The 139,994-nt window shown below is 43.7% G+C and overlaps 3 protein-coding genes across 5 annotated transcripts in view; 1 reads left to right on the top strand and 2 right to left on the bottom strand.

The window, feature by feature from the left end:
- Positions 1 to 31,587, top strand: part of dnm1a (dynamin 1a) — a gene marked incomplete at its 5' end in the record, with an annotated part of 90,093 nt that extends 58,506 nt beyond the window's left edge. The window contains 10 exon segments of the mRNA XM_084324903.1: positions 1,380 to 1,399; positions 1,662 to 1,771; positions 9,349 to 9,460; positions 11,144 to 11,158; positions 14,235 to 14,266; positions 14,268 to 14,311; positions 14,314 to 14,402; positions 23,239 to 23,480; positions 24,509 to 24,712; positions 31,189 to 31,587. Coding sequence (XP_084181029.1) covers positions 1,380 to 1,399; positions 1,662 to 1,771; positions 9,349 to 9,460; positions 11,144 to 11,158; positions 14,235 to 14,266; positions 14,268 to 14,311; positions 14,314 to 14,402; positions 23,239 to 23,480; positions 24,509 to 24,712; positions 31,189 to 31,219 — 899 coding nt within the window. The 3' untranslated portion in view covers positions 31,220 to 31,587.
- A 7,441-nt stretch (positions 31,588 to 39,028) lies between these two features.
- golga2 (golgin A2) lies at positions 39,029 to 95,707 on the bottom strand. The gene is made up of 28 exons (XM_084324070.1): positions 95,647 to 95,707; positions 94,327 to 94,452; positions 92,880 to 92,948; positions 91,188 to 91,346; positions 84,697 to 84,746; positions 83,504 to 83,567; positions 83,246 to 83,308; positions 78,618 to 78,698; positions 77,397 to 77,435; positions 77,239 to 77,301; positions 74,535 to 74,628; positions 74,325 to 74,431; positions 73,969 to 74,027; positions 73,486 to 73,627; positions 72,416 to 72,505; positions 70,107 to 70,214; positions 69,290 to 69,377; positions 66,824 to 66,966; positions 65,035 to 65,253; positions 55,834 to 55,947; positions 52,740 to 52,964; positions 51,001 to 51,100; positions 50,349 to 50,437; positions 44,571 to 44,880; positions 44,024 to 44,185; positions 43,535 to 43,641; positions 41,344 to 41,533; positions 39,029 to 39,312 (listed from the first exon to the last, which is right to left on the bottom strand). The coding sequence occupies exons 1-28, from the start codon at positions 95,692 to 95,694 to the stop codon at positions 39,071 to 39,073; spliced, it is 3,351 nt and encodes a 1,116-aa protein (XP_084180196.1). The 5' UTR covers positions 95,695 to 95,707; the 3' UTR covers positions 39,029 to 39,070.
- Positions 95,708 to 97,938: 2,231 nt separating this feature from the next.
- Positions 97,939 to 117,047, bottom strand: haus4 (HAUS augmin-like complex, subunit 4). 3 transcript variants are annotated; one of them, XM_084324519.1, is made up of 9 exons: positions 116,822 to 117,047; positions 116,505 to 116,644; positions 113,482 to 113,613; positions 112,514 to 112,654; positions 111,759 to 111,855; positions 105,566 to 105,711; positions 103,892 to 104,022; positions 102,967 to 103,035; positions 97,939 to 98,239 (listed from the first exon to the last, which is right to left on the bottom strand). In XM_084324519.1, the coding sequence occupies exons 1-9, from the start codon at positions 116,886 to 116,888 to the stop codon at positions 98,062 to 98,064; spliced, it is 1,101 nt and encodes a 366-aa protein (XP_084180645.1). In that variant the 5' UTR covers positions 116,889 to 117,047; the 3' UTR covers positions 97,939 to 98,061. The 3 variants fall into 3 exon arrangements, with proteins under 3 accessions (XP_084180645.1, XP_084180646.1, XP_084180647.1); XM_084324520.1 differs by having other exon boundaries at positions 116,505 to 116,611; XM_084324521.1 differs by lacking the exon at positions 112,514 to 112,654.
- Between the last annotated feature and the right edge of the window lie 22,947 nt (positions 117,048 to 139,994).

Raw genomic sequence — 139,994 nt, 5'->3', positions numbered from 1 at the left:
TCACTCACTCACTCACCCACCCACCCACCCACCCACTCACTCACTCACTCACTCACTCACTCACTCACTCACTCACTCACTCACTCACTCACTCACTCACTCACTCACTCACTCACTCTCTCTCTCTCTCTCTCTCTCTCTCTCTCTCTCTCTCTCTCTCTCTCTCTCTCTCTCTCTCTCTCTCTCTCTCACTCACTCACTCACTCACTCACTCACTCACTCACTCACTCACTCACTCACTCACTCACTCACTCACTCACTCACTCACTCACTCACCACTCTCTCACTCTCTCTCTCTCTCTCTCTCTCTCATCTCTCTCTCACTTCTCTCTCTCTCTCTCTCTCTCTCTCTCTCTCAGTGGGTCCGCCAGGCTGCTGTGGTGAATGTTTTTTGTCGCTTTCCTCTCTCTCTCTCTTACTATGCACTACTGTAATCAAAACCAGGCATTTTAGTGCCCCCCCCCCCCCACTCTCTCTCCATTCTTCACTCTACCATAACACTTTCCATAACATGTAGACTTTCTTTCTCTCACAAAAAAAAAAAAAAAAAAATGTATATATCATAGAACGACAGGGGATTTTACAAGAGGGCCACAGGCATTTCCACAACTAGGCCAACTGCTGTAGAATTTGTCCTTTACATGTTTTCTGAACTGAGAAACAACACACACACCCGGGACGGATTTGACATGTTCAGGTGGTGGAAATGTCATGGAAAGTCATTGAATTTTTCAGGCCCAGGGTGGGAACTAGAGATACAAAAAAGAAGATAAATCACATGAGCGACAGGGTTATGCTAGTAAGCCTTATAAGGCTAGCATGGACTTTAGCTCTGTAGTACTACTGACCCAGTTTTGAACTGTAAGTCCTGTGCTTTGCCAACACAAAAGGCAGCAGCAGCACTACCAAAAACACGCATTCGCATTAGCTGAAGGGTAGTTTTATTTTACGTTTTAATCAACTTCTCCAAGTCCATTACACTGACAGTATGCTAGCAGTGAAGTGTGAAACTAAGCCAAGTAGGCCTCTAGACCTCTTACGCATCCACGTCACAATTATTTTCCCGTTTACCAGTCATTTTGTCCTTGATACCTCATGTTGAGTTAATGGGAACATTTAGTTTCACCAAAGGATTTTATGTTTTGTTAATGTTCCAATTTGCAATGCCAAATTGCTAACCCTAAATAACCAGATGTTGCAGAGCCGCTGGTGTCGTCGGGTGACCTAATCTGCAATGCTAAGCTAGTTTTGGCTAGTGATCACATACAGTATTGTGGAGAAGAAGTTTGTTGTTGAGGAACAAGGAAACAAACAAAACAACCCATGGATATGGATTTTAAATGTCAGTTTTGCACGTGTAAGCGGCATTCTCACGAAAGTGAAAAATGTTGCACCCAAGGTAACACTCCTTTGCGCCACTATGTAGACACAGACAACTAGTATATTACAATGGCATTATGGCTAATGCTAGCTAGCTACTCGCACCTCTTTCCTTTTGATATCTTTGGTGGGAACTGTAATCATCTTAGATGTTTGTTCATCAAGCTGATTTCTACAAAATGTTATAATAGTGAAGTTAAACTATTCCTCACTTTACCCCCCTGGAACCCACCTTGGGAACCCCTGTCCTGACCAGTGCTTCTGTATGTCTCCCCCTACAGGAGAAGGAGAAGAAGTACATGTTGCAGGTGGACAACTTGAAGCTCAGGGATGTGGAGAAGAGCTTTTTGTCCAGCAAGCAAATCTTCGCTCTCTTCAACACTGAACAGAGGTCGGACACACACACACACACACACTCACACACACACACACACACTCACACTCACACACACACACACACACACACACACACACACACACACACACACACACACACACACACACACACACACACACACACACACACACACACACACACACACTGTGAGGTTCGCCTCTTCCCTGGACCTTTAATTCCTGTTCCCTGGATCTTTTATTCCCTGTCTCCTCACCTCACCAGCCCCCACCCTCGCGTTGTCGTTACTGTGAGTGTGAGGTTCGCCTCTTCCCTGGACCTTTAATTCCTGTTCCCTGGACCTTTTATTCCCTGTCTCCTCACCTCTCCAGCCCCCACCCTCGCGTTCGTTTACTCTCGTCTGCTCTTCAGCAGCCCACACCCTTGGACTACCTTATTTATGTGTTTGATTGGTCCGTGCCGAACACACACTTCTAGTCAAGTATCAATTACCATCACGCACCTGATGTGTGTTCTAATTAGCGCCCCAGTGGGCTTTAAATACCTAGATCTCCCCCCAGTTCCTTGTCGGGTCGTTCTCTATCTGTAAGCTCCTACGGGAGTTTCCCTATCTGTATCTGTTTCTGTATTCTGGATGCTGTTTCATCTCCGGCGTGAGACGAGGTGCCAGCCTTCGCCACCTGTCGCCGTTTTGCCTGGAGTGGGACACAGTACTGCGCTCTCTAATTCTCTACGGGAGGTATTCCAGTGTTCCACTCCAGACCCCGCGCCAGACGCGCACCACTCCAGACTCTGCGCTGATGCGCTCCTACAGCAGACACGCACCACTCCAGACTCCGCGCTGATGCGCTCCTACAGCAGACGCGCACCACTCCAGACTCCACGCTGATGCGCTCCTACAGCAGACGCGCTCCTTCAGCAGACGCGCTCCACTCCAGACGCGCATCGCTCTCTAATTCTCTACGGGAGGATGTGTCTCTCCGAGCTGGCGCGCTCTCCGAACCGGCGCGTTCTCCAAGCAGACGCGCACCACTCCAGACCCTGCGCCAGACGCGCACCACTCCAGACTCCGCGCTGATGCGCTCCTACAGCAGACGCGCACCACTCCAGACTCCGCGCTGATGCGCTCCTACAGCAGACGCGCACCACTCCAGACTCCGCGCTGATGCGCTCCTACAGCAGACGCGCTCCACTCCAGACGCGCATCGCTCTCTAATTCTCTACGGGAGGATGTGTCTCTCCGAGCCGGCGCGCTCTCCGAACCGGCGCATTCTCCAAGCAGACGCGCACCACTCCAGACTCCGCGCTGATGCGCTCCTACAGCAGACGCGCTCCTTCAGCAGATGCGCTCCACTCCAGACGCGCATCGCTCTCTAATTCTCTACGGGAGGATGTGTCTCTCCGAGCCGGCGCGCTCTCCGAACCGGCGCGTTCTCCAAGCAGACGCGCACCACTCCAGACTCCGCGCTGATGCGCTCCTACAGCAGACGCGCTCCTTCAGCAGACGCGCTCCACTCCAGACGCGCATCGCTCTCTAATTCTCTACGGGAGGATGTGTCTCTCCGAGCCGGCGCGCTCTCCGAACCGGCGCGTTCTCCAAGCAGACGCGCTCCACTCCAGACGCGCATCGCTCTCTAATTCTCTACGGGAGGATGCGTCTCTCCGAGCCGGCGCGCTCTCCTCCAGACGTCTAGCCTGCGCGCTCCTACTCCATCCCTGTAAGCAGCTTTGCCCCAGTCCCTCGCCCTGTCCAAGGCCTTAACCCTGTTCTCTCTGTCCCTGTCTCCAGCCCGCCTCCGCGGGCCTCTATCCCTGTTCCCCTCTCCAGTGCCCCAGTCCCTCGCCCTGTCCAAGGCCTTAACCCTGTTTTCTCTGTCCCTATCTCCAGCCCGCCTCCGCGGGCCTCTGTCCCTGTTCCCCTCTCCGTTGCCCCTGTTCCTGCCCTGTCCTTGCCCTGGCCCTGTCCTTTAGCCTTAGCCCCTAGCCTGCTCGCCTCTTAAAGGCACAGTGCCTATTTTCCCTAGTTCTTGTTTTCCAGTATTTTGTGTTCCCCCTTAAAGGCACAGTGCCTATTTTCCCTAGTTCTTGTTTTCCAGTATTTTGTGTTCTCCCTTAGCCTTCCCCTTAGCCTGCTCGCCTCTTAAAGGCACATTGCCCTTTTTCCTTGTTCCAGTATTTTTGTGTTCTCCCTTAAAGGGACAGTGCCGCTTTACTGTTGTTTTCAATAAATGCCCAGTTCTTGGCTTACTCTCATACCTGTCTTGTGTTGTGCGATTGGGGTCGGTTACAAACCATAACAGTACGACCCGACCAGTCGACGACCCCAGCCAGTACAGACAGTGTATGTTGAGTTTGCCTTTTTTTTGTTCCCTGTTTAGTTTCCCCTGTTAGTTCCCCTGTTGACTCCCCTGTTAGCTTCCCTGTTAGCCCTGTTAGCTTCCCTGTTAGCCTTGTTAGCTCCCCTGTTAGCCTGTTAGTCTCCCCTGTTAGCTCCCCTGTTAGCCTGTTAGTCTCCCCTGTTAGCTTCCCTGTTAGCCTCGTTAGCTACCCTGCAGCTTGCCAGGCCTCTACTACCAGCTTGGCCCCAGTCTGCTAGCTTAGCCCCGGCTGCTAGCACAGCCTCTATGTTAATGCAGCCCTTGCAGCTAGCATAGGCCCTGTAGCTAGCCATGCCCAGGCAGCTAACCCGGTCCCTCTGCATGGCCTCCACTTTTTGTGTAGCTTTCCCACTGCTAGGACTGCCCCTTCAGCTAGCAAGGTCAGTTTCCCCACTGCTAGGACTGCCCCTTCAGCTAGCAAGGTCAGTTTCCCCACTGCTAGGACTGCCCCTTCAGCTAGCAAGGTCAGTTTCCCCACTGCTAGGACTGCCCCTTCAGCTAGCAAGGTCAGTTTTCTCCCACTGCTAGGACTGCCCCTTCAGCTAGCAAGGTCAGTTTCCCCACTGCTAGGACTGCCCCTTCAGCTAGCAAGGTCAGTTTCCCCACTGCTAGGACTGCCCCTTCAGCTAGCAAGGTCAGTTTCCCCACTGCTAGGACTGCCCCTTCAGCTAGCAAGGTCAGTTTTCTCCCACTGCTAGGACTGCCCCTTCAGCTAGCAAGGTCAGTTTCCCCACTGCTAGGACTGCCCCTTCAGCTAGCAAGGTCAGTTTTCTCCCACTGCTAGGACTGCCCCTTCAGCTAGCAAGGTCAGTTTCCCCACTGCTAGGACTGCCCCTTCAGCTAGCAAGGTCAGTTTTCTCCCACTGCTAGGACTGCCCCTTCAGCTAGCAAGATCAGTTTTCTCCCACTGCTAGGACTGCCCCTTCAGCTAGCAAGGTCAGTTTTCCCCACTGCTAGGACTGCCCCTTCAGCTAGCAAGGTTGGTTTCCCCACAGCTAGGACTGTCCTTCTAGCTAGCTTGTTCTCTCATGCTGGTCCAGCCCTGTCTGCTAGCCTAGCTCCGGCAGCTAGCGCAGCCTCTATGTTAATGTAGCATTACAGCTAGCATAGGCCCTGTAGCTATCAGTGCCCTGGCAGTTACCCCTCAGCTCCTCTTTACCCCTCAGCTCCTCTAGTTACCCCTCAGCTCCTCTAGTTACCACTCAGCTCCTCTAGTTACCCCTCAGCTCCTCTAGTTACCCCTCAGCTCCTCTAGTTACCCCTCAGCTCCTCTAGTTACCCCTCAGCTACCCTAGTTACCCCTCAGCTACCATAGTTACCCCTCAGCTACCCTAGTTACCCCTCAGCTACCATAGTTACCCCTCAGCTACCCTAGTTACCCCTCAGCTACCCTAGTTACCCCTCAGCTACCCTAGTTACCCCTCAGCTACCCTAGTTACCCCTCAGCTACCCTGTCCCTTTGCTAGCCCCACTTTGGTGTAGCTTCCCTGCTAGCATGGCCCAGTAATTTTTTTGTTTGTTGCCTTGTTTATGTCCCTGCCCCTCTGTCTGTATTTTTGGGTCGCCCGGTGGCTCCGTGGAGGGGGGAGTACTGTGAGGTTCGCCTCTTCCCTGGACCTTTATTCCTGTTCCCTGGACCTTTTAATTCCCTGTCTCCTCACCTCACCAGCCCCCACCCCTCGCGTTGTCGTTACTGTGAGGTTCGCCTCTTCCCTGGACCTTTAATTCCCTGTTCCCTGGACCTTTTATTCCCTGTCTCCTCACCTCTCCAGCCCCCACCCTCGCGTTCGTTTACTCTCGTCTGCTCTTCAGCAGCCCACACCCTTGGACTACCTTATTTATGTGTTTGATTGGTCCGTGCCGAACACACACTTCTAGTCAAGTATCAATTACCATCACGCACCTGATGTGTGTTCTAATTAGCGCCCCAGTGGGCTTTAAATACCTGGATCTCCCCCCAGTTCCTTGTCGGGTCGTTCTTCTATCTGTAAGCTCCTACGGGAGTTTCCCTATCTGTATCTGTTTCTGTATTCTGGATGCTGTTTCATCTCCGGCGTGAGACGAGGTGCCAGCCTTCGCCACCTGGTCGCCGTTTTGCCTGGAGTGGGATACAGTACTGCGCTCTCTAATTCTCTACGGGAGGTATTCCAGTGTTCCACTCCAGACCCCGCGCCAGACGCGCACCACTCCAGACTCCGCGCTGATGCGCTCCTACAGCAGACGCGCACCACCCAGACTCCGCGCTGATGCGCTCCTACAGCAGACGCGCACCACTCCAGACTCCGCGCTGATGCGCCTCCTACAGCAGACGCGCTCCTTCAGCAGACGCGCTCCACTCCAGACGTGCATCGCTCTCTAATTCTCTACGGGAGGATGTGTCTCTCCGAGCCGGCGCGCTCTCCGAACCGGCGCGTTCTCCAAGCAGACACGCACCACTCCAGACCCCGCGGCAGACGCGCACCACTCCAGACTCTGCGCTGATGCGCTCCTACAGCAGACGCGTACCACTCCAGACTCCGCGCTGATGCGCTCCTACAGCAGACGCGCTCCTTCAGCAGACGCGCTCCACTCCAGACGCGCATCGCTCTCTAATTCTCTACGGGAGGATGTGTCTCTCCGAGCCGGCGCGCTCTCCGAACCGGCGCGTTCTCCAGCAGACGCGCACCACTCCAGACTCCGCGCTGATGCGCTCCTACAGCAGACGCGCTCCTTCAGCAGACGCGCTCCCACTCCAGACGCGCATCGCTCTCTAATTCTCTACGGGAGGATGTGTCTCTCCGAGCCGGCGCGCTCTCCGAACCGGCGCGTTCTCCAAGCAGACGCGCACCACTCCAGACTCCGCGCTGATGCGCTCCTACAGCAGACGCGCTCCTTCAGCAGACGCGCTCCACTCCAGACGCGCATCGCTCTCTAATTCTCTACGGGAGGATGTGTCTCTCCGAGCCGGCGCGCTCTCCGAACCGGCGCGTTCTCCAAGCAGACGCGCTCCACTCCAGACGCGCATCGCTCTCTAATTCTCTACGGGAGGATGCGTCTCTCCGAGCCGGCGCGCTCTCCCTCCAGACGTCTAGCCTGCGCGCTCCTACTCCATCCCTGTAAGCAGCTTTGCCCCAGTCCCTCGCCCTGTCCAAGGCCTTAACCCTGTTCTCTATGTCCCTGTCTCCAGCCCGCTCCGCGGGCCTCTGTCCCTGTTCCCCTCTCCAGTGCCCCAGTCCCTCGCCCTGTCCAAGGCCTTAACCCTGTTTTCTTTGTCCCTGTCTCCAGCCCGCCTCCGCGGGCCTCTGTCCCTGTTCCCCTCTCCGTTGCCCCTGTTCCTGCCCTGTCCTTGCCCTGGCCCTGTCCTTTAGCCTTAGCCCCTAGCCTGCTCGCCTCTTAAAGGCACAGTGCCTATTTTCCCTAGTTCTTGTTTTCCAGTATTTTGTGTTCCCCCTTAAAGGCACAGTGCCTATTTTCCCTAGTTCTTGTTTTCCAGTATTTTGTGTTCTCCCTTAGCCTTCCCCTTAGCCTGCTCGCCTCTTAAAGGCACATTGGCCCTTTTTCCTTGTTCCAGTATTTTTGTGTTCTCCCTTAAAGGGACAGTGCCGCTTTACTGTTGTTTTCAATAAATGCCCAGTTATTGGCTTACTCTCATACCTGTCTTGTGTTGTGCGATTGGGGTCGGTTACAAACCATAACACACACACACACACACACACACACACACACACACACACACACACACACACACACACACACACACTCTACTTATAAGAAAATATAACACAAAATGCCAATACACACAACGCTCTTTCTCTCTCTTTCTCTCCCTCTATGACTCTCTTTGTCTCTCTAACCCCTATTTAAGATAAGATAAGATATTCCTTTATTATCCCCTTGGGGAAATTCTCTCACCTCCTCTCTCTGGCCCTGTCCACACGAACGCAGGGTTTATGTAACCAAGATTTAATGTGTGCAGTTGCACTGTTCGTCCACACACAACCGGGTTTTTGGAACACTGCAACCGCGCTCTTTCAAAACCGGTGTCCAGGGTGGAGTTTTGGGCTCACCCCGGTTGCATTGGTACGTGTGGACATAGTAACCGAGATTATTTCCAGTGTTTACGGCAGAGCTGTCCCAAGTAGCTGCGGCTACCAACTAAGCTCATGTGTTGTCAAGTTATTATTATAAGGAACCCAGTCCAAACTACAACAGTCTGCATCCCCTTAACAATTGTTTGTATTGAGCCGTATTGTATTGTACCCATTCTGCAATCTGTTAAATAACGTTTTTCATCCATTCATTCTACTAGTGTTAACGCCAATGTACGCTAGCCGCAATGCTAACTATTATAATGGCAAATCCCAATCAATTAGCATGTAAGCTAACAACATCAGCGATATTTTTGTGAGACTAAACTCTCCGCTCTTGGTGGTAAATTGCATTGATGTTGGTTTTGTTTCATCAACAAATGAGGCAGAACACACAGTGAATGTATCCTTTTTTGTTTATTGCACTTTGTTTCTTTGCTGCAAATAAATGCTATGTTGCTAATGTTCACGCGAGGTAATTTAAAGATGGCAGGTTTCTGTTTTGAGCAGGACGTGTAGTGACACGTTCAACCCTTCTGATTGGTTGAAAATGGCCTTCATGTTTGAACTACATCGCCACCTATTGCTTTGGCATTGTACTACATGTATACTAGTGGATTTTACAGTTACCGTGAGTATGCGGTTATTTTTTTAAACCACTGTGTGAAAACCTCTGTGTCAAAAATACCTGTGATCGTGTGGACTGGGCCTCTCTCTCTCTCTCTGTCTCGCTGGAGACATTTAAGGCCCGACTTGTATCTCTTCCCCCTTGTATCTCTTCTTGTGCTCCTCTGTCCCCTGTGTGCTATATTGTACTTTGTGCTCCCTATCCGTGTGTTGGCCTACTGTTAACCTATTCTCTGAATGTACTGTCTTGTCCTGCTGTGCCTTTTTGTATTTTTGTATTTTATATTATGACATTTTATGCTTTGATTGTACAGCACTGTGGTTGGCTCTTGAGTTCCTAAACATGCTTTATAAATAAATGACTTGACTCTCTGTCTTTCCCTCTCTTTCTCTGTCTCATCCTTCTCCCTGTCTCTTTGTCTCTCTCTCTCTCTCTCTCTCTCTCTCTCTCTCTCTCTCTCTCTCTCTCTCTCTCTCTCTCTCTCTCTCTCTCTCTCTCTCTCTCTCTCTTTCGGTACGGTGTTACTGTGTGTTGGTACAGGAATGTGTATAAGGACTATCGTCAGTTGGAGCTGGCCTGTGAGAACCAGGAGGACCTGGACGGGTGGAAGGCCTCCTTCCTGAGAGCTGGAGTCTACCCTGAACAAGTGACGGTACCACTTGCACACACACACACACACACACACACACACACACACACACACACACACACACACACACACACACACACACACACACACACACACACACACACACACACACACACACACACACACACACACACACACACACACACACACACACACACACCACTCCTTCCGCATGCACATGCAAGAAACACAGTAGGAAGCATGCACAATTACATAAAAAAAAAAATTATGTAACCTTTATTTAACCAGGAAGTCCCATTGAGATACAAGATATCTTTTGCAAGGGAGACCTGGCCAAGATGACAGCAATAACATTTGCAATATATCAGACAGCAATAAAATGTGCGATACATCACCACAAGAACATAATAAAAGTGCATGTATACAATATACAATACATCACATGTAAACACAAAAACACAAAACAGAATAGTCTACATAATAGTAAAAGCGTATGACAGTAAAATACAGGGTAATACAGTAATTTTGCAGTTTTCTAGTTGGGACCCGCTACAGAAAGCAGCGACATTCTTCTTGTAGGAAGAATTTTTTGTACATACAAAGTAGGATAAGATAAGATAAGATAAGATAAGCTATTCCTTTATTGATCCCCTTGGGGAAATCATTGGGGATGAATTCCTTGGGAATGCCCACACACACAGACGCACATGCAAGAAACACAGTTGGAAGCTCGCACAATTACATACAAAGTAGGATGCCCACACACAACACACACACACACACACATGCATGCACATGCTCATACGCTCTCAGATAATATACACACAGACCCACACAATCAAGCACACACATAAACACCTATATACAAGTACACTATAAATACCAACACACACATGCATGCATGCACATTAGGGCTGTCAAATGATTTTTTTAATATAATTTGGTGTAGTTGACTAGTAGAGCCGACAGCATTTATCTATCACCTGAGACAGGTACATGTTCTATGAGCCAGAGGACCGTGAATATTTACTGAACTTGCCCCTCAGGGCTTCCTTATATCAGCGTATGCGCTGGGTGAGCAACTTAAGTTGAAATAAATGGGCAGCCATATTGCCATCTCTCCTCCAGTTCTATAATACCTCCATGGTGCCCACAGTCAGCTTGCTCTCCAAAGTATGGCAAGTGGTTGGGGTCAAAAAGGATAATGTGATTAATTGTGTTAAAAGTCTTTTCAATTAACCATAAAAATGTACATGTTAATGTTGACAGCCTTAACACACATACATTCGTAGATACATAGTATATATGAATATACATACATATTGGTACATTCAAACATATAGTACAAATACAAGCTAGATTAAATGATTTATTGTACTTAATTGATTGTACTTTGTGCAATACTTTCCCCCATCGCCATCTTACCTGTATGTAGTTGTTGGCATCAACTATCGATGATATTTACTTACATTTCATTTCTCACCGTACACATTCTTACTTTCACTTTTCAAATACAAGAAAACCACGTTTTCATGTTCATCCATTATTTGTTCCAGGTACCATTGTTACAGGCTAACTGGAGTCTCTCTCTCTCTCTCTCTCTCTCTCTCTCTCTCTCTCTCTCTCTCTCTCTCTCTCTCTCTCTCTCTCTCTTTCTCTCTTTTGGGTTTCTTTTCTACCTTTTCCACCATGTTTTTTGTCTTCCATTGCTTTTGGACCATACAGGATAAGGAGGGCAAGGTATGTGCTTTTGTCTTCACCTCCATCGCTGAACCACGCTTTCTTTAGCTTTTTTTTCTGGTTCTCCTTTGTGTTCTCTCTTGTTGTCACTTCATTCAGAAACAATGTTGACGCTGCTGATTTTGCATAGTAATATTCTTAATCTAAATAGGATGCTTCCTCCAGTGTCAACCATCAGACTGGATCCACTGGTCTCTGATTGGCTCTAATGATTTCTCTATGTAGTATAAATATATGTGGAGTGTCTGGTCTCCCTCCGTCGTCTCGCCTCATTGGCTGTCAGTAATCAGCGAATAGTCATTCATCCATTTCAAACAGACCAGGAAGTTAAACTGTTTCCATCATTAAGGCTACTAGGTATGTAGCGTGTAAACCTACTGATTGGTACAGACTAACCAAAGAGCAGTAAGGGTTTGATTTTCAGCCTATAGGAAGTCATGGGAAAATACTGATATTGTCTGGAGTGGGCCTTTGTTTTAAAAAGTCAAGCCTGTGGGTAAAATACTCTGTTGCCGAGGTGGAAGGTGGCAGTATTTACGTTTTCAGGTACTTGTATTTTACTATTCCCTATTCCAGTTTTACACTATTACCCCTCTATATTTAAAAGAGAACTACTGTAGGTTTATTTTAGTTTACCTTTAAAAATGCTAAAAAACGTTTATAGTCAAACATAAGGTCATTAAAGGGGAACTATCTTACTATTTCTTTCACTATTTGGGCAATTTTACACAATTCCTGTGAGTCTATGGAACACATCTGTAAGGTTTTTTTCAAAACAATTTCTAATCAAGTTCTGTAGAGGAGCATTTTCTACCCTTCAAGATTCCAAGCTGTTTTTGGCTGGGCTCCGCCCATACTCGCAATCCGCTTTGAGTGACAGTCATCCACAGTCTGCACTGGCAGACAGAGAGAGAGAGATAGAGAGATAGAGAGGGAGACTAATTAATTTCGCCGCCGGGGGGTATAATCCCACGGGACAATGCATTTGGTAACTTGTTTCAAATGACAATATATACCCCGTGAATATTATTGCACGGATCGGAATACGCGGGGAGTGTGCGTGTGCGCTATTGCAACAGGTTGACGTGACACGAGTGCCGACAGAGAGAGAGCAGAGAACCAAGCGAGGAGAGAGAGAGGAGAGATGCTCCGAGAGCGCGCATGTATTTCCCCACACACACGCAGTTGGGAGTGTGTGTAAATGCTCTGTATGAGAGCCTCTCTCTCCCTCTCTCTATCCGTCTGTCTCTCCCTCTCCCCCCCCCCCCCCCCCCCCCCAACCCGCCCGCTCCCTCTCCACCAGCACCCGCGCCACGTCAACCCGTTTGAGGAAGTGTCAGTGACAGGGAGACCGCTTTCGCATTATTTCCACTCGCTCTGTTGTTGAGCAAATTATTGATTGTGGGCGGTGGCTACAACCAGGGGCTGAGATATGCAGATCAGTGCCTAATTCACGTCAGCGAACCAGTCAAATCATAATGGCTTGGTTCAGTGGGGAGGACCTTGTCTCATCTTGAAATGGAGGAATGTGCAATTTTTTTTATTTGCGACATATACATTGTTGATACAACCCCACATTGCTAGAAAACAATGCTAACACTGGAAAAGGCCATTTATAAGATAGTTCCCCTTTAAAACAAGGCACCTTTAACACTTCCAGTGCCGTTCACGGATAAACACGTGTCTGGCGCCCGACAGTTGAGTGCCGTTCATGGATAAACACGTTTCTGGATCGTTATTTTTGTATTTCGCTATTTCCATTGAGAATTCATCGGGCCTGAATGGGTCTGAGATCGCAAACGTCCAATACCGCCGCCTAATGCCTTGTGGCCGCTATTGCACTCCATTTGAAACGATGTGGCTTGGTGTCTGGGCCGAGCTGCGGCGTGCAGACGGGGTCTAACTACTCGGGCAGGGCAAGCGGTTATACCCCCCCCCTGTTCATGTTCAATGCTGGATTACGTTGGAAACACGATTGCGATCAGTACTTGGAATGGCGATCAGATAATTGGAATATTCTTTTTGCAGTAGAACCTCCCCCCCCCCCACCCTTTCATGCATGCATGATGAAACATAATACAGATAATCTAGAATTGATTTCAGATTGATTATTGATCCAGGCGAGGAATGGCACGATTTATAGTGAAATGCAGTAAAAACGCTGTTTGGCGGCATTTCCTGGGATTACACAGTTACTCTAAAACTATACTCATATTCACCACGGTATAAAACGGAAATGTATGGATGAAGAAATATCGTTTTTTTGCATCTTGAGCGGAAGAAACTCAATGACAATCGACTATATTATTAGATCCATAGCTATAATATTTAATAGTTTTAGCACTGCAAACACCGGCATGTGCCCCTGTTCATTACAGGACTGGCACACACGGCCCACAGCGACCTCTGGTGAATGGCACTGGATGTGTTCATTTTATTTTTTAATTTTATTAAAAAAAATTACTCTGAGTCAGCCTCCTTGTAGAGAAAACAATTGTGTGTGTGTGTGTGTGTGTGTGTGTGTGTTGTGTGTGTGTGTGTGTGTGTGTGTGTGTGTGTGTGTGTGTGTGTGTGTGTGTGTGTGTGTCTGTGTGTGGTATTTTCGGTTTCCGTTATGGATCAGTGGGACTGGGAGGGGATTCCTTTACAATAGCAGTCAATTACGGACCTGAATAAATGAGTGGAGAAACATTTTAAATGCAAATGCTTCCATGCAGGTGTATTGCATGATACAATCAAGCAATTAACATCATGTTCCCTTTTCTCGCTGTTGTTCACCTTGTGTTTCTTCCTACCTTCCTTCTATCTATCTATGTTTTAATTCCCCTTCCTCTGCTCTCTCGCTGTCTCTCCTCTCCTCTCTCTCTCTCTCTCTCTCTCTCTCTCTCTCTCTCTCTCTCTCGCTGTCTCTCTCTCTCTCTCTCTTCTCTCTCTTCTCTCTGTCTCTTCTGTCTCTCCTCTGTCTCTCTCTCTCTCTCTCTCTCTCTCTCTCTCTCTCTCTCTCTCTCTCTCTCTCTCTCTCTCTCTCTCTCTCTCTCTCTCTCTCTCTCTCTGTCTCTCTCTCTCCCTCTTCCAGGGGGATGGTGGTGATGAGAACGGCTCAGACACCTGATGCTCAGTATGGACCTCAGCTGGAGCGCCAGGTGGAGACCATCAGAACCTAGTTGACTCCTACATGGCCATCGTCAACAAGACGGTCCGTGACCTCATGCCCAAGACCATCATGCACCTCATGATCAACAATGAGTAGAGCAGTGTCAACAGTGGTGTTGGTGTGTTGTTAGTGACATACTCTAGGAGCCCCCTGACTGACCTGTAAGGTTTCAGTATTAGTAGAGCAGGATGGAGAAAACACACCACACCCTCTACTATTCTATTTGACTCTTTTATTATTGTCTTTTTTTTTTTTTTTTTTTAACTGAATCAAACCATAAACAAGGTGGCCTATTGGGATGTTAGAAAAACTGTGATTTTATATGTCTGCACTTTATGTGCTCATTTTATGCTGAGCATGTATTTTTTCTGTTGTGAGGCACTTTGAGCTGCAATTTTTGTATGAAAGGTGCTATACAAATAAAGTGTATTATTATTATTATTATTATTAGTAGACTGACACTATGCATGGATGCTCTCAAACACACTCTCGTCAGCATGTCACAATGTCCTGACTATATTTGTTATGAGAGATTATAGTGGACATTACTATTTCAGAGGATGTCACTACTATTAAGAGGTTTGACTGTAAACCCTCCAGTGTGTGATGTTCTGCCAAGCCTTCTACATCAGCTCACTGCAAGATAAACACTTTTTAAACAATATATTATTGAGACCCCCCCCCCCCACACACACACAAACACTTTCAGTAATGGTGTTGACTTAAATCTAAGGAGTTTGTTCTGAAAATGGAACTCTACACACAGGCCCTTTTGATATTGTCCAACTTCCCTTTAAGTACAGGACTTACAAGTACAAGAGATAGACATACAGGATATTGTTGCAGTGTATTGCTCTCCTAGTGTTCAGTGCACCCAGCCCTTTCTTTAGCACTGAGTGGTTTGCAGAACCATACAGAAGCCCTGGGTACCCATGCCATGAGCAAAGCCAAAGCGCCCCAGGGAGCCACCCAAGACCCCACAGAGCACTGCAGCTTCAGGTCTGACCATGGACTGATGATTGATTTATTGGACATTTATTAACAGATTGCAGAATGGGTACAATACAGTACGGCTCAATACACACAATTGTTAAGGGATGCAGACCAGAAAGACTTTCCATTTTCAATTCATCATAACATTTATGACATACACGACATACAGGCTGCGGTTACACTAGGGCCATTTCATTTAGCTTTTGAGAACGCTGCCTATTGGCAGCAGTGATGCCAGTAACGCGTTATTGTAATCTGATTACTTTCCCCCGAAAATAGTAATCTAACGCGTTAATCTTTAAAAGCCAGTAATCTGATTGCAGTTACTTGTCCAAGTGGCTGTGCATTACTATTTCGTTACTATCTCATCATAAATTCATATGCAGGCGGAATGCAGTATTTTATTTCGTTTTCTACAGTCAAAACTACATTTTGAGCTGTTTTCTTATTTGGAGTGACGTGGTGTGGCAGTGAAAGGGTTAAATACAAGAATGTGTCCGCGGCGTGACTGGTCCCTCTGTCTGTGAGTGACTCTGCTTTGGTCCAATCACATTCCCATACACAGTCTGCGAATCAGAGGCAGAGTAGGGCGGGTCTTCACACACGTCATGTGACATATGCGCCAATCGTGTGACAGCAGGGCTCCGTCGTCGGAGAATTCCACCCCAAAACGCTTGGCAAAATTAAAAGTGAAACCGCAAGATGACTTTTGCGGTTTCTGTTCAGAATTCCACCCCAAAACGCTCGTCTAAACGTAGCCTCAGTCACTACTTCACGGCGGAGGGAAACAAAATACTGTCTACCGCTAAAAACAGCACATCCAATTGCATTGAAAGCATCTGGAATCACAACACTAGCCGACGCTTCGACTAGGTACAGGAGGGTTGATGGTGGCAGAGCAAAAGCTCTTATTTGCCAGATTTACAGTTAATTTACATGTTAAAGAGAGACTGATTGTATGTTTATAGAGAGACATTTATAAAAACAATTTAATAGTTACAGTTGATATAATTGAATAGTTCAGCCTGCATTTGTTAGATGTGATACACTGGTTTTGTAAAACCACTGGCTGGCTGCTCTAATGCTGTGAGCATCATAGACTGTTGCTTTACCATACTTGATGGTACAGAAGCTGAAGCACTAGTTTAACAATTTACGTTATGTGCAGAGAAACAAGTTAAAAACAATTTATGCACTTTCAATAAAGCGTTTAAAAAAAAACTGTTGGGGGAACGACGACGACTTCGTAACCTAGTTACTTTCAAAGTAACTAAGTTACTCTGATAATCTAGTAATCAGTAAAGTAACTTAGATTACTTTTTAAAGGAGTAATCAGTAATCAGTAATCAGATTACTTTTACAAGTAATCTGTGGCATCACTGATTGGCAGGCAACTAGAGTTAAGTTAGACGTCGTTTTGTCACGTCTACTGTAGTACAATGCCAAAGCAGTAGGTGGCGATGTAGTTCAAACATGGAAGGCCATTTTCAACCAATCAGAAAAGGTTCAAGGCGTCACTCCACATCCTGCTCAAAATCTCAAAGAGCCACCCATCTTTATACCTCGCATGAGCCATTTAGCTACATAGCATTTATTTTTCAGCAAGAAATAAAGTGCAATAAACAAAAACGGATACATTCACTGTGTGTTCTGCCTCATTTGTTGATGATTTGTTGATGAAACAAAACTAACATCAACACAATTGACCACCAAGAGCAAAAATATCGCAGATTTTGTTAGCTTACGTGCTAACGTGATTGGGATATGCCATTATAACAGTATAGCATTGTGGCTAGCAGCTTGGTAACGTTAATGCTAGCAGAATGAATGGATGTAAACTTTATTTAACAGATTGCAGAATGGGTACAATACAATACGGCTCAATACAAACAATTGTTGAGGGAATGCAGACTGTTGTAGCTTGGACTGGGCTCCTTATAACAATAACTTGACAACACAATTGACCACCAAGAGCGGAGTTTAACACTTTAATCGCCAAAAACGCCGTAGGACGTCTTTCCCGCCATGCTCATTCTGCTAAAGACGCCGATACCGTGTCTTTGATATCAATATTTCAAAAATCTGTGATCGAATCATATTTCTCCCCCGGAGACATGAGATGTACTGTTGAGCCCCTCTCAACTCTCCAACGGTTCAAGAGCGCCATCTGGTGGCCGATCGGCGGATCGCCCAGGGCGGAAACAGGAAATGGAAGCTGGTGCTCATTTCAATTCGGTCCGATCACTCGGTAATAGTCTCAGGACTCGAGCTGATCACAACGGATAGCAATCCGTTACCAATAACTCGATAAACAAACATGATTTGGACGTATATACTATTATACAACCTGGAAATGGATCGCATATTTCTACATCCCATAATAGGAACATTTCTGTTCCACGCTCATCGCCCAACGGCGCGAGGAAGCTACGGTAAGAGTCGCGTTTTTTTTTAACGTGTTCGATACTAACTGCTCTAATGATCATATCACCCACACTAGATGAATCATCTAACGTTGGCCACGGAATTATAAACGACCCCCCCCCCCATCCGGTCAACATCAAATGATCCGTAGTAACTTCTAGAAGCACGTCCATTCGACATTTTTTATCTCGCGCAGATTCCTATCAAACTCTTCTAGAAGCACGTCCATTCGACATTTTTTATCTCGCGCAGATTCCTATCAAACTGTATTTCATCATCAATATAATGCATTTGGGGCTATAAATCACATTCTGGAGAAAGCTGCAGAAAACGATAAAAACATACTTATACTTTAGACCGTATTTTAGTATGAATATGTGAATGAAAAGTATAACGTTGCTACACCCTGAACAATAGATATAGGACGTTGAATGGGCCATAGTAATGTCAATTTAGCAATACAATTTAAAAAGTTATAGCCCTGCAAAGAAGGGGAACTTCTCCATAGTAAATAGAGCTGGCGGAGGATGGTAAATTATGAATTTAACCCTGGCGATCAAAGTGTTAATCTCACAATAATATCGCCAATTTTGTTAGCTTACGTGCTAACGTGATTGGGATATGCCATTATAACAGTATAGCATTGTGGCTAGCAGCTTGGTAACGTTAATGCTAGCAGAATGAGTTTCAAGTTTCAAGTTTCTTTAATAGTTGTCATACAGAAGTACAGAATACTTTCATACAAAATGCTTCTTACTGTTACGCTCCAGAGACTGTGCTAGACAAGATAGTATCAAATAACATAGTATAGCATGTAATTTAGAAGAAGAAAATGAGGTCACAGTGTTCGGTATAGACATATGTACAATGTTCTGAGTTACCATATAATATACAATACTATGCAGTGTACTAATGTACAGTACTATATAGTGCAAAGCAGAAATGGGATGAGGTACAATTTAGGTACAATTTACAGTAAGGTGTACGAGTTGTAGTGCAATCCTTCATCAATAAATATAAAGTGTGGGGAGTGGGTGCTACAGTGTGTTTGTTTAAAGTGGGTGTGTGCTATAAAGTGTGTGGAGTGGGTGCTACAGTGTGTTTGTTTAAAGTGAGTGTGTGCGTGTGGATGTGTGTGCTATGTGCGTTTGGTGGTTGTTGTTGTGTAGTGTTCATTGTTCGTTTAGCAGCCTGATGGCCTGGGGATAGAAGCGTCTTCTGAGTCTTTCTGTGCTCGCCTTGAGACTCCGGTATAGCTTGCCTGACCGCAGCAGTTCAAAGAGGCAGTTGTTCGGGTGACTGGAGTCTTTAATGATTCTCTTAGCCTTGCCCTTGCAACGCTTGTTGTCGAGATCGAGAGGCTGCAGAGCTGGTGCAGCTGCAACAACCTGGAGCTCAACGCTCAAAAGACAGTGGAGATGGTAGTGGATTTCAGGAAGAAAGCAGCCCTGCCCCCTCCCATCATACTGGGAGGCACTCAGGTGACCTCCGTGGAGTCATGCCGATTCCTCGGCATGACCATCTCCCGGGATTTGAAGTGGGAGCTTAACATCACGGGCCTGCTCAAGAAGGCCCAGGGGAGGATGTTCTTCCTCCGGCAGTTGAAGAAGTATAAACTGCCGAGGACCATGATGGCCCAATTCTACACGGCCATCATTGAGTCCATCCTCACCCACTCCATCATCTCCTGGTTCCCTGCTGCAGCGGCAAAAGATCTTGCCAAGCTGCAGCGGGTGATTCGCTCCGCGGAGAGGGTGATCGGCTGTCCCCTGCCCTCCCTCAGGTCCCTGCACGACTCCAGGGCGCTGAAGAGGGCGAGAAAGATCATGGCCGACCCATCCCACCCCGGTCACAGCCTCTTCACCCTGCTCCCCTCTGGGAGAAGGCTGAGGATCCCAAAGGCTGTGAAAGCTCGACACAGACTGAGCTTCTTCCCCTCAGCCGCCAGGCTGATCAATGCCTCAGACCCCCCCCCCCCCCTCGGTACCACCCCCCCCCCCCCCCCCCCCCCCCCCCCTCTGCCCCCAAGTGACACTGGCTAAATGACATTGACTGCACTGCACTAGTCCGTACTGGATCTCTGCACACTTCACTTTATATATATATATATGTATTTTATTTATTGATTAATCCCCCACTGCACTGTTTTCGTTTCTTGTCTGTGATGGTGTTTGTTTACTGTGAAAAAAGAAAAAATGCATACACTGTATTGCTGCAACAATTACCAATGTGTTTTACACAAATGGCTCAATAAAGGAATCTGAATCTGAATCTGAATCTGTAAATGTTCTGGAGGGTGGGGAGCCCCCCTCCAATTGTGCGTTCGGCTGAACGTGTCACTCTTTGTAGTCTGCTTCGGTCTTGTGCAGTGCTATTCCCAAACCAGGAGGTGATGTTGCCGGTCAAGATGCTCTCTATTGTACATGAGTAGAAGTTCTTAAGGATCTTCTGACTGACTTGGAACTTCCTTAGGCGCCTGAGGAAGTAGAGGCGTTGTCGTGCCTTCTTCACAACACTGTCAATGTGTGTGGTCCATGTCAAGTCCTCGGATATGTAGGCTCCGAGGTACTTAAAGCTGTTGACTCTCTCAACCGGTGCCCCGTCGATGCTGAGGGGGCTGTAGTCCTTGACCCCCGACCTCCTGAAGTCCACAATCATCTCCTTTGTTTTGCTGACGTTCAGGGAGAGGCTGTTTTCCTGGCACCATCCCGCCAGGACCTTGACCTCTTCCAGGTAGGCCCTCTCGTCGTTGGCAGAGATCAGGCCCACCACCACTGTGTCGTCAGCAAATTTGATGATTGTATTGCTACTCCGCTGAGCCACACAGTCGTGTGTGTACAGGGAGTAGAGGAGGGGACTCAGAACACAGCCCTGGGGGGCCCCTATGTTGAGGGTGATGGATGAGGAGGTGCAGTTGCCTGCTCTCACCACCTGGGGTCTGCCAGTCAGGAAGTCCAAGACCCACTGGCAGAGGTCATAGTTCAAGCCCAGGTCCCTGAGCTTGGTTATGAGTATGGAGGGGACTATGGTATTGAATGCCGAGCTGTAGTCGATGAATAGCATTCTCACATAGTTCCCCTGCCTCTTGTCCAGGTGTGATGCTGCTGTGTGCAGCACATGGGCTATGGCGTCCTCCGTGGACCTGTTGGGGCGGTATGCAAATTGCAGGGGGTCCATGTTGATGGGGAGGGAGGAGCAGATGTAGCCCTTTACTAGCTTCTCAAAGCACTTCATGGCTATGGAGGTGAGAGCTACAGGGCGGTAGTCGTTGAGGCAAGCAGGCTTGGATTTTTTGGGTACAGGGATAATAGTGGACTTCTTCAGGCAGGTGGGGATGACAGCCTGTTCTAAGGACAGGTTAAATATGTCAGTGAAAACTGGGGCCAGTTGGTCGGCACAGACTTTTAGGACGCGGCCGGGGATGCCGTCCGGACCTGCTGCCTTCCTGATATTCACTTTTTTAAAGGTCCGCCTCACCTCATGCTCTGTTACCCTGAACACTGCGCCTCCATCAGCAGCCGACCCCCCCCCCCCCCCATTGCCGTGGCTTGTGAGCTGGTGTTGTTATTACCAGCATCAAACCTCGCATAGAAGGTATTGAGGTCATTTGCTAAGGAGATGTCACTGTTCAGTTTGAGGGAGGCGCCTTTGTAGTCTGTCATCGTTTTGAGCCCCTGCCACATAGCTCTAGAGTCAGCTTGTTCAAACTGGAGTTCAATTTTATCCCTGTAGCGCCGTTTGGCCTCTGACTGTCTGACACTGTCCTCCTTACGTTGTATCGCGCCACCTTGTGGTCATTCATGTTGCCTGCCACTAGGCCGTCGTTGTATGCTTTGGTGCGCTCTCTCAGAGCTTCACGGACGGATTTGTCTACCCAGGGTTTTTGATTTGGGTAAACTCTCATTTTGGTAGTGGGGATTGTTTCTTCCACCAAAGTACAAACATAGTCCAGCACTGTCTCCGTGTAGACATTAATGTTATCTGTGTCGCGGAACACATTCCAGTCTGTGCAGTCAAACTCAGACTGGAGCGTCTCCTCTGACGTCAAATCCCATTTCTGCACCTCTCGCGAGACTACAGGAGTACTTTTGATTCTCTGTTTGTACATTGGTGGGACGCGTGATCTGATTTACCAAAGCCACTATCAGAATGAGCCTTGTAGCCACCTTTAAATTGCGTGTACAGTGATCTAGGATGTTACCGCCTCTGGTGTTGCAAGTCACATGCTGATAGAAGTCAGGTAAACTTTATTTAACAGATTGCAGAATGGGTACAATACAATACGGCTCAATACAAACAATTGTTAAGGGAATGCAGACTGTTGTAGCTTGGACTGGGCTCATTATAACAATAACTTGACAACACAATTGACCACCAAGAGCGGAGTTTAATCTCACAAAAATATCGCCGATTTTGTTAGCTTACATGCTAACGTGATTGGGATATGCCATTATAAAAGTATAGCATTGTGGATAGCAGCTTGGTAACGTTAATGCTAGCAGAATGAATGGATGTAAAGTTAACTTTATTTAACAGATTGCAGAATGGGTACAATACAATACGGCTCAATACAAACAATTGTTAAGGGAATGCAGACTGTTGTAGCTTGGACTGGGCTCCTTATAACAATAACTTGACAACACATGGTAGCCGCAGCTACTTGGGACAGCTCTGCTGTAAATACTGGAAATAACCGTGCAGGTCTCTACTGCGCATGGGCATTGGGCTAGAACGGCTCCGTATCCGGCTAGCGCAGATTACATGGCACCATTGTCGGCGAGTTTCCAAAACGAAAACACCTTTTCAGTTTTCCTGCCAAAACTGCGTTTCTTTTTAACTTGGACATGTAAACGTAATCATTCAGCAACAAAACGTTGCTGTTTTAGCCCAGTGTAACCATGGCCACACCACAATTAAGAAAAGTTCCATTTTGTAAAAACTAGGTTACAAAGCCTCCCCAGCATTTAGAAAGAAAGACATTTAATTTTTTTCCTGAAGTCTTTTCCGAGGGTAAGTAAGATGAAAGCTCTATAAGCCACATAGATACACTACATTTACATTTACATTTACATTTAGTCATTTAGCTGACGCTTTTATCCAAAGCGACTTACAAGTTCTGTACGACAAGCCACACTAGGGGGCTCTTCACTTTTACAGTTAAGATAAACATAGAGAGTCCACCCTGATCTTCTAAACACATGTGGGATAGCAAAATGTTTACCCACGCATTCCCATCCACTCATACGCTGACCAATAGCTATAGCTGTCCAACAAACCGATACTCCTCATTGAAAAATTATTCAAAACAAACTTAGCCGAACAGCCACAACGGATCAATGTGTCTAGGCCCTTAGGCACGGAGGCTTCAGCTTGGGACCCATATTGAGTCTGGCCTCAGAACCCTGACTCAAACCCATGACCCGTGTTGGGTCCAGACCCAAGAAACTCTGGAAAAAAACTCTCTTTCTTTCCCTGTCCTCTCTCTCTCTCTTTCTCTCTCTCTCTGCAGACCAAGGAGTTCATCAACGCGGAGCTGCTGGCCCAGCTGTACTCCTGCGGGGACCAGAACAGCCTCATGGAGGAGTCTCAGGAACAGGGCCAGCACCGGGACGAGATGCTGAAGATGTACTTTGCCCTGAAGGAGGCGCTGGGCATCATCGGTGACATCAGCACCTCCACCATCACCACGGCCATGCCACCGCCCGTCGATGACTCCTGGCTGAAGGTGCAGCAGAGTGGCTCCGGGGGAAGGTGAGGGGCGGCGGGGGGGGGGGGGGGGGGGGCTGTCAGAGCCCAAATGTCAAATGCCCAAAACCCCACCACTCCTAATAGACAGTCTCCTCCCCACCGCATGTATATATTCCCTCCCCGCCGTATGTATATTTCTCTCCCACCCACCCACCCCCTCCTAATGCACAGTCCCTCCCATCATATATACTCTGTCAGGATCTAGGGGTAACAGTACTGTATATTTGAATACCGTTTATGTCACAAATGTATCAGTACTAAATACCTATATGTCCCTATGCCATAAATGTCATGTATGTTGTGTATGTCATAAATGTCTATATGAATTGAAAATGGGGGACCCTGATGGAAACAAGACAAACGTCTTTCTCGGGTCTGCATCCCCTTAACAATTGTATGTATTGAGCCGTACTGTATTGTACCCATTCTGCAATCTGTTAAATAAAGTTTCATTCATTCATTCATTCAGAGAAGATCTAGAGAAGCCCTGGTGGGAGGTAAACAGAGAGATTGGTGGGAGGGGGGTTGGAGTCTGTCTGATGGATGCATTTACTTTTGGCTGGAGGTGCAGGAGGTTAGGATTAGTGGATGGATGGATGGACTGCTGGCTGGGTGGATGAGTGGGTGGATGGATGGGTGGGTGGATGAGTGGATGGATGGGTGGATGGACTGATGGATGGTTGGATGGATGGATGGATGGGTGGATGGATGGATGGATGGATATGGAAAAAGGTTGTACTGCTCTCTGCTCTAGCAACAGGAGCTGGGACAGAGGGATGGAGGGTGAGAGGAAACCAATCATGGAGCAGATATGGATGAAATGGAAGAGATGATTAACAGGACGGTAGACAGAGAAAATATCATGCTCATGCATGATAGTGTATGCTTGGTGTTGCAGCTCCCTCTGCTGGTGTGTTTGAGAACACTGTCCATCTGCTCTCTTTCCTTCTTCCTCTGTGCGTCTAAATAATTATGCCAACCCCCTTCTGACCTCTTTCTCTCTCTCTCTCTTTCTCTCTCTCTCTCTCTAGGTCTCCAGCCACCAGTCCCACTCCCAACCGAAGAGCTCCGCCGGGCCCCCCATCCCGCCCGGGTTCTCGTGGGCCCCCGCCCGGCCCCCCTCCAGTAGGCGGGCCCCCAGTCCCCTCTCGCCCTGGCTCCTCCCCGGACAACTTTGGTGGGCCACCGCCCAATGTGCCCTCGCGGCCTAACCGTGCGCCCCCTAGTGTGCCCAGGTGAGTGAAAAGTACAACTTCTGACACCAGATGACATATACCATGTTAAGTCTTCCAGGGACATTAACACCCGAAACAGGATCTTATTAGAGATAAACTCCACCCTGATTATTCTAAGCTTATGCCAACTGAAGTTTGAATGCTCTCTCGTTGCTAAGGGGGATGTGAAGACACCAGGATGGAGGGATGACAGAGGTAATTCCAAACGGAGAGCTCTTGGTGTGATAGAGGGTCGATGAATAGAGCTCTTGGTGTGATAGAGGGCAGATGAGTAAACAAATAGATTGATAGAGATCCCTAGATAGATGGAAGGACGAACAACCAATAGTGCATTAGTCCAGCTGGCCTCGACTCAACCTCGATAACACCTGATTATGGCATGGCTCTGACCCTCACTACTACTAACTAACTTCCGACACTCTTTCTAGCATCATTAACTCATGCCTTCCACTCATCATGCCTCACCAAGGCTAACTATTCAAACAAGACAACCGAATGAGCTAACTTGCAAGTTGCAGCCCTCCGGGACTCTCCATAATTCCTTTCTCTCAGCTTCACCTTAAATGAATGGTTAAGCCCCTTTTGCTTGAGTCAGCAGATGACCAGAATGAGAAATAAGAGGTTAGCTAGTGACTGTGTTACAGTATTTCTGTTTTCTGTTATCCATTTATCTGCCATTCGCACTGCAATGTTCTGTCTTGTGTTTGCGAGCTAGCTAACGATTCGATTTTCTCCTAGACTGATTCACTGTCTAACTCCGGGTCAGTGTAGCAGCTTGCCTTTTTACTGTAGGAGACACACACGTTGCTGGACCAGGCTCTGGCTCACAAATGCACCCTCCCTTTTAAATGTCCATAAACAACGTCCCTGCAATGTGCATTGGATATCGGTTAAAAAATTTGAACTGTAAGTTAGCTTCTTTGAAGAAAAAAAATGTCCCTCTGAAATGATTTCCTATAATTGGTCCTTGGGTGAGAGCTGGGCCTCGTCACGTGACGTGGGTCTTTTCCTGCTCTGTAACCTATATGTGTTTGTTTGCACTCCTTTCCTCTCCTCTTCCTTCGTCTCCTCATCCCTCTCTTCCTTGGCCACCCCCCTCCCCCTCCAAACTACCACTACGGTTCCTCTTTCAGAATCACTATCACTGACCAGTGAAGAATAATACGTCTGGTACGTTGGGTACTATACTCACCAACCATCATCATCGTCATCATCATCTTCAACCCTCTGCTTCCTCATCCTCTCACTGCATGCACCCCCCCCCCTCTCTCACATGCTTCCTGTTGTTCCTATTATCTGAGCGCCTCCTAATGTCTTGTTATAGCACTGCACAGGCAAACACACACCCAGTTCTCAGTATGTGTGTGTGTGTGTTTGCATCAGTGTGAGAGCTGATTTTGAGTAATGCCTTGCAGAGTGGCTGCAAGCCTTCAGCCTTGTTTGTTTTACTGAAGGGTGATTGGTAGGAAATTATGTTATGATGGAGAAAGTCAAAGAATACCCATTATTATGTAGTAGGGTGTGCATGCACAAAAAACACACGCACACAAATACACATGCACACACACATGCACACACGCACACACACACACACACACACACACACACACACACACACACACACACACACACACACACACACACACACACACACACACACACACACACACACACACAGAGCTGTGGGTCACAAAAGTGGATATTTTATGTTTTTGTGTTGTGTGTATTTCCCAATAGCATCCCACCCATCCCCAGATACCGTATGTCTGGTGTCGTAACACAATGTCCTGTATTTGTCTATTGTGTCCTTTATTTGTCTATTGTGTCCTGTATTTGTCTATTGTGTCCTGTATTTGTCTATTGTATCCTGTATTTGTCTGTTGTGTCCTTTATTTGTCTGTTGTGTCCTTTATTTGTCTGTTGTGTCCTTTATTTGTCTGTTGTGTCCTTTATTTGTCTGTTGTGTCCTGCCCATGGCCAGCTTGTTTTAGAGCTAAGAGTGATAAGAGGGATCTTAAAGGTAGAATCTGTAATGTTGTTAAACAGTGACCTCTAGGCAGACGTGTGGATTGGATTTCAGTGGGTATAGAGGAGGGGTTTCTACTGCTGGCCACACCTCTGTTTCTACCAAGAGAGATCTGGGCCCTATTCCCCGTACCTGGTTCAACTAAGTCGATCAAGAGTCCCATTATCCAGCTTCAGTTAACCCGATGTTTGAAGCCGGGATTTTCATGTTCCTCGAAGGTGGATTCAGTCTTGTTAACTAGAACCAGACTTGAGACCCAGGATAAGTGCGCGCGGCCGCTTCAGTTGAAAAGCCATCACGTATAGATAGCAGAGATCCTGATCTTTTAACGGCATTGATTGATTAATTGATTTAAAACTTTATTAACAGATTGCATTACGGCTCAATCGCCTCGCCGACAAGTTAAATGCGTTATCTATAGGCTAATTTTAAGTCCCTCATTACCCCAATCAATCAGATTATATTTCTTTAAACTTGCCTGCTGGCAGTAGGTTTATGGAATGGATAATCAAATGAGATCTTGCTAGCGAAAATAATTAGTTAAACTGTTATACGGAATAAGGACACGGCTCTCTTACCCATTGATTGATGTATGGTGGATCTTTTACTTATCTACACTGTGGTGTAACGGTGTCTGCTTTTGACTTTCACACAGGCGGCCCGGGTTCGAATCCCACTTCTCCTAGTGTTTTCCTTCTTTTTGCAATGTAGGAATAATTCAATTTGGTGCACGTTGAGAGCAATATAAAGAATGACATCATCAATGCATGTAGATTTATAATATTTTAACTTAAAACTAGGCTACTTCTGTGTATAATCATTAATATTATATTCCAAAAAATTATATTGGAAACACGGGGTTTCGAACACCGGTCACCCGGTTGCCAGGATTGTGCACTACCGCTGCGCCACTGTGCCAGATGGGATAAATTCATTGTTTATACATTAATGAACGAGAGACCCGTGTTTAGAATATTCTTTATTTTGAATGAAGTTTTATCTCTTTATTCTCATTCATTAATGTGACGTCAACGGCTCATTCAATTTCTCAAATCCGTCAAACAGCGCATCTCATCAGACATTTTAATCCCAGTTACAATATCACACAAAATCCACAATCCACGCATAGACACTTCAATTTTATGCTTGAATGAAACAAAATCCAGGCGCTCCTCTCCTTCCTCGCTCCTCATCCACAGCGGAGAATATGAAAGGAATCAGAGCCAAACGAGCGATAGGTTTCAATCATTAAGGATATCCCCGCGGGATTCACATTTGCAATGCTGCGCGTTGTTAAAATAACCACATAATGTGTACATCGCACCGAGCGAGCGCCACGGTATAATATAACGTGCATTATTTAGGACAAAGTGAATTTAGTATCAGCATTTTGGGTCTATTTTACATTTCAAAAGCCCCCTCTGGAAGAATGGAGCACAAAAACGTAATTCAGAATGGTATAATGCAGATCGTAGACTGTGGGAATAATTTCAGGAAACGGGCTGTCACTTCTTTGCGGGGTGTGGCTATGGTTCATCCGGCTAACTTGAACTTAAACCCTGCTCTCGACCAGGCTCAAACTTTTTGATCTGTTGTCATGGTGATTTAGACAATCCAGCTTCGGGGAATGGGAAAGTCCGGCTTAAGTCAGACTTGACCGAAAGTTATCCGGCTAACTCAGTTATCCAGGTACGGGGAACGGGGCCGTGAAATTCACAGTATAATAAGTTACTAAACTCTAACCCACTAGGGCTGAGCCCGAAGCCTGTTTTTGGGCTTCGAACTTCGTCGTTCGAACCTTTGTTTTTTAATAATAAAAAATATTAATAATACAAAAAAGAAATTCAAATTTTTTATTTATTTATTATAATTTTTTATATAAATATCCTCAAACTAAATCCTCAATTTGAATAAAGTGATTCATCTGATTAAATGAGTAATTTTCTTTAATGAATATAACTATAATCAGTTTTAATACTATAATATTAGTGTAGCCTAATATTTATCTGCAACTGTGAAGAAAAACCCCATTGGTTTAAACAGAATGAATAGACACATAAAAAATATATATAAAATTAAAAATAAATCTAATTTTGGGGCGGCTAGGTGGCGCAAGGCGCTCGCCACCAACGCAGGAGATGCTGGGTTCGAGCCCAGCTCTCTGCGTTGCTACCAGCTTGGCTGGTCGTTCATACTAATACAATTGGCAGTATTAGGGGGTGGGAAGCTGGTGGGTGGGGATCGGACGTTGTGGACAGCGACTCCTACAGGTCGGTTGGTGCGCCTGCGCAGTAGAATCAGGAAGCGACGAGGGCGGCTCAGAGATCGCGCTGTTCAGGTGAAAAGTTGCGACGGCTGCCTCCTCGAGTACCGGAGGGGACACGTGATGCAAGGCTTCGTCCACATTGCAGCCGGCTTGTGGGAGGCATGGCCTAACAACGTTCGAGACAGGGGAGGGTAGAATTGGACAATGCGAAATTGGGGACGGGAGAAAAATTGAAAAATGGGGAGAAAAAGTAGAGACAAAATTCCATTTTTCCCATTAAAAATAAAAAATTCGAATGTTGATTTAGAATTCGAATGCCAACGTAACGAACGAAGGTCCGAACATTCGAACGTTTGGGCTCAGCCCTATAACCCACACGTCAGACCAAAACATGTGCAATACCAGACGGGGATCTTTTGCCTACATGTCGCTGTTTGATGGCATCACAGATTATACCTAAACATTGTGTGGCATCATGTGTCAAGTACAGGCCATAATTTCACTGTTCGCTTTAGTATTGAGAAACTCTCACCAGGCTCCAATACAATACAATGGGGCAAGAGCTTTAGCTTTGAAACACCATGATAATGTGTGTCCCTTTTGTTTTTGCTCTACTTTTTCTCCTTCTTTTTCTGTGATTTTTTTCTCCCCATCCCAATTTACCTCTCGTGCCAATTCTCCCTCCCCTCCCCTGATCGTTGCTCGCATATGCCCCCCACTGGCCGGTTGTAGGGAGGATAGAAGCCTTGCATCACATGTCCCCTCCAATACATGTGGAGGCAGACTGTCACATATTTTCACCTGCCAGCGCGGACTCTCATTTGGCGAGGAGTAACGTGTAGGAGGCTCACACTACCCCCGCCATTTTCCTGACTTTGCTGTGCAGGCGCCCCAACCGACCTGTAGGAGTCACTGTTCACAACGACCAGACTACCACCCTTCGACTTCCCACCCACTAACTCTGCCAATTGAGTCAGTATGACGGCCGGCCCAAGCCGAAGGCAACGCCGAAAGCTGGATTCGAACCCGTTGTCTCTTGCGTTGGTGACAAGCGCAATGTCCGCTGCGCCACCCAGCCGCTCCTATATGTCCTTCTCCTTTTCTAAAATAGGAAGCTCACCATATAATCAGGTTGCAAAGCTTGCATCATATCAAAAGTTATGAGGCTAAAACACTTGCCCTATTGGATTCTATTGGAGCCTGGTGAGAGGATGCAGCACAGTGCTAAGTTTATCAATACTAAAGCAAAAATGAATAGTAGATGAATAGAAAATTAAATGTTGGCCTGTACTAGTCAACATCATGTCAGACAATGGTTAAATAGGACTTGGGCTAAAAAAAGTGAACCCGTCCTTTAACCGACATGTAATATAGTGGATATTACTCTCAGTGAATCGTGTAAACTCTTACAATAGCTTTATTTAGCGTCATAGTGTTAGTAGTCTATTTTCATGCTATTGGAAGTGTTTCTTGTTCCAACTTCCTACTATAGTCTTTAAAGCTTTTCCAGCACCGTATGAATCCTTGTTGGGATTATCATAATGACACAGCTTCATAAATAAAACATAATAAACAAGTAAAACATAAAATAAAAAAATCTATTTGAATATTCTACAATTTGGTACTGTGATAACAGAGGCACGTTCAGTATGGCAGTGGTAAATGGAGCAATACTGACCTCTTTTGACCCAAACTGTGAACTGCATCACAGTATTGTGGTCATGTAGAGCATACTGTAGTGTACAGTACATACAATACAAGTACAAATTCTATTAGATGTTGGATGTGTTTTGTAACAATCTTCCCCATGTGTTGTCTCATGATACAAAATGTGTGTCTATTTGTGTATGTATGTATGTATGTATGTATGTATGTATGTATGTATGTATGTATGTATGTATGTATGTATGTATGTATGTATGTATGTATGTATGTATGTGTGTGTTTGGAAATGTACATGGAAACAAATGAACATAGCATCATTTACACAATTATGCAAATACAGCAGGGTGTAAATACTGTAGTACTGTATACAACCAGAGTAAGTATTGCGTTGCGGAAGAACGCAACCCTGCTTAAATATTCTCTGTGTCCTCTTATGCGTCTAATCCCTCTCTGTATTCTCTTACGTGTCTGTCCCTTTTTGTATCTGTACCCGCATGTGTGTGTGTTGGTCCATGACAGCCGGAGACCCCCACCCTCTCCAACCCACTAGACCTCCAAGTCCTCCCCTCTGCTCCTTCGCCCCCATCCCTGTCAACCCTGGATGAGAGACCACGGACAACAGCGCCACCTACCTACCGTACCCTGCTGTTACCCCACCAGACCCAGCCTGCCCGCCTCTCTTCTCCTGCGACTCCTCTATTAGAAGCCATGACTCTCTTACTCACACGCACACACACATGCACGCGCGCACACACACACACACACAAATGCACTTACATGCATGGATGACGAAGTACAAACATACTGTACTTTTCACGATACCTTGAACTGTATAGGGACTATTGTAGCATTGATAAGAAGTGTGTGTGCGGTACACAGGCGCACGCAAGCGCACACATATACACAAACTGGCATACGGTACACACACAAGTACACTCAAACACATGCAAAGTGTATTATGTGCTTATGCTTACACAGTTAAACCCATGGGCATGAGTGAAAGCGTCATGGAATACTTTGCTACCAGGCTACTATATAATAGTAGTCCTGTATTTCATCATACTTTTTCCAGTGGGTATTCCTTACTGACGTTCCTTCTTTGATCATCCATAATCATGTTTGTTTCTTAATCTTTTCCCTTGGATCATTTTCAACATTGGTGTTGTGTTGTTGTTAGTGTCAGGTCTCTCCCCAGAGAGAGGCGATGCGTTATCTTGACCAAGCTGGATAGCTGGATAACTGCATATTTGAGATACATTGGTTTTATAAAAAATGTTGGTGTTTTAGTTTTATCATTAGTCCCCAAAATCACAGGCTAGGACACACACTCGACAACACTAGTTGAAAACCCAACGTCCAAAGACAATGCACTTTGTACACATATTCAAAAGTTTCTCTCAGAAGTCAGAATATATCTTGCGGTATTCACTGCACAGTGCTTTCACGATAAGCTATACATTTTGTATTTATGCAACGTATCAAACGGGCGTCTCCTCACATTCGTGATTTTGGGGACTTATTTCATCATCTTTAACTTGTTCATCTCTCACGTAATATTTCTTTATTTCCTCTCTTGTCCTCTTTCATTATCCGTTTGTGGGAACAGCAGACCAAGCAAGGGCGGGCCCTCTCGCCCCCTGAGCCCATCTGACTGCTAGATGCCTTCTGCCCCCCCCCCCATCCATAAAAGACTTCCTAAGAACTAAAACCACAACAAACAAAAAAACATCCCTCATATCTCACCACTGTCCACATCAGCCCACATACTGTGAAAACATGACCGTTTCTCCATCGCTCACTCAACTTATGCACTTCTATGACGGAACCAGTGTACTAAAGAAAATAATGAGAACAAGAAGATGCCTACAATCTCAGTATCTCAGTCCCTGTCGCTGGATAGAAACAGACCTCAGTCCATTCCTTCTCCACCTTTTCCTCCTCTCGCATTAGAAATGGTGGTTGGATCATCTGTGGCACTTTGGGGATCTTTGCCTGCCTATTGTAGCCACTCCCCCACTGTTAAAACAACCACTCTCTTATTGAACTGTACATGTATGTTGTAGTGACACTGCTATCGTTATTGTGTCTGAATGGACAGCGAGTGCACTCATCTACTGTAACCCCATGCACGCCTATGGAAACCTCTCCACGACTACCTCCCCATATCATTGTAGGCACGCTGCTGTTGGTCACCATAGCGCCTGCGTGATGGGGTTACAAATCAAAAGAAAACGTTTCTCCAGTACAACGTGTGACCAAAATGAAATGCTCCATTGCTCCAGTGGCACCTTGCCTTCTTACCTCCTCTCCTACTTCTCAATGATCCACATCCTCATTAGTGAAAGTCAGTACCTTTAGCGAGGCGGGATCTAAATAGAAAGTGCAATATGTCTTTTATTGGACGGCTGAGAGACAGCTGTCCGTCAATCATACCAGACTCAAGTGTAGATGTTCAGGCTGAGAGGACGGGAGGAGTCAAAGAGCCCTGGGCAGCATCCCAATACTGTTAAATAGGTTCCTTTCCTCAGAGGGGTTGAAACAAGGTTTCTTGGATAAAGCACTGGAAGATTAAGTCTGGTTTTACAGGGAAGCCATTCAAAAGATATTTTTGAATGGTCCGGATTTTCAGTGATAACTTATACAGGATAATGTCTAACACGATGGTGATGGGAGCACGGCTTATGATCCATTTCTCTTTTTCTGTTTCTTTCTATTTTTCCTTTTCTTCCCTCTCTTAGTGGTCACGGGGGTGAGTGAGAACACTAACGAACCCAAACCGTAACTGGTCTATGCATACAACGTAATACCCAAACACTCACTCACACTCCCCTTCCATTTCACTGCCATACTGTAGTACTGTACTGTTTGTGAGTTGACCACCCCACCGTTTATGCCACTGTTGTCAATGTGGTTTGTTGTATTATGACCCCCCCACACCCACTGGTGATAGTAACAAAAACCACAACCCACCCACACTTGCCTCAGTGTGTCTACGCCTCTTATCCATATCATACAGTATACTCACTGTTCCAAAACTCCCCCCCCCCCCCCCCCCTTGAGTCTTAGTAATCCGCAACACAAACACGACAAAAAGTATATTCTAAAAAATATTGTTTGAGTAAATAGTTTATCATGGACATATCTTAATGTGTTATTTTGATTATGGTTGTTATTATTTTTATTACTACGTATCTGTGTGGTGCATTTCATGGGACCTGTGCTTCCACTGTGTAGAGAACTGTAGTCCACAATGTATGAATAAATCTACCGATTATTAAATGATTACGAATAAGTGACCCGAATATGTGTACAACGAAATGAGGAAAAAACTAAAATAAAGAAATTATAAAAAAAAAAAAATGTGAATGTGATGTATGTGGGAGTTGACGGGTTGTTTGTGACGCGTTAGCATATAGAGAAGTGTGTTTTATTCCTCCCTCTCGTTAGTGTGTGTGTGCAACGGGGTGTAAAGTACTTGAGTAATTGTACTTCGTTACAATACTTAAGTACTGTTTTTGGGGATTTGTACTTTACTCAAGTATTATTAGGTTTGTATACTTGTACTTTTACTCAATTACATTTCAGAGAAAAAAAACATACTTTTGAGGAGCTTTTGCTTCGAAACATGTTTGTTCAAGGCTGCGATTAAAACTTTTTTGAATCCGAGAGTGCTGGTCCGGCTTCCTCCTGCTTTTTTTTACTCCTTACATTTAAAATGCAGACCTACAAAGTACAAATACAAATCTTGCAGGTCCAACCATTTTAATTAGTACATTTGTTTCTCTGGCCAAACTAACGTTAACGTTATTAATCCTGCGGCCACACTTTATTTAAAAGCAGCCAATCAAATCCCCATCAATGGAAAATGAACCCGCCCATACCCATGCTGATTGGTCCTTGTGCAAGACTAGAAAGCGGGGATCTTTGATTAAACACCTGCTATCAGAAGAATACTCAAGTGTGTTTTTAGTCAGATACTCTTGACTTTTACTTGAGTACGATTTTGAGACGGTACCCATACTTTCACTGAAGTATAATTTCTGGGTACTTTTTACACCCCTGGCGTGCAGAGGAGAGGAGGAGTAGAGGGACTTGGGAATGAATGAGTGTACTCCATCCTTCAGGGACAGGGCCCGGCTTGTCCTGTTGTAATCTTACTCAAACTGCTGCGCTGGGCGGAATGATAACTTTGTCCTGTACTGTAGGTCCACTTGTGCTGCTTTGTCGACACAGAATAAACATTGTACTGGTATACCAAACTGGTTTCACTGAGCTGCTTGTTTTCTTTATGGGTAAAGAACATGAACAAAATGTTGTAAGCAGGATGTACGGTATAGCTCTATGGGTAGAGGGATGTACTGTATGTCAATGGGTAGAGGGATGTACTTCATATTTCAATGGGTAGAGGAATGTACTTCATATTTCAATGGGTAGAGGAATGTACTTCATATTTCTATGGGTAGAGGAATGTACTGTATATTTCAATGGGTAGAGGAATGTACTGTATATTTCAATGGGTAGCGGAATGTACTGTATATTTCAATGGGTAGAGCGAGGGATGTACTTCATATTTCAATGGGTAGAGGGATGTACTTCATATTTCTATGGGTAGAGGAATGTACTGTATATTTCAATGGGTAGAGGAATGTACTGTATATTTCAATGGGTAGCGGAATGTACTGTATATTTCAATGGGTAGAATGTGGTACTAACACTGCCCTTGGAGGAAATCGTAAGCAGTAGCACTCTTTTTTTTTTGTAAGGAGCTCTGGATGAAAGCGTCCACCAAATGGAATGTATTACCCCCCGCCCCCTCAATGGCCTTCATACTCGTACAGTTCCATATCTACGAGCTTCCCAGTAGAACCAGTCTACTACCGGTGGCCACTGAGCAGGCCCCACTGGAGCAGTTAAGTGGCTCAAGAGCACTGTCCGTCACGATAGGTGGAGGGGACGGCGTTACTGAATTAGCCCCCCCCCCCCCCCAGATTCGATTTAAATTCACGGAAACCACAGGTGCCTAGAATAAAAGAAGAACACATTACTACAGTTTATTTTGCTCAATCAGTTTTATTCAGGAGAGGGGAAGAAATCTTACAGAAGAGAAAGAAAAAAATTAATCACAAGGGAAAGGTCCTGCCGGGAGCCGCGCTTCTCAACCACTTCTCTGAGAGATCCTTCATCTCCGACAGGCACTTCTATGTTGCATTAAAACTGATTAGTTGAGATACTTACTTATTCCAAATAAATATAATATTTTTTTCTCATTTAGTTATTTGTATTAAATCACAAACAGTCAGCGACCCCTCCCCCCCATTCTCTTGCGCCCCCCCCCCCCCCCCCACACACACACACCAGGCATAATGAATATACAATATGTTACACAGTTACAGTATGTACACGCCAGGTCTCCTGTTACAGTAGAGACGATAAATGCATTTCTGAATCTTCCCGCCTTCTCAATCACAAAGAAAACATGAAATTAGAAAGTGTGGAAAATAATTGTATCTAGGGTTATTATTTTATTCCACCAACCCCCAACATAATACTATAAAAAGATAATTTTCAATATATATGTATATATATTTTGGTTTGACCACTCCCAAATAATAAAAAAAAAACTAAACCAAAAACATTTATAAAAAAAAAAAAAAAAAAAAAAAAAAGATGCAGAATGCAAGGATTCTTTTAAAATTCAGAAACAAACCACTCCTCAAAGTGCTGTAGCTTAGGGTAGACTTGGTCTTGCTTGCCTTCCTTAGCAAACACTGACCAAGTACATACACACGCATCCACATAACTGCATATAACCTTCTCAAAAACCTTAAGTCAGATCTCACTTAAACACACCTTAATTTAAATATCACTTATTATTAAGACCCCCCCCCCCCCCCCCCCCCCCCATCCCCCGTGCTAGTTGCTTTTAGTGGTAATTCATTGGCAAATCATTAAGGGTGCAAATTAAATAAAATGGAAGCTTTTCAAATTCAGGTTCAAATAAAATAAAAATAAGGTCAACAGAAAAAAAAGGGGGGAGGGGTGTGGAGCGGAAGAGTTGCGTGAGCGGCCGCTATGTGGGAAGGCTCTCTAAAAACAGAGGCCTACGCTAAACTGTCCAATCAGAAGGACAGAACTGAACTCCCCATAGCTCTGCTCTGTGTCATCAGCAATAATACCACTATATATATTTACATTTACACATCCTCCAGTCCACACACACACGTTCACTTCACTAATAGGCCTTGGTTCCAGTGGAGCCCTCAGCCTAAGTCTATTAGTAGCCTGTAGCTTCATGAGGTTCCCGTTTGTCCAGTGACATCAGGCGACTAGAATATGGTTCTATGGTAGAAAAGCTACTGTCCCGAGTGGACAGAGACCGAGTAGGAGCTTTGTACAGGTTTTTAGTGCAATCGTATCTACATTATAAGCTGATGGTACGAAGACAAACACAACAGACTTTGGACTTGGCCACGTTCATGAACACCTGCTCGCAAACAAACACACAAAAAGTCATCCAGTTGTGAGGGAAATGTGCATCAAATCATCGTATGACATGTAGGACTACAAACAAAACGGAACGGAACAAAACAGAAACTGGCTCTAAAGTGTCTCCATTCGTTCAGCCAATCAGATTGAAAACCTCCCTGTGTGTCACCACGGTGACCCCGCCCCACTCCTGGTCAATCACATTCATGTTTGGTAAACTACACACAGCGCACTCTCCTCATAAATTAAGGTCTCCCTACAGTACAAACATATGTTCAAATTCTCAGTGTTGACAAAAGGGAAGAGAAGGGATAGGAAGAGGTGTTTGTAGGGAGCAGACTCCATCTTTCCACCTGCTTCTCGCTCGCCTGTCCTGCCAGCTCTCCACAACTTAGAAATAGATAGAAACAACAATGTCCTACCTAATAATATATGAGGTCAACCAAGTCGCTTCGATTGCCTTTCAACCTACATCTCACTCCCCGTGTCTCTCAGTAAGACCAGGGCACCGAGTCCCCGGCCTCCTCTCTCTCTCTCTCTCTGCACCCCACATCTTCACAACACCTTCTCAATTCTCAACCCTGTCCAGCCATGAATTACGATACCACCTCACCACCACACAGTAGGTAAAAGATCCAGTTAGCTTGTATACATTCAAACGTAATGCTCTTTGTTTTGTGGTCGACTCTGAACAGTGTGGCGTTACTGAAGAGATTCGGGTGGGGAGGTTGCGAGCCTGAACGGACACACATTGCACACAGACATACTGGTATCTTTTTGACAGATGTCACTCTTAGAGGTAAAGTACCAGAAGGTTTCCTGGGGTTGCGGGACTAGAGGAGAGGGGAGGGACTAGAGGAGGGGATGAGAGGGGGGGGGGGGGGGGGCGAGAGGAGGGTATGAGGGGGACGAGAGGAGAGGGGATGAGGGGGACTAGAGGAGAGGGACGAGAGGAGAGGGGATGAGGGGGACTAGAGAGGGGATGAGGGAGAGGGGATGAGGAGAGGGGATGAGAGGAGGGGATGAGAGGAGGGGATGAGAGGAGAGGGGATGAGGGGGACTAGAGGGGATGAGGGGGACTAGAGTATATGAGATGAGGGGGACTAGAGGATATGGGATGAGGGGGACGAGAGAGGGGATGAGGGGGACTAGAGGATATGGGATGAGGGGGACTAGAGATGAGGGGATGAGGGGGACGAGAGGAGGGGATGAGGGGGACGAGAGGAGAGGGGGACGAGAGGAGGGGAGAGAAGGGGGACTAGAGGATATGGGATGAGTGGGACTAGAGGAGGGGATGAGGGGGACTAGAGGATATGGGAGAAGGGGGACTAGAGGATATGGGAGAAGGGGGACTAGAGGATATGGGAGAAGGGGGACTAGAGGATATGGGAGAAGGGGGACTAGAGGATATGGGAGAAGGGGGACTAGAGGATAGGAGGATGATAATTTGAGTACAGGACAGGCATCGGATTAATACAAAAAAAACCTGCAGGAATACTGATCATCTCTCCGCCAAGAGTGTCACAGATCTTTTAAAAATTGGAATAGTTAGAATCTCCCAAACACATCGGAAGCGACAAAGATAATAGAAAGGTTTCTCTCTCTCTCTCTCTCAAACACACGTCACACTGTGACAGCAGAGGGTACAAGGACATGTAAACCCCCATTTGAACACCAAGGGTGCACGTGCGCGGGGCACTTTATTTGTGAATAATATGATCCAGAGGCTTATAGTACAAACAGGATGGAATAAGGTGTTTATCGATTCTCCCAAGACCTCAAATATCAACTCATGAACATCAAGGTCTGCACTCACTCCACACACTTCCACGTGCACCCACCCACCCACCCCCCAACCCCATGCCAGCTCCCCCTAAAGCAGGGAAGGGGCGGTCTCTCCCTCTCTTGCTCCCTCTCAGACCACCAGGATCTTGACCTCGTCCTGCTCATCGGCGCGGTAGAAGAAGGGAATGCAGGGGTTTTCTCCCAGGAAGGGAGGGGAGCGCGGCACCCCCTGCGGGTTCTGAATCTCGTGGAGCAGCTGCATGATCTGCCGTGCCGTGCCATCCTCCCCGGGGGCCAAGGGCTGGGGGTCTGAGGGTGCAGCACTGTCCAGACCCGGGGCTGGGTCTGAGAGGGGGACAACCTCCATGGCTTCTGGTAGGAGAGAGAGAGAGGAGGATAAGGATGGTGGAGTGGTATGGTGTCTATTGATAATAATAAGAGTAGGGATGTTCGATATTGGCTTTTTTACCGATACCGATATTGTCCAACTCTTAATTTCCGATACCGATATCAACCAATATCAACTGATACCGATATATGTAGGGTTTCCCCCCCCAAAAAACTGAATAAGTTCAGGTAATTAACATTACATATCTCTTGTTGTGGAATTAACACAACATTATGCATACTTTTGACAATAAATAAAATCAGAATTTGTTCTTACTTGCTTGGGTAAATAAAGGTTAAATAAATGTAAAAAAAAAATATATATATATATATATATTTTTTTTAAACAGATACCGATATTTTCCGATATCACATTTTAATGCCAATATCGGCCGATAATATCGGACATCCCTAATTAAGAGGTATTAGTACATTAGTGTATGATAAACGTTATATATATATATGATAAAAAAATATATACGTTCGTTGACTGTGTCTAAGTATAGGCAGCTGGAGAACTAATGGCAGCAGAACTCGAGAACTACTAGGAATGTCTGATCACTAAGTGTGTCTGACTCTTACCACCTAACCTGCACAGACTACAAGGTATAATGTATGACGTATGTCATGTATACTGCACCTGTGTATCCTGTATGCTTTACTTACTCATAGTATATATTCAAAGTGTTTCATTGCCCATATTTATACGTATAACGTATAATATAACTGATAGGGCATACAGACTATGAGGGCCGACGTTCCACTCTACTGGTTATATTTTTTGCAAAATACCTTATGGTGCAGAGCAAACTATTTTTTGCCCGTCTCCTTTTTTTGCAAGCGTGTGGTGTGGCAAACATGTCAACAAGTCTATTTTACTCACCTTTTATTCCAAATGTGCAGATATTAAATAATGCATACATTATGCCAGGCTCGCTGTGCGTTAACGAGAAGCTATAGGAAAATGTCTCAACAAAAGTTGCTTACTCGTGAGTAGTACGTTCGTTGATAAAGAAAAATAATGTCCACAGCCGCTCCAGTGTAAAACAAAGATATCCAAATGGTTTATTTCTCTTCCACAGCGAAGTCTTTCTTTACAGAAGTGGTCCTAAAGCTATTTTCCTAAATATTCACGTCACTACTACTACAAGGTAAGAAAACTGTATTTTTCCAGTCTCCAAAATCACTGCCGACTCGACACATGAAAATTCCTCCACACTGGAAAGCAGTAAATCAACTTGCCGGCTCTTTCCACAGCAAAACGGTACGCTTGGCACCTTGGTTGAAAAATGCAGGCTTCAGTCTATGTTGTTTAGTCTATCTGTTCAGTCCTGTTCAGTCCTGTTTCAAGATGCACACTGCTGCTCCGAGAGAATTGTTGACTATATATAGTAGTTACACAAATGTTCTAGAATGTTTGGTTATGACATCATACGGAAACATCACAAAGGTTCTAGAATGTTTGGTTACGAGTGACATCATCACAAATGTTCTAGAATGTTTGGTTATGTCATCATACTGTGACATCAGAAATGTTCTAGAATGTTCTATTATGACAAATAAGCCGGTTCAATGACTTTATCTAAATCCAATCATCATCTCATCTGTACCTTTGATTACACTGCTTAATTGATCATATTCAGAGTTAATTATATTGTTTACACTGCTTATTTGTATCTTTACTATAATTTGATTGCCTATATTTATGTCTTCTACTATTACCATGCCTGTACCTCCTCTCCTGGACGGAGCATTACAGAAGGTTAACCTTTCACTACCACACTACAGACGGTTAACAGTCTGTAGTGTGGTAGTGAAACAGGGTTAACCTTCTGTAGTGTGGCAGTGAAAGGGTTAACCTTCTGTATTGTCACAGTGAAAGGGTTAACCATTTGGTAGAGTGGTAGTATGAAAGGGTTAAGACAGAGTTTTCCATTTAATGTCAGTGTTAATCAGGTCCCCTGGTGCTGTGTGTGTGCTGAGCGAGTTAACACTCTGGCTAGTGGTGTGCAGTACCTGCTCCGTCCAGAGCGTTGAGCTCCATGCGCGTCGTGTGCTCAGCGTGGGTGCGCTCCTCCCCAGGGGGCAGCAGGTCCGGGTTGACCATCCCGGCGCTGCCCAGGACCCCCGACGAGTAGCGGCTGTACCACTCGTTCCTCTCCGCCACAAGCCTCATCACCAGGTCCTGGAGCTCTGCCAGTTTGGCCTGGCAGACGAGAGAGAAGACAACAGCGGTCAGAAACACCACGGCGGCTGATTCAGGTGCGGTTCTATACATTTCCTTTTGTGTCGCTTGCCTCTGCTGTCACAGACCACTTAATACAAACTCCAATACACTTGTTTTTACAAAGCATGAGTCTGTTTATACCTTTTTATGTCCCATTCACTCTTAGGTATAGACGGTTTCAACTTGACAACATCGAAATTCTAGATGGTTCTGTACCAAGCATTTAAATGGTAAATGGCTGCATTTATATAGCGCTTTTATCCAAAGCGCTTTTATCCAAAACGCTTTCAAATGTGTTCCTCACATTTTACCCATTCACTCACACACATACAGCAGAGGCAACCATGCAAGGAGCCAACCTGCTCCTGCAATTAGGTGTTAAGTGTCTTGCACAAGGACACTTCGGCACGCTGGCCAGGAGGAGCGGGAAATCGAACCGGGAACCACTGTCGTCCCCATTTGGAAGTGACATCCTACTGACTAGTTAAGGAGTGAGTACATTCTGCGTAACAGTAACTGGTTAAGGCTATTGAAGGAGTGATTCAATTCTATGTCTACACTACTATGCACTCAAGACTGTAGCGCTCAAGTTCGACACTGTTTGACGAACAATGTTACTTACCCTTAGCTGCCAGAGTTGCACCCTTCCTGCCGACTTGTTGTACAAAATGTTTAAGTCGCTTTGGAGAAAAGCGTCAGCTAAATAACTAAATGTAAAATGTGGATGGTCCCAAGTATACTTCCTGTTGCAGTGTCAATTTCAATAACTGACTAGGTCCAAGCTGTTACCTAGCAACAGAATTCCAGCAAAACAGTCAGCCACAAGGTGAAGCTGAGCCTCTAAACAGGCCCTGTGAACACACCAAGGTTGCTTGTCGCTGCTGTCGGGACAAAACCTCATAACTCCAAAAACCCAACTTTTCAGCAGATGAAAAAAACTAACACAGATTTGAGGGTGAATAGAGTTAGGAGGTTTAGACAGATGATCGGTTTAATGCTTTCCCATTGTTTAAACTTTGTAAAACCCACACACACATATGGAGGATGGTCTACGGAGTTGATTTATATAATAAAAAAAAAATTCAAAAAATGGAGTTATGAGGTTGTCCCGACAGCAGCGTTGTATTCTCCAAGGCTACGTAGCATTTGTTGCTCACTGTCATTCTCTTTCCACTTCGTGTGACTGGGTTCCACTGTGTGTGGAATGAAATGTTGGCTTTGTTTGTTTTTTCTTCCATTTTCTTGTTTAAATATTTATTTGAAATTATATCATTAGTCATTGTGATACTAGTTGGTCATAATAAAAGCACAGAATCCATCTCAATGGAACTGACTTGGAAGAAGACATGTCAAACAATAGAAGCACCTGGACCCCAGAACAACAGCAGAGTAACACAAAGAGGCTTGTTGTGAACATTTAGTCTTTTTGGTGTCAAACTTGCACAACAACAAACACGTATGAAGACTGTTTGATAAGATGAGGGGCAGCCTATCTGCTGGTGGAGTACCTTCATGGTATGAAGACTGTTTGATAAGATGAGGGGCAGCCTATCTGCTGGTGGAGTATCATCATGGTATGTAGACTGTTTGATAAGATGAGGGGCAGCCTATCTGCTGGTGGAGTACCTTCATGGTATGAAGACTGTTTGATAAGATGAGGGGCAGCCTATCTGCTGGTGGAGTATCTTCATGGTATGTAGACTGTTTGATAAGATGAGGGGCAGCCTATCTGCTGGTGGAGTACCTTCATGGTATGAAGACTGTTTGATAAGATGAGGGGCAGCCTATCTGCTGGTGGAGTATCTTCATGGTATGAAGACTGTTTGATAAGATGAGGGGCAGCCTATCTGCTGGTGGAGTACCTTCATGGTATGAAGACTGTTTGATAAGATGAGGGGCAGCCTATCTGCTGGTGGAGTACCTTCATGGTATGAAGACTGTTTGATAAGATGAGGGGCAGCCTAGCTGCTGGTGGAGTACCTTCATCTCCTCCTTGTCCTGTGCCAGCATGCTGATGTACTGCTCCTTCTCCTGGTGCTTCTGCTTCATGATGGCCCGCTGGCTCTGGTACAGCGCTATGTACTCTCCTGGTTACACACACACACACACACAAAGAGAAAGCCAGAGATGAGTGTCGTCGTATACCTATGGTATACGGTATGTGTGTGTCTGTGCAGTAATCACTACTGCAGTATCCAAACTGAAACTTTGTGTCAGAGAGGGAGCAGTGTTTTGCATAACCCGTTCTGCAGAATATTTTATTATTAACAGAAACAAGAACAATAGTCTTAACAACAATGTAGGCGTTTAATGTAATGAAGCAGCTAACAATAACTACGCTCACTAGCTGCCATATCCCTTTGACATCCAAACAATGTAAGCCCCCCCCCCACCCCCCACTCCAACCAAAAATGATTACCAATACACACTGGTTCTTTGTTGGTATGGTGGAGGTCTGGTGTGCGTTACCTATAGTGTCAGTCTCTCCAGACAGCTGGATGCAGCGGTGCTCCAGCTCCTCCACCCTCTCCTTCAAGTCTGCCTTCTCCTGCATGAGGGAGGTGAAGCGATGTTGGAGCTTCTCCATGGCCGACTGCAGAGCCTCATGCACCTCCACCGGCACGCCTCCTTCTGCACAGGACACAGAAGGAGAGGGAGGTGGTTAGGACATACAACACATATCATATGTGCAGTAATGTAATAAGACGCATATATACTGTAATATACAAAACAAAAAAAATCTTCAATTTACTGATATCAGAATGTATGATAAGGACATCAGGGCTGGGTATCATTTCCAAATACCGATAACTGGGATTCAATAGAGATACCAAAAATATACTTTTTTCAATACCTTATGTATTGTATGTACGTGATGTGCAGCACCAGTTCATCCACACTAATTAAGTCTCTTATTTTATTAATCGTGATAATCTTTTGCTAGAAACGAGTGTTTTCATAATTAACACAGAACATTTTCCTGTGCATTACCCATCCCAACCCCCACTTCTCTCACCCGAGTATTGGTGTGCGTGTTCACAGTGACCGTCGTGACCATGTTCATGTTCATGCTGGTGATCATGGTGGTGGTCATCATGGTTGTGGTTGTGATCATGGTGGTGGTCATCATGGTAATCATCATGGTGGTGGTCATCATGGTGATGGTCATCATGGCTGTGATCGTGGCTGTGATGCTGATGCTCCAGGGTCAGAACAGCGGCCTGGTGACGGGCAGCCATGTGCAGTCGGTGCTCCTCCTCCAGCCTCCTGCCAACCTCGTCCCTCTCCTCCTCCACCTGGGCCAGAGCCCCGACGATGAACTCCACCTGCGGGGGGGGGGGAGAGAGGGAGGGAGAGAGAGAGAGAGAGAGAGAGAGAGAGAGAGAGAGAGAGAGGCGATGAAAGACACAACGGATAAGAGGGTGGGATGGATGAATGAATGTGCAAGGGATAAAATAAAGAATCCAGCCAAATGAGGAGTAAAGTTGATTTCTATTAGCATTTATATCAAGATATACTTGATATACCTAACTATTTAGATGAATGGCCGTATCTAATCTAGTACAGAAACAAAAACATACTGAAATACTCATCATTAAACTTCTCCATCTTACAACTTGTAGCAATACACATGAATTGACAGAAACTACTGTAATATCAAGTGTAAATTAACTTCTTTGATTGAAAACTTTATTAACAGATTGCAGAATGGGTACAATACAGTACAGCTCAATACTAACAACTGCCAAGAGGATGAAGACCAGAAAAAGACTTTCATCTTGTTTACACAAGGTTCCTCCATTTTCAATTAATCAAGACATACAAATATACGGTACTGTGTAAGAAAAAGAGATCATAAAAAAATATGCATCCAAAGGGAAAGAAACTGTACATTGGAGGGGGGTGGGTGGGGATTTTTACATTTACCGGGGCCAGTTTCTAATTGCAGCCACCCGTAGGTGCTCTTTGAGAGCGGTTTTGAAGGAGGGTAGGGATTCACATTCCTTTACGGCTGTGGGTAGAGCATTCCACATTATTGTGGCATAATTGCGATACGTGTTTAGTCCCTTGTTTTAGCCGAATCTGGGTTGAACAAGATTTGTGGAACTCCCTCTGGTGTTGTGGTCATGGACTTCACTGACCTTAAGCCTGATCGGCCCGGAAGTGGCGATCGGTGCATCGAGGAAATTCCTCCGCAAGAGATATATTGTGGCGTGGATCAATATACACACTCGAGTGCATTTGGATCGTTTTCGAAACGCAATAATCTATATGATTTCGGCGTTTATTGCGTCATACAAACCGGAAATGGATCTAGCAGATCAACGTCAAATAATTGGGATATTTTTCCTCCAGTCTCATCGGCGAACGGTAAGAGGACACTAACGTTATTTTCAGCCCGATTGTTTATTCATTTCACTGCAAACCATCTGATCAATATATCAACCCATACTAAATAAAGCCGTTACTGACGATCAAGGAATTATAAACGACCCCCCCCCCTTTCCTTCACGCATGATGAAGCATAATGTATACCGATCATATACATTTGAATTTTTTAATATAGCATGTATAGGAAAGAAACGTCAATCGATAATCCATATGCTTCAGGGCCTATAACTAGCGTTTTTGGAATTACAGCAGAAATATATTCTCGATGGTATTAAACCCCCTGAGGTCTAGAGTTTCTAGCTCCACCTTCTCAGAATATTCTCTTTTTTTTTGTTACATAATGTAAAATTACAGATTCATACCTTCAAAATAAGCCATCAATTGTCAAATTTGAGACGATAGTTTTCAATCAATGTCCTATCAAACATTCTGGTACAGTCATTACCAATTTGCAGCAGGAGCCTCTGAAGAGAATTCAGTGAATTCAGCTAATGATAAGGGAACTACACTCCTTCCCAGAATGCAATGTGATGTCAATGTCAATGTCAATGACTAATTCACACCATGAAACAAAGGCCCAGCAGGGAACAATTACGGCTGAATGGGGGTATAGTGTGACTGATCAATACAGGCAGGCCTACAGCAACACACACTTTGATTTGATGCCATACACACACTAGATAGACAGAGGTTTAGATATTTAGATAGATATATAATAGTAATATAATAGAAAGAGAGAGAAAGAAAGAAAGAAAGAAAGAAAGAAAGAAAGAAGAGATAGAGGGAGAGAGAGGGATATAGAGGAAGAGAAAGAAAGAGGGAGATACAGAGGAGAGATGGAGGGAGAGAGAGGGAGATATAGATAGACATGAAACCTAGGTATGTAATTTCATCTTTCCTTGTGACAATATTGTCACCCACTGTACAAGACTGTACAAGAAATTCCTTCTGTAATGTACTGATTTCTTTTGATTTCTCTGTTTGAGAGAGAGAGAGAGAGAGTGTGTGTGTGTGTGCAGGGGAGTAGCTGGGGGGGGGGGGGGGGGTTAGGATGATTCCAAGGGCCCAGCAAATGCCCCACATTTTTTTATAGATTGGGGGCCCCACATTTTTTAATAGATTGGGGGCCCACAAATTGATTCTTTCATGGGGCCCAGAATCTCCAGCTACGCCCCTGTGAGCGCACCTTTCTACTCTAGAGAGCTGTCATCACCGTGATGCGCGCTTGAATGAACTGCGAGATAACTCATAACTCGTACACACACGCACTCTGTCTCTGCCATACAGTAGTTATGTTGTTTTAGCGCGATGTGGGTATATACACGGGCGAGGATTAAAAGCATGTTAGACTACTTTTAGTACATAAATTAACGTTCCGTCGGGTCCCGTGTATTCTCGAGAATGATAATAATAATAATGCAGGACCTCTTCAGATTATATTATCAACGACAGACAGTGAGAAACACAACCCCCCCCCTCGCGCTGAAGAATATGCATATTAGATCACTCAGTGATTAACACCTATGCGCCGTTTGTGTGTGCGCGCGTCCATGTATGTGCGTTTCGTGACGCGATGTAGTTCTTATCGCAAATGGAGATTATTACAATCATACCATCTAGCAAGAATTAAACGTATTTACAAGTCGTATTAGGTTTAGCAAGTTGGGGGACGTATACCTTACATGTCAAAGCACTAGAAATGGCAATTTTTCTATTTTTATCGATTTCTGAAAAGATGTCCTTTTTGAGCATTTAAGAGGGATTCTAATTCTTTTGTTGTCCGCCGACGGGTTCAAAGCTCCAGCGTGACCCCTAAGGGTTAACACAACAATGTATGAATGAAAAAATATAATGTTCCCACATCCGGAACGATAGATACCCGATGTTGAATGGGCCATAGTAATGCAGATATATATAGCTATAATATTTAAAAAGTTATAGCCCTGCAAAGAAGTTAAACATCTCCATAGGCTTACAGCGGTGGCAGAGAGGGCATAATGATGGGCACAATGCATGGCGCCCAATGTGTTAAGTGATGTGTTTCTTTTTCAAATGTAGCCAAGAGTAAAGACCCTAACCCTATCAAAACAGGAGTCAAAGTGTATATTTTCGGCACTATGTTTGTTTAGCAATTATTGGAAGTGTTATTAGCAAAATATGAGCTTATAAAAATCCATCGGAAATTGGAAGATTTAGACGAGAGGACAGGAAGCCGTCATGAAAGCGTTGTAGTCCTAAGAAAGAGGAGACCCAGGGCTTTCAATGGACGTCTATATATAAAAAAAAAAAAAAAACAAAAAAACAACACTAGAAATATTCGGTATATGCATATTTATCGGGTGTGCATATTTATTAATACAATATATATATCGAATTAAAGCCCTATATGTTGCCTGTCGATTGCAGTTTCAGGCGACAAGATCCATTTAGCGGTTCTCGAGTTACATGCTGATATGTGAGGCGTGCGCCAAAGTACACGGCAGACTTTTCTTTTTGGCTTTCCAATGATACCTCACGTGGGGATGAGCGAATCAGGGATCTAGGTGAAGTCACGAGCGAAAACAGGAAAAGAAATAAACACGGAATGCATTGGAGTCTGAGATATTATCGGCCGATATTGGCATTAAAATGTGATATCGGAAAATATCGGTATTCAAATTTTTTTTTTTACCTTTATTTACCCAGGCAAGCAAGTAAGAACACATTCAGATTTTTTTTTATTGTCAAAAGTATGCATAATGTTGTGTTAATTCCACGACAACGACAAGAGATATGTAATGTTAATTACCTGAAATTATTCCGTTTTTTGGGGGGGGGGGGGGGGCCCTGCATATATCGGTATCGGTTGATATCGGTATCGGAAATGAAGAATTGGACAATATCGGTATATCGGTATCGGTAAAAAAGCCAATATCGAGCATCCCTACTTTAAACCTATTTTATGTATACACGAGTATAGATATATACACAAGTAATCACGATGGCGATGGGATCACTGGGGATTATTCTTTTTGGAGTACCTGCTGGCTAAGGTAAGGTATATTCTATGTCTATTTTACCGAACCTGAAACATGTTTTTGTAACGATCACAGTGTCGTATTTTACCGGACCTCAACCATGCTTTTAGTAACGATCCGAGTTGAGTTAAAACGACCCCCCAAATGGTCAATAACGCTGGCACCATTGAGTAAAGATGGGAAAAGAGCGTGGCACTCAATGAGTTAAGAGGTTAAAAAAGAACTACACTTCCCAGTAGAACGCCTGTCGTTCAGTGCTGTCGCCTAATACACGTCACGGCCATTGACAGTTGCGCTGATACCAAGCTAACGAACGTTAACTTTACCCATAGCTAACATTACCTAGCTAAACGTACTACACGTTAGCAATGTCTACTGTCGTGTCCATAAGTTCCCTGGCCGCATACGTTGCTAAAGCCAGGAGTCTACTCTGTGGTGACGTCAGTCAGCAGCGCCAACGTGAAGCATAGTTCCTCAGTGAACGAAAACATAAACGTTGTTATTTGGCTACTTTTACGATTAATTGCGACTTTTTTTCATGCTGAGCTATAGATTGTGAATGAATACACACAGAAAGGTACACCATGCCAATGTTCATGCTTTATTTGTTTTAAACAAGACTATTTAGAAATGGGTTCATTGGAAATACATGGCAATTTCAAGGAGGGTGGACCGTTCAGGAAACACCAACGACGTAACCACTACACCTCCCTGTACCAGGTGCCTGGTAGTACTAAATCCAGATCTAAGAGATTTGAGCCGATCCATAGATGTATGACTTGGCCATAATAAGGTCATTTATAGGCCCGATATTCTATATTCATACTTCATATTGCATGCGTCCGGATGGCAAAATTCAGTACTGCATCTACTAAAACCCCTGTAAATCATCTGCCCTTTATTCATTTGCTTATATTTTTGTACACTTGATCTCAAGAAGGTGCTGTATGACTTTTCACTTTGTCAATGTTAGCATGGTATTATTCACTGTCAAAGATGAAAAAAAATACATGAATAATAATAATAATTTATATTTTCCTTTGGTTCATTACAATTTACTCAAGCATAGTAATGGACACAATATTTCTGACACTGGGAATACATTCCCTGATGTCCATAGATGTCCGTAGATACCAAGAATATGCAAATGGTCTTTTAGAAGTGGAGTCATCTTCCATTTACTTGGATAATATGTACTTTTTCTGAAAATATGGCTAGGGCTTAACAGGTTAACCTCACTGCACCAATAAAGTATGCTATGAGATACAAATGAGATAGGAAGCGATTCAAAATGAGATAGGAAGTTATTTGAAAACGAGATAGCTTTCAACTGCATTTTCTAAATAAAGGAATAAATAAAGAAACTGTGACAGACTGAGACTCACCATGTCCTCCCGAGACTCAAAGTCTTCAGGGATAGATATGGAGGACTTCTTTGGGCTCTCCTGCAGGGATTGGCTCTCAACTCCATCTCCTAGGCAATAACAAAAAATAAACACACACACACAGTCAGTGGTGCCACATCACAAAATCCAATACGGATAACCATGTGTCTTCATGACCTAATTTAAACAGACTGAAGCTGACTCTAGATCAGTACTGATAACCATGTGTCTTCATGATCTAATTTAAACAGACTGAAGCTGACTCTAGATCAGTACCGATAACCATGTGTCTTCATGACCTAATTTAAAACAGACTGAAGCTCACTCTAGATCAGTACTGATAACCATGTGTCTTCATGACCTAATTTAAACTAACAAGACTGAAGCTGACTCTAGATCAGTACTCCCTCTTTGAAAGGCTTTGTGAATATGGACCCAGATTATTTCATCCTCTTAAATGCATCTCTTTCATTAGCAAAGGTCTTAATATAACCATTATTATTATTATTATTATTATTATTATTATTATTATTATTATTATTATTATTATTATTATTATTATTATTATTATTATTATTATTATTATTATTATTATTATTATTATCATTTCTTTAATGTCAACAATGAGTAGTATATTTATGGTGTAGGTTACCTTCGTCTCTGGGCGGAGTGGCTAGGGCAGAGCTGTTGAGCAGCTCCTGGACTTCAACCTTCAACTGCTGGTTGTCTGTGGACAGCTGCTCCAGTCGCTCCTGTAGGGGGAGACACAGACAGTCAAAAGACTATATAGACACTTGGGACTGCAGCCTGGTATCCTGGTGGTGCTGTGTGTGTTAGGTCAACATTGAGATCACGGTTATTTAACACGATGACTCATTGAGCGGAATCATCATGCATTAAAAAAACAACTGTGATCTCCTTGAACTTTAAATATAATTCAACTGAAAAACAAAACATGCCCTGGCTCAAAGGCTTGACCTGGCTTAAAAACATGCCCTAGCTGAAAGCCCTAGTGTGTGTGTGTGTGCATGTTTGTGAGATGGGAGATAGTGAGTGAGGGCTTCAGTCATTGAGGTCAGTCTTTGTGGTGTTTGAAAGAGTGTGCATGGTGCATGTGTGTGGTGTCTTAAATAGTGTGCATGGTACATGTGTGTGGTGTCTGAAAGAGTGTGCATGGTGCATGTGTGTGGTGTCTGAAAGAGTGTGCATGGTGCATGTGTGTGGTGTCTGAAAGAGTGTGCATGGTGCATGTGTGTGGTGTCTTAAATAGTGTGCATGGTACATGTGTGTGGTGTCTGAAAGAGTGTGCATGGTGCATGTGTGTGGTGTCTGAAAGAGTGTGCATGGTGCATGTGTGTGGTGTCTGAAAGAGTGTGCATGGTGCATGCGTGTATTCAAAGTGTCTGTTCACAGCACCCCTGCACCTGCTACAGCTGTACCCAGACCAAGGTTTGGTATGGGCGAGACTACTTGAATGTTATAATGTACATGCTATATATATATATATACACACGCAGTATACTACGCAATGTTTCCTATTCAATCATGAGTGTTGGGTGAACACGGCCACTACTACATATACTAATGTTAGAATCAGAGCTTTTCTCCCAATTAAAGTGTCCCAATAAGAAACCATTTAAGAATGGCAACATGCACCAAAACAGGAATACGCGTAGAACCTGGGGGAAACACCTGGGCCTACAGTACCACAGAACCTGGGGGAACACCTGGGCCTACAGTACCGCAGAACCTGGGGGAACACCTGGGCCTACAGTACCGCAGAACCTGGGGGAACACCTGGGCCTACAGTACCACAGAACCTGGGGGAACACCTGGGCCTACAGTACCACAGAACCTGGGGGAACACCTGGGCCTACAGTACCACAGAACCTGGGGGAACACCTGGGCCTACAGTACCACAGAACCTGGGGGAACACCTGGGCCTACAGTACCACAGAACCTGGGGGAACACCTGGGCCTACAGTACCACAGAACCTGGGCCTACAGTACCACAGAACCTGGGGGAACACCTGGGCCTACAGTACCACAGAACCTGGGGGAACACCTGGGCCTACAGTACCACAGAACCTGGTGGAACACCTGGGCCTACAGTACCGCAGAACCTGGGGGAACACCTGGGCCTACAGTACCGCAGAACCTGGGGGAACACCTGGGCCTACAGTACCAAAGAACCTGGGGGAACACCTGGGCCTACAGTACCACAGAACTGCTTGTGTCTTGGTACTTTATATACTAAATATGTTGAAAGGTTTTCAAATACTTGGGCCGGCTATTTGTCTCCAAATAGTATGTATCCTTCCATCCATCCATCTATAGATCCAGCCATGCACCTACTGTACCACCTACCCATGTCTATGTGTGTCTAGCTACCTTTGCCTGATCCAGCTGTTGGTGGCTGATCTGCAGCTGAACGCGGCCCTGGTTCTCGTCGTGTTGCAGTCGGTCCATCAGCTGGGTCTGCTGCAGGTACTGGTGGTGGAGCTGCTGGCGCTCCGAGGCCAGGGTCTGGTAGCCCGCACAGTACTGCTGGAGGTGGGCTGCCACCTGGTCCCTCTGCTCCAACACACCCTGGAACTCCTGACCCTTCAGCTCCAACTGGAGAGGGAGGGAGGTAGGGAGGGAAGGAGGGGTTAATGTTGATATGATACCAAGGTACCAAGGCCCTTAAGCCCCTTCCCTTTGCCCCACCAGAGTACTCTGGTACTGGGTTTCCGTTATCTGGTCATTCTACTTCCACTTCTATTACATTTATTTATTTTAACTGGGAAAATCTGTTGATTTTCTCTCCGGTCATAATGTCCTGTGAAAATAATTCTTATTTTTTATTTGGTTACCAAGTAACGTAAGTACACTAAAGTGCTTGTTTTTGCAACTGAAACAGAAATCTAGCTCAAACAGAACTCTTGCTATGAAATCCTGTGAGGCATGCCTTGCAATGAAGCTGGATTTGCGAGATGCATGTGTGAGCCAGGAAAACAAACAAGGATTCTATTGACCATAGTAATGTTACCACAAACGTTGCATTGGAATACAGCTACCTTAGAGTTATCTAAAAGATAAAAATAATGATTTGTGTTTGTACATTTCCAAGTTGTGCCAACAAAATGTTGCCTACTTCGCGTAGTGTTCATAGACTATTGATACAGACGGACATGCTTAATCTGCCGTTCCATGAGTGGAGAGAGCTGCTGCACTGCAGACAAAGTGGAGGTAATGTAACGTTAATTATTCCAAATGGTAACTCACTTTTTGGAGCATTGGGTATAACGTTATTGCAATAAGCTCAATAAACACAGATGATATTTGAACCAGAATCTTTCCCATTGAACACATTCAAATCTTTTCGGACACGTGTCTGGTACCGAGTCAAAGATGGAGAAAGTGTCTGACGTTGCACATTGTCGTCAGCTTGTGACTGCAACTTGTTCCTGTTTGCGGACGACTCAGCCCTGCTGGTCTCTGACAAGAACAAGTTACAGGTTGAAAAAGCCCTCAGCTCGGAACTAGGCAAAATCTGCATATGGCTCGCCGACAACAAACTATCATTACACATGGGCAAAACAGAGTCCATTTTCTTCGGTTCAAATAACAAACTCAGCAAGACCGACGGCTTCTCGGTTACAGTGGGTGACAATATTATCACAAGGAAAGATGAAATTACCTACCTGGGTTCCATCCTAGAGGCTAATCTTTCCTGTGACAAAATGGCATCCAATGTAATAAAAAAAGTCAACCAACGAACGCGATTCTTGTACCGGATCTCCTCTCTGGTAAACAAGAATACCCTGAAGACTCTAGCAGGAGCACTCATTCAAGGGTACTACGACTATGCTTGCACCTCATGGTACCAAAGCACCTCAAAGGCACTAAAAAACAAATTACAAACATCTCAAAACAAGCTAGTCAGACTACTACTTGACCTGACTCCTAGAACCCACCTCACCCCTGCCCACTTTGACAACCTAGGATGGCTTAGAGTAGGGCTTGCAATGGGCCTGGTCTACAAGATACACTACGCGACCAAGGTACCCATGTACATGTCAAAATACTTCCCAAAGGTCAGTGAATACCACGATCACAACACCAGAGGGAGCTCCACAAATCATGTAAAACCCAGATTCGGCTCAAACAAGGGACTAAACACGTTTCGCAATTATGCCACATCAATGTGGAACGCCCTGCCTAAAGCTGTAAAGGAATGTGAATCACTACCCACCTTCAAAAACACTCAAAAAACACCTACGTGAGACTGCAATTCGAAACTGGCCCCTACAAATGTCCTAACCTAGTTGTACAGTAAATGACCAAGTAAGGCTTTGTCAATATTCCAATGTACAGTGTAAAATGTGTGTGTGTCCCCTACCCAACCCCCCCCCCCCCCCCCCACCTCCAATGTACAGCCCTCACCCAACCCACCCAACCCCACCAACCTCCTCCAATGTACAGTTTCTACGCCAAATGTATATACACTCCTTTTCTGGACACTTTTGTATCACAAACAGTACTGTATTTGCAAATCTGATATGTCATAAATGTATAGATGTAGCAGTACTGTCTATCTGTATGTCATGTATGTCATATATGTTATGATGAATTGAAAATGGGGGACCCTGATGTAAACAAGACGAAAGTCTTTCTCTGGTCTGCATCCCCTTAACAATTGTATGTATTGAGATGTACTGTACTCATTCTGCAATCTGTTAATAAACTTTTCAATCAATCAATCAATCAAATTGATCAACATATTTATCAGGCTTGGGGAAGTTAAGACTGTTGCTATGGGTTGCTACAGATGCCGGTTGCCGTGTTTAGAGGCTAAAAACACAAAAACGTGTACAAGAGGACGGGACGGAGAAAAAGAAGGGTTGAGGTTTTCACACAACAACACTTCCCGACCCTTTTAACCCCAAATAATCTGCCTGTCAACACAGAGTTATCCTACATATGTCAGCTTGCCTCAGAGATTTGACCTCAGCTTCCCAAGCCTGATCTATAAAGACAAACACATCTAGTGTTTTACTTGTTTTTCACAAAGCAACAGTGAAGACTGACAGAAAACACTGAAGTTATTTATTAACATGTCTATTTTATCATCATGTCTATTCTACTTATTTGTATTCCTATTTACCATTATATTCTTGCACAATCGTAGCGGGCATGGCCAACCGCATTTCACTGTATGCCCTGGTATGTATGTGATGAATAAACTCTTGAAACGAGGAGTGATGCAGTTTTGACAGGATAGTATGAAGCAGAAATCTAACCAGTGCTTTGTCTATGCATATTAGATGTATAATAGTGATATTTATATAGTGATTTGACTCTGAATGTGTGAGTTTGAATACTTCCAAGGGTTCACTTTCAAACTGTACTGTGTGTATATATGTGTGTGTGTGTGTGTGTGTATATATGTGTGTGTGTGTGTGGGGGGGGGGGGGGCAGAGAGATAGTGAGGTCTCCTCACCTGCTCCTTGAGGTTGTGCAGGTCCTCCTGGAGTTGACCCATCTTGCGAGCGAGCTCCTTCTTCACGTGCTGCTCTGATTGGATAGCGCTGGTCAGCTCCATGTTCTCATTGGTCTTTGTAGAGGAAAAGAGGGGGGGATTAATGCTCCATGAGATACAGTAGCTTCAAGACAGACATCTTTCTACCCTTGGTAGTCACTGTTCTGAATGCACTTTACATGATCGGTAGGGGTACACCAGTACTGGAAGTGGTGTAGGATATTGGGCCAGTCCCAGGCTCAAATGAAAAGCAACAAAGGATTTCACCAAACCAAAAATCTGACGCCAAGAGAGACATGTTAAAATGCCTTGGAGAAATTACAACCAGTGTTGGCAAAAGAATAGTAGTAGTATATATTCATTACAATGGCTAAATTGCGTATGGTAAAATGGAACCCTTGCAAACCATGGGTGTGGACTACTGTACTATTACAGGTATTGAAATGAACAATGCAACTTCCTTATACAATTTTTTTTAATGAATAATTAAATATCGATACTTGGCATCCCTGTATCGATACAGTATCGCCACGCAAAGTATCGCGATACTACTGCGTATCGATTTTTTCCCCCACCTCTACTACAGTATACTACTACATGAAGTGAATTTATACTGAATTTGTCTTATGCTTCCATTCATTTAATGCAGGGATGTTCACAGCATTTCACTTTCAACCAGGTATCTGATTAATTTAATGTAGCAACTAGTAGTTCACCCAGTCCTTGTTGGACTGATAAGTGGTTGCCTAGTGGAGATTTAGGATTCACTGTGTACCCTTGCCTATTATTGATTGATTGATTGAAAACTTTATTAACAGATTGTAGAATGGGTACAGTACGGCTCAATACACACAATTGTTAAGGGGATGCAGACCAGAGAAAGACTTTCGTCTTGTTTACATCAGGGTCCCCCATTTTCAATTCATAATGACATTTATGACAGACACAATATACAAATCTCCCTTATTTTCAAATCCCAATGTTGACAGCTATGAACCATATAACAATGAAATTCTTTGGACGGCTCATGTATTGGCAGTTTGGAAAAAGCTAATCATTATTGAGTGTGACTGTGATATATCACAAGAAAGTACTCAGCCTCTACTGTCTTAAACTCAATGAATGAACACAACATGACCAACTTACCATCTTTAGATATGAAAGGTTTAGATTTACATGGTTCTTCATCTGAGGTACTCAACTGTTTTTAAACAGTTTGTATGGTCAAAAATAGGGATGCACCGAATGGGAAATTCTTGGCCGAAAACCGAAAGGCAGAAAATGACAATATAATAAATATGTATATTTATTACATGGCGTTTTCACATTCGCCGAAATGCTTGCTTGCGATTGGTCAATAGCGCGCGTCAGAGGTCCGTTATCACACAATAATGACCGCTGTGGGACAATAATGACCGCTGTGCGCAGCTGTTCGCAATCAAGCCCCACTGACACACTGCAGCTCAGCATATGCACAGCTGCACTCAGTCATGCAATCAGACCAGAGACCACAGACCTGCCGGCTGCCGATAATAATAATCACTTTATTTGGGCTGACAGAGCCACAGAACAACTGCGTCTTCATTTGATCTAGTCTTGTCGATGAATTAGGTATATTGTTAGCAAGTTAGCCATAAGCGGGACAATGTATAGCTATACTCGATCATTGTCGCAAAATAATTGACCTTCACTGATGTTTAAAACACCTCGGCGCTGCGCCTCGGTATTTTAAACTCTGTGTCGGTCAATTATTTTGCGACAATGACCTCGTAGCTATACATTATCCCTTACATATATATATATATAATGTGTTTTTTTTTCTTCAGCTACCTGATTATGGCAAAAGACATGATTATGGCTATTACCTTAAATAATATTAATAATCACTATTATGGGCCCATAAAACATTTATTCAGCACTTTTGAATGCATACCTGCATGCCTGCTGAAAGATTGTACAATTAAAAATTTGTCTCTTTGCATACAACAAAATGTGCATTAAAGTCAAGGGCATTTTCTTTTCTCTGTAGGATAACTACAACAAAGTGCATTCAGAACAAAGCCAAGGTGCTTTAAAACAGCATAAAGATCTGCATAAAGACACACACACACGAGAGGGATAATAGCTTATAGCAGACTTAATGATGTTACTGTAGTGTTACTGAGTCATAATTCATGGAATTATGGAAGGACTGTATTTACTACATCTCCCATGACTCTTAGCGGGGGATGACGTAGCTTACGAGAGACGAGTGAAAGAGGACCGGAAGCGTTGTTAGCTAGCTTAATGTTAACGTTAGTTTAAAAGGTTTTAACCGCGACGGGCATATAGTAATGGCGAGGATATAAAGCATGTTAAAGCATATTTATTGGATGCGTTGCTCGCGGAGTTCACATTAGTGGTCTGCAAGGGCCTTGAAATAAAGCCCGAGCCCTGCCCGAGCCCGTGAACTTCAGGCCCTGCCCGAAAATAAGCCCGACTGTAAATAATATTTTTTTGTTTAATGTATTTGTTTTAAATATTCGAAACACGGTTTTATATGAACGTAATAAACAAAACTAAGAAGCATTTACATAGCCTGTTTCTCTCTTATTAGAATGCTGTCTCTCCCAGTGCTCGCTTAGACTGACTCACACATCAGCCTCGTAAAACGTATTGAAGGCTATAGAATCTTCTTTGACACACACACACGACACACAATAGCCTACAAACAGAAAACAGAAATCAGATTTCGAGCAGAGCGCAACATAATGAAAAGCACACCAAAACAGGTAGCGATAGAGACCCAGCAAATAATAAACATCACTCACCACGACGTCAGCAACACGTTGAACACCGTTAACAAAACTTCGCCAACCAGCTACATACATCCCAAGAACAAATTAAAACGTTCGCCAACTGGCTATATTCCAACACAACCAATCGAGTTGAACTTGTCCCCTGAGTTCTCCCTGCGCGCTGCGGTAATTACATCCAAATGTTTCTCTGGCGCAAAAGAGAAAATGAATCCTAAGGAAAACGAAGGTTATCCTATAACCCTAGTTATAAAAAAAATAAAATAAAAAAAAATAAAAAACGGCGGTGCCCGGGCCCGGCCGAGCCCGAATTATTTATTAAAAAAAAAGCCCTACCCAGCCCGAACCCGCCGGGCCGGGCCCCGTCGGGCCTGGGCAAGGTTGCAGTGCACTAGTTCACATAGAAACAGCGCGACTCCCAAGAAGAGTTAGTTATGACAGAACGCAGAAAGAGCTGCCAAGCTGCTCACGTTATACGTTGCGCAAAGTCTGTAGCCGCGTTTTGATTACGTCATCACAACAACACTTTCGATTACGAACGTTACATAAGCCTGTTCTTTGACATTCGGTGATATATTTTCGGTGCTAAAACCCTTTCGGCCAAAAGCTGAAAATGACTTTAACCATTTTCGGTGGCCGAATATTCGGTGCATCCCTAGCTATACATGCTGTGTCATTCAGCAGTCAGGCTCATAAACTGTGCAGCTGTACTTCCTGGTTCACAAAATAAGATCAAACTGTAAAACTAGGTACTCACTCCTGTGTTTCGCGATTCTTTAGTTGGACCTTACCTACTCTTACTGCTGGCCAGTATGACATGTTACTACTGGACTACTATTACCCAGTAGTACTCATTTATATATTTTATACCCAGTTTAATCACCTGTATACTTTGTATGTTACTATAGCACTTCACTGTTACATTTACACATTTGGTTGGATGCCAAACTTATTTTCGTTGTACTGTACTTGTGCAGTGTAATGACGATAAACGTGAATCTAATCTTGTTGCTAAATGCTTTCACGTTCCCTGTGGACTTGTGTGCATACGGTCCTGGATGCTCTTATAAAGAGCTGGCGAGGCGTTTAAGTATGAAAAGTACGAGAATGCCCGTTCAATTTAAAGGGGAACCATTTTGCTATTCTTTTCACTATTTGGGCAATTTTACACAATTCCTGTGAGTCTATGGAACACATCTGTAAGGTTTCTTTCAATAAAATTCATTGTTATGTATTTTTAATCAAGTACGTTGGTGGACCACTTTCTGCCCTTCGAGATTCCAAGCCGTTTCTGGCTAGGCTCCGCCCATACTCGCAATGCGCTTTGAGTGACAGTCACCCACCTGCACTGGCAGATACCTTTGGGGGGGGGGGGGGGGGGGGGGGGGGGAGATAGACAGATAGAGAGAGGGAGATAGAGAGGGAGAGAGAGGGAAAGAGACAGAGAGACGAGAGCGCGCAGCGGCTCAAGTCGCAAGTGTGTGTGAAAAAGCAGGGGCAGAGAGGCGATATCACTCCGAGACTCATACCATATGAGCCTCTCTCTCCCTCTCGGTCTCTCCCTCTCTCTTTTTAGGAAGTGGTGTCTGACAGGGAAACCGCTTCCGCATTATTTACACTCGCTCCGTTTTGATCATAATTTCAACGTATCACAGTTGATTGTGGGCGGGCGGTGGCAGATCAGCGTAGGATAGCGAGTCAATTCTGAATCGCTTGGTTTAGTGGGGGAGGATCTTGTATCAGCTGAACTGGAGGAATGGGACTGAATGAGAATTTCACATCTAGTCAGTGTTGGTACAACCCCACATTGCTAGAAAACAATGCAAACCACTGGAAAAGGCCATTTATAAGATAGTGGACCTTTAACACTTTGAGTGCCACGGACGAGAAATCTCTTTTTTTAGCGATTTTTATTCATATTTCATCACTGTAGTCTCCCGTTACCACTGGAACTCTCTCTGAGCTCCATTGGGAAAATACCGCCCCCTATCGTCTCTCCCTGTGGTACTGCACCCCATTGGATTAGACTGAATAAAAAGCATGAAAAAAATAAAATCCTGCTTCCTCATTTGACTTCTCAGACAAGTCACCCGAGACGATCAGATTAATTCTGGACCATCAGAACAGCGTGGAATCGGTGTTTCGACCACCCAGCGTTGGATCAATAAACGCGATCGATATTTGGAATGGCGATCAGGAATTGGAATAATATTTTTAGAGAACATCTGATCTGAGGTAAGGAATCTATTTGACCAGTCTTAGGATAATCAGAGCTTTTTTCACAGAGATATCAACGTGGGCCCTGTGTGTGTGTGTGCGATCAAGAAATAAGAGACTCGATTTTTCAGCCCGCTTCTATAGCGTGCATAAGTACACATATACTATCAATAATCTAGCGCAGTGGTTCTCAAACTTTTTACACCAAGTACCACCTGAGAACGTAGCTGGCTCTCCAAGTACCACCATATAACCGGCGTTAAAATACAGTCTATTCAGCTATGCACAGTTCACGCAGGAGGCAAATGTATTCCTAATACCATTATTTATTGTTAACTTTTGTCAGACACAGCCACAATGTACAAAGGGTTAGCACTAGAACTAGCAAACGCTTCCACACAACTCATACAATGCAAGGGGCATTGAGAACATAATAACTAGGGATGCACCGAATGGGAAATTCTTGGTCGAAACAGATACCGAAAATAGGAAACAGTTGGCCGAAAACCGAAAGGCCGAAAATGATTCATAGAATAGATTTTTTTTTTACCAATGTTGTTCAGCTACCTGATTATGGAAAAATATATGATTATGGCTAAACTTAACTTAAATAATAAATAATCACTATTATGGGTCTTTTTGTATCACAAACAGTACTGTATTTACAAATCTGGTATGTCATAAATGTATAGATGTAGCAGTACTGTCTATCTGTATGTCATGTATGTCATATATGTCCTGATGAATTGAAAATGGGGGACCCTGATGTAAACAAGACAAAAGTCTTTCTCTGGTCTGCATCCCCTTAACAATTGTGTGTATTGAGCTGTACTGTATTGTATCCATTCTGCAATCTGTTAATAAAGTTTTCAATAAATCAATCAGAGAGAGAAAGAGAGAGGCGGACATCTGTGCTCTACTGAGCACACCTTTCTAGTCCCCAGATGACTTTGGCACAGTAGACAGCGTCAATGTGAGAGAAACAATCCCTCCCCCTCTCGCTCTGAATAATATGCATATTAGATCACTCAGTGATATATATATAGTAAATAAGGATAAAGTATGTTAAAGACGCATTTATTGGACTCGTTGCGCGCAGAGTTTACATACTGTAGAAACAGCGCGACTCCCGAGGAGATGCATTGCTCCCGAGTCCCAAGAGGAGTATCACGCAGGACAGATAGCGTCAATGTGAGAGAAACAATCCCTCCCCCTCTCGCTCTGAATAATATGCATATTAGATCACTCAGTGATATATATAGTAAATAAGGATAAAGTATGTTAAAGACGCATTTATTGGACTCGTTGCGCTGGAGTTTACATAGAAACAGCGCGACTCCCGAGGAGATGCATTGCTCCCGAGTCCCAAGAGGAGTATCACGCAGGACTGAAGAGCTCACAGCGCTTACACTTGTAATGAATCCGCATTTTGATGACATCATCACAACAACACGCGTTAGGTTACTTCTGTTTCGGTGATATATTTTCGGTGAAAAAACTCTTTTGGCCGAAAGCCGAAAGGCCATTTTTGGCCATTTTCGGCCAAAAACTTTCGGTGGCCGAATTTTCGGTGCATCCCTGATAACTAACATTCTCACATAGCAAGTGAGAAAATTAAGAACTGTATTTCAGCAAATGTACTTAATTATCTCTCTCTCTCTCTCTCTCTCTCTCTCTCTCTCTCTCTCTCTCACACAGCAAGCAATTGTCCATCATTCTCTCTCTCTCACACTCACACTTCACCCTTTAAATGCCAGTGTTTGTGATGGGCATCACAAATTATTGTAAAAAAGAAAAGAAAACACATATTCAATACATTTTTGAATGTTTACCCTTTAAATGCCAGTTTGTGTGATGGCATCACAAATTATTGTTAAAAAAACACAAAAGAAAAATATTTTCAATATATCAAATGCAAAGTACCGGTACATTTTTCTGGGGGAGATTATTACAGGCTAGGCATGTGTCAATGATTAGCAGCAACACAGATTTTGATGGATTTTTTGTAATGTCAGATTTATCACCAACTCTTTTCAGAAAAGTGGGAGTATTTCATTTTTTATCTGACATTACAAAAAATAAATGGTTATGATCAGGGCTGAAGTTGAATTAAAGATTTATGACTCTTTAGACTGCATTACGCTCTGTCACAGTGATCTCCTGGTTGTTCCCCACTTAGATTATCTAACTATCGCGCCGCCGCAACCAGAAACACTGGCCTGGCCTGCTTCTAAGTTCAGTGGCCTGACTGCAAAAAATAAATTAAAAAATAAATAAATAAATGTGTTGCTTTTTTGTAAATGTTTTCAAGTACCACCAGCAGTACCACCAAGTACCACTAGTGGTACGCGTACCACAGTTTGAGAACCACTGATCTAGCGTTTATTTGAAAACGATTCATAAATAGGCCGAAAAATGACATGTTTTGTGTATTACAGTATAGGGCGTTTATCACAGAATCTTCTGGAAGTTTCAAGAAACGAGCGTTTTTCAAAATGGTATAAAATGGAAATGAACCGATTAAAAAACAATCCGTTTCGACAATGTTGACTGCAAACAAGTCATTGATAAGCGACGGCCAGATTAGACACATACACTATAATTTAAGATGTAGTATATGCGTTCGCAAATATGAGAGCGCTGCGCTATCATTGAAGTGGGTGGTGGCACACAACAAGGTTGAGACGGGGAGGCGTGGCATCCAAAGTGTTAAGAACGAGTGGCATTCTTCATTCGGGGGGAGGGCAGCGTTTCTAGTTCCTTTTATTCCCATTTTCTCATTCTAAACACTCGTGCGGGCCGTTGTGAGTGTGGCTGGAACCGGCAATGACGATTGAATCCCGACAGGTGGCAGTATCGCCTACCTTATGAACTGCATGGGCTGAGAGTAACCAAATCACTAGGGATCACTAGGGCACTCACAGCAGTGGCAGCAGTGGCATGGCATCACTGAGCAAACTACAGCAATCTAACGTATGACAATGGCGATCGCCTAGTGCGAACTATTGGATATTATGAAGAAGCCAATACGGATTATATGGATGATGATTATGGACGATAAAGTGCGTTTCCACCAGACTATGTTGAACTCAGCACTTCTGGTAAATCATAAAAATACTATAGTCAAACCGGCCGATGAGGAAACCTATTCGGCTCCGTGGTATAGTCTAGCCCGAGCAGACTATAGAAGAAGACAACGGAGTGGAGTACCTACTGACAGGTAACGGCTATTTTACCGAACCCCATCATAAAACATGCTTTTGTAATGCAGCGTCGGATGGCTTTGTGAAGAAACATGGGCGTGTTTACCTTTGACCTGGCAATAATATAGGTTTCAGGCGAGCAGCCACAAGATTTGCGCATACCGCACAAAACACTATATCTCAAGATCTAGAAAACCAGCCTGGATTATTGTGAAACAGGGCGATTTTTAGCGTGGTATATGTAGAAATAAACAGTTTTGTCCTTGTTGGGAGTATCTGTCAAATGAGCCATACTATTGTCTCCATAGCTATAATATAAAATATACGATGGGTCCGCAAACATCGTGAAAATGGTTAATAACGCTGGCGCCAGGGAGAAAAATATGGAAAAACAGCGTGGCAGTCAATGAGTTAAGAGTGAGAACGGGGTACATTTTATTAAAAAAAATTACGCACACATTAAATGATCAGATAAATATAATAGTTAAAAAATAAATATGAGTCTATTTTTAAACCATTTCTATTTGTGAGATTTAGTTTCATTCATAACTTTTGAACAATAGATTATATTTCTAATCTGTCAACTGTTCTAGATTGCCCACAATTGTCTAAATCCCATACCCCAAAAGTTTTTCAGTCCCATGTCCCTAAAGTGGTTGTTTGCATCCGTTTGTTTGAAGTTCAATTTCAACTCAAAAAGATTTCTGTACACGACTAATAATCACAATAATGATACACATATTTTATATCATTTAAAATCCCTAGTTGTGATCTTCATATATGGTACCATATATGAACATGCCCACTAACAAATATTCCATAACAAACCCATGAAGTTCAGGTTCAGATTTTTAACAATAGGGTCCAGAGGGTTAAGTTTGTTCTTATGAAGTTCTTCAGATATTTACGAAGACACAGTAGAGATGCCGTCCCTCTCCTAGACTCACCAGTTTGACGAAGCCGTTCTGCAGCTCAGCCAGCTGGTCTTTGAGCGCACGGTTCTGGGTCAGGGCTCGGCTGATGGTGGCCTTGTCTGACTGGACGTCCTCCAGCATGCGCCGCCGGTCCCCGGCCTCCTGGCTCTGACTCTCCGCCTTGCTTTCCAGGTCCACCACGCGGGCCTCCTGCTCCGTGTACAGCCGGCTCAGCTGCTCATTGTCACGCCGCTGGGTAGGGGACAGGGGAGGGAGCGAAGCGATGACTGGAGTGACTAAACAACAGACACCAGAGGTGAGTTACTAGATCCTTAAGTGTCTTTGATCACTGGAAACGCTGGAGCGTTACTGGGTTAAGAAGCCTCTTCGTCATCCGATCACTGGAAGTGAACAGACTTCAAGTTCAACGTCAAGTTTTGCTGTTTCAGTTCAACTTTGGAATCTCATCAAACTATTCCAAGAATTTTCACATTCATTATAAAGAAATAGTAGTAGTAACAGCAGCAGTAGCAGTAGTAGATGCAAGAATAACAACAAGACTTGGCAAGCCTAGTTAAGCCAGACCTGGCCATAACACTCACACATGAGTGTAGGGCTGGGAGGTATACAGAATATGAAGGTATACCATCATGGATCCATACAAGGGTATGTATTTTTTTTTTTATATATCGGCATCAACAATATAGTACATGTTTTAAAATAAATAAATAAAAACTACACATATATATATTTTATAAGTTGTTCCTTGCAGAAGTATTACAAAAGTTTAAGAAAACAGACAGTTTTAATTGTATTTCAAAATAAAGGTATAAAAAGGATGTCATACCACAAAAAACGAAATACTGTCAAAACTATGAAATATATGGTGATATGATATTTTGGCCATATCGCCCAGCCCTACATGCACTAGGAGTCAAGGAGTCATACAATTATTAGCTATTGTAGGCCAGGCCTCTGGGTCTGGCTAACCTCGTTCCCAGTTGTATCTCCTCCGTGAGATAGACTGGTAAAGCACTACGGCCGAAAGTGTGTATGGGGTAGAATTTCCGGTGTATGTACTTCCCCTGGAAGCTGCCTCGGAACGGACGAAACCTTTCCCAAATCCTGTCGGCAAACAAGCTAGTAGTAAATTCTTCAGGCAAAGCCGTTGCAGTGGCTTAAACGAGGAAATTGTGCACTTCACACGTTTCTATAATTGTTTTGTCGAAACCGGAAAGCCTGTAGCTGGTACTTCCTGTACTTCCGTTTTCACACTTTAGGAGGCATAGCTTTACCAGCCTAGGGTCTGGCAATAATAATAATAATAATAATACAAATAAAATACCTTTAACCTCTTCCACCAGTGCGGTCCATCGGCGGACCGCAAATTACATCACGTCATAAATCATTCTCTCTAGACTGTATGACATAATGTTGCGTTTCTTTTCCAAATGTATCTAAGAGTAAAGACCCTAACCATGTCACAACAGCAGTCATAGTGTATATTTTCAGCAATACGTTTGTTTACCAATAGGTTAAAGTGTTAATGAAATATCAGTTTAGGAATTGTATTCAATAGCTAGCGAATTTCGACCGGAAATAAATCCGAGCGGCCATTTTGCTGTAGTCATTATGATGACGGAAAGACAGGGCTTTCAATGAGCGTTAAAAATTTACAAAACTACATCTCCTAGAGATCTCCAGCTTTTTGCAAGCAAATGACTTCCTGATTACAATTTTTTATTTCTCTGGATTATATACCACAAAGAGGTTAATAATACAAATTAAATGGTGATTACAGATGGATCTTTGTCGTGCTAACCTGTGCCTGGTACTGTGAGTTGAGGGCTTCTTTCTCCTGCTGCAAGTTGCTGAGGGCCTCCTGCAGAGCCAGCTCCGTCTCCGAGGGCCCCGTGGGCAGGGGCTCTGCCTGTCCCCGAGCTTCCGTCTCCTGGGACAGCAGAGCTGACGGAGAGGATGGTGGAGGAGGAGGGATAAAGCACTTGATGGAACTTGTATTATCTCTAACAAAGTATAGCGTGAACTCCACGTGAGCAAGAGGGATGGAGAGATGGGGAGTGAGAGATGGTAGCCCCTTTCGTGACTGTGATGCACGCCAACAAGGTTTGGCCAGTGAATACACGGTCACTTGCTAGCCCACAGCAAACCAAGCAATATTCACCATGATGGACTGGTTTTGGACGAACGGTTCATTATACAATTATTCAAAAGGTACGAGGGATTCGGTCAAAAAAAGGGATGGTTTGAAAGCTCGGCGTTGCTAATTTTTAAAACATTTTAAATAATTTTTATAAACGTGTAAACATCACCGAGCTCAGCATTGCATCAAAATGGCTTACTCTCTTCTTCCGCATTGTGACATGCCGGAGCGCTGTGATTGGCTTCTTCTCTTCTTCTGCATTGTGACATGCCTGGTGCACCCAGCAATCACCGCGCTCCGGCATGTCACAATGCGGAAGAAGAGAGTAAGCCATTTTGATGCAATGCTGAGCTTGGTGATGTTTACACCTTTATAAAAATGTTTATTAGCAACGCTGAGCTTTCAAACCCAGGGCTCTACGCTAACCTTTTTCCCAAGGAGCACATGTGCTCCTAAATGAAAAAATTTAGGAGCACACAAAGAAATTTAGGAGCACACAAAAATATTTAGGAGCACAGTGAAAATATTTCAAGTAACAGAGTTTATTTTAAATTTTTTTATATAAATGTATATTTGTACTGTGCGTGCATGTGCAAACGGGAACGGGACACACATCTGTGCAATAGCACATACCACCAAAGTCACTGGCCCACTGTGTGCGTGTGTGTGTATCTGCGTGTGCAAACGGGAATGGGACACAGACATTTGAACTATTAAGTGATTAATGCCTACTGTGGCAAAGTTGTAGCCAACAACTAGGCCTAATAAAAAAGCCAGTGACATTGAACAAAAAGGAGACACTGGCATTACCACCAGGGCCATCAGTAGAGGGGACTGTAAGGTGCCTTTTCGGTATACTACCTTTGCTAAAACTGTGTTCTCTGGGTGGTAACTACTGGAATAGCCTACCAGTTGTGATTAGAGTGCCCCACATACTCCATGTTCAAGACCCATCTTAAACTGCATCTTAAGGCAAACCAGAACTGTGATCATTTTTAATCTGATTTAGTTTATGTAACTTTTTGTTTTTATTGTTGTTTTTATCATTGATTGTCACAATGCTTTTACCCTAAGCAGGCTATTTATTTATTGAAAGAGGTTTGCTGTCTCCTGGTGTAAATTAGCTCTTGCTACAACCCTGCATGTTTACATTTTGTATTTGATGTTCATTAACATGTGCTGTCCCTATCAAATAAACAATCAAATCAAACTACTGCTACAAAAGTAACAGTCACTTAACTTTAGCTTTTGCCCCTTTTATGCATACAATGCCTATGTTTTGGCTAGTGTTGCTCTTCTAGAAAACTAATCCTTTCAGGGTTGCCTATTGAAATACTGTACACCTCCAGTACAGAAACATTGTTTATGAGTTTGCGTGTCAGGTAGACCATTGATTGACAGTCGATTCTGCCAATTACGTCACACCACTTGCACTCCGGCCGTCCGGCGCTGCAGCTGGACCCTATTGCCCACCTCTGCTGTTGTGTGCGGCACAACGACATACGCTACTGCATCAACGTTATGATTAACAAAGCAAGGCATTCGTTTTGTTGCATTAACGTTATATTACTATTGCTATCGCTAAATCTAGGTGTTCTAAAATCTATTGCTATTGGTAAGACTAGAATAAGTTACATGTCTCGGGAAACTCTCGCATATCGCAATGGCGGACTTTCAGGAAGTAAACAAGCAAAATGAGAGCTTCCGGTTGGTAATTTGCTTCTTTTTTTTGTTGCAGTTTTTAACGATTTATCAGCGGAGAAAAAAAAGGACGACTGAGGCTGTAATCTTCACTCGCACACCGTGCGAGTAATTGATTTTTCCGGTTCGCACACACATATTTCTAGGGGCATATCCGAGCAATATGGTCGCACTGTAGAGCCCATCCCGTTTTTTTTTACCGAATCCCTCATGCAACTGTGAGTACCTTTGAAATTTCTCTGTGATACTATAATGAACCGTTGGTCCAAAACCAGTCCATCATGGTGAATATTGCTTGGTTTGCTGTGGGCTAGCAAGTGACTGTGTATTCACTGGCCAAAACTTGTTGGCATGCATCATAGTCACAAAAGGGGCTAGAGAGATGGTAGCGTGTGATGGAGGAGAAAGGGCCTGGAAATGACTCACCTGCAGCGCTCATCAGCTCAGCAATGGTGGTCTCAAACTCCTGGACCTGGTTAATGCTTCTGTCCCTCTCCTCAGCAACCAGATTCACCTGGCAACACACACGAGTCAAACTAATTCTCAGGGAAACAAAACCTGGCAGTCTGTTCCCACAGGGGAGAGTTTCAATATACAAACGACAGCCTTACAGTATATCACTAGAGCTGCAGTCTCACTCAGCAAACATCTACAGGCCGCTTTACACAACATTACATTAAACTTGTATGTGTATGTGGGCCGTGTTATCTCCACATCGGTCTGATAACCCTTGCACATTCCCTGACCAATGTCTTGCATTTTCTCAATCTTGTAAATATCTGTATTTTTCTAATCTTTATTCCTATTCTTTTGAGTGCAGAACTTGTTTGACCATCCTTGTTTGTATCCAAAGTACCATAAGAAATTCCTTGTACTGTGCAAACACACTTGGTAAATCAGATTGTGATTCTGTCAAGCCCAGGATCTCCAGCTGCACCTCATTTAGTGTGCTAGAGCTCCCAGGCACAACATACTGACTCTGTGTTCAGGTAGTCCGAGGGTAAAGGGAAAGTCTAAGCCAATTATCTCCCTCCCCCTCCTGAAACGTGGCAGTGAATGCTCTCCGACATGCCAGTAGGCCTGATCACATGTGACATGTCCCACATGCCCCTCTGCGTTAGGATCCGCAGAGAAGAAATCTGTTGGTCTTTTTCGGTCTAAAATACAGATGTTTAGAGAGAATTCCGTCAGACTCTTGGTGTTGATGAGAGTTGAGTGTGAGACTAGACCCACAGTGACTTACCTGTGTTAGCAGCTGTTCCGTTTTGTCCTTCCAGACGCGCCCCTCCTCCTGGATCTGTTCAGCATAACTGTCTCTCTCCGTCTGCAGCTGGGCTACTGACTCCATCAGCTGCACCACAACACACACGCACGACAGGAGGAAACCTCATTCAACATGCTAGCTTCACAGCATTGGCGTTCACTCTACAGGTTTCAAATAGTAGTATTTAAAAGAAATATTGGAATTTTCACAAATATGAACAGAAATGAACATAGCAATCAGGCCAGGAAACCTGGTTGTGCTCAAGTGTTTGACATATGTTATTGTGAAGATGTATCGTGCTCTGAAAGCTTGAGCCACCATGTTTTAGTGACAAATAAGTGGGCCATTGTCTGTGGACCTCTAAACAGACCTGGTGAATGTGGACCTCTAAACAGACAGACCTGGTGAACGTGGACCTCTAAACAGACCTGGTGAACGTGGACCTCTAAACAGACCTGGTGAATGTGGACCTCTAAACAGACCTGGTGAATGTGGACCTCTAAACAGACCTGGTGAACGTGGACCTCTAAACAGACCTGGTGAACGTGGACCTCTCAACAGACCAGGGCCCTCATTCATCAACGTGTCTTACGCACAGATTTGTGCTTAACCTGTGCGTACGACCATTTCTAAGCAAGGAGTGGGATTCATCAATTTCAACTTGAACTTGACTCCGTGCTTATATTTACGCACAGCTCGGAGCACACTTAGCTGACGCCCAGTGGTAGAATATATTATTACAACAAGGAAATGAGCTTCTGTGCATTAGTTTCAACACTGGCATGTTCTGTATGAACCGTAATTCATTATAGTTCATTGTTAAATAGCAACAGTAGTGTAATTATGGTCAAAACCCTATAAATAGCATTTGGAATAATAGATCTTTCTCTCAGAATGAATGCAGCATGGTTTATATAGCGTTATCGGAATATACGGGGTGTACTGACTGACTGCGCTCCGCGTAGCTCAACTCGTTATTATTTTGCGCACAGACCACAGGAACGTTTTGATTATATTTAAAAGGCTTTACGTTAAACTAAACAAGTGGAATTTCGAAGCTGTAAGCAGAATACAAGTCATATGAACACCCACGATATAGTGTTCTTCCCCCTTTTTACTGTATAAGAAAGAATAAAAAACGCATTGCAATGACACCAGGGTGTATGTGTATTACAAAACCCTTGCAATAATGTGTCTTAAATGAATGAAAAGCATACATGCTCTGGACACAGAGCATATCGTGTGGGTGATATGACTTGTATTATGCTTACAGAATTCCACGTATTTAGTTTTACAATGTCAAAGCCTTTTAAATGTAAATCAAAACGTTCCCGTATTTCTGCAATCTATGTGCAAAATAATAACGGGTTGAGTTCTAACAAAGAACATATTACATGCTGGTATGCTGATAGAGTAAACTATTATATGAATATGATATGATATAAGGTATACACTGGTCCGTCGCATACACTGGTATGCACAAGTTACTGTTGCATAATGTAGGCTATGGCTGCTATTATATGTAATTCATATAGGCTACCTAATAGTATATGATTTATAGAGGCATCTATTTTGTTGTCGGTAATACCGACAACAAAATAGATGCCTCTAAAAATCATATAGCCAATCGAACACAACTAATAAAGGCATTCATATTACAGCACGGTTATAATGACACACAACCAACGCCAAACAGTGGTCAACGAACGGTCTTTATTAGTATTTTGAGCTGTCCAGGCAGAATTGCAGCAATGGTCTTAGGGAGCCGTTGATATCTGACATCACCGTTTACAAGTCCGCCTTTTATTTATCCCATAACACGTGTTGTGTCTTCTTGGTTCGACAGCAGTGAACAATCTCCGTGAAGTTTCTCAGAGTTCCGCTCGGGTCAGTCCATTATTTTACATCCCATGGGGGGTGTTTCATCACTTTCATGACCATATATGGATAATCATGCACGAGCATTGACGGTAGAACAAAGTCGGTATTTATCAACACGGAGGAGCATAGGACCTGTGTACGCACGGTTGATGAATCCCAATATTTCTGTGCGTGCACTGATTCTAAATTCTGTGCTTACGTGTGGAAATAGAACATTTTCTACGACACGTTGATGAATGAGGGCCCTGGTGAACGTGGACCTCTAAACAGACCTGGTGAACGTGGACCTCTAAACAGACCTGGTGAATGTGGACCTCTAAACAGACCTGGTGAATGTGGACCTCTCAACAGACGTGGTGAATGTGGACCTCTAAACAGACCTGGTGAATGTGGACCTCTAAACAGACCTGGTGAATGTGAATCTCAAGCTGCTGTTTCTCCTCCAGTAGTAACTGGACCTGCTGGTTGGCACTCGGAGGACCTGACTGACTGGAGAACTACACACACAGAGAGAGAGAGCAAGAGCGAGAGAGAGAGAGAGACACCAAGGGTCATCTGAACAGAAGTTGGAGTCAATTAAACACACAGGTGACCTCAGTGAAATGGAAATTAAATGAGTCAACTACAAGAATACACTCAACACCAGCCCGTCTGTAGTGTGGTAGTGAAAGGGTTAACCTTCTGTAGTGTGGTTGTGAAAGGGTTGACCCTTTGTCTTGTGGCAGTAAAAGGGTTAACCTTCCGTATTGTCGCAGTGAAAGGGTTAACAATTTGGTAGTGTGGTAGTGAAAGGGTTAAAACGGTCTTCATGCTGTAGATATTGCGATATTGCTGTGCAATATTACACCTACTGTAGACCTCAGTATATTTTTACTGTATTTATTTACTGTATATTTTATTCCATTTTTATTCTATTCTTATCTTAGGCAATTTGATTTGTTTTGTTATTCGTGACCTGTTCTGTCTAAATGTTTAATGTTGAGCGATTTGCAGTGTCAAATTTCCCTCGGGATAATAAAAGTATTTCTATTCTATTCTATTCTAGATATCAGATCACATGACCGGAAAAAGACTCTCCACTGACACCCATACGAAGCAAATTATTTCAGGCAGAGTTTGCAGCTTCGATGACAGGAGAAAGTAAGTGTGTGTGTTCGGGGTGTTACGACTAATCAACTAAATCGAATAAATAGTTTACAAAAAAACAGTAGATTAAAAATGACTGCATCAATGCTTCAAAACATTTCAGTGGTGGCAGTAAAATGTTCCTGTGTGTCTAGTACAATACAATACAATACAAAGTTCTAAAAAGACCCTGTTGAATGAAGTGCACGCTTTCAGTAAACTTAAATGAAAATACTCAAAATTGTATAATTTTTTTTGGATGAAATTAATTAACATGAATGAATAACTAAATAATTGTTGGATGAATCGATTTCTTAAATAATGGTTAGTAGTTGCTCTAGTGTGTGTGTACCTGCTGTAGCATGACGTCAGCCATCTCCAGCCTCTTACGGAGCTCCTCCAGCTCCAGCCTCATGGCGGTGTTCTCCTGCACCCTCAACCTCAGATGCTCCGACAGCTCCGAGCCCTGCTGTTTAGACTCCTCACCCACATTGCTGCTTCGTCACACACGCACACACACACACTTGTGTTGTTATACTGAAGACATTCTATAACCTCATATTCAACCCAGAACTCAAACCACAACAAGCCCTACGTTATCTCTTTTATGCATAACACCAACTTTAACCCAACTCTGAGTCCAACCCTAACATCTAACCCTGACGTCACCCTTTTCCCTGAAGAAAATTGTCATCACAACTGACCACTGTTCAGTATCCTCTATTGTTACGGGGACACAACACATGTCTGAATACAGATTGACTGTAGTTTGAACAGCAGGCCTTAGTTTCCCAAGCCACATGCGGTCCCGTCATGCAAGAAGTAAAACACTTACTTTAATCTGTACACCTCTAGCCTCAGGTTGTCTCGCTCTTTTTCAAGTTCTTTGTTATGCTGCAGTGACAAGAGAAACAAACAAATAAGTTATATTTTTCTTTAAGTTTAATATCCTCTTTAAAACAGACACCACAAACACACAAATTTAATTAAATCAAAATTTAAAATGAAAGCTAAGCTCAAGTGTGTACCTCCCTTTTCATATAGGTAGGCTACATATGCCAAATATATAAATCTAGGAGACACACAGTCAGTTGTTATCAACCCAGATATATCTAATCTATATTCTAGATATACAAATATATTAATTATATCCAGTCAGATGTTGGGTGTGTGTGTGTGTGTGTGTGGTACCTTGTCAAACTGCTTCTGCTGTGTGGAGACAGAGGAGAGGGTTCTCTCCAGCTCTGACACCCTCTGTTTGGTGGCCTGAAAACGGTTACTCATCTCCTCTGCCTCTCCTGAAAACACACACACACCAAGATCAGCTTGCGGAAACAAGATCTACCATTGTTTAAATCAACAAAGACCGACACACCAACACACACACACACACACACACACCTGATTTCTGCCGTGCAGCTTGTTGTGTGTATTGTAGTGCCGTCTGCAGTTCAGACTTCTCTGATACCAGGATGCCAATGGTCTGAATGTGAACCTAGGGAGAGGACAGACGAGACAGACAGACAAATGAAGATACAGACAGACGGAGATGGAGAGACAGACAGATAGATCAGCCAGGGTGCGAAATTAACGGGGGCTCGGGGCAAAATGCCAGTGAAAATGGACAAAATGCCCTCGAAAATCATTTAAGGGGGGCACAAAATGCCCCCTACAGTTTACTGGTGCAGGAGCATGGTGCTGGATTAGCGAGAGGCGTGCAGCTGCGGAGCCGCAGAGCTCACAGTTGTGCCCGCACAGTGCAGTACTCCCATTCAGCCATTGGCAATTCAGCCATTGGGTGGGTGGCGCTGCGGAGCGGTCCCCAGACCGGACCTGATAGCGCCCCTGGCTCTGCAGTTGCATACTATTGGGATGAGTTTATCGCTTCGTTGGGAGGCGGAGGTTGTCGTTGGTTTCAGCGATCACACAGCGTTGGACCTCGCGATAATGTTGCCGTCTCTCTCTGCCAAATTTCTCAGTTCTTCGCTTGATATAATTAATACAAATGTCCAATATAACGGAATTCGTTAGCTCATAAAAATGTGATTATAACAGACTGCTGTTAATGTCGGGCCGACTGCCCACAGACATCTATTTGATTTCAAGTCAGAAGCAGCACGGAGTCTCGAGGGACTTATTTAATTTGTAATATATTATACGCAATAATATACGCAAAAGTAGCCTAGTTTTAAGTTAAAATATTATAAATCTACATGCCTTGAGGATGTCATTCTTTATATAGCCTGCCTATCAATTGTTTTTAAGCTCAATAAACTGACCGGAATTTCTCACATTTGTCCGGGAGATTGAAATCTTCCAGGACACGGAGACCAGCCCCAGTATTTTCTAACGGAAACCCTGATGGAGACATTAACATTACGTTTTGTTTCATTTATGTGAATAGTTTATTTACAAGCGAACCAAACTTCTCCTCCATTGCAAACACCGCAACGCTCCCAGCTGTAAACAAATTTGGATGTAAGGATGTTTAATAACCATTTATCATACAAATTCAGTGCCCCCGAAATAAATAAAAAAGCCCCCGAAAATCAATTTTAATTTCTAACCCTGGATCAGGCCAAGTCAGGAGAGGATCTTTTCAACCAAAGACCATGTATTCTCATAATGTTTAACTAGGGCTGGGTACTGTCGTCCATTTTTTACACAAATACCAGCTCTGATACTGTTAATTCCTTCCTTTAATTCCATCAATAAATAGTCATAAACTAGAGGAAATGTTAAGCCATGATTCAACAATGATTGTTTACATGACAATGTCAGCTGAACATTAGTTTCAGTTTGATACTGTGTGCAGTCCAATAGGATGACCATCAGTAGAGCAATGTGTATCCCTGTTTTGAAGAACACACAGAGGCATGCAGGGAACAAACTTAACTTTTTGACTTACCAGCCATTTGGCTGGTAGATTTTAAAAACTACTAGCCATCCAGATTTTTTACCAGCCAAAAATTATAAATAGCTTTTTAGTATATCGCCATGTGTTATTATTACTATATAATACTCTCGTATGCTATTTTCAATTAATATCATAAACAACATAATTTAATTGAGAAATATTTTTGTCTTGGTGATCATGCATTCCACTGGGTAGGCTTTACAACCATAAATAATTAGCTGAAAGTGAAAGCCGACACACCTATATGAACATGCTGGACTAACGTTATAAAAAAAAAACACAATAAACTTACTCGCACATCCAGGCGAAGTCCCTGTATGGTCTTGATTTTTTCGCTATAGCGTGGGCGTTACGGAATAGTATCCGCATTTTAGCCAGAGTCGACTCTGACAGCTTGGTCAACAGTCGTACAGTCGGAGCAGCCAGGAGCGGAGTAGACTGTGCTTTGTATCTAACAGAGCAGTCCCTGTGACAGCGTGACGTCTCGTGGCTTTTGATGGCTTCCAGTTTCATCACCGACGTCCCGATGACAAATGAAATTCGTTTTCTTTTATCCGTTGCTTTGGCACGACATGGTATACAAAACATTACCCCCCCCCTCAAATTTAAGCCAAGCTGGTGGTAGCAACGGACTCGTCAACGTTAATGTTGTCGCCTGTTTTTCTTAATTTTGAGGGGGGACCCGGGGGAGCTACTCCGGGAATATGCCTCCACATATTTGGTCAAATCAAATGCAAAATTAAATATCAGAGCACAATCAAAAACGCGATTGCAGGTTTTTTTTTGTAGGCTAAAGAACGGATGAAGACAGATCTCATGTGCGTCTCATGTTACAAACTTGATCTCGTGAGCAGAGCGCATCTCACACACACACACACACAGTTTCACTTTCGTTTCAACTCACCACGCCCGCATCCAATAGGGTCCAGCTGCAGCCCCGGAGATTGTTCCAGATTGGGCAACTTCCACCCGCTCCCACGACATTTCTCTCGCTCAGCTGGAGGCTACTCCCTGCATCATATTAATGCCGACTCATGCAGTGGATTTTGTTGGCCGCCAGATGGCGCCCAGGCCTTAATTTATGACGGCCAAACATTAAATCTACACGCCTGTGGCGCTGGGCGTGTAACTATTTTGTACCCTGGAGGCATGGAAGCAGAGAGAGCTAGAGGGGGAGAGAGCAGTTACCTGTAGTTGTTCCCGGATAGCTCCTTGCTCCCTCACACACTTCTGCTCAAATTCCTTTCGCTCCTGATGAAAAAAACACACAAGTTAGAGGATGGGAAGAAAAAGGAACAAAGAAAGAGAGCGGAAAAAAGGAGATATAGAAAGAGATATGAACCTACCTTTTGTAGCGTATCTGAGAGGTCCTGTGATTGCTTTTTCTACGAGAGCAAGAACACAGATAGATAAGAATCAGTTGGGGACTCCTTTACCCCCCCCCCCCCTCTCTCAAAACCACCCATCACCTAGCTGTGTGCTTATCCATTCAACAACTAACAACCAAACAAAAGAAAAACACTCACATAAGCATTTGTTAAAAGAGTTATGGCAGCCGAAGCTTCTCAGTTAATAGGATCAAAAAGAAAAACCTTTTGCGTTTCTTCCCTCCACTGGCCAAAACAAGCAAATAGGAGCTATTTTTTATGTAGCCTGTTGATCCAGTTGGCCCCATGTGTGTCTGGGCTATGGACATGGTTTGTCAGTGTGTGCCCTGTTAAATTAACACGCCAACATTATTGTGTTCAGTAGAAAGCTATCCGGCTGCCAGCTAGCCTAGCTTAGCACAAATTAATGGAAGTGGATACGGACCACTAGCCAAGCTTAAATCTCTGGGAGGGGTGTTTTTTGGCCAACAGCTAGGCTAGCTGATCCGTATCTGCTTCCATTAATTTGTACTAAGCTAAGGTAGCTTGCAGCTGGATAGCTTTCTACTGAACACTAGAGGAAATTGGTATCTATCTTCTTGTCTGACTCTGGAGAAGACTGTAAGCACATTTCCCATCATTTTGGAGTGTTCCTTTAAAATACCTGGTTGAAACTAGTCTGTTGTTCCTGCTCTGCATGCAACAGCTCAACTTTTCTTTCATATGATGACCTGAAACTTTTTTTTAATATATATTTTGTAAGAGCATCAGTTTTCCTGAGTCTCGACTGACATTGACGACTGACATTCTGATAAAACCACCTCGGTTTAAGAAACACAATGACTTCTAGAGGAATATCCTTATAAAGGTCATTGTTAATTAAAAAAAGGGGAATACCACCCATTTGAAGCTGTGGAGAATATGGTGAAATGTGCCTTCATATAGTGCATGACAATGAACAAAAGAATCATCAAACAAAACCCATGCGATACGTAACGTCCATCAAGGTGTTGAATGAAAATTGTTGCTCAAGACTTTGTGCACAACATACATGTACACTGGTGTTGTGGTGGCGAGTCTGGACGAGGGGTTAGTTGCCACATCAGGCCTTGTAAAGTAAAACAAACTATTCTACACACATACACACACTAGGGGTGTAATGATACACACATTTTCAGATTCAATACACAGGCGGCTTACCAGCTGGTCTAGCGTGGTATTGAGCTGAGAGTTTGTTAGGTTGCTGGAGTCCAGGGAAGCAGACAGCTCCTGGTTCCTACTCTGTCATGTGCAACACATGGATCCAAGGACAGACGGAAATAGGGGGGGGGGGGGGGGGGGGGAGAAAGAAAGGAATGAAAAGGTGAGATGGTGAAAAGAGAAGCAAGGAGAGAAATAAAAGGTGGAATGAGGAGAAAAAAGCTAAATGGAAATCATTAACGTGAAGGTAAACAGTACCAGCTAGCTCCTTTACCTGCAGATTTTCTTTTTAACCGCCTAGCTCCTTTACCTACAGCTTTTTTGACCTGCTAGCCCATTTACCCACTAGGTCCTTTACCTGCTAGCTCCCATTACCCACTAGCTCCTTTACCTGCAGCTCCCATTACCTGCAGCTCCTTTACCTGCAGCTTCTTTACCTGCAGTTTCTTTACCTGCAGCTCCTTTACCTGCTACTGTAGCTCCTTTACCTGCAGTTTCTTTACCTGCTACTGTAGCTCCATTACCTGCAGTTTCTTTACCTGCTACTGTAGCTCCATTACCTGCAGCTTCTTTACCTGCAGCTCCTTTACCTGCAGTTTATTTACCTGCAGCTCCATTAACCTGCAGCTCCCATTACCTGCTACCTACCTCCCTTATCTGCTAGCTCCTTTACCTGCTACTGTAGCTCCTTTACCTGCTACTGTAGCTCCTTTACCTGCTACTGTAGCTCCTTTACCTGCTACTGTAGCTCCTTTACCTGCAGCTCCTTTACCTGCTACTGTAGCTCCTTTACCTGCTAGCTCCTTTACCTGCTAGCTCCATTACCTGCTACTGTAGCTCCTTTACCTGCTAGCTCCTTTACTTGCTACTGTAGCTCCTTTACCTGCTAGCTCCTTTACCTGCTAGATCCATTACCTGCAGCTCCCATTACCTGCTACCTACCTCCCTTATTTGCTAGCTCGTTTACCTGCTAGCTCATTTACCTGTTAGCTCCTTTACCTGCAGCTTATTTACCTGCTAGCTCCTTTACCTGCTAGCTCCATTACCTGCAGCTCCCATTACCTGCTACCTACCTCCCTTATCTGCTAGCTCCTTTACCTGCTACTGTAGCTCCTTTACCTGCTAGCTCCTTTACCTGCTACTGTAGCTCCTTTACCTGCTACTGTAGCTCCTTTACCTGCTAGCTCCTTTACCTGCTACTGTAGCTCCTTTACCTGCTAGCTCCTTTACCTGCTAGCTCCTTTACCTGCTACTGTAGCTCCTTTACCTGCTAGCTCCTTTACCTGCTAGCTCCATTACCTGCTAGCTCCATTACCTGCTACTGTAGCTCCTTTAGCTGCTAGCTCCTTTACCTGCTACTGTAGCTCCTTTATCTGCTAGCTCCTTTACCTGCTAGCTCCATTACCTGCTAGCTCCATTACCTGCTACTGTAGCTCCTTTACCTGCTAGCTCCTTTACCTGCTAGCTCCTTTATCTGCTAGCTCCTTTACCTGCTACTGTAGCTCCTTTACCTGCTAGCTCCTTTACCCGCTAGCTCCTTTACCTGCTAGCTCCTTTACCTGCTAGCTCCTTTACCTGCTAGCTCCTTTACCTGCTAGCTCCTTTACCTGCTAGCTCCATTACCTGCTACCTACCTCCCTTATCTGCTAGCTCATTTACCTGCTAGCTCCATTACCTGCTACCTACCTCCCTTATCTGCTAGCTCCATTACCTGCTACCTACCTCCCTTACCTGCTAGCTCCATTAACTGCTACCTACCTCCCTTACCTGCTAGCTCCTTTACCTGCAGTTTCTTTACCTGCTAGCTCCTTTACCTGCTAGCTCCTTTACCCGCTTTTGAAAACTTTATTAACAGATAGAATGGGTACAGTACAGTACAGCTCAATACATACAATTGTTAAGGGGATGCAGACCAGAGAAAGACTTTCGTCTTGTTTACATCAGGGTCCCCCATTTTCAATTCATCATAACATATGACACACACGACATACAGACAGACCTACCTCCCTTATCTGCTAGCTCATTTACCTGCTAGCTCCTTTACCTGCAGCTTATTTACCTGCTAGCTCCATTACCTGCTAGCTCCTTTACCTGCAGCTTATTTACCTGCTAGCTCCTTTACCTGCTAGCTTATTTACCTGCTAGCTCATTTACCCGCTACCTCCCTTATCTGCTAGCTCCTTTACCTGCAGCTTATTTACCTGGTAAGAACCTGCAGAGAAATAAGAAATAAGAAAAATGGACCTACTATCGTTGAAAATAGTTCTGCAGTTCACTAGAGGTCTTTCTCGGTATCGAGACATAGATCACGTTGGTATATTTGTATGTCTGATTATCACATGTCCTCCTCACAACAGAACATTAGGATTAAGGTTGGAAATCTGCAAAGTGACTCTTTTAAAAACACAAATATGGTGCAAAATTAAACAACCAGTGAAGCAAATAAGTAGAATACACACAAGATGGATGGAAAACTATCATCTATCTGGGGCTTGTTGAAAGTCAGCTCTGCTGTATCTTCTAAGTACCAAGTCACCACAACTCCTCCAGTCTACAGAGCCAAGCACATGACCAGTACTGAGAGCATCCAACATCCACATAATGACACAATTTAATAACTATGTGAGAGCAGTGCACAGACGACCAGAAAGGAGGGGAGCCATTAGGCAGCTGGGCTTCTGTGCCACACCTACATAACTCAATATATACAGTGGGCCAAGAGGATGAGGCATTCAGGCTTTCAGTCCTTCAACCCTGGGCAGTTTCATTAGTTAGCACAATCTGGTTGAAGAGTATATTAGAGGTTTGTCTAATAATTCAAGTTTGATTTTACAGTTCTTAACAGTAAAGAAAATAATAAATAAAATTAATAAACTATCTCTTTAATACTTGGGTCTTACCTACCGATACAGGCCTGAGGTCTGGAGAGAGAAACAGGTTGAATACCAGGCTGCACGGTAGTATCAGCTGTCTACTCAAAGCCACACAGATTAAGTTATAAATTAGCCTACGGCCTCAGTGGAGGGTCAGCTGTGTGTGCGTGTGTTTGAGTGTATAGCTGTGTGTGTACGTGTGTGTGTATCAATAAAAGAGTTTGTAAGTGAGAGTACAAGTGTGTAAGTGTGAAAAAGCGTGTGTGTGTTTGAGGGGAAACGTGCGTGTGTGTGTGTGATAGCGTATTTGGAAACTGGATGCTGTGGATGAGGGGCCAGAATAGGCTTCAGGGAGAGTCATGTGAGCCACATTCCTGAAGCCAGGGGAAGAACGAAGGGATTGTGCAGAGGAAATGTGTGTGTAAAAAAATATATATATATATATATACCGTACTTTTCGGACAATAAGCCGCGGCTTTTCCCCCCATTTTTCGACCCTGCGGCTTATATAACGGTGCGGCTTATATGTGACTCGACGTGACCAAACCCGAAAATGTAAAAATCTAAATATTGCTTTTTTGACTGCATTGAAATGTTATTTATCTGTTCCCTTATTTGCTAAACTTAATACAACTTGTAAATGAGTTAATTCTTGTTATTTGTCCGACAGTATTGTGTCCCAATGCTAATTACATATGGTAATTAAACATTAAAACACCTGCGGCTTATAGTCCAGTGCGGCTTATATATGTACACATCATTCAATTTAGCTGCTGCGGCTTATAGTCAGGTGCGGCTTATAGTGCGAAAAGTACGGTACACACTATATGAGAGAGAGAGCGAGAGCGAGAGAGAGAGAAATGAGCTGCAGACAGTACACCTCCACAGAACACCTCTGGGCTCTGGCGCAACTCTAGCCCTGTACCTGTATAAAACCACAAGTGTGTGTGTGTGTCTTTCTCTCTACAATGTGCAGGCTGAGAGAGAGTAGTGTGTGGTGTGTGTGTGTCTTTCTCTCTACAATGTGCAGGCTGAGAGAGAGTAGTGTGTGGTGTGTGTGTGTGTGTGGGTAGGTGATGAACTGACCACAAGCCAACAAGGTAAAAGGCACATTGATAAGAGTGAGTTTGGGTCTCTTAATATCAACGTTAGATTTGTAGGGAACCGATGTACAGAATTCAAAATTGTAGTCAATTTGAACAATTTTACCCATATTTTGTATCTTTAATTAAAAAAGATTTATACACGATTTCCTTGAAACTGTGGAAAATATATTTTTTAAGGTTATTCTTCATGAATAAACTAGTCTAACTAATGTATTTCCTCTTTCTTCCCATTTCTGATGTAGTAACACACCCAAGTTTAGATTAATTATTTCCTTGTAAAACTACTTTTACAAACCTGGTAATACAGTAGGTAGGCAGTGTTCCTGGCTCCGAAAAGCTAAGCTAATTGATTAATTAAAGCCAATGCATTGCTTGTGTCCTTGGTGTGACATCACAAATTGCAATAATTCTGAACAGCTTGTTAAGGTTTGTTAAGACTTCAGAACCCGGCCAAATGGCAAGGAGTACATGCCATAAATAACATTTCAGAACAAATCCATACCATAATATGAGACCTTTAAAATAAGCCACAAATAAATGTTCCCCCTTTTAAAAGGTCTACTGTATTGTAAGTCATTTCGGATAGGAGCCTCTACTAAGAAAATTAAAATTGAACAAACTTCAGTTTTTGAAACCAGGATTCTCTTACCTCCAGCTCCTTCTCGTTGACCGGTGACGGAGCACTGTCTCCATTCACGTAAGCAGTGGATGACTACAATGACACAAACAATGAAACATTTAGTATGACTTTGTGAAAGAAAACACACTTCAAAGTTGGCTTAAGACTCTTCAAAATGGGTATGGTAGTGAGTCAGTGCTAAAAGCCTAATGCTGTGTGGTCACGAGAGAGATGTGTATGTGTGTGTGCATGTGTGGTATGATAAATGTGCTGGTTATAATGCAGTACCCCAGAGACCAGGCCGTTCAATTGTTGGGAGAGCTGCCGCAGGCTCTCTGTGGACGATAAGGGTCTGCAGGACAAAACACACACACACACATTAACATCCAAGTAACACCATTACTTTGTCACATTATATAATATCCTTATAACTAGTCCCTTGCACATGAGAGCGGTGTTAATGTCAACATGGTTCACGTTACAAAGCCAAAAACAAAAATGTACGATGAGGTAGGGCTGGGCGATATAACGATAACGATAAATATTGCGATATATTTTAATAATCGATATCGAATATTGAAATAAAGAAAATCGAAAAATCGTTTTTTTTTCTTTTTTTTTGTGACCTGCAACAGGGCAGTTTTAAAACCAGAGACAGTGGACAGACTTGTCTTTCTTGCCTGCAACTTAAAGTAATGGCTTTGCTTGTCCAAATGACAATACTGACCAAATTGAGATTTATTTTTCTCTTGTCCATTTATTTTGTTTGCTTTCTAATTTAAAATACAGTTTGAAACCGTCTGTACACAGTAGGCTATGTGTGCTAGCAGAACTAGACTCCAGTCACGAGTCACGGTGCACATGTGCGGTGGTTTGTCCACCAAAAAAGCGCCAAAAGATCGAAAATAAACTAGCAGAGCCAGAACTGTTCAACTCCCCTGGAGCCACAGCCAGCAGAGAATCCGGTTTACTTTAGCTTTTAAACCAGCTGCAGCCTGAGAACTGGAGTGTGAGGGGATGTAACACTAAAGATGGCGGCAATGACAAAGAATTGCTGCAAAATAAACATACATCTGTTGTTTAAAAAATTTAAAGATAATTTTTTTTTATACTTATAACAAGTTCGATAATTATCGATAGAGAAATATGATAACATTATCATATCGTTATCGCGATATGATTTTTTTCCATATCGCCCAGCCCTACAATGAGGCATACCTCTCCCTTGGCTTTACGTCTACTGAGGTCAGTAAGATTTAACGTTAACATTGTGTGTTGTGTGGATGGGGGGGGGGGCTGTGTTAACGTTAACATTGTGTGTGGAGGGGGGTGTTGAAGTTAACAATGTGTGTGTGTGTGTGTGTGTGTGTGTGTGTGTGTGTGTGCGTGCAAACCACTGGATTAGGGTAACAGCTGCAGTAGTGTGAGGGTGCAGGGAGGACCTGAGAGAGCCTAGATGAGAATGAGGGGAGGGGACCCACCTATTCTCCTCCATCAAACTTTCATTGCCATTGCTGTCAGGGTTGTATTTCTGGGGGGAGAGAGAGAGAGAAAAAGAGAGAGAGAGAGAGTGAGAGGGGAAGGAAACTGTGGTGAGTATATCTGATAAAGAGATATGGGACTGCCGACGAAGCCCACATCTAAAAGCAAGGCAAGCAAAACAAACATATTCAACCCTCGGCTTTCATCACGTCAAGCTGAACCATCATCTTATGAAGTAAAGAAATTTAGGATGAGTGAGCGACTGACTGTTGGCTTACTTCATATCATTATGTTAAGCTTACACACTACACACTGTTACTGGGGACAGATTATAAATTTATAAAACCTGTAGCATATGAGAGAGAGAGAGCAAGACATAGACATAGTTTGATAGTATGGCTGAAGATTGTATTGAATTCATAGTACTATAATACATTATATAAATACCAGGGTCATATAATACAAGGAGATTGATCATCACTGGGAATATGCACCGATGTGAAAATTGTGGCCGATACCGATAACCGATATTAATATTGCTGTTCTGGCCGATACCAATATTTACCGATGTCTATATCTCTGTATAGAAAACACTTTATGATAATCAAATAAAGAGCTATTTTCCAAAACGCTTTTTTATCTTTTTTTACTTTTGTAACTTATTTTCAGAAATGACTGATATTTTTAAACTATTTAACACTTTGAGTGCCACGGACACGTTGTCGTTAGTTCATGCCGCCAGTTGAATGCCAGCAATGCTATATAGCGTTTGTTTGTCGTATTTTTTTTTTATTAGTGATTTGAATTCATATTTCATCAATCGAGCCTCACGTTAGTGCTGCAGACTCTCTCTGAGCTCCATTGGGAAAATACCGCCCCCCTATCGTCTCTCCCTGTGTAACTGCACCCCATTGGATTAGACTGATGAAGGGGGGGGCCAGTTTCCTCATTTAACTTTTCCGTCAAGCCAACTGAAGGATCCAAGTGATCGCCGAGCCGCAAAACAACGTGGAATACATATTTACAGTACCCAACACTGAATCAATAAACGCGATCGATATTTGGAATGGTGATCAGGAATTGGAATAATCTTTTTGGAGACCATCTGATCTGAGGTAAGCAATTTATTTGACCAGTCTTCGGATCCGTTTTGACCTACCGGTATATATCAGCGTGTGCCCTGTGTGTGTGTGTGCGCGCTGATCAGGAAATGAGAATATATTTTTCAGATCGCTATATAGCATGCATAAGTACACATACTATCGATAATCTAGCGTTTATTTGAAAACGATAAATAGGCTGAAAAATGACAATGTTTTTTGTGTATTCCAGAATATTCCAGTAAATGCCGTTTATCACGGAATCTTTCTATTTTCCTGAAAAACGAGGGCTTTTCAAAATGCTATAAAACGGAAATGAACCGATTAAAAAACAATCCGTTTCGACAATGTTGACTGCAAACAAGTCATTGATAAACGATGGGCAGATTAGACACATAGCCATAATTTAAGACAGAGATTATGCGTTCACAACGCTATCATTGAAGTGGGTGCTGGCATTCAACCTTTTTTACCATGTTAACAAGTGGCAACCAGGGCGGTCAGGTGGCGTAGCGGAGATTGTGCTCGTCACCAATGCAAGAGGCTGCGGTCTCAACTCCCGGAGAGTCAGCATTGCCTTGGCTCGGGCTGATCGCTATACTAACTCGTTTGGCTGAGTTAGGGGGAGGGGAGCCGTGGGTGGTCCTGGGCGTTGTGGACAGCGACCCCTACAGTTCGGTCGGGGCGCCTGCTCAGCGAAGGTAGGATCTGGTGAGAGGTAGTGCGGCCTCCCAAACGTTAAGGCCTCTGCATGCTACAGAAACTGCGAAGCAACTGCAACACAACATCGACAATGCAACAGTGTTGCAGACACTCTGCCTTTATGCTTCTGCAACATCGACGAGCAGCCTATGAAACATTGTACCCCGGATGTAGCTAGGTTCCCTAGATAAATGAAACTTCCCTTCTCAACCAACCCATTGATAACAAGCAGAAAAATAAGCATAATTTTTACTTCCGGGCGGGGGGTTTCAAAATAAAAGAGCGACGTCTAAAAGCACCGTAAATACGTTTATTTTGTACAATATCTAACGTTAACACGAACCTAAACTAATCTAAAGTTAGTTTAGGTTCGTGTTAACGTTAGATAATGTACAAAATAAACATATTTCGGTGCTTTTAGACGTCGCTCTTTTATTTTGAAATCCCCTGACTGGAAGTATTTGTGATGTATTCTGCTTGTGTACTGTAACTTCTGTGTTTGTTGATGTCTGTAGAATAGATTGTTGGTGAACAACTAACTTTAGGTTAGTTTTAACGTTAGCTAGCAGCAGGGATGGACGCCTTTGTGCAAATGCAGGCAGCTACAGGCACTCGAGTTAGAGCTGCTGAATTTAATCGGCAGGAGAGAGAGCTCGTCAAAGCCGGATATATCCCTGTGGCTGTGGTTGTAGGCACGAAAATGCAGCCCGAACTACCTGTTATATTAAATTAATTGATTGCCGTTTAACTTGTCCGTGTCCAGTCCTTTTGATTAGCCCCACCGTTCACTGTAAACAATGATGCATGTAATTATATTAACGTTACTGTGTGTTGTAGCTATGTTAATAAATTCTGAATGGCATTAACCTTAGTTGGGTATGATAGCATTGAATAGCATCAACGCTAACTGGCTGGCTACAACAAATTATCACAAGCTGGAATCGTAAAATATCAACACCAGCCATGGGAACACTGTTTACTAAATTGTGGAGGCTTTTAATCGTCAAGGTAAGATGATTTGAAGGCGTATACGCCAGGGCTATTCAACTGGCGGCCCGCGGGCCAGATCCGGCCCGCAGGATGATTCTGACCGGCCCGCCAAAGATTACATGATAATAAAAAAAAAAAAAAAAAAAAAAAAATGTTTTTTTTTATTTTATTTTTTTACTTTTTTCTTTTCATGTCAACGTTAACACGCACAATTGAGCCAAAAGTCACTCAATTAATGACAGATTTCATTGATAAATTGAGGGAAAACTTTGCAAGTCGATTTGATGAATTTGACATGTCCAGAGAATTGATGCATTTTGTGAGCAACCCATTTGCCAATGTAGCTGCTATTTCCACAAAAGGACAAGAGTTCCTTGCATCACTTCACATTGATGAAGGTCTCCTGCAACTTGAAATAATTGACATGCAAGCATCATCTGCTCTGAAGCAGGCACTTGAGAATGAATCCACCACAACATTTTGGATAAAGTGTATTCATGTCAAGACATTCCCCAAAATAAAAACGCTGGCAATATCTGTGCTAACAATGTTTGGCTCAACATACACCTGTGAATCCAGTTTCTCTCACATGAATGCCATTAAAACAAGCAACCATGCCTCCTTGACAAATGAGCATTTGCATCACTGTTTGCGGGTAGCCCTCACTTCCTATGAACCCTCTTTCTCTGCCATTGCCCAGTCAAAGAAGTGCAATCGCTCTCATTAGATGTGTGTATGTAGGCTAGGCCTGTCTGCCCCCCACCCCCCTGATGTTTGAGAGTTAAGAGTGGACAATAAGTGCTAATAAGATGCTGTGATTTGCTGTTGTTGCACAGACATGAAGCACTTTTTCATAAGCTCAGCTGCACTATAAATGTGTTTTTTTGTTCAAGTGTTGATGTTAGAATGTTCAGATGCACATCATGCACTTGTTTGTTTTTTTATTTTATTTTTATATTGAAATGTTGAAGAGGAGATGTTGCAGTTGTTGCACAGTCATAAATGAAGCACTTTTTGCAGGAGATGTTGCAGATGTGGCACATAAATGAAGCACTTTTTTTGAAAAGTATGCTACTTTTGCAATGTAGTTAAAGGGGACCTATCTTATAAATGGTCAGTGTTTAGCATTGTTTCCTAGCTATGTGGACTTATATTAATATGATCTATGTCTCTAATTCTCATATTGGCGCATTCTTCCAATTCTCCTCTCACAATATTCACCCTCACTGAACTGAGTCATCTGAAAATGTGCAGATTTGTGATGTCAGAGAGACACCGCTGCATGATAATCAGCTGAGTTTCCACACAGTTCTCACTGTGGTTGGAGCCCAGGCTCAAAACGGCTTAAGATCTTGAGGTAGAAAAATGCTGTTTTTGAGTACTTGATTAGAAATACAAAACAATGAATTAAAAAAAAAAAAATTACAGAGGTGTTCCATAAACCCACAGGAATTGTGTAAAAGTGCCCAAATAGTGAAAGAAATAGTAAAATAGTTCCCATTTAAATAAAAGTTGTGAAAATGTGGTTGCGTGTTGTGTCAAGTGTACATATATTCATAGCACGGGGAGGCGCCGTGGCAGTCCGGCCCCTGGCCCCTTGGGTTTCTGACAATGTGGCCCCCTGAACAATTTAGTTGAATAGCCCTGGCGTATGCTATGGAAGTCCCCTGCGGCTCCACTTTGTTGAAATGTACATAACTAGGGCTATAGGATAACCACCGGTTAATTTGCGATTTTTTATTGGTTTGTCATGACAAACCAATTACATAATCCAACATATGAGTAAAGAAACAACATATTCCAGTTAACGCTATATATTTTTAATGATTCGTTACGGCGAAATCAATACTTCCATTTGTATAAATTCATTAACTCGAGGATGGTATTCCTCCCTGCGGGACCAATATTATTCTATGACAGCCACGCCCCCATTCGCTAACCAACCAATCACTGCTACGCAACATCAACGCAAGGTTGTTCACAACACACTATACAACACCCTCTGCAACATGTTGCGTTGAAGTCGTGCTGATGTTGTGTTGCAGTTGCGTTGCAGTTTCTGTAGCATGCAGAGGCCTTTACACTCTCCCAGTGAGAATCTGCGCGGCCAGGCTGGCTGCCGGCTGGCTGCACATGCGTCGAAAAAAAGCATGTGACAGTCTCCGGCCTCTCGGACCAACAGTAGGGGAAAGTGCGCAACAACCAGTAAAAGGGTTGGGAATTGGCATAACGACTAACAGTGGGATGGAAGAAAAATCGAAAAGAAATGAGGGGGAAAAAGATAATAAAAAAAAAGAAAAAGAAAAGTGGCAACCAAAGTGTTAAGACCAAAACATGTTAACACTTTGGTTGCCTAAGGTTAAATTAATGATATACCATAGATTGCCAGCGCTATTTGTCTATGGAGAAAGTCCCCTTCTTTGCAGGGCTATAACTTTTTAAATTCTATTGCTACATTGCCATTATTAGGGCCCATTCAAAGTCCTATATGTATTGTTCATTGTGTAGCAACGTTAAACTTTTTCATTCACATATTCATAGTAAAGTATGGTCTAATGTATAAGTATGTTTTCATCTCTTTCTGCAGCTTTCTCCAGAACGTGATATATAGCCCCAAATGCATTATATTGATGATGAAATACAGTTTGATGGCAATCAGCGCGATATAAAAAATTCCAACTAGACGTACTTCTAGAAGTTACTACACGTCATCTGATGTTGACCGGATGGGCGAGGGGGCGTTTATAATTCCGTGGGCAGCGTTATACCAATAATCTAATGTGGGTCAAATGTTGATAATATCAGTTATTATCGAAGACGGTAACGTTACACGCTGAAACTCACCCCAGTCTCCGCGCGCCGTTGGGCGATCATCGTCGAGTAGAAATTTTATCATTATGGGATATATTATTACCCGGTCCATCTCCAGCTTGTATAATGGTATATACGTCCAAATCATGTTGTTTATCGAGTTATTGGCAATCGATCGCTATGTAGTGTGACGAGCTAGAGTCACGGAACATGTACAGAGTGGCCGGAAGCAATACGGACGTCTAGCAAAACCTCTAGTGCGCTTCCTGTTAAGCGCTTGCGCCGATCGGCCACCAGATGGCGCTCCTGAACCGCCAGAGAGCTCAGTGGGTCCTGCTGGTGGATCTCAGGCCAGCGGAGGGACATTATGAATCCGATCGCAGATTTTTGAAATATTGATATAAAGACGACGTACAGCGTCCCCCGGCAACTTTAGCATGGCCAGCAAAGACGTCTAAAGACGGCTCCCGGCAGTCAAAGTGTTAAAAGAAAAAGATAATTTTTTTTTTTTTAGTATCGGCCCTATATTGATATCGGACCGATACCGGTGTAAAAAAACTGCCATATCGGCCGATATATCGTGCATCACGGACTACACTTACAGAGCAGATAAATGTATATCCACAGTTTATTACTAAAAGGGTTTTAATTTAGTTTGAATAAAATAGGTAAAAACATTAATTAGAAAACAAATATAACTCAAATAACTACGTTGTCCATCTGATTCAGCCCTATTAGATAGTAGGGAGAGAGAAAGAGAGAGCTAGATAAACAGACAGCACAGAGAGCAGAGAGAGAGAGATAGAGCTAGATAGACAGACAGCACAGAGAGAGAGAGACAAATAGAGCTAGATAGACAGACAGCACAGAGAGGGACACACACACACCTGCAAGTCAGTCATGTGACCAAACTCAGGGTTAGTAGGAGTAGGGGTAGTGGGAGTGCTAGCGGGGTTAAAGACAGGCGAGCTGCGACCAGGTTCTCCGTTTGGGTCCTCCAGCATCTGGGCCACTGGAGACCCCCGGACCTCCACATCAGCATAGGCCTGAGGCGACACACGCAAGCACGCACGCACACACACACAAACACACACACACAAACACGGACTTGTTAGTCTAATGCTACGGACAATGATATATGGTGGTAATGGGGGTCAGAGAGCAGCAAAAACACACACATAGGAGTCTCCTGGTGGTATGTAACCTCAGAAAGAATACATGGAAATTACAGCAACATGACTATATAGCAAAACCACAGTCTCATACACACATGGATTGTACAGACATGCACACACACATACATCTTGTTTTCCCAGATGTGGACATGCCTGCTTGATAAATAAATAAAACTCAAGGTGCAGATGTCACAACCATGCAACAACAGACTACGACCAAACCAACCGCATGCCCCCCTGATGAGGTGACCCAATTCACAATGAATACAACTGTAGTGCATCAGTTTTAAACTCTAATGACAAAAAACACACAATAATAGTACACAACCTCTGCACTCTGGAGAGATGACCCTGTTCCGCCGACAACCCCTCCCCCAATCCCCACCCCCCACAGCGTGTCCACTTGCCCACTTCCATCACATGGGTTCAAAAGCATAGCACGAACAGTAATAGTCTACACCTGAACCCATCCATATGCTTTTAAGTCTATGTGAAATTGTGAACCTAGTGAACAAGTGCACTTCAGGTGAGAGGGGGGATGATCCGATGAGCAGCTATTGACAAGGTTGGGTGGGGCCTGGGGGGGGGTCATGCAGAGAGAAAGAGAGGAGAAACAGGCAGGGGGAGAGAGAGCAGTGTTTCCCCTTGATGTTTTTGTGGTGGGGGTTTGTGTTGGGTTCTTGGTCCAGACTGATATCAGTTTCATGTCTGTGTTTCCAATAGCATGGTGCATGCAATCCATGTGCATGCTAGCCTAGCTTAGGACAAGGACTGGAAGCAGTAAGGAACAGTTATCCATATCCAAGCTAACTCACATACAGAGATAAAACTGATATTAATCTTCTTGGCTGACTCTGGGGCAAATAAGTGTATTTCAGAAAACATTAGAGTTTAAGAAGACCTTTAAGAAAATCTTACGTCAACTGATAATCGTGGGATTTTGTCACCTCATCAAATAATCTAAAAAAAATAAAAATAATTAACTGCCCCCCCCCCCCCCCCTAATTGACTTCTCAAAAAAGTATTAATCAATTAAGACAACCTATAAGTCGACTTGATCAGAGTACAAGGAGGGGGCTCTAGTCCGCACTCTAGTCCGCACTGTTCCTTTCAGCCATGGGATTTGGTGAATTATATTAATATGTACTGTGGTAATTCCATGTACGAATAAATAAATGATGACGTGTCACGTGTCATAGTCACCAGATGAGGCCTTTTTGGTTAGGAGTGTATTTGCAGTGGGGGAAATTTCCTACACTAAGAGGGGTTTACTGCTGTTATTACAGGGGAAACACTAGAGAGAGAGAGAGAGAGAGAGAGAGAGAGAGAGAGAGAGAGAGAGAGAGAGAGAGAGAGAGAGAGAGAGAGAGCGAGAGCGAGAGCGAGAGAGAGAGAGAGGCTCACCTGACTGGTGCCATAGGGAGGCAGGGCTACTCCGTTGCTCTGACTAAGTGCTTTCAGAATACTCTCAATCTACGGGAGAGGAGAGGCGAGGAGAGTGGTAGTGGGAAAGGTGTGAAAGACAGAGAGAGAAGAGGGAGTGAATGTGAGTGAGAATGTGTGTGTAGAGAGAAACAGAGACACAGAGAGAGAGAGAGACAGACAGTGGGTGGGAGTGAACGTGAGAATGTGTGTGTATGTGACAGAGAGAAACACACAGACAGACAGGCAGGAAGAGAGAGAGAGCAAGTATTTTTGTTGTTTCCCTCTGTATATATTTTGCTTTTATTACACTTTTACTTATTTAATTTGACTGTTTTTATGCTGCAGCACATTGCTGAAGAGCTGCTTTTCATTCTTCGAACCAAGTACAACAACAATACAGATGTAATGAAGTGCGCCAGAGGAAAGAGGAGAATGGGGCTTGGAATGGGGACGGACGGAAATCATTTAGAACCATGCCCAGAAATGTCCATTTAGAACCGGTAAAACACAGGAACCATCTTCTATCCCTGGTCCTCCACGTCGCAATCTCACCAAGAGATAATGACAAAAGCAGAAAAACAGGTTCCAAAGAAGATACAGGTCGCTAGACAGAACAATCCTGAATAGGATCTCAGTTCGCCTGCAACACTGACCCCTCAGGCTGATAAACCACATCACTTTTCAATAAGTACGTCTGTGTTAAAGGATTCCAGACGCGATCACTTTTCAACCAGAAATCCATACAGAAAAGAGTAATTGCAAATCTGATAATGTCTTTCAAAAAAGGAGGATAGAAAATGACCTGATTTGAGCAGAACAATCAGTGAGACCATCTATGCTACTGGACGAGGAAGGACAGGGTATCATGTTCGTAAAATCAAGAGTTGCCGCCCTGAGTCTCTTGTTAAGTTCCATGACTTTTCCGTGCATAAGGTGGAGCTTTTGCATCATCTTAAACATGTTGACTCCTCCCTGGCCTGTTTGTGCTGTTCTTCAGCTCAGAAAACCTGTCAACACAGTCCAGCTTCCAATGCAGTTGGCTTTATATATATTATGAAAAATTGGCCAATACGATGTATAACAACGGCTGATAATCACCATTTAAAGCAATGACAACAAGTAGTGTGAAACAAGTTGTAGAATATATTCTGGCAGATTACTGTCATTTGAACCATTTGTTACATATTCCCTGATATTTCACGACTTCCTTGAAGAATTTCTTCCCTATATGGAAGACGCCTCTAAAAAAAATAATCCATATTCCTTTGAAATTCCATGATCAGCGGGAACCCTGCAAAATGTACATGACACAGACAACCAAAAGGCACAGAGAGGGAAAGGAACATACCAAAAACAAAGCCAGACAAGTTGCTAACAGACAGAAATCGACAGGTGGCAGACAGACAGACAGACATACACGACTCACATTGTCTGGAGAGTGCCTGTCTGCTGAGGGCACGTCATCTTGGCTCCCATCCTTCACCTTCCTCTTCTTCTTGGACCCCGCGCCTCCTCCGCTGGCAGGGGAACACTTCTGCTGGAACTCCTTCAGCTGAGCGGCGTAGATGAAAAAAGAGGAGCACGGTGTTTAGCTGCAAGAGTCTGAGATTACACTTTGCTCCAGAATAAGCTCTCTTTCTCTCTAAATGTATGCGTGTGTCTGTACACCAGAGTGTGACGGAGCCACTGCACACTGGTTATTAGCTTGTACTGGTATTACTTAAATAGGAGACAATGGCTTGCTTGTTCAGAACCTTCCTCTGCGATGATGAACCACAAGATGGGATTACTTATGCCCAGTGCCCACCGGCAGCTACAACCACTTGCATTTATGAAGAAGCAGTGATGTGAACTTGACTTAACAGAATTTATAAATGAGCAGTGGGGTTTTCCAACCCCCCCCCCCCCCCCCCCCCCCCAAATAATGTCAAATGCATGCGGCCCGTGACAGCTGTCATATGGGTGTAAGGCCGGGGGAACTCCTCCCTACATAGTTACTGAGAATGGTATGTTTAAATACTAGGCCCAAATCCAAACTACGTGCTTATCAACACAGAGACACAGAGATAGTCAGGCAAACAGCAAATGCTGACGAGTCATCTCTCCCTGCCCTAGCTAACTACCAGGTACCACTGACCAGGCCATGTTTCTACAGGGGGGCAGAGAGGAGGGGGTGTCAGCTGTCAAAACAGTCCGTCATCTTATTGCTACAGTGCTTCCTGTCACTGGGAGTGTTTGTTGACTTAAGTTTGTGCAAGCAAGACATTTTCTTTTTACCAAATAATGACATCAAACAGACAAGCTATAAATCACAGTTAGCAGTTAGCCAGCATCCTTTTTGACAACTCAATAAAAAGGTTAGCGACGCTAGCTAGCTGGCTAATGCCTTGGCTAACAACAAATTCCGGTTTGTCTTGAAACCAGAGTAATTTAATACAAGATCTAAAAAAACGTTGAGTTACTCATCAGCTGGGCCAATAATAGCTATGATTACTCCACGTCTCCTAGCTAGCATGCTAATGCTATCAATAAAGGCCCCAAATAATCCCCGGTCTCTCCTGCGCACAGTCAGCCCAAAGAGGAGGATGACAGTCTTGCTGGGCGACAGAGGACAGGTCGGAGGACGTGGAATGTCAACATCCTCCTCAGCGGAAAAACTGAACTACTGACAGCTCAAACCTGTACCCAAGAAACGCATTCAATGCTTCTCATGGTCTTCGACTCATTTGGTTGCTCATTATTTTACCTTTTTCTTGGCTGCAGCGAGTTTGATTTGCCTGCTCTGGTCGGCCATCCTGCTCCTCCGGTAGGCGAACCGAACCACGTCATCAAGTTGGGATCCGGCAGCGATGCAAGACAGTGACCTGCCGCTAGGGGCACTATCCTTTGACCCATACAACTGAAGGGTCATTTGCATACACAGGTGTGTGCTGTTACTTAACTTTGGCATTGCCCCGTGGCACCAGTGGGCTAATTTACATTCATACAAAGGCTAGAACAAAGGGATTCCTGGGGCAACTTTTGACCAATACAATTTGTGAGCTCATAGGATCCATTCTATTTTGTGTTTCTACTAGCTTTACATTTAATACCCTCTTGAAACAACTGAAAATACTGCAATTTTTTATATAAAGTGTTTATGAATTTATGTGTGAAAATGTGTCTTTTCTCAAAGTCGTTTCTTTGACAATGTCCTGACATCAATCTATTACAGGCCACAAAAAAGTAGTAGCAAACTGTACCGGTACCTACAACAAGATGTTTGCTTTGGAGATAAAAAGAAAAAAGTACTCCTTTTCCACTGTACTAGTAGTGAGCCATACTGTACCCATGCTGGCACAGTACAATATGCTTTTACATTGTCTTTTGTCCATGGCACAGTATGGTTTGGGTAGAAATTAAAGAAGGCTGGCGGGGACCCCAAAATATCTGATTATGGCCTGTTTTCAAAGGGTGCTTTGGGGCATGGATGACATCATTGGTGCAGGCCTAGCTCAAGGTACATAATGCACTCAGATATAATGGAAGGTAAACCTACCTAAACTCAGTTCACTACATTTGTATTTGTGAAATAATTTATGTAAATTTTAAGGATATATTATGTTTATGATTGAAACATAGCCTATAAGGGAGTCTTAACACTTCGAGTGCCACGGACGCGTTTTGTCGTTAGTTCATGCCGACTGTTGAATGCCACCAACGCTATATAGCGTTTGTTTGTCGTATTTTTTTTTTATTAGCGATTTGATCATCAATCGAGCCTCACGCTAGTGCTGCAGACTCTCTGAGCTCCATTGGGAAAATACCGCCCCCTATCATCTCTCCGGATGGTACTGCACCCCATTGGATTAGACTGATGGGGGGGGTCCAGCCTCCTCATTTTACTTCTCCGGCGAAGCATCTGAAGAGACGCGCGGAATACATATTTACAGTACCCAACGCTGAATCAATAAACGCGATCAATATTTGGAATGGCGATCAGGAATTGGAATAATCTTTTTGGAGAACATCTGATCTGAGGTAAGCAATTTATTTTACCAGTCTTGGGGTAATCTGATCTATTTTGTGTGCGATCAGGAAATGAGAATATATTTTTCAGATCGCTTCTCTAGCGTGCATAAGTACACATATACTATCGATAATCTAGCGTTTATTTGAAAACGATTCATAAATAGGCCAACATTTTTTTTGTGTATTCGAGAATATTCCAGTAAATGCCGTTTATCACTGAATCTATATATTTTCCTGAAAAACAAGGGCTTTTCAAAATGCTATAAAACGGAAATGAACCGATTAAAAAACAATACGTTTCGACAATGTTGACTGCAAACAAGTCATTGATAAGCGACGGGCAGATTAGACACATAGCCATAATTTAAGACAGAGATTATGCGTTCACAACGCTATCATTGAAGTGGGTGGTGGCATTCAACCATGTTTTACCATGTTAACAAGTGGCAACCAACGTGTTAAAAGGAAATAAAACAAAATACTATTCTGAAAAAAGCACAACCTACAGTATATAGGCCAACATGTATTTTCTAAATATATGTAGCCTGGTGATAACCTAGTGCTGTTACTCTGATCACTGTTCACAATTTACCCACCCACCTTTTATGTTACTACTGTATATCACTGTAGCCCAATGTAAAATATGTAGGAAAATAGTTATCCCACTACCGTAAGATTGAAGAAATCACTGCATGTGAGTTTTTAAGATGCTCAAAAATAAGTGGGATCTCTGTGAGTGGCTGATTGCTAGACCAGAGTAAGGATCCACCTACTAAACTATTACAGCCAAACCGTATTGTGTAGGTTCATAATCTTTGACGGAGGTACTGATTATTTCATTATTATACTGTTACAACCAATAAAGGTAATCGTTTTCTTCACAGTTGCAGATAAAGATTAGGCTACACTAATATTATAGTATTAAAACTGATGAGTTATATTCATTAAAGAAAGTTGATTTAATAAAAAAAAAAAAAAGACGGTTTCATCAGATTAATCACTTATTCAAATTGGGGATTTAGTTTGAGGATATTTATTAAAAAAAAATAGTACTTTTTTTAATGAAAAACGAAGGTTCGAACGTCAACGTCAAAACATAATGTGTACTATGAAAGGGTTAGCAATGTCCCACATCTAGCTTGATCCTCCATCAGTGAGGGTACAATTCCTTCAGAGCCCAGCTCTTGGTTTCAATATCCTCCCGTAGTCGGGCGTATTCCTCTGCCAGAGCCTCGAACTCCTCACCGAAGATCTTGAAGGAGGCCAACTTTGAGTCCACAGACTGCTTCTCCAACCGAGAGGCCTTCAGTTCAGACTCGAGCATAGCTCTGCAATGGAGTAGCAACAGTATACTGTATGAGTTGAGGTGACAATTGACTGGTACCATCTCTCATTAGACATTATACTTGATTGTACATAAACGAGTCATTTAGCTGACGCTTTTATCCAAAACGACTTACAAGTTCTGTACAACAAATCAGCAGGAAGGGTACAACTCTGGCAGCTAAGGGTAAGTAACATTGGTCCTCATTCTCGAACGGACATACATAAAAGTTACGAAGGAATTCCTTCGTAACTCGATTTACGTACTTATTCGGCATTCTCGAATGGCTTCGTATTGTAAATTCGTTGTAGGATTTACAAACTCGAAAAGGCAATCGCAAGTCGGACAGACCGGTGTGCGCCCAGTTTTCAACAGCTTTCTCTGGGACAAGTCATTGGGGATTGGCGATACTACAAACATCCGTGGAATTCAATAATTATAATGATAATAAATACGACAATATTTGTATCATTAACAATTACGTTTTGCATTTAGTCCTGACTCAATGAGGCATTGTGAGCATTACACACACACACAGCAAACGATCGCCGCGGATATAGCTACTGTATAGTTGAATATACTGTATTAATGCCATATACAGTCTTATTCTCTATGATATTATTTATTGTTGGTTTATAGTCCTATTGCTAAAACTAAATAAATGCGTGGAGAAACGGCTTAGTGAGGCAGCCTCATCGCGCACATGCTAAATGTATTATTCCAGCAAAGTATTAGCATGACATCTTAATTTAGTAATGTCAATACTGAACGCTTGTCAAGAGCCAATCGTGCAGTCGTTCAGTATTGACATTACTAAATGAGATGTCATGCTAATACTTTGCTGGAACGATTAATTTAGCACGTATACAGTGTGTGTTCGCGCGCTGAGGCTGCCTCACTAAGCCATTTCTCCACGCATTTATTTATCCACTCTGGTTGGATGGTGTATTGTACTTGTCCTGTATAATAACAATACATTTGAATCTAATCTCATTTTGAGATCAGTCGCAAATCACTTCCGCGCTACCTGTTGAATGGATCAGCATGGTGCAGATGCAATGCCGAACCTCTGCTGTTTTGCATACGGCCCTCGCAGTTTTGCACACGCCTCATAAGGAGCTGGCGGGGTGTGTCTGTATGCAAATTCAATTAACAAGAATGCACTTTTCAGTTTAAGAATGAGTGACGCACATAGCTGTCAACCCTCCCGTTTTTCCCGGGATTCTCCTGTTTTTTCAACCTTCTTCACGCCCTGTTCACGGTTAACGGAATTGGCACGTATTTTGTAATTATAATTTTTTACAAAATGGCTGCAATTCCCCTCCGTGACGACAGGTAGCAGCAGTGTAGATTAGAACGTTATCACAGGAAGTCAGACCGGGAGACGGTTGCGACCCGAAGAAGAATAAGAACAGCGACCGGATAAAGCTCAGAGCTCAGGGGAGAGACTGATGCACCGAGGGTGTCAAATCAACTTAGCCAGTGTCTCTTGATTGCCCACTCTGTGGCTTTTGTCTCTGGAACAAAATGTTTGCAAATCTTCTGTGGATAAAACAATACAAAGTTACTGTATGTGATGCAGGAATGTGTAAATGTATGGTGAACAGCCGTTTGCTCTGCGCCTCCCCTGTCCCCTCCTCCCATTCCTCCACGGAGAGCATGCCTTCACTGACGCCCAATTTCCTGAATGCGATTTATAAATATAAATTGATCAGTTTTAAAAGTTGTCGTGAATTGTCATGGTATGACAAATACAGTTACTGGTAACTCGCAGGCATTGCAGAGATATTGAGGGAAAACACAAAATCGCATTGGCTTTTTAAAATGATATTCCCACTGCTAAAGTAATGACCATAGGTATTTTTTATAGCTTTAACGAGTTGTAGTATTAATATGTAGCCTACAGTGATGAAGGTATAAAGACACTATGGTAATACATTGATTGATTGCTAACTTTAACAGATTGCAGAATGGGCACAATACAGTATGGCGCAATACACAATTGTTAAGGGGATGCAGACCAGAGAAGGACTTCTTCCCCCATTTTCAATTCACAACATTTACAGTAAAATCAAATACATTTACAGATTACAACCTTTATTTAATGGTTAATATTTTGATAAAATGTAATTTACTGTATTTTTATAGCATTTACACTTAAAGTAGGAACACAAAAGTAATCTGTAAAATAATACAGTGCATTTCCTGTGAAAAAACATTTACAGTTTACCCTTAAACGAATGGCTGGGTACATACAGGTTTTGACCAGCAGATGGCAAGCGACGAGGCAGCTCCATTGGGAGGGGGCGGGGCCGAGGCCGAGGGAAGGGGCGGGGCTCAAATGTACACGTTTTGTCTCCTGCCTATGTTGACAGCTATGGTGATGCATTTCATTCATGGGAAACCAGCTGCGAAGATTTTGGCCACATACGGAGACCGTTTCACTCATTCAGGATTTTCAAGATATTTACAAAGGTACTGTTCGAGAATGAGAACCATTGTTTGTCAAACAGTGTCAAACTTAGTGCTACAGTCTTGAGTGCATAGTAGTATAGACATGTTAGCATAGTAGTAATATAGGCAAGGTAGATTCCTTAATAGCAGAGTGCATACTAGTAAAGGACAGTACGAAGGTTAGTATTTTTCTTTCCTTCTTCATTTCAGATATTGATTGAAGAAGTGTGTTTTTAGTCAACAATGGAAAATTGGATGGGTTTCAGCTGTCCCGACTGTAGTGGGAAGTTCGTTCCACAATTGTGGAGCAAGGACCGAGAATAGCAGAGAAACACAATCACAAGACAATCATAACAAATTTGTAATGTTTTACAATGCATGTCACAGTGCACTATAATGCACTTAATTACCTCCACCAAGTGCTTATGTTTTCACCACATTTTGGATATTTTGCAAAGTAATAGCCACATTGAGATAAAATGTGCTGCTTGCATTCATGATCCAAAGAGGAAGAAACCTATCGATTTTGGTGACCCCATGACCTTTCTTCTAGCGCCATCATCGGATTCCCATGAAATGAGCTGAGAACAGCCATGTCCCCTAGACTAGAGGAAGAAATCTAATGGTTTTGGTCATAATAATTATAATCGTTTTTTTGGGGGGGGGGGCGCCTTTCAAGACACCCAAGGTCACCTTACAGGTCATAAAAACAAAGCAAAACAGTTTAAAAAAAAGAGTCAAGTTAAAGTCAAGGTTAAAAACTAAACAAACAACAGGAAGTATAAAACAGTGAAGTTAAAAAACAAAACAAACAAACAACAGGGTGTATAGAACAGTGACACACAGGTTATAGTGAATATGGCAGTTTAAACAGATGGGTTTTTAGTTGGGATTTAAATGTTGATATGGAGTCAGACTGTCGGACATGTGGGGGCAGGGAGTTCCAGAGTCTGGGAGCTGAAAGCTCGAGCACCCATGGTGCTGAAGCGTGAGCTGGGGATGGATAGAAATCCAGTAGAGAATGAGTGGAGGGTGCAGGAGGGGGTGTACTCCTGGAGGAGGTCAGTGATTTAGATGGGGGCTAGATTGTAGAGGGCTTTGAAGTTGAGTAGAGGGTTTTTGTAATCGATCCGGTAGTGCACAGGGAACCAGTGTAGTTGAATGAGGATGGGGGGTTTTGGTGACCCTGTGACCTTTCATCTAGCACCACCATAAGGCCAAGATTTACCAAATGTACAAATGAATGCATCTCCTGACCCATTACTTAGTGATATAGTCACAAGAATACTCAGCTCCCCATGGACAACACTAATATCTAAATTAAGTCATTTAGATATATACTCTTCCATAGTTGAACAATCAAGTGAAACATGGCTGTGGTCGTGTGCTGTGGTGAGTGCTTTGCAGGTGATGTCAATGAGAGCCGGGAGGAGGGAGACCAGTGATTTTGAAGGCAGTGTGTGATTTTGAGGAGTTTGTTCCTGTTGCTGACAGTGAGCCTGGCGAAGTAGCATGTGGAAAGGTGGAGGAGGATGGGTTCTAAAAGGTGGGGTGTGAGTTTCCAAATCCTCCACCATGGTTGTGGAACCTGTCGTGTTGTCTAGACCTTTCTTTCTCTCCTCCTTCACGCCAAGTTCCACTCGAAAAGTGAAAGCTACTCTGTGCTGCGACTCTACTGCACGGAACTAACTTGCAGACACTTTCAGTTTATAATGTTGTCTGACTTGATAACGCGCTTAGTATTGCATTGACCGGAGGTAGGAGGGAGCCGTTCCCCTTGTTGCACGGAATGCCAGGTCAAGAACCTTGAAGTGGATTCGTGCAGCTCCCCCAGATGACCTCCAGATCAAATTAAAAAAAAAACGTACCCAGTAAAATGCAAAGTGTGAAAAGTAACAGCAAAGTGGGCAGATTGTTAAGCAACTCGTTCTACCGAGTGCATTCTTTTAGTTTGCTTATATGATTATATGCATAGATATGCATGCTTACAATTCATTCACTTCTGATCTGGTCTTGTGCTTCACGTAAAGCATTACCAGTCTAGTAGGAAAGAATATTGACATTACCAAGTATTTCAACATTACAATAGACGGTAGCTTCTGTTACACGTTTATTGTAGTATGGCTCATTTCATGAATACTGACAAAGACGAGAAAAGGGTTCCATTATTGGACCCAGAATAGTGGGTGTTGAGAGTCTTTCAAGTAGATGATGTCATACAATTAATTTAAAAAAAACAATGAGTCAGAAAATGACAAGCTTTAAGAGGCCACTTGCCTCATTTTCCTGTGGGCTGATATTGTTTCTGCTGTGTAGGTGTCCAGCTGAATCCCGAGTATCTCACCCCTTTTAGGAAGAGAGAAAACAGCCTCAGTAATTTTTACATTACATTCCAGTCTGATTACTGGTTGTTATCATTGACGGAACAGAATACCCAAGATAGCCTAGCCTAGCCTAACCTAAGGAAAGGTGAATGCTCACCAACTCCAACATTCTAACTTTGCCAAACCATATGCCAAAATGGTGGATGAAAAATGTATTTTAGTTGCAAATGAACTGACACTCAAAATGATCTTTTACCTTTGTAGCTGCTTTGAATTGTAGGGTACCAATTTGCATACCAAAACTATATCATTTTGTGTCATTTCGATTATTTTGACCCCAGGGCTCTATTCCTTGTACGTGGATGATCAAAGTTATCTGAATAAAAGTGCTGATAATTTGACATAAAACCCCAGATTTTCCATTCCTTGAAAACTTTAATACATTTTTATCTTTGACCCTATCGACAAACTTGTTTCCAAAAACGTCTACCCTGTTCCTTAGATAAGTGCCAACAACTAGGCTAGTGGGTCCGTATCCACTTCCATTCATTTGTGCTAAGCTAGGCTAGCTTGCAGCTGGATAGCTTTCTTCTGAACACACAGAGAGGAATTTGATATATATCTTCTTCTCCATCTCTGGAGAAGACGGTAAGCGTACTATAATGTTGGCGTGTTCCTTTAAGCAATGTATTAGGAATAGGGCACTGGACTGATTCTTTGTCATTTAGATTCTCACGTAGATAGCACATAACTTAGTAAGGTCTCTACACTCAGATACACATTCAAATCACAGTAACAATAGTGATGATACTTTGGAAGAACATGGCTGGATGTTGGCATAAACGGTTACAAATAAGCAAACTGCCAAAGGTCCTTACCTCATCTTCTTCATCACAAGGTCACATTTCATCTCAAAGTAATCCAACTTCTTCCTGTCCAGATCTGTCTGCACCTTTAGCCTGTGGTCCAGGATGAAAGACTGGAGAAGCTGGATGCAGGCAATCATCTCCTGAACAGGGAACAGAAATGCTCAATACAAAAAGATCAGAATTTATATCCAACATAAAGAAAGGCATCTCTATCCGTCTGTGTGCGTGTCGGTGTGTCTTTGGCTCACACATCTCGAGAACAGTTCATCCGATCAACTTCATGCTCAGTGGGTGTATTTTTAGATTAGATTAGATTGTACTTTATTGTCATTATATTTGCATACAACAAGATTTGGGACTCAAACTTAAGGTGCACTTCCACTAGGAAGCAAATATAAAATCACACAAGTAATAAAAGATAAACATAAAATACTATATAATAAAACAATGTTACAATACTGTATAATATACAAAATAACAATATACAAATAACAATCAGTGTCAGACGGTAGTGGGTGGGTATTGCACTTGAGGGTATGATGTTGCACAGTGTGAGAGGAGGGGGAAGGGGTGAGTTATTGGTGCATATTAGAGTTCAAGGTGGTGGGGGAAGAAACCGTCTCTGAGCCTGTTTGTTCTGGCTCTGATGCACCTGTAACGCCTGCCCGATGGCAACAGGTCGAACAGGTGGAAGCCAGGGTGTGAGCTGTCCTTGGTAATGTTTTTTTGCTTTGTTGAGGCAGCGGGAGTTGTGCAAGTCCTTCAGGGAGGGGATGGGGCAGCTGAGGACCCAATGGAGCAAATTTTGGTGCCATTTGGCCAGATGGTGGCGCTATGACAATAAACATTATGCATATCTCAAAAACCATTCACCTGATCGACTTCAGACTTGCTGGACGTACTGCTGAGGAGGGGGTGCAGTGCTGCATGTGATGCTATTTGGCCAGATGGCTGCACTATAACAACAACGTTTATGTTTCACGCTTTCTGCACAGGCATGTTTTGAATACCACACTGCCAGCAAAGCAATCAGCCAGTTCTGAATTGGCAGCTGGGCACGTGCTCCGAGCGGCCACATTTTGAATGGGCACTGTAATAGTTAGTATAGAATGGAAAGCATATTGAGAAACCAAATGTAAGATACTTTGCGGCTGTAGGGGAAACTGTGCTTGTGTAATCTGTTCAGTGTCAAAAACAGTGACCATTATTTGCTTACAGTAGTTGCTTTTAAAGGGGAACTATCTTATAAATGGCCTTTTTGAGTGTTTAGCATTGTTTCCTAGCTATGTGAACTTATAATAATATGATCTATGTCTCAAAATTCTCATATTGGCGCATTCTTCCAATTCTCCTCTCACAATATTCACCCTCACTGAACTGAGTCGTTTGAAAATGTGCCTATATGTGATGTCATATAGTCACTGCTGCATGTTAATGTTCAGGCGAACACGACGGTGCACAGTGGTTTAGGAGCCCAGGCTCAAAACAGCTCGAGATCTTGAGGTAGAAAAATGCTGTTTTTGAGGACTTGATTAGAAATACAAAACAATGAATAAAAAAAATATATATATTACAGAGGTGTTCCATAGACTCACAGGAATTGTGTAAAAGTGCCCAAATAGTGAAAGAAATAGTAAAATAGTTCCCCTTTAAGACAACTTCACAAATGACCCTCAGACTCACAGACAGGTAGCGCTGGGTCTGCTGCTGGAGCAGGATGGTGTTCTCCTGGTTCTTCTCCTTCAGACTCATGGCTCTCCTCCTCTCGCTGTCCAGCAGGCCAGACAAATGAGAGAGCTTCATGTTCTTCAGACCGTCGCTCTCGCTCTCTGTCGACAGAAGAGAACACTGGTCAGGGACGATCAGTGGTTTACCCTCATTCAGCAGCGATGGTCCCCCCATGGCTGAAAAAGTGTTAAAAGAACACGCCAACATTTTGGGAAATTAGCTTACAGTCTTCTCCAGAGAGAGACAAGAAGATGGATACCAGTTCCCTCTCTGTGCGTTCAGTAGAAAGCTATCTGCCTAGCTTAGCACAATGAATGGAATCAGACATGACCGGTTAGCCTTCGGGAGAGGTGTTAGTTGGACAATGCCTAGGCTAACCGGTCATGTCTGCTTCCATTCATTGTGCTAAACTAGGCTAACATGCAGCCAGATAGCTTTCTACTGAACGCACAGAGAGGAAACTGGTATCTATCTTCTTGTCTCTCTGGAGAAGACGGTAAGCTCATTTCCCAAAATATTGTCGTGTTCCTTTAACTCAATCAGCGCCAGGACGCGTCTATGCCTTCTACAACGCTGAATCAGCGCCAGGACGCGTCTATGCCTTCTACAACGCTGTTCGGTTTCCGGGTTCCTCCGATTGGCCGCTGAAGCACGCCCCCCCGAGTGACGCGCGAACAGCCAGCCTTCGCCGAGCTGAGCTCTAGTTCTAACCAACTCGATGGAGATCAACCCCGAGGTTGGAAAATCACTTAGATTTCGTAAATATTTACCCGTTTCTCATATGGTTAACAATTCAGAAACAATCATTGCTCATCTCCGTGTGTTTATGTCGTTGCAGATGCTAAACAAGGTGGGTTTGATACGCAGTCATGGCGGCGAAAGTGTCTTTATTATTTAGTTAACGTTATCATTAGCAGGTAAGTTATGAAGTCATTGTTTATCATAAAACCAACAGCATGACTGGCTCGTCTATTCTGTGCTAGATCAAGACACTATTTCAATAATGGATGACGGTGCGGAATTATCTTTTTAAAGCAGAGTAGGAGTAGAAAACAATTCATGAAAGTAGAAGATATAGGTGTGCAACCTCGCTAGCTGACGTTATATCTACAGAGGTGTTCCACAAGGAAGCATACTAGGTCTGCTACTGTTCCTAATTTATGCAAATGACATGTCGTCAGCTTGTGACTGCAACTTGTTCCTGTTTGCGGACGACTCAGCCCTGCTGGTCTCTGACAAGAACAAGTTACAGGTTGAAAAAACCCTCAGCTCAGAACTAGGCAAAATCTGCATATGGCTCGCTGATAACAAACTATCATTACACATGGGCAAAACAGAGTCCATTCTCTTCGGTTCAAATAACAAACTCAGCAAGACCGACGGCTTCTCAGTTACAGTGGGTGACAATATTGTCACAAGGAAAGAAGATATTACCTACCTGGGTTCTATCCTAGAGGCAAATCTTTCCTGTGACAAAATGGCATCCAATGTAATAAAAAAAGTCAACCAACGAACTCGATTCTTGTACCGGATCTCCTCACTGGTAAACAAGAATACCCTGAAGACACTGGCAGGAGCACTCATTCAAGGGTACTACGACTATGCTTGCACCTCATGGTACCAAAGCACCTCAAAGGCGCTAAAAACAAAATTACAAACATGGTCAGACTACTGCTTGACCTTACTCCTAGAACCCACCTCACCCCTGCCCACTTTGACAACCTAGGATGGCTTAGAGTAGACGACAGAGTACAGCAACTTGCAATGGGCCTGGTCTACAAGATACACTACACGACCAAGGTACCCATGTACATGTCAAAATACTTCCCAAAGGTCAGTGAATACCACGATCACAACACCAGAGGGAGCTCCACAAATCATGTTAAACCCAGATTTGGCTCAAACAAGGGACTAAACGCGTTTCGCAATTATGCCACATCAATGTGGAACGCCCTACCCAAAGCTGTAAAGGAATGTGAATCACTACCCACTTTCAAAAACCCTCTCAAAAAACACCTACGGGAGACTGCAATTCGAAACTGGCCCCTGTAAATGTCCTAACACAACCCCCTCCAATGTACAGTAAATTACCAAGTATGGTCTTGTCAATATTCCAATGTACAGTTTTGTTTGTATAGTTGTACAGTGTCCCCCACCCACCCACCCCCCCCCCCCCCCCCCCCCCCCCCAATCCAATGTACAGTTTCTACGCCAAATGTATATACTTTTTTTTTCTGGACTCTTTTTGTATCACAAACAGTACTGTATTTGCAAATCTGGTATGTCATAAATGTATAGATGTAGCAGTACTGTCTATCTGTATGTCATGTATGTCATATGTTACGATGAATTGAAAATGGGGGACCCTGATGTAAAGAAGACGAAAGTCTTTCTCTGGTCTGCATCCCCTTAACAATTGTATGTATTGAGCTGTACTGTACCCATTCTGCAATCTGTTAATAAAGTTTTCAATCAATCAGAGTACTAACTGTTCTCGTGGCGTGTATGCTTTCACCGTCATCCATTATTGAAATAGTGTCTTGATCTAGCACAGATTATACAACGGCATGCAAATTTCTCGATTCTGATTGGCCATTCACACGTCTTTATTGACAACAATCCACGGTCCTGGGCTCAGGACCCGCCCACAACCAAATCACATAACCCTCCCCGGCTCACTCCGGGAGAAAACAGGATCGCGGAGAAACAAATGGTTATGTTGAAAGCACCATAACGACTAAATATGAAGCGATTCTGTCAAGGGGAATGTGTTAGTATTTTAAACAATGTTGGATGATGTAATTGATGGGTCTTGACTCAATCTAGAACAAAAGAAAAATCGCGGATTGATTGATAGATTAATTGATTGATTTAAATTTCTTCCTTCCTACTTTCCGACTGCAGCGTTCTCTCTCACACTGTCCGACGCTGGCGTACCCACAAACACACACATACACACACACACACACACACACACACATACACACACACACGCACACACACACTGTGACACACACACACACACACACACACACACGCACACACACACGCACACACACTCCTGTCTGCAACAGCGGGGGAGTCAGACTGAGAGAGAAGCAGCGCTGTTTTAAGTGAGCATGGTCTATTGAATTGATTGATTGGTTGATTGCTAATTTTATTACTGTACCCCTGGTTTCCAACTGGTTAAGTTTAGGCTAAAAGAAATAAATAATAAAATAGGGCGAAGAAAACGATTTTTTCCTATAGGGCAAAGAAAACGTTTTAATACATTTTCAATCAATCATTCCAATAATACACAGTTGGATGTGTTAGTTGGTTGGATGCACTTCAAGCTGCTTCCACATGAGGCAACTTCTCTCAATCATTCCAATAATACACAGTTGGATGTGTTAGTTTGGTTGGATGCACTTCAAGCTGCTTCCACATGGAGTTGTGGGAACTACTTTTTCTGGCGGATGGTTTTTTCAATAAATCTTCGATTAATGTGTGTTTATTGTATAGAAATAAGGTTGGATGAATCTGGCAGTTGTATAAAAGCTTTACACCACGTGCAGTCGTGATTTGTGACCAATAAACCATGCCTAGGGGGGTCTAACGACCCTCGGCTGCGCCTCGGGCCTAACAACCACCCCTAGGCATGGTTTATTGGTCACAAACCACTCCTGCGTGTGATGTAATGCTTAAATAGACGAGCCAGTCATGCTGTTGGTTTTTTGATAAACAATGACTTCATAACTTACCTGCTAATGATAACGTTAACTAATCAAAATAATAAAGACACTTTCGCCGCCATGACTGCGTATCAAACCCACCTTGTTGAGCATCTGCAACGACAAACACACAGAGATGAGCAATGATTGTTTCTGAATCGTTAACCATATGAGAAACGGGTAAATATTTACGAAATCTAAGTGATTTTCCAACCTCAGGGTTGATCTCCATCGAGTTGGTTAGAACTAGAGCTCAGCTCGGTGAAGGCTGGCTGTTCGCACGTCACTCGGGGGGCGTGCTTCAGCGGCCAATCAGAGGAACCCGGAAACCGAACAGCGTTGTAGAAGGCATAGACGCCGCCAGGACCCCCAAAAACCCGAGTATAGTCGGGTTTTCATTGTTATTTCTTTTATTCGATATTTCTATTCATTACAGGCACACGGACTCGGGGTTAACATGGGGAATCATCCTGAGATCACCAAAGTGCAATACCGGCCGCATCTTCCCAGGAGGCAGTATCGAGCACCCTTTGAAACCTTATATCTTGGCCTGTGCAATGATCAAATGTCTCCGGGCGCACTTTTATTTGTCAGGCGAGGCGAGCGGGTATTCCGATCCCATTGAGCAGCGTCAAATGCCCCCGATGCATCTGTTGTGGTGGATTATGTTGGCGACACGACGGACACCAATACTTGGACTCGCGATAAGACAATTGAAATATTCTTTTTGGGGTACCTCCTAGTGAAGGTAAGGGCTAAATTATATCAATCCTGCTTTGATCCAACCATGATTTCACCTCGATCGCAACGTGTGTGTAACGTTACTCCACAACGTATGCCATTGGTGACGATCAAAGCATCAAAGCATACATTTGATTTGGAAATAGTAGCATGTCCAGGCGAGAAATGGCAACGCTTTTAGTGAAATTCACGTTTTGCTGCATATCGTCGTTTTCTGGGATTAGACAGGATCACTCTAAAACTATACTTATATTCACCACGGTATAACACGGGAACGTATTGATGAGAAATTGTATTCTTTTTCACATATTGAACGATAGATAGTTGATGTCAAATGGGCCATAGTATTGTATCCATAGCTATAATATAGAATATATAGCCCTGCAAACACTGCCACTTATTCCTATCTTTTAGAGCGTGGCGTGGTAGGAACAAATCAAGTCCTCAAGTCCGTGGCGTCCAAAGAGTTAAGAGCCATTTTGAACCCACATACTGAAACTTAGGACTGGGCAATATGGGATGAATTCACAAAAGAGCTTTTTTCAATAATGACACAAATCATGATATCCGCTTAGGGTAAGGAAAATCATGTTAGATAATGATACATTAATATTCATAAATATTTTAGAAATGGTTTTGTGAGAAATCCGAGGTAATATTTTGCTAATATTATCATGAATTTAGACAACTGTAAATAGACAATAATGATAAATATAGACATCTTGCCTGGGCTTACTGAAACCAATACTGGGGATATTTCTGGAAGTAAACCCTAGTATTCCCATCTCGCACTGCTAGCTAAAATTCTATAGAACATTAGGGCTGACTTTGTTGTGTTGTTTTCAATGAGAGTAATTTCCTGAAAAAATTATAAGCGCATCCCCGGTAAGCTCTACACACATTTAAAGATGTCCTTCTGCATGTGGGAAACATAATTTTAGAGATTTGTCAATTAAATCAACTAAGTGATTAGTTGACCAATTCCACGACCTATCCATTCACTATTAGTCCACTAAGAATATATTTAGCTGTCGAGGACTGCAGCAACAGATTCCATCAGACCACAGGACTTAGTAGCAGGGGTGAACAATTCGGTTGACCTATTTCAGCCACTTTGGGCTGATGCCTGTGTATTCACCCCTATCACAGTAAGTCTAGTATTCAGCTACCCTACCCTATCACAGTAACCCTATCACAGTTAGTCTAGTATTCAGCTACCCTACCCTATCACAGTAACCCTATCACAGTAAGTCTAGTATTCAGCTACCCTACCCTATCACAGTAACCCTATCACAGTTAGTCTAGTATTCAGCTACCCTACCCTATCACAGTAACCCTATCACAGTAAGTCTAGTATTCAGCTACCCTACCCTATCACAGTTAGTCTAGTATTCAGCTACCCTACCCTATCACAGTAACCCTATCACAGTAAGTCTAGTATTCAGCTACCCTACCCTATCACAGCAACCCTATCACAGTAAGTCTAGTATTCAGCTACCCTACCCTATCACAGTAACCCTATCACAGTAAGTCTAGTATTCAGCTACCCTACCCTATCACAGTAACCCTATCACAGTAAGTCTAGTATTCAGCTACCCTACCCTATCACAGTAACCCTATCACAGTAAGTCTAGTATTCAGCTACCCTACCCTATCACAGTAACCCTATCACAGTAAGTCTAGTATTCAGCTACCCCGTTCAGGTTGATAGTAGTCCAGAAGACTGCAGCATTTCTTCTTGAGGTGTTTCTCTAGCTCTCTGGGGAGGCTCTGTTTCATCCTCTGCGTACTCTGGTGAAAATAAAAACACAGAATGGATGTTGGGACTGATGCATGACTGAAAGCAAGAGGTAATATATTTCCACAAAGTATGTATTAATAACGCATTAGGGCCTGATCGATACAGGATTTCTTGATCAAATATTAATATTTAGATCCGATATTGATATTTAACCATTTCACTACCAAAGGTTAACCTTCTGTCGTGTGGTAGTGAAAGGGTTAACCCTGTGTCATGTGTCAGTGAAAGGGTTAACCTTCTGTATTTTCACAGTGAAAGGGTTAACCATTTGGTAGTGTGGTAGTGAAAGGGTTAAGGAGAGCCATGTCCACTATGAGACTGGGAGTGAGACAAAAAACTCATAGTTTAGCTTAGTCCCACCCTGAGCACTTTAGTCCCACCCTGAGCACTTTAGTCCCACCCTGAGCCCTTTCCTCAATCTTCATGCAAATGAGTGGGTAACTACATCAAGATTCCCCTCGCAAATTTTCACATCAATTGACATTGTAAGTTTACAGGCATTAATTTGTCATAACCTGGACTGGCAACATCTGTACATATGAGCTGATGGTATAAATAAATTCATGCAAGTACTGGCCAATAATATTGGTTTGGCGCTATACCTGCTGAACCCTGATATGAATGTGTATGTGCTGTGACAGGACACACCTTCTCAGGGGGCAAGAGCTCCAGCAGCTGTTGGGCGTTCAGCCCCAGTACAGGAGGCTGGTCTTGGCTGGTGGTGGAACTGGGATCCAGCTGTTTGACACACTGGGCTACCAGCAGACACTGCTGCATCGTCTCATAAAACTACACAGACACAATCACAACCAGGGAACCCCGGCCTATATTAACCATCATCAAGTTGTTATCATTACCAATTTATAATTTTCCTTAATGAAGACAGAACTATGTCCAGTCTTTACAATGAACTGATTAACAAAGAATACTGCCTTTAGAATCAGAGCAGAGCAACAAAGTATTGGTTGGTGAGTTCACCCGTTTACTATATTAGTGACGAAAAATAAACTCAAACTACTAGAAGACACTAAGGTTGTTTGCGTACTAGTGGATTGTACCCAGGGTGCGATTTGTGAAATAAACAGAGGAGACTTTATTTTGTAATGTGTAAGCCATCAAAATGATATAGTTATCCATATAAAACTCAGACATCTCATACAATTCAACAGAAAGTTGTTTTCTGTTTAGTGTGTTAGTTGTTGTTTTCATTTTTCTAAATCGAGGGATTTCCTCTCAAGCACTTGCAAAGAGATTAAATGAACGTATTCTCAACAAGCTGTTAGCATTTGATCTAAATAAGCATTTCGATGAATTAACTAATTTCTTAGTAAGCTAATAAGCACAGTAGTCTAAGTAGGTCAAATAGGCCAAATGGCTAAACAGCAGAAACACTGAAGAACAAAACAGAAACAGAAATAGGCTGATAGAAACTATGTCTTCTTGGTGCTGGGCTGTAGTTACTCAAACTGTGGCCATAAGCACAGCTTGCAGTCGCTTCTTGGAGAAAGGACGCACTAGCCAGCAGGGAGACGCTGGTGTGTAGGCTGCTGCCGATTGCAAATGACACCCTGGTTGTACCAATAAGCCCAAGTGTGAGGGGTTTATGTAGACTGTACCATGTTCTCATCTGGGGGTACTGTGGTTTGCTGCTTTCTGACACAGTGCTCCTGGATCATCTCCTGCAACAGTTTGTGGAGGCTAGCCGAGCGCAGCCAGATCCTCCTCTGATTCTGCAGCTCCTGTTTAGCCTGGATTAAAAACAAACGTAATCTAAGCCAAAACTAATTCGAGAGTTACACACAGACATACACACAACTTTACACACTCAGACAGGTAGACACTGTGTGTGTGTGTGTGTGTTAAATTCACACATAAGCAACATATAAATAGCAAACAACCAGATCACAGTTGAAAATAGCAACACCCCAAAAAGAATAACTGCATGGTGTAACCCAACTTTGGTTGAGCCATGTGATGTAGCAGTATACTAGGGCTGTCCCCGACTAAGGATTTGGATAGTCGACTATGATTGGCCAAAATTTGCCGTTAGTCGACTATTAGTCAACTATAATTTTTTTTTTATAAATAAAGTATAATATTTTTTTTTTTTATATTATTATTTTCTTTTTTTATCATTCCATTTGGGCTGTGGGTGGTGCTTAATGTCTGAAGGAGTCGACTGAAGGCTTCTTGTCCTCTGCAAAAGCATGCAATTGGTCCACTGATAGATCTTGATATTTGTCTAGTCTAGTGTGTTCATTAGATGGGTGGAATCCTCTTTCAGTAACTCTGTGCCTGTTTTCTTAGGCAGTTAGCCTCTGGTATGCGTGCCATTAGTGTTAGCCACGCTTCTAGGCCTCTTTTCTTTTGGAAAGAATGATAAAAACATTTAAATAATTTTTATTTTTTTGTATTCGACTAAGAGGTTGGCAGTCGACTACGGCTCCTTTTGACCTATTAGTCGACTATTCGACTAATAGGGGTCAGCCCTACAGTATACAAAAGGTAAAGTATGGATGGAACTCTGTTAACTGATGTAAAAGACAAGTGGTCTGTGAAAGATTTTGGTACAGTTCGGGCCTGGGCTCTGTTCCTCGTACCTGGCTAACTGAGTTAGCCGGATAATTTTCAGGATAGCTTGACCTTTCTGTTCCCCGACGTCGGATTGTCTAAATCACTATGGCAACAGATCAGAAAGTTTGAACCTGGTCCAGCGCAGGGTTAAGTTCAGTTAGCTGGATAACCTGCATGGCCACGCCCTCGCAAAGAAATGCCAGCTCCCTTCCTGAAATAATCCTCAGTCTAGATCCCATTATACCAATCTGAATTATGTTTTTGTGCTTCGTTTTTCTAGAGGGGGCTTTTGAAATGTAAAATAATATACCTAAAATGCTGATAATAAATCATATTCAGGCTATTTACTTTGTCCTAAATAATGCACGTCATAGTTACACGGATAAGGCGTTCGCGCGTCGCCACACACACTATGTGTTTATTTTAATAACACGGAGCATTGCAAATGTGAATCCCGCAGGGATATTTTTAATTAATGAAACCTATGGGGCGATTGGCTCTGATTAGTTTCATATTCTCTGCTGGATGTATTTGCTTAACGGAGCGCCCGGATTGTGTTTCATTCAAGCATAAATTGAAGCGTCTTTATGCGTGGACTGTGGATATGAATTACGAGGAATCTGAATCTGGATTGTTGATATTGTAACTGAGATTAAAATGTCTGATGAGATGCACTGTTTGAAGGATTTGAGAAATTGAATGAGCCTTTGACGTTTTGATGAATGAATGAGAAAATGCATTTATCTGTTCAAGCACTGTTAGATGATGAACATGAGGTGTCACTGGTATAAACCAAAGATTAATCAATTCAATGCATGTATGGATGATGTCCGAAACAGATTAAAACCTGATTAATAGTGAAACTGTATAGCCTCCCTCCAAGCCTCTCTGACACGTTATTTCGGGGTCGCGCCTTGGAAACTTTGGGAACCATGTATTTATATATAAAGTACATGATACCTAAGCCGTGTGCATACAGTACAGATATCCTCATAAGTATATATTAATTCGTATCAATTAGATACTCTTTGGGCTTGTTTGTATACTTATTTTGAAAGAGTTGAACTAATTATTTTCGCTAGCAAGATCTCATTAGATTATTCATTCCATTAAGCCTACTGCCAGCAGGCACATTTAAAGAAATATAATCTGATTGATTGGGGTAATGAGGGATTTAACATTAGCCTATAGATTATGCATTTAACTTGTCAGCGAGGCTATTGCGCTGTACTGTATTGTACCCATTCTGCAAGCTGTTAATAAAGTTAAAAATCAATCAATCAATCAATCCCGTTAGAAAATCAGGATTTCTGCGTTATCAAGTCTGGTTCGAATTGATTGAATTGATTGAAAACTTTATTAACAGATTGCAGAATGGGTACAGTACAGTACAGCTCAATACAATTGTTAAGGGGATGCAGACCAGAGAAAGACTTTCGTCTTGTTTACATCAGGGTACCCCATTTTCAATTCATCGTAACATATAATGACATACAGATAGACAGTACTGCTACATCTATACATTTATGACATACCAGATTTGCAGTACTGTTTGTGATACAAAAAGAGTCCAGAAAAAAAAAGTATATACATTTGACGTAGAAACTGTACATTGGATTGGGTAGGTGGGGGGGGGACTGTACATTGGAGGTGGTTGGGTGGGTGGGGGAGGTTGGGTAGGAGTGGGGTGGGTGGGGTACACTGTACAACTGTACAAACAAAACTGTACATTGGAATATTGACAAGACCATACTTGGTAATTTACTGTACATTGGAGGGGGTTGTGTTCGGACATTTACAGTGGCCAGTTTCGAATTGCAGTCTCCCTTAGGTGTTTTTTTAGAGTGTTTTTTGAAAGTGGGTAGTGATTCACATTCCTTTACAGCTTTGGGTATGAACGAGACTGAATCAGCGTTCGAGGAACAGGGAAAGCCTGGATTCAAACAGCGGGTTAATTGAATAATGGGACTTTTGATCGACTTAGTTGAACCAGGTACGGGGAATAGGGCCCGTGTGTGTGTGTGTGTGTGTGTGTGTGTGTGTGTGTGTGTGTGTGTGTCTCTACATTATCTAGCTCCGTCTTGAGTGTGACAGTGAGTCCAGTGCGGTCCACATGCTGTGACAAGGTGGCCAGGAGTTTACAGAACTGTGGGTTCTGGGTCAGATCTTCCTCTGCCAGCTCACAAAGTGGGAAGACAGTCAGGACTAGCAGGTAGAAGGACGACATTAAGAATGTAAACAAAGGTATTTTGCATTGCAACAGTACAATGAACTCGCAATGAGATTAGAATATATATATATAAAAACTGAAATATATACACTAATTGCACAAGACTTTCTCCACGTTTAAGTTACTTAACGTTACTTGCATGTTATTCTTACCTTGTTGATGCAAGTTGTCTCCCTTCCCAAATGATGATGCACTCGCGGACTCAGCAGCAGCAGACATGGTCAGCTAAATGTTAACCAAGTTTAACTGAATTAATAATTATAACACAGACGTGTTATTTATGTAAACGGACGGCCACTTTGTCATGAATGCCAACTCTACAACAAAATCTTCTTACATCAATTTCAGCTCAAGGATATTTTGGTGTTGTTTACTTCCTGAACGACGTCCCGCGCCTTTGCAACAAACCTTGTGATTGGCTAAAAGTCCCAAACCAGAGGGCAACTCACAACAGCGCCCCTCAGTGGTCTGTAACTATGATAGCAGGCAGTCGTGTTAGAAATGAGAAAAACAATTAAATGAGAGTATTTTATTTTCACTATTATTTTATTGATTATAAGTTAACCAAACGAGAGCACGTGTTATCTGCCCACCTACAGTACAGTATGGATTAAATCACATCAAGCACATTGTGTACAATTGTATAGAGCATCCTGACTGGTAACATTACCTCCTGGTTTGGTTTGGGAATAGCACTGCACATGACCATCAGCCGAACGCAAAATTGGAGGTGAGCTTCCCACTCTCCAGCACATTTACACCAGGGGTTGCAGGGCCAAGGCTAAGAGAATAGTTAAAGACTCTAGCTAGCCACTCAAACAACTGCCTCTTTGCACTGCTACTACAGTCAAGCAAGCTCAAATACTAAAATATTTGCTTGCATTGATTGATTGATTGATTGAACATTTTATTAACAGATTGCAGAATGGGTACAATACAGTAGGCCTACAGCACAATACACACAATTGTTAAGGGGATGCAGACCAGAGAAAGACTTTCGTCTTGTTTACATCAGGGTCCCCCATTTTCAATTAATCATAACATTTATGACATACAGTACTGTTACATCCAGACATTTATGACATACAAGATGTACAAATATACAGTACTGTTTATTTACAGACAGAGTTTCTAAAATTGAGGGGGAGGAAACTGTACATTGGGGGGGGGGTTGGTTTGGATATTTACCGGGCCCAGTTTCGAATTGCGGCCTCCCGTAGGTGCTCTTTTAGAGCGGTTTTGAAGGTGGGTAGGGATTCACATTATTTTACGGCTGTGCTGTGGGTATGGCGTTCCACATTGTTGTGGCATAATGGGGAAATGTGTTTAGTCCCTTGTTTGAGCGGAATCGGGGTTGAACATGATTTGTGGAACTCCCTCTGGTGTTGTGGTTGTGGTATTCACTGGCCTTTGGGAAGTATTTCGACATGTACACATGGGTACCTTAGTGGTGTAGTGTATCTTGTAGACCAGGCCCATTGCAAGTTGCTGTACTCTGTTGTCTACTCTAACTTAGCCATCCTAGGTTGTCAAAATGGGCAGGGATGAGGTGGGTTTTAGGAGTAAGGTATAGTCTGACCAGTTTGTTTTGTGATGTTTGTAATCTTGTTTTTAGTGCCTTTGAGGTGCTTTGGTACCATGAGGTGCAAGCATAGTCGTAGTACCCTTGAATGAGTGCTCCTGCCAGAGTCTTCAGGGTATTCTTGTTTAGCAGAGAGGAGATCCGGTACAAGAATCTTGTTCGTTGGTTGCTTTTTTTTATTACATTGGTTGCCATTTTGTCACAGGAAAGATTTGCCTCTCGGATGGAACCCAGGTATGTAATTTCATCTTTCCTTGTGACAATATTGTCACCCACTGTAACAGAGAAGCATTTTGTACTTTAGTTTGTATATTGTATAGTGTTTGGTCTTTATTTTTAACTTTTTTGACTGTATGAAGCACAATCTCAGGTGGCTCATACAAAACCTAGCATTTCACTGTAATGTACCATATGTGACAAATAAAACAAAACTTGAACTTGATATTTTACATTGTGTAAAATATAAAGGCTATGTGTAAACTAAGCATGCAATGCATTAGCCCCAGGATATGATTTTCTTTCTCCTCAATTAGGCTACTAACTTTGGTCTGGCTCTACCTTGCCTGTACACCAAATCAAGATCACTATAAGATCACTTAATCACATATAGCATGTTCAGGTCTGTTACAATAAGGCCTCAGGCCAGACTTACACATTCCTAAAACAAACCATTTAATAAGGTTAGCAAGAAGCCAGGAGTGGAGTTAATAATACCTGTTTACTAGTTTTGACTGTAGGCTGTTTTCAGTTCATAGTCCACATGCTGTTTGCATAATCCCAGTAAACAAGAGTCCACAATCCATAATAATCCTGAAAAGTACCTGAGACCACAGACACAGAAAATCAAATAACAGCAGTGCAAAATCCATAGCCGGTAAGATCCATCCAGCTTTTTTGAACAGCAAATAGTAATGAGTCATAGTTGTTTTAAAAATGTTATTTTAGAAAACACCTTACAGGTTTTACCCCCCTGAGAATATTTAATGCATATTCATTCCTTTAACCTGTTCACAACCGAGAGACAGAAAGAGATAGTGTGTATTTCATTTGATGTGTGTGTGTTTTCCCATAGTACCCAGTTTTCTTCTCTCTTACTTTTCAGTATGATCATTCAGTGGCCCGTCAGGAAAAATGCCAATGAACTGCTTCTTCATTTGTTGTGTCCTTCTCTCCTGTGTCAGTTTGTCTGTGGGTGAGTATTCATAGCATATACGTAAGGTTATGTATATAACCAAGTTCTATGAGTTATGGTGTGCTCAGCACCAGTTGCACTGTACTTCACTTCGTGCACGAGCACTGAATAAAAAATTCCACCATGTACCTTTACATCCCAACATTCGTCTGACCACACCCCCATCCGCTTACCTTTATAAGCAGGTGTGTGGTCACCTACTCGCCTCCTTCCCAAACTTTCACCACAAGGCGAGATCAAGGGCCGCAGCGGTGAGCGCACTGCGGTGAGCGCACTGCGGTGAGCGGCTGAGCGCACCATAACTCATAGAACTTGGTTATATACATAACCTTACGTTCTATGTTCGTTATGGCTTCGCTCAGCACCAGTTGCACAACAGGAGCTGAGCGGGAGCCATAGCCCGACAAATGTACCCCGCTGAGGCCCCCCACAACCATCAGATCGGGGACGACCGAGCTCCCCGACCCTCCCTAATGGAGGATACCCTCCCTATTGGAGGCTTACGGGAGGGAGACGGATCCGACCGTGCAAAGAGGAACTCAAGCAACTCAACGCACAGGGTGAGCAGACCGTGGCTTGACCCCACGACTACACACACGCACAACCCGCATGCCACCAGGGAACAAACGGAAGGAACAACCTCGTTACTGCCCCCAAAATCACGGGGTCAAGAGCAAACCCAACCCCGTGGCAAGGCCGTAGCAGCGGAGCGTGAAGGAAGACCCAGACCCACTGAAGGGACTGGATCCCCTGGAAAAAGGGGGCCCGGAGAGGTCAATGACGCCAGGCATCAAGACCCCACCAGGTGGTCACTTAGTGACACCGCCCCCCACATCGCCAGCGTATTTGGATAAGGCCTCTCCAAGAGCGGGCCCTTTCCCCCCAATAGCACACCGCCTGGCACACTGACCCTGCAGAACAGGCAGTCAGCATGGCCGTAAGCACTCAAAAAGGTTAACCAACGGAAGCAGGCAGCGCACCGGGGAAACCAGGCAGCAGGCTGTAACCTGAGCCTGGAGCACTGCGGACGAGACAGGCGCCAAAGGAGTCAGCTGAAAACAGCCCCCCCGGCGGAAGGGGCGTATGCTGGCGTTGTTGATCACCATGACAAAGCCTCCCTTAAAAAAAAACCACCCAGAGGGGTCGAGGCAGAGAAGGCTGACATGATTGGCAGACGTCATGAACGTGCAGGGGCACACTCAACCGGGTAACCCGGGAGTTGACTCTGCTCCAACACACCAGGGAATCAACCACCCTCTTGGTACCATATGCGGTGGTTGTTCCTATAACCCCTCAAGAAAAAAGGGTTATCCCAGGCCTACGGTATCAACGAAACTTTACTTCGGACCGGGCCCGGCGGCTCGGGAAGCACACAGGGTTACCAGAGGAGGTCCAGAAGACCACCCCAACAGCCCTCTCTTCGCCATGCGTGAGAGAGGAGCGAAGAAAAGAGAACCAGCCCCTTATGATAGTGCCAGGTACAAAAGAGTACCCAACAAGGGTCTCCATAACGCCTAACCTTGTGACACCCCGGGCCGACCCGGCATTTTACCCCCTGAAAAAAGCCCAAGTCCCTCAGGGTACCAGAACAGCAGATCCGCATCCCCGGCGGACAACGGGTTAACTGACCTGGACCAGCGTGACCAGAACCAGTTCCGTGCCCTAACCACGCTGACATGCCACTCCGGGAGAAGGGGCAGATATGCGTGTCGATCTAAAAACATGAAAAGAGGGCGCCACCCAGACGGGCCGGTGTGAACCGTGCTCGGTGGCCCACCCCAAGGGCGTGAGACCCCTCTACCTATGTCCTGATCTATTCCGTTAACATCCCCCAGATATGAACGAGAATCCGTCGAGAACCAGTAACATGTTCTCGGAAGAGGAAAAAACCTCCATCCCAGTTGCTTTATAAAAACGCTGTTTTAACAACAAGCAACCAAGGCGTACTAGCTACCCGCATGATTCTTATCAGAACCCCCCCGAGCTAGCACCATGCATGCGTCGGGACACAACCACATCAATGAACAGGCTAATTTAGACCCCTCATTGAATCCTCAAGGCGTCTGGGAGAACGACAAGAAGGGTGTGGTGCTTCATATACTCCACACTCTTTTATTAAAAAGAAAAGAAGCACCGACTGACATGAATCCCATTTGACACAGCTGAGGATAAAAACTGTTCACATTTTTATATCCTGTCACCCCCACCACAAGGATAGACGGAACTCCCCAGAGAGACTTCCCACGTGAGTCATAGAGTGAAAAAAGCCATGGTAATCTTGAGTCATGTGACCAACCGACTCAAGTTACACATATATCGAGCGTAGTGGAACCGTAAGTCCTACGCTCTATCCCGACACTTTGACAACAACAGACCGTACATACGGGTCTAACTCACGGAAGCCATCGTCAATAGCAACGTGCGTAGTGACGTGTTCTATGACGGGGGGAAACCCAACACTCAACGCCTGTTAATAGGAGCAGAGTCAGGGAAACCCTTCCCCCCCCCCCCCCCCCCCCTCCCTGCCAAGTCGCCTAATGGCTTGGCCCTGACTGGACTGACGAGAGATGAATAAACCCCCTGACCAATCAGAAGAGGGAAGGAGGGGTTTATTCGGTACCCCCTCACAAGCCCTTCCCTTGCATACAACAACAACATTAGCCACACGATACCTTTAGTAGCAATGCTAATGAATAGCGCAAGCTAATACAATGCATGCTAACCACAGACAACTGTGAACAGGGTTTACAACAAAACCAAGTCGTGTGTGTGTGTGAATCCTACACCCGCATTCCATGTTGAACATAGAAAAACACTGATAGAGAGAGCGAGAGCGGCTGAGCCGTGGTACGTGTTCATACGAGCATTACTGCAAAACCAACACAATAGTGTTGTAGCTCAACATCACTTGTGTAAGCAACAGAACATACAAGTAACCTCTACCTTTATGTGGAGACTCAGACCGAGGTAGAAAAAAACCTTTTTTCAACCGAGTGTAGGTTGCAGGCCTTGCTTAAGCTCTTAACATGAATGTAACCCTCCTATCAACCCATACTAGTGAAGATTCACACTTTGCAACCCCATCATATGTTTGGTGAAGAAACACACAGTTTGTTAACAAAAAATACAGGCCCCCTTTAGAGGGGACTCTTTATTTCTGAACAAATTATAATATGGTAGGGAAGGGAAAACAGAGGGGACCGCAGGGGAAAAAAGTCACTGGGTCTAGCGGCGCCTGCCGCCTCGAGCCGCTCGGGATTTGCCACCCCGGGGAGCACCGGAGGGACGGTAAGCAATCGGCGGCTGGTCTCGATGGTCCCTACCGTCGCCTCCGGGCGTAGATGGGCCGGCTGTAGCGGAGGCGCCCTCTCTCCTCCTGGCCTTCTTCTTCGAAGGACCAGCAGTGGCGGTGGTGGCAGCAGCAGCCACGGCGGAAGACGATCGACGACGTGGCAGCCGTCTGACTCCACCGGCGACATCGGGAGGGGGAAAATGAGGTTGGAGCACGGAGCGCTCCTCCTGCATCTCTCTGCACGTCGAGGTCATCAACTGCAGGGCCTTCCCGAATAGTCCAGCATCGGAGAGGGGTGCCGTCAGAAGTGGAAGCCTCTCCTTCTCCGGCACACGCGCCTGCTCCAACCAAAGATGGCGCTGGACCAGAGTTGCCAGGGCGCGCACTTTCCCAGCGGCTATGGCCTGCGGCTAAGTCGGATGCAGGATAGCTCCTGCCGCCTGGGCGAGCTGGTCATGTTGTACATCACTCAGCTCCATGCCGCCCGTCAATATCCCGGACATGAATCTTGCCAGCTGCGCAATGTTAGACGCGGCAGCTAGAGATTGTGTTCCGGAGATAAATGACTGGTCACTCCAGTATGCCAACCGCCTCGCCGATTTCCCTTGAGGAACCGGCTTCCGTAACGGCTCCCACTCCACCTCCGGACATCGGCCTATCAACCCGCGGAACACCCTCCCTCATACCGTCGACCAAACCCGCCACCCGCGTGACTTGCACGTAAGCGGGGGTGAGGCCTATGATGTGGGAAACCACCTGGCCCTGACGAACATAGGCCGCCATTGAGGGGAAAAATGGGTAGACAACGTCCACCCCTCTCACCGGGCGACGCTGCCATAAATGACCTATGAGATCATCAGGGACAGGAACAGGCAGTGGCTGCGGCAGCGGCACGCCGTTTGCGACTGCCGCCACCGCCATGAGCTCGGGAAATAAAGCCTGCAGTTCCCCCTGCAGACTTTCCTCCACCGAGCCTGCATCCCTCACATACAGCAGGCTTCCACTGGTCAAGGAGCCACACTCCGATGTGGCTGATAGCAGGGCATCCCGCCGACGAGTCAGAGGTTCTTCTCCAACGTCTTCAAACGAGGCGCCCCAAGGAGACATCTCACCCCCCTCCAGTGTTACCTGGGCGGGTGGGGCAGCTGTCTCCACCGGGCCTTCAAATAAGAACCCGTCCGCCTCTACCATGTAATCCTCTGTTTCCATCGGGCATGTAGAGACCGACGCATCCTCACTGGGCTCCAGCAACTCACCAAAACCGGGCCGTTCGCGTCTGCAAGCCACCATCTTGCGACGGGAGCGAGCCGACGCAAAAAGTTTGCGTCTCAAATCCCCTGGAACCAAGGGAACCGGCTGCCCAACAGCGGACGATTCCTCAGAAACAGAGGAACCAGAGCCGGAACCAGGCCATCGCACCAGCTCCTTGGAGAGGCAAACTACCCATCGGGCGCCTACAGCCCCGCTCCAGGACGTACGACGGAGGTGGAAATGGAGAACCGCTGGTGAAGAGTGGCGTTGCGAACACGACTCTCCGGAGTAGACATTATGACTTAGATTTCTCTAACGAATATATGAGAGAAGAAGAAAATAAGCACAATGTAAACACGTCTCAACTTTCTTCAGCTAACAACCTCGTCAAGTGGGGATCTACCGAAGGCACTTCCTTGTGGTGAAAGTGAAGGAGGCGAGTAGGTAACCACACACCTGCTTATGAAGGTAAGTGGATGGGGGTGTGGTCAGACGAATGTTGGGATGTAAAGGTACATGGTGGAATTTTTTATTCAGTGCTCGTGCACGAAGTGAAGTACAGTGCAACTGGTGCTGAGCGAAGCCATAACGAACATAGAACTGATGTATATGACTTCTAGAAATGATTGGTTCGGGATTGGTTTTGGGCCCCGCACAGGAAGTGCATTCCAATAAAACACGAAGGCTGTAGCCTTTAAGTTAAAGCTGTTTTTGAGAAGAAAACATTACCTACAATAACAAATGCTTTATTATCGTTTATAATCTTGACACAAATTCCCAAAACATCACCCTTTAAACTAAGTGAACTAACATTGTTCTTTTTAAAGGATGCTTCTTTATGGTGAAGGTTGGGGTAGGAGCACCACAGCCAAACGGATAATAATTTCTAATCAAACAGTGCTACAGGGATCCAGTCTCTTGTAACACTTTATGCGTTCAATACTAAAAGATTGAATACTTTAATTAGACTTTTCACAGGTTCGTTTTTCCTCCCCCAAAACTACCCGGTGTACAGGTGACTTACCCACAATATTTGGATCAGATTTTTCATTTACTTTCTACTGTAAGCATCGTCTAAGATGTCAATAAAATCTCTAAGATCTTTGTCCACCTGTTGTTTGAAGATTGTGTCACAGGTAGAGGACATTTACCTGGACTATTTGTAGTAGGCTCCCAGACAAGAGCACACAGACACAACAGGTTCAACGATTTACAAACTATTTTATTAATTCAAATAACACATGGCACAAAATGGGGAATATCCCTAAAGTTTAGTGGATGGTGGGAGGGCAGCCAAGCTCCTCCCATCAGGTTGGAGGTGGCCCTCTGGTGGACACGTGGTGGTACTACGGAACAGTAATGCCGAACTGGTGAGGGTTGGTATACACAGGAGTTGTGGTGTCACGGTTACATGGGTCCTTCACACATGGCAGAAACATACAAATAAGGAACTATGCCACACTCAGCGCAAGGGCCACTCTGGGTACACTGCAAACAAAGAGAGCCAGATTGCACAATTTTCAGGACATGTATCTCACTGTTTACTAATTCTTACTCACTGTACTTAGATTGTACCTAGGTTGTACTTTAGATTGTATACTGTATTGTATATTGTATATATGTATATTGTATATTCCTCTTTCCTTACTTTTTTTACTTACTTTTTTTACTGTATGAAGCACACTCTCAGGGGCTCATACAAAACCAAGCATTTCACCGTAAAGTACATGTATTTTATTGTGACAATTAATAAACAAACTTCAACTTGATGAGGGCTAATGCTGCCTAGGGTTAGGGGAGATACCACCACTGTCCGGGGATGTCCCCTTCACCTATGCTAGTGGGTAGGCTGGGTGTCCACACACTACCAACTGGGAGGGAACAAGGAGAAACATGAGGGAAAGCTCAAATCAGGCTGCCTATTAATACTTGCGCTACTCTAAAAACAACAAAGGAATGAGGGAGGGAAAGATACATACGGTGGGGAGACAGGAGACTAAAAAGGGGAAAGGGGGATTGACTTTAAAAAGGGGCCCTGGGTCAGTAAAACAGCTTGGGGGCTAGTTAGTCACTGTTAGTCCAGTGATGCCAGCCATCACGAGGGAATAGGGGTCATGCAACACAACAAAAAGTCTGTTTGAATAACACACACTGCCGTACGTTGGTTCTGGGCCACTCTCAAGTTCAAGTTCAAGTTTCTTTATTAGTTGTCATACAGAAGTACAGAATACTTTTATACAAAATGCTTCTTTCTGTTACGCTCCAGAGACTGTGCTAGACAAAATAGATAAGTATAAAATAAGTATAGCAAGTATAAAATAGAAGTCAAGTACGTGGACAAAAGTGTTCAGTATATACATATATACAATGTACAATGCAGAGTAGAAGTAACTGAGTTACAATACAATATACTATACAGTGCAAAGCAGAAATGGGATGAGGTACAGTTTACAGTAAGGTGTAATGAGGTATGGGTTGTAGTGCAAATTCTTTACCAATAAATATAAAGTGTGTTTAGGTGTTCTAAAGTGGGTAAAGTGGGTGCTGCAGTGAGTTGTTTGTTTAAAGTGAGTGTGTGCGTGTGGATGTGTGTGCTGTGCGTGCATTTGATGGTTATTACATAGTGTTATTGTCATTTAGCATTCTGATGGCCTGAGGATAGAAGCTTCTTCTGAGTCTCTCTGTGCTTGCCATGAGACTCCGGTATCGCTTGCCTGACCGCAGCAGTTCAAAGAGGCAGTTGTTTGGGTGGCTGGAGTCTTTGATAATTCTTTTAGCCTTACCCATGCACCGCTTGTTGTAAATGTCCTGGAGAGTGGGAAGCCCCCCTCCAGTTGTGCGTTCGGCTGAACGGGCCACTCTCTGTAGTCTTCTACGGTCTTGTGCAGTGCTGTTCCCAAACCAGGAGGTGATATTGCCAGTCAGGATGCTCTCTATTGTGAATGAGTAGAAGTTCTTAAGGATCTTCTGACTGACTTGGAACTTCCTTAGGCGCCTGAGGAAGTAGAGGCGTTGCCGTGCCTTCTTCACAACACTGTCAATGTGTGTGGTCCATGTCAAGTCCTCGGATATGTGGACTCCGAGGTACTTGAAACTGTGCCTGAAACTGCTCCTTCGCTGTAGCAGAGTAGATTCAGTCAGCCTGTCAAAGGAAAGCTGAATGAGTAGCACATCCGTTCACAGGAGGCTGCTACCGAGAGCTCTGCGGTCTGTTCTGGCTGAGGCCCAGGTCTCGGGCTGGTGGTACCATCAATAGGCAGGAGGATGGAGTAGTCAATTAGAGCATGGGGGCTGGTGCAGGGGTTTGTAGAGATGCATCGCTTTGCGTGGGTCGGCCCAGGGGGGTAAATGGACGGAGGTTGTTGCGGTAGGGGGCTGGTGGGTCCTTCCCCTCCTCTTCGGGGCTGATGGCATAGGCAGGCGTTTCCAGACGTGGTCGTGGTACCGATGGGCCGGGTCCCCAATGTGGCATCAGCCAATCTTGTGTCTTCTTAGTCGATCGAGGGTAAATACCCCAAGTTGTCTGAGGTGGCCCACTGTGGCTCACTGGTCTCACACCGTGGCCACTCTGCGGCCCAAGACGTGGAAAAGTGGTCTTTGCTGGTGATACTCCTCCCACAAGCTGTACGCCTACCGTACAGAGACGACCATCTGATAGGTCAGTGTTTCCGGTGTCAGGGTCCTGGACCTGCCTCTTCCACACTCCGTCGACCAGCTGTAGATGGTTCCACTCGACCAACAACCTGTGAACACCAGGGAGCAGGGTCTGACATATATAGTGATATCCCACATGGGGGTGTGGCCGGTGTGTGAATCAGGGATCTAGGTGAAAATTGACAAGCGAAGACAGGATCAAGTGATACAAATTCCGAATGAATTTACTTGGATGAGGAAATAGAGAGATGGAGAGCTTTTTTCTTGGCACACGGTTTACCCGGATGTCTCTAGTCTATAAGACTAAACAATTTTTACCTGTACTACATAAGACTTCAGGCTATGCTGCACTGTCAAGGCTAACCGCAGTAACTTCCAAACAGTGAAACTGAGAAAAATGGCTTTAAAGTTTTTTGACTTGCCATCCAAAATGTGTTATAGGTAGATAGATGATAGTACCCAGATTTAACATGTATTAATGAAGTAATCTTTAGGCATACAAAAATATGACGTAATTATTTTAATTAACCCCAAAAAAGCAGATACTGCACTCCGCTGCACGAATTCCTTAAATAATTATACAGGTAATGTTCAGGCAAAGTGCAGTAACTTCAAATACAATGTTGTTTTCCCTCCAGCTTTCATAACTTAACCTAGCCATTTTATTTTGATCATCATCATTCCAATATATTCAGGTGTTAAATTTCATTTTCAAAATGGCTAGGTTAAGTTATGAAAGCTGGAGGGAAAACAACATTGTATTTAAAGTTACTGCACTTTGCCTGTACATTACCTGTATAATTATTTAAGGAAATCGTGCAGCAGAGTGCAGTATCTGCTTTTTTGAGGTTAATTAAAATAATTACGTCATATTTTTGTATGCCTAAAGATTACTTCATTAATACATGTTAAATCTGGGTACTATCATCTATCTACCTATAACACATTTTGGATGGCAAGTCAAAAAACTTTAAAGCCATTTTCCTCAGTTTCACTGTTTGGAAGTTACTGCGGTCTGCCTGGGTTTTGAGTGTGATTTTGTAGTTACTGCAGTTTTTAAAACGCCATATCTCCAAAACTGAGCGACATTAACATCTGAAACTTGGTCACAAGATAAAACATTTATTCACAAGTTCAATTTCACTCATAACTAAATGTTTACTTTTTTCGGGTTACTGCGGTTAGCCTTGACAGGGCAGTATGGATTTGTTTTCCAGCTTATACAAAAAATATATATTATTTTGGAATATTGCAACTACTACACAAAAACGTGAGTACACAAGTTCAAGTTCAACTCATGTTCAGCCTTATGTTACTCATTAGCACTAAAAGTGATTTTTCTTTATTGTGTACGCAACTTCAGAATGTTATCTTTCAAAAGAGACCAGGCTTATGCATGTGCTATAAGCATAAAGTATGAAGATAAGCTTTGCAAAAAAAGTATGCAGTCCTCAAGTTCAAGTAAAAAAAGATTGCCACTTTTCTGGGCGCATGTTATGTGGTTAAATTTGGGATATTGCAACCACTACAGAAAAATGTGAGTACACAAGTTCACGTTCAACTCAAGTTCATACCTATATGCTACTCTATTTCATTAGCACTAAAAGTGATTTTCCTTTTTTGCATTAGTAACTTCAGAATGTTATCTTTCAAAAGAGACCAGGCTTATGCATGTGCTATAAGAATAACGTATAAAGATAAGCTTTGCAAAAAAAGTATGCAGTCCTCAAGTTCAAGTAAAAAAATTGCCGCTTTTCTGGGTGCATGTTAAGAGGTTAAAACAATAAGGCATCTTTGAGTAAACTTTGAGTAGAGATTCAAGAGGTTTATTCATCACATACATAAGACATAGTGAAATGAAGGTGGCCATGCCCCTTCGATTGTGCAAAGTATCATTAAGTATCTCGAGGCTGGGGCCAGCATGTCCTCTTTTTTGGAAATCAAAATATGGGCACCCTATTCTATCTGGCTCAAAATACAAGATGGCACCTCAGTCAACTAGATAAAATAAAGACTAGGCTAAGATAATTGAAAATGATCCCTCTGTGGTTTGTTTATTGGTATTTTCTTTCAAAAATGGTGACATAACATAACAATTAGTCACATAACAATGACAATCACGTTTTTCAATCTCATTGCATTTCTTACAGAAGATATTGTTGATGTGAAATTAATTACCCAAAATGTTAGAACTGTTGTTGTGAAGATTATGACCAAAGCACTGATGATTTCTACCCAACTTTTAATCCCTGTCCGATCGGATCAAATTTAGAAATCCCCTATTTTGTGATGATGCAGGCTCAGACAAACTGGCTTTTGTCCATAGTGAGAGGTGGCTGTGCTCAGAGAGAGAGAGAGTGCACTAAAACACACTTACACACCTGAAGCTGAAGAAAAGACACTAACATTAACACAGACATTAGATTATTATGTTAATAGACATTAATTAACATTCCACAATACGCTTTTTCTGACTGAAAAAAAAATATTTTTTAGCAAATAAAATCAAAATGATTTCTTGAACTCGTCAATATGTCCTTGCTTCAGTAGGAGACAGTAGGCCTACATTGTCCCAATGATCTAGGAGACCATGTCCCTCTTTAGCGCCCTTCTCAGTACCCTTCAAAGGTCCCTTCATAGCACACTTCACAGCACACTCCTTCCGGGTCAGAAGTTGCCTATCCTTGTTCCATGGGCAACAGCACCACCGTGTGGTTAGCAATGGTTACGGCATCATCCTCCTCAGTCACTGGTGAGTTAATTGTCTTTAATCTGTGGTTGCGTCTGCGTGTGTGTGCATGTGTGTGTGTGTGTGTGTATGTATGTGTGTGTGTCTGTGTGTGAGTGCGTGTGTGCATGTGTGTGTGTGTTGTCAGGGTGACGGATAACCAAACAGGTCTCGCTCCTCCTCCCTGTTGTCCAAACTCACAGAGCTGTCTTTGATGGACCTAGCAGAGGAGGAGGAAGAGGAGAGAGGAGAGGAGAAGGGGGAGGGAGGAGAGGCCGAGGGGGAAGAGAGGGAGGGAGAGGAGAGAGGGGGTGGGGGGGAGAGGAGGAGGAGGGAGAAAAGAAGGGGGAGGGAGGAGAGGCCGAGGGGGAAGAGGGGGAGGGAGAGGGCGGGTGGGGAGAGGAGAGAGGGGGTGAGGGGGGAGAGGAGGAGGGAGAGAGAGAGGCAGAGGTGACGGGGTGTTGGACCCAGATCCAGGGAGCGCCGGGGGGCTCGTCAACTGCTGCAGCGGCCCACAGCGAAGGCTCTCTCCCTGGGCTCGGGACAACCGGCTCCCCCTGGTACTGTCGCGGGGAGGAGAGTGGGACCAGGAGTGGGGGAGTTGGTGTGATAGTGGCCAGTACGGGTGGGAGGTGTGGGGGAGGGGCTGGTTCTCCCAGGACCGATGGAGGTGGCGGTGGTGGTGAGAGGGGGGAGACCAGGGCTGAGGTTGGGACCAGGCTGAGGGGAGCTGGGTCTGGCTGAGCGCTGGCTCCTCCTCCAAACCAGGGAAGTGTGTCGGAGGGGAGGAGTCAGAGGGGGAAGGGGAGGAGTCAGAGGGGGAAGGGGCGTGTCTTCTTCCTTCAGACGGTCCCTGGTCTTCATGGCGTTGATGAGGTGCGGGCAGCCAATCGGAGGTGTCCCAGTGGTAGCCTGTTAATGAGGTCAAAGGTTAAATCATCTCCAACAGTCCATTCATAACATCATGACATCACTGCCCTCTCCTCAGCGACCAAACTAACCATGACATCACTGCCCTCTCAGCGACCAAACTAACCAGTTCAGCCTGTCATGATGACATCACTGCCCAGTGACCAGTCCACATGACTCCCATGGTCATGGCCGTAGCCAGCTATGAGGTCACCGAGGTCCGGACCTCGGTAACTATTAAAATAAATATATATATATATATTATAATTATATATATTTTTTTATAGAAATATCACAATATAAATATACACTCGGGAGTTGAAAATGTCCGGTAATGTCTGATGTTTGGCAAAGGTACTCCCCCCTGCATCGCTACAGCACTATACATGCATGGTCGCTTCTGCCCAGGCAGGGGACATGCAGGTGGCTTTGCTTTGCCTTTGAACTAACGTTACTTGTTCAAAGCATGCGTGAGCAGAACAGCAGTGACTGACAAGCCTGCGCGTGGGCTGTTTGGTCAACGACCGGCCCACTAGCCTGGCCCAGCGGCCCATTTGGTACTGACTGACACTGGGCCGGCCCAATAATCACATCGCTTACTAAGCCCCTCCCCCACTAGGCTGGGAACAGCGGCCCATTATGCTGGCCCGCCGCCCAATCGCATCTCTTAATAAACCCCCCCCCCCCCTCCCCTCTCGCCTGTTTCTCGTGGTGTGAGAAGAACAGATGCGGCAAACAGGAAAAAAAATTGAGAAACAGAAGAAACGTAAAGGGGGTGCAGAGAAATTGCGGGCGAAAAAAATCTGAAATCTAGAGGTGGATGCTGAAAAATATAATAAAATCACAGACATGTTTGCTGCAGCTGCAGCTTCAACGTCGTCACCCACAATAATAGTGCAGGCTGTGCAGCAACAACAGCCTCAGGTAGCCAGCCAGGCAGAGACACAGGCAGAAGGGCCGAGGAGGGACAGTGAGCAGGAGGAGGAACCTGAGGTAGTTTGTGTGTGCCATCACTGCCATGGTGATGTCGATAATAATATGAATGATAACGTTATTTGGTCAGCATCGCGTTGGCTAAAATAAGCCCACGTTCTGTGAGTGACCGTCACCTAGGTCCATAATCTAAGCTGATCAGCACTACTAACGAGACGCTGCCCCCTAGTGGCCGGCGGTCATTTTTGTTTGGGTTAAACTCCCCAAACAAACAAGCACACCATTGATTTAATTGCCATATAAATCACACATACAAAGATCTAACTATTACTCCTCTCTGAGCATGAATATAAAACAGGTGATCTATTAACTGTGTAAACCTTATGCAATATTCATCATTGATATTTGGATACTTGAAATCTGTATGAACTGAGTAGTTAGTATTAAATGAAATAAGATGGAACAGCTCCATGCATTAATTGAATAAACAACTATTGTCTTTGTCTGTCCTTATTTTGTGTACTTTCAGTGAGCCAAGAAGTGGAGAAATATGTTAATACTTCAGTAAAAATTTTTTTTTACCAACAACAGGTGACTTTTTATTATAGATAATGCATTTTGAATGAATAGGTTGGGTTGTATAACTCATTTTGGTATGCATTTAGCCCATTCACCAAATTATAAATGCATAAGAGACCACAGGGCTTTGGTGCACTCTTTAGGCCACTCTCCTGTAAGTGCCCCCACGTCCTGTAAATGACTTTGTGAGTGACTGACCTTAAGTTGATCTCTAGATAATAAAGTTTGTATAAAAAAAAATGTACCTCCCTAATTTCTAAACCCTGGCTGGGTGGTGTCCGGCCGATTATAGTGGGCCGGTCTGGGCCAAAAAAATAAATGGACCTCCCTAATTTCTAAACCCTGGCTACGGCCCTGCCCATGGTTACTTAGTTTAGTAGCTGAGGAGAGGTCAGTGATGTCATGGTTAGTTTAGTAGCTGAGGAGAGGTCAGTGATGTCAACAAACAATGTAACGTAATGACTAGGATGTAAACAATATGATCATGTTTTGTGTGAGTTAGTGCGCACCATGCTTGTCGTAGACGGAGGTGTAAAAAGTACCCAGAAATTATACTTAAGTGAAAGTATGGGTACTGTCTCAAAATCTTACTCAAGTAAAAGTCAGAGAAACCTTTTTTTCTGACTGTCTATTCTTCATTATTATTATTATTATTTTTTTTATTGATCTTTTTCCCCCTCCTTTTTCCTCCGATTTTCTCCCATCCCAATGTTAGTCGTTATGCCAATTCCCAATCCCCTTCCTGGTCGCTGCGCACTTACCCCACCCCAGAGGTCTGGGAGAGTGGAGGCTATCACATGCTTCCTCCGACACACGTCTAGCCAATCAACCGCTTCTTTTCACCTGGCAGCGCGGACTCTCACTGAGAGGGTGTAACGTGTGGAAGGATCACACTACCCCCCTTAGATCCTATCCGCGCTGAGCAGGCGCCCCGACCGAACTGTAGGAGTCGCTGTTTACAACGACCCGGACCCACCCCGCCAGCTTTCCCACCCTCTAATACTGCCAATTGTATTAGTGTGAACGGCCAGCCAAGCTGGTGACAACTCCGGGAGCTGGATTTGAACAAGCGAATCCAGCGTCTCCGGCGTTGGTGACGAACACAATCTCCGCTACGCCACCCGACCGCCCATTCTTCATTATTATTATTATTATTATTATTATTATTATTATTATTATTATTATTATTATTATTATTATTATTATTATTATAATTTTCTTTTGCCTGATATTTCTGTGCTTTTCCTCCCATCCCAATTTAGTCGTTATGCCAATTCCCCCCCTCCCCTACCTGGTTGTTGTGCGCATGTTCCCCCTACTGGTCGGTCAAGGGAGCCCTGAGGTCTACTACATGCTTCCTCCGACACATGCGGAGACAGCCAGCGGCTCTCTTTTCACCTGGCAGCGAGGACTCTCATTGGTGAAGTGTAATGCGTGGGAGGTCACGCTGCCTTCACCACTTCCTGTCTTTTGCTGTGCAGGCGCCCTGAGCTGACCTGTAGGCGTCGCTGTCCACAACGCCAGATTACCACCCACAACTTCCCTCCCGCTAACTCAGCCAAACGAGTTAGTATTTTTTTTCTCTGAAATGTAATTGAGTAAAAGTACAAGTATACAAACCTAATAATACTCGAGTAAAGTACAAATCCCCCAAAACAGTACTTAAGTATTGTAACAAATTACAATTACTCAAGTACTTTACACCCCTGGTCATAGATGATATGAATATGATGTTTTTTGTGAGTAAACACCATGCTTGTATGTTTTGTGTGAGTTAGCACCATGCTTGTATGTTCTGTGTGAGTTAGCACCATGCTTGTATGTTCTGTGTGAGTTAGCACCATGCTTGTATGTTTTGTGAGTTAGCACCATGCTTGTATGTTTTGTGTGAGTTAGCACCATGCTTGTATGTTTGGTGTCAGTTAGCACCACCATGCTTGTATGTTTTGTGTGTTAGCACCATGCTTGTATGTTTTGTGTGAGTTAGCACCATGCTTGTATGTTTGGTGTCAGTTAGCACCATGCTTGTATGTTTTGTGGGAGTTAGCACCATGCTTGTATGTTTGGTGTGAGTTAGCACCATGCTTGTATGTTTTGTGGGAGTTCAAGTTTCAAGTTTCAAGTTTCTTTAATAGTTGTCATACAGAAGTACAGAATACTTTTGTACAAAATGCTTCTTACTGTTGCGCTCCAGAGACTGTGCAAGACAAGATAAGTATGAAATAAAAACATAGTAAAATTAGAAGTAAAAAAAAGAGGTCACAGTGTTCAGTTTAGACATATGTACAATGTTCGATGCAGAATAGACGTAGTTACCATACAATATACAATACTGTGCAGTGTACTAATATACAATACTATATAGTGCAAGGCAGAAATGGAGAAATGGGACGAGGTGCAATTTAGGTACAATTCACAGTAGGTGTACGAGTTGTAGTGCAAATCCTTTATCAATAAATATAAAGTGTAAGTGTGTTTGTGTGATCTAAAGTGTGGAGAGTGGGTGCTGCAGTGTGTTGTTTGTTTGAGTGAGTGTGTGCGTGTGGGTGTGTGTGCTGTGTGCATTTGATGGTTGTTGCATAGTGATTATTGTTCGTTTAGCGATTATTGTTCGTTTAGCAGCCTGATGGCCTGGGGATAGAAGCTTCTTCTGAGTCTTTCTGTGCTCGCCTTAAGACTCCGGTATCGCTTGCCTGACCGCAGCAGTTCAAAGAGGCAGTTGTTCGGGTGGCTCGAGTCCTTAATAATTCTCTTAGCCTTCCCCTTGCACCGCTTGTTGTAAATGTTCTGGAGGGTGGGAAGCCCCCCTCCAATTGTGCGTTCGGCTGAACGTGTCACAGTTAGCACCATGCTTGTATGTTTTGTGGGAGTTAGCACCATGGTTGTATGTTTGGTGTGAGTTAGCACCATGCTTGTATGTTCTGTGTGAGTTAGCACCATGCTTGTATGTTTGGTGTCAGTTAGCACCATGCTTGTATGTTTTGTGTGAGTTAGTTAGCACCATGCTTGTATGTTTTGTGTGAGTTAGCACCATGCTTGTATGTTTTGTGTGAGTTAGCACCATGCTTGTATGTGTTGTGTGAGTTAGCACCATGCTTGTATGTGTTGTGTGAGTTAGCATCATGCTTGTATGTTTTGTGGGAGTTAGTTAGCACCATGCTTGTATGTTTTGTGTGAGTTAGCACCATGCTTGTATGTGTTGTGTGAGTTAGCACCATGCTTGTATGTTTTGTGGGAGTTAGTTAGCACCATGCTTGTATGTTTTGTGTGAGTTAGCACCATGCTTGTATGTGTTGTGTGAGTTAGCACCATGCTTGTATGTTTTGTGTGAGTTAGCACCATGCTTGTATGTTTTGTGTGAGTTAGCACCATGCTTGTATGTTTTGTGTGAGTTAGCACCATGCTTGTATGTTTTGTGTGAGTTAGCACCATGCTTGTATGTTTTGTGGGAGTTAGCACCATACTTGTATGTTTGTTGTGAGTTAGTTAGCACCATGCTTGTATGTTTTGTGTGAGTTAGCACCATGCTTGTATGTTTTGTGGTAGTTGGCACCATGCTTGTATGTTTTGTGGTAGTTAGCACCATGCTTGTATGTTTTGTGGTAGTTAGCACCATGCTTGTATGTTTTGTGTGAGTTAGTACCATGCTTGTGTAACCGGTGTCGTATTGCTCTGCGTTGTGTTTCGATTCGACCCCTGTGTGTTAAGCCAGTGGTTCCCAAAGTCGGGGTCGCGACCCAAAGGTGGGCCGCGAGCAGCCACGGGTGGGCCGCGAGATGATTTAAAAAAAATTAAAAAAAAATTAAAAAAAATTAAAAAATTTCTTTTTTTTATTTTTAATTTTTTAATTTTTAATTTTTTAATTTAATTTTTTTTTTTCAGGCCACTGAACTTAGAAGCAGGCCAGGACAGTGTTTCTAGTTGTATTCTAAAATTCTATTCTATTGTATTCTAAAATGTGACTATATGGTTTTATATTAACTTAATAAATAAACAAAAACGAAAAATCTACTTATTTCAACGAACATTTCAAACTAAACAGATTATGCACATAAAACGCTGAAAACAACCGAAGCAACAATAGTATTTTAATGAGGCTATTATTATTATCATTATTATTTTGCAACAGGTTAGCCCTCTCATAAATAGCACATATAAATGAATAACTAACTTGAACTAACTTAATAGGATTGAAGTGATATTTGGCTTAAAAAATCGGTCGCATGGCAAAAAAAAAAAAAAAAAAGACAGACAATGTGCATTGGGCCGCGGCTCTCTGACGCCTTATTTTCTGGGCCCCGGCCTGAAAAGTTTGGGAACCCCTGTGTTAAGCGATCGCCCTAAGTGGGAGTTGATCCCCGGTCTCCCGCGCCGCGGGCGGCATCACAGACCACTAGACCACCATGCTTGTATGTTTTGTGTGAGTTAGCACCATGCTTGTATGTTTTGTGAGTTAGCACCATGCTTGTATGTTTTGTGAGTTAGTACCATGCTTGTGTGACCGATCGTATATTACTCCTTCTGCGTTGTGTTTAAATGTCGATTCCCCGAGGGAGTTTCGAACACCGGTCTCCCACACCGCGGCCGACAGCATAGACCGCTATATACCAAGAGGTGAATTCACTTCTTGGTAACGTGTCTGTGTCTTTTAATGTTAAGTGAGTTTAACGTGCAGTACCTCTTACTGCCACAGTCACTTCACAACACCCACCATGCTTGTCGTAGGGCCAGCAGGGCTTGCAGCCGCTGTGAGTGTGAGGGAGCGGACGGTCATTTGAGTGTTTGGATGGGTCAGGCTCGGGGTCAGAGGTCAAAACCTCCCGACTGATGTCAGATTTGTTGTCCCCATGGAAACTGTCTCTGTCACAGCTGCCGTCACCTAGGCGGTCGCTGTGGCGATGGCAGCCATGTCGGTCGCCTCTAAAGCAGCAGCCATCTTTGTCGCCATGTACTTCAAGGTAGCGATGGCGCGCGGTCAGGCAGAGCAAGCCCAGCACGGACACAGACAGGAGCAGTAGAGACAGAGCGACTGATCCCTCTACGACGCCCACCGTCCAGGACCACCGCTGCTGTCTCTCGCCTGTCGCCTCCCGACCGGAGCCCCCTCTCTCTCCTACTCTCACTCCCCCTCTCTTATTAAACATCATCTCTCTCCTCTCCTCTCCCTCTTCTCCCGGGGGGGTAGAGTCGGGTCCCAGAGGAGGAGGAGGAGGGGAGAGAGGAGAGGGGGGAGGAGGGAGCGTGGAGGAGAGAGAAGAGTGTTCTGCCCCACTGATGAGTGGGTCGTTAACGCTGGTCTCAGAACAGTTAGCAGGGACATCTAGTGTAGTCTGTTGTGTTAGGTCAGGATTAGGACTAAATTTAGGATTAGGATCAAATTTAACAATCTGTTGTGTTAGGTCAGGATTAGGACTAAATTTAACAGTCTGTTGTGTTAGGTCAGGATTAGGACTAAATTTAACAGCCGTCTGTTGTGTTAGGTCAGGATTAGGACTAAATTTAACAGTCTGTTGTGTTAGGTCAGGATTAGGACTAAATTTAACAGCAGTATGTTGTGTTAGGTCAGGATTAGGACTAAATTTAACAGTTGTCTGTTGTGTTAGGTCAGGATTAGGACTAAATTTAACAGTCTGTTGTGTTGGGTCAGGATTAGGACTAAGTTTAACAGTCTGTTGTGTTAGGTCAGGATTAGGACTAAATTTAACAGCCGTCTGTTGTGTTAGGTCAGGATTAGGACTAAATTTAACAGCAGTATGTTGTGTTAGGTCAGGATTAGGATCAAGTTTAACAGTAGTCTGTTGTGTTAGGTCAGGATTAGGAATAAATGTAACAGTCTGTTGTGTTAGGTCAGGATTAGGACTACGTTTAACAGTCGTCTGTTGTGTTAGGTCAGGATTAGGACTAAGTTTAACAGTCTGTTGTGTTAGGTCAGGATTAGGACTAAATTTAACAACCGTCTGTTGTGTTAGGTCAGGATTAGGACTAACTTTAACAGCAGTATGTTGTGTTAGGTCAGGATTAGGACTAAATTTAACAGTAGTCTGTTGTGTTAGGTCAGGATTAGGACTAAATTTAACAACCGTCTGTTGTGTTAGGTCAGGATTAGGACTAAATGTAACAGCCGTCGGTTGTGTTAGGTCAGGATTAGGACTAAGTTTAACAGCAGTATGTTGTGTTAGGTCAGGATTAGGACTAAGTTTAACAGCAGTATGTTGTGTTAGGTCAGGATTAGGACTAAGTTTAACAGTAGTCTGTTGTGTTAGGTCAGGATTAGGATCAAGTTTAACAGCCGTCTGTTGTGTTGGGTCAGGATTAGGACTAACTTTAACAGTAGTCTGTTGTGTTAGGTCAGGATTAGGACTCAATTTAACAGTAGTCTGTTGTGTTAGGTCAGGATTAGGACTAAATTTAACAGCTGTCTGTTGTGTTAGGTCAGGATTAGGACTAACTTTAACAGTAGTCTGTTGTGTTAGGTCAGGATTAGGATCAAGTTTAACAGCCGTCTGTTGTGTTAGGTCAGGATTAGGACTAAGTTTAACAGCAGTATGTTGTGTTAGGTCAGGATTAGGACTAAATCTAACAGTCTGTTGTGTTAGGTCAGGATTAGGACTAAATTTAACAGACGTCTGTTGTGTTAGGTCAGGATTAGGACTAACTTTAACAGTAGTCTGTTGTGTTAGGTCAGGATTAGGACTAAATTTAACAGTCTGTTGTGTTAGGTCAGGATTAGGACTAAATTTAACAGCAGTATGTTGTGTTAGGTCAGGATTAGGATCAAGTTTAACAGCTGTCTGTTGTGTTAGGTCAGGATTAGGACTAAATTTAACAGTCTGTTGTGTTGGGTCAGGATTAGGACTAAATTTAACAGCCGTCTGTTGTGTTGGGTCAGGATTAGGACTAAATTTAAAAGCAGTCTGTTGTGTTAGGTCAGGATTAGGACTAAATTTAACAGTCTGTTGTGTTAGGTCAGGATTAGGACTAAATTTAACAGTCTGTTGTGTTAGGTCAGGATTAGGACTAAATTTAACAGCAGTATGTTGTGTTAGGTCAGGATTAGGATCAAGTTTAACAGCTGTCTGTTGTGTTAGGTCAGGATTAGGACTAAATTTAACAGTCTGTTGTGTTAGGTCAGGATTAGGACTAAATTTAACAGCCGTCTGTTGTGTTAGGTCAGGATTAGGACTAAATTTAACAGCCGTCTGTTG

Source organism: Notolepis coatsorum (genome assembly GCF_963971535.1).
Source record: "Notolepis coatsorum genome assembly, chromosome: 11".
Lineage (NCBI taxonomy): Eukaryota > Metazoa > Chordata > Actinopteri > Aulopiformes > Paralepididae > Notolepis > Notolepis coatsorum.
Note: the sequence above shows the minus strand (reverse complement) of the source record. Positions and strands in the feature narration are given on the sequence as shown.

Excerpts from the sequence above, each read along its gene's own strand:
- golga2 (XM_084324070.1), bottom strand. The coding sequence starts at position 95,694 with ATGGCCGACCAGAGCAGGCAAATCAAACTCGCTGCAGCCAAGAAAAAG. Across the intron at positions 74,028-74,324 it reads AGCAGAAGCAGTTTGACAAG|CATAACAAAGAACTTGAAAA; the intron begins GTACCACACACA and ends TTGTCACTGCAG. Across the intron at positions 65,254-66,823 it reads ACTCACAGTACCAGGCACAG|CGGCGTGACAATGAGCAGCT; the intron begins GTTAGCACGACA and ends TCCCCTACCCAG.
- haus4 (XM_084324519.1), bottom strand. The coding sequence starts at position 116,888 with ATGTCTGCTGCTGCTGAGTCCGCGAGTGCATCATCATTTGGGAAGGGA. Across the intron at positions 105,712-111,758 it reads CTACTATCAACCTGAACGGG|AGAGCGAGAGCGACGGTCTG; the intron begins GTAGCTGAATAC and ends TTCTGTCGACAG. Across the intron at positions 98,240-102,966 it reads TCAGCCCACAGGAAAATGAG|AGCTATGCTCGAGTCTGAAC; the intron begins GCAAGTGGCCTC and ends ACTCCATTGCAG.